This window comes from Sycon ciliatum, chromosome 11, assembly GCF_964019385.1.
Source record: "Sycon ciliatum chromosome 11, ocSycCili1.1, whole genome shotgun sequence".
In the NCBI taxonomy this organism is placed as follows: Eukaryota; Metazoa; Porifera; class Calcarea; order Leucosolenida; family Sycettidae; genus Sycon; species Sycon ciliatum.
The window spans coordinates 3,920,408-4,064,586 of record NC_088653.1 but is presented as its reverse complement, the minus strand read 5'-3'; the positions used below and the strand labels follow the sequence as shown (position 1 = coordinate 4,064,586).

Here is a 144,179-nt window from a genome sequence, read left to right as displayed (position 1 = left end):
CAATACCCTCAAACTGTTAACTACTCGTGTAATACCGGATACAATCTAGTTGGAAATGCAACATTTGACTGTATGACTCTGTTGGCACATTCTTTGCCAAATTGCACTGGTAAATGGAACACTCAAGTGAAGAATATATACATTGCTCGAATAGAACTTCAGATCCTATCCTACTTTGTTATTTTCAGGAGCGAGGAAGATGCTTTGATACGTGTGGCTGCACAATTTCAATATAGTAATGTTTGAATCACATCATCAACATGTGTTGTTACTGCTTGAATGACAGCTGCAATATAGATCCGTGCTAAGAGCATTGCTGGCCTTAAGTTACGGAGGGTCCCTAGTTCGAGATCTGATGGTGACACTTGAGTTTCTGTGTGCTTTTGATTGCACAGAAGATCAAATCTGAACTCGAATTATTTCTTGAATGTCCTATATGTCGGTACTCATTGCAGGCCTCCTAACATTGCCAACGGTTTTGCTAAAAAAAATATTAAAAATCGCTCTGGAGTGCGGATGCACATTTTGGAGCTCCGAACATCTCTTCAGGGCGTCTGCAGTTTACAGTGTCTAGTAGATTGTTACCTTGTATCATATTGCCCCGAGGTTATGGATGGTGCTGGGGGCTCCGTGGCAGTGTGGAGGAGTCCCTCCTCACATAGTTGCGGGAGACATCTGCCAAATTCCATTGGCATTGCCCGCCTGGCGCCCAAACCTTCCATATTGCGGACACCCTGGAGGATCTCGGCTATGCTGACCTTCAAGCTGTGCAGCTTAGTGGAAACCGTTCATGTGTTGTGACCTTTTTCTCTATAGATAGTGCCGAGAAATTTGTTAATGAAGGGATGATGGTTCATGATGAACATGTAAATATGACGCATGTTTTACAGCCTACACTGCAATTAATTGTCACTGACTTCCCTGTGTGGATATCAGGCGAGGCAGTTTTGAAAAGCCTTGGGTCGCTACGGGAAAGCCGCTAGTACAGTACGTCATGGGCAAGACCCGCCGAGGTTTGAACGTGCCGTCAGGTGTACGCTATGTAAGCTTCCACCTTGCTCGCCATGCATTGTCTATTCCGTCATACGTCAGGATAGCTGGTGGTCATGTGTTCTCTGTACGGTACACTGACCAGCTAAATTACGTGCAGACTGTGCGACGCACCAGACCACCTGGCTGCTGACAGCCCAAAGTGAAAGCGTCCAGTTCAGGAGAACGAAAAATCTTCACCATGTAATGAGCAAGCAAGTGTGCAACAGCCTGCTATATGCTCGTATTCCGATGCCATCAACGGCTCCCAAGCTCCCCCACAAAGCGAACGCGAGGTGGAGAAACACAGCGACAAACATTGACCAGCAGTAGCAGCAGATTAAACAGTCCAAACCAACGCGGTGGAAAGACCAGCCAAAAGTCTCCTGACACACCAGTCTGTGAGTTCTTTCTGGCAGTTGGCAAACACACATTTCGCACAACACCTGCAATGCCAAAGCAACCCGACCTACAGGTCTAGTGAGCCAATGAGGCTGCAGCGCTTGAGCAGCGCCAACTTGTGGCAAGGATTGCAGCAGGCAGTAGATCGCTAGACCGCAAGACCACCATGTATTCGTAAGTCTCATTCACAGATAAACTTAGAAGTATGTTCATTTAGTCCTCCCCTCAGATAACCCCACCACCAACTATCAGCTTGCCCCACTTCCCACCAAGAACATGCTCAACCCATTAGCCGCTGCATTCACACTGTGCCAGATCTGTTAACAACCAAGCCTTCTCGTCCACATCTATGTAACATTCCCCTACGTCGCTTTCCTTCATTACATCCTCAGGCGTTGGTCTTCGAATCGGTCAACTTCACTGGCAAAGCGTGGTGGGCAAGCTACCTGTGGTTGAGCAACCTTTGTTGGATCACAAGTTAGTCATGCTATTTCTCAGTGAAACTCGGTTCAATCATTCATTGCTAGATGCAGTCCTGACACTAGATGGCTACACCCTCTTTAGACGAGATGGGAGGGGGTTAGGGGTAGCAGTCTATCTACTCTCTTCCCTGGCTCCATACTTTTCTCGCTGCTCCCACCTTGAATCTCCATGCCTAGAAGATATTGTTTGCTTTACCATAAATTTACCAGCCCTGCAAGTCCCCTCTGTTCCTTTCACCTTTTCTACAGACCCCGCATTCCATAGCAGCACAAAGTGAAAAAATGTTTTCATGCTTTCCATGCTAACGTTACTATCACTCAACACCTTGACAACCCCCATCTCCCGACCCAGATACTACAGAAGGCGGGAAACTGATCTGCTACAACTCGTCACCCACAAACCCACTCATTACGCGCCAACAGGTCCATCGCCTCCGTCTCTGCTTGATCTTGTCATCACCAATGATCCCCATCTAGTCCCCCATCCCGAAGTGCTGCCTCCGCTCTTGGACCACTGTCCAGTACTCTGCAAAAATTCAACTGAGGCAACTCAGACGGCAAACTCGTGAGCAGATAGTGGTACCAGTTTACGCACGCACCAACTTTGAGGCGAGCGGACCTCTGCTCGCAGCCTCTCCGGGAGTGCATTGATGGCAACAGTTGTATGGAAAGCGCCTGCCAATCTTGGCATTCCCATGCCAATGAGCGTATCAAGCGCCATGAAGCCTTGGTTAGCTGCCCAGCACAAGCGAATGCACCGGAACAAAAACCGTATTTTCTAATTTGCCCAGAGAACGAAAGTGCTGTAAATGACTGGATAGCGTACAAGATGGTGAGCAATACTCTTACAGACAGTCTTAAAAGCAAAAAGTCCCTCTATTTCGAAGAGCTTTATTCACGTATTGATCACGACAAAAACTGTTACAAATGGTGGACCCGAGGCCAAGAAAATTGCCCCGATCAGCAAGAAACGAGCAACCATCCCGACCCTGGTTGATTATTGTGGATATCACAAGGAGATGCGGCTTGTGATTCTTCTAAAGCAGAAGCGATGGCCCTTTGCTTCGAAGTCGAGCTCTTCTCAAATCCGTCATTTGACCGGTGTGCTACCGCCCTTCCGCCAGCACAATTTACACCAGATTTCCAGTTTCAATTGCCAAACACAACCCAGCACGAAGTCTTCCGCAAGCTGCACACTCTGACCGAGCAAAAGTTTGTGGGCGGGGATATCACGAACGGCATACTGAGAGAAGTGGCACCCGTGATCATGCAGTCCCTGTGCCACCTCTTCAACACTAGTCTCCGCCTCCGGCAGCTACCTAGTGACTGGCAGTTGGCTACAGTCATACCTATCTACAAAGAAAATGGCAGACCTTCGGAGCCAGCTATATACAGGCCTATATCTCTGCTACCGGCCAAACCTAAGATTCTGGACGCCATCATCGCCGAGCACCTCATCAGCTTCCTCAATAGGCAGGGATTAATAACCGACCACCAGTATGGCTTTGTCTCCTGCAAGTCGACACCCGATCAGCTAATTGTCCTGTCTTCAAGAGTGGCTAAAGCACTCGACAAGCTCACTGGCTACCACGCTCTAGTCTTGGATTTCGCGAAAGCGTTTGACAAGGTACCGCACCCTGTTCTTCTCCGTCAGCTTGCTACTATAATATGCCCTGAAGCCGTTCATTGGTTTAAAAACTACCTCAGAGACCGGTCTTTCTACCAAATCCTTGCCCCGCCCAGTTTCTGCAGGCGTTCTCACCTTGGCCCCATTCTTTTCACTCTCTACATAATGCCCTTCATCGCACCATATCATCTGATGTCACTACTGATGTGCTCATATTTGCCGATGACACTACTCTTGGGAGAGCAGCAGGAGAACTAACCAACAACAAATGGTCCACCCCTCCAGGCCCCAACTGATGCCGTCCTGCAGTGGGCTGATTCAGTTGGAGGGCGCTTCAACCCCTCGAAGTCTTGCACCATGCAGTTCTCTCCTAGAAGTCGTGCAGAAAGTGCCCACCGTACTCATCCGACTCCGCACATGAGAATGCAGGGAGATGGTGTGTTGGATGTAACGACTCATCAACACATTGGATTCATCTTCTAATCTAACCTCGACTTCACCAGCCACGTCACCACCATCACGACAAAGTTCCCCCAGTGAGTGGTGCTGCTGATCCACATGACCAGGTGTATCACCCCAACCATAGCCAGCTGCTTGTGCACTGGATATGTTCGACCTGTGGTTGAATACACCTCACCCTCTGACAATTTCAACTCTCCAATGTTCAGGCTACTACCCTTGAACGGATACAGGCAAAAGTGGCACATGTGATCCTGCGGCAGTATAGTGTGTACCCTCCTCAAACGGAGCAGAGAGCCTCACTTTTAGGGCAACTCCAGTGGCCGAGCCTCGCATGGCAAAGACACATTCAGTGACTTCTTCAGCTCCACTACCTTATCAATAGCCAGATGACGACCCTGGAGGACCTAGGCTACACAGTGTCAAACAGTGCCAGGCGCCCCCAACATCTACTGCCGCCTGCTAGAGCCAGCACGCACACACGTGCCACCTTTCTCTTTGTCTTCACTGCCACGCGGAACTCCCTCCCGGCTGCCATTCGTAGTGTATCCAGCCCGAAATGTTTTACTGCTCTTGTCGGCACACACGTTGCTCTCACCCGTTATGAGCCCTCGGGTTTCATCCCACGGACAGTAGCGATGTTATTGAACACTGTGTTATATTAAGGCCTGTGGAGAATCAATAAAATTACAAATACAAATACAAAGCAAAACAGGTAAATCAACAACACTTACATGTTCTCTAAATTCTACACTTTGAAGCAGATAAGCACTCCCGCTCTGTCTCTTCGTCTCGAATTGCTCCATATGTTTACAGGAATGTTCTGCACTGCTCCAGAAATTGCCAATGGTACGGTTGACATGTCAGAAATACAATACCCTCGAAGTGTCACCTACTCATGTGATACGGGATACAATTTAGTTGGAAATAAAACATTTGATTGTACAACTCTATTCGAAAAGAAATCTTTGCCGATTTGCAATGGTAAGTGAAAAACAGAACTGTATTGAAATTCTTGTATCTTGGTGTTGACACATACCTTGCAATTCGAGTTTTACTTTTCAAACCAAATGCTTTGAAATTATAACTTACTCCATTTTCATCTCCTTTCTAATGCAGTCTTGGCGATAAATTTTAGAAAGGCGCTATAACGTTAAAAAAATTGCCTTGTGTAAAACTGACAAATCGGCATCTTTGTGACTTCGGCAGTGTCTGTGATGAAGTTGGTTGTTCCAACGAGGAAGAAACGCTTCTTACCAAATTTGACACTTGACTGACTCGCGACTGCCATCCGCAGCACTCGAGGAGCAAGTCGCACCTTCCACTCCGCTGGTCTGGAAGAAAGCAGCACTCCCTGCTCAATACACGGTGTTTCGTTCAATTCACCCATCGTCAGTTGACATTGAGTAGGCTAAGGAAGTTTGTGCCTGAAAAGTAACACTTTTTATAGTGCTCTCCAGGCCAAATCATCACCAGGAATACAAACTCACAGTGACTCTTTGTTTCCAGCGCGATAAGCACCCCGCGAAGTGTCAGACACAGAACTTGAGAATTGTGTTCAGTTTTACTCATAAAAGAAAATGCACTGCATTTCAACTTCCTCGAACTTCGACTCTTTTTGCATGCAACAAAACATGTGAAAACGTATGTTAACCTGTAAGCAAAACAGGTAAATCATCATTTTGAAATAGATAAGCATCCCTGCTCTGTCTATTCTTCTCGAATTGCTCCTTATGACTACAGGAATGACCTGCACTGCTCCAGAAATTGCCAATGGTACGGTTGACATGTCAGAAATACAATACCCTCAAAGTGTCACCTACTCTTGTGATACGGGATACAATTTAGTTGGAAATAAAACATTTGATTGCACAACTCTATTCGAAAAGAAACCTTTGCCGATTTGCAATGGTAAGTGAAAAACAGAACTGAATTGAAATTCTTGTTTTTAGGTGTTGACACATAACTTGTATTTCGAGTTTTACTTTCAAACCAAATGCCTTGAAATTATAACTTTTTTTCCATTTTATGAGTGCAATAAAGCGTATAAGAGATGCAGATATGGCCAGACAACAATGAGTTAATGGAATTTTAAAGGATTTTATGTTATTCAAAATCGATTGCGAGTTCAGCTCGTCAGTGAATAGTATCGGAACTGAGGATACTGTGTACAAAAAAACAACATTTAATTTTTTATAACAGCATAATTAAAAGGGTGAGCAAAAAAGGGAAGTGCTACAGCATTACATCAGAGATAACATCTTGTTCTTTTGCACACAGTACCCTCAGTCGCGATACTATTCCCTGATGAGCGGAACACGAAATCGATTTTGAAAAAAATAAAAATCCTTAAAAATTCCATTAACTCGTTGTTGTCTGGCCATGTCAACGCCGACTCTTTAAATTCCTCCATTTCATCTCATTTTTAAGACACTTGACTGACTTGCGACTGCCATCCACAGCACAAGAGGAGCACGTCGCACCTTCTACTCGGCAAACCTGCAAGAAAGCACCACTCCTTGCTCAAAACACAGTGTTCCGGGGAATTCACCCATCATCATTTGAGCTTGAGTAGGTTAAGGAAGATTGTGCCTGAAAAGCAACACTTATTATAGTGCTCTCCAGGCAAAATCATTATCAGGAACACAAAATGACAGAGACACTTTGTTTCCAGCACGACAAAAAAAAAAGCGAAGCGTCATACACAGAACTTGAGATTTTTGTTTAGCTTTACTCGTCAAAGAAAATGCATTGCAATTCAACTTCCTCAACCTTCGACTCCTTCGACTCATGCAATACATGTGAAAACGTACGTTAACCTGTAAGCAAAACAGGCAAATCAACAACACTTACATGTTCTCGAAATTCTACACTTTGAAGTAGATAAGCACCCCTGCTCTGTCTCTACTTCTTGAATTGCCCCTTATGACTACAGGAATGACCTGCACTGCTCCAGAAATTGCCAATGGTACGGTTGACATGTCAGAAATACAATACCCTCAAAGTGTCACCTACTCTTGTGAAACGGGATACAATTTAGTTGGAAATAAAACATTTGATTGTACAATTATATTCGAAAAGAAACCTTTGCCGATTTGCAATGGTAAGTGAAAAACAGAACTGTAGTGAAATTCTTGTTTGTAGGTGTAGTCACATAACTTGTATTTTGAGTTTTACTTTTCAACCCAAATACCAAGAAGTTATAACTTCCCATGTTTTCATCTCTTCTTTAATGCAGCCTCGGTGTTAAATTTTGAAAGGTGCCATCACTTTAACAAAAGAACAGCTGAGTGTAGAACTGATAAATCGGCATCGTCGTGACTTCGGCAGTGTCAGTGATGAAGTTTGTAGTTCCAACGAGGAACAAACGCCTCCTACCAAACTTGACACTTAACTAACTGCCATCCACAGCACATGAGGAGCACGTCGCACCTTCCAAACCTGCAAGAAAGCGCCACGCCTTGCTCAATACACAGAGTTCATGGGAATTCACCCATCACCAATTCAGCTTGAGTAGGCTAAGGACGATTGTGCTTGAAAAGCAACACTTATTATAGTGCTCTCCAGGCCAAATCATCATCAGGAATACAAAGTTACAGAGACGCTTTGTTTCCAGCACGACAAACACCCCGTGAAGAGTCATACACAGAACTTGAGAATTTTGTTTAGTTTTACTCGTCAAAGAAAATGCATTGTAATTCAACTTCCTCAACCTTCGACTCTTTTTGCATGCAATACATGTGGAAACGTGCGTTATCCTGTAAACAAAACAGGTAAATAAACAACACTTACATGTTCTCTAAATTCTACATTTTGAAGTAGATAAGCATCCCGGCTCTGTTGCTTCTTCTCGAATTGCTCCTTATGATTACAGGAATGACCTGCACTGCCCCAGAAATTGCCAATGGTACGGTTGACATATCAGAAATACAATACCCTCGAAGTGTCACCTACTCTTGTGATACGGGATACAATTTAGTTGGAAATGAAATATTTGATTGTACAACTCTATTCGAAAAGAAACCTTTGCCGATTTGCAATGGTAAGGAAAAAACAGAACTGTAACGAAATTCTTGTTTGTTTCTGTTCACACATAAATTGCATTTTGAGTTTTACTTTTCAACTCAAATGCTTTGAAATTATAACTTCCTCCATTTTGACAAAGAAAGGAAAAGGAAGAAATGTTACAAAGTTATGACTAACTGTCCACCAACGTCACCAGATCTTATACCGTCAGCAAGTACGACAAAATGGTGCAACACTGACAAGGAGTACTGATACATTCGGCGACCTGACACCTAGGTCCAACACTTCTCCACGGTGCAAACCAACACCCTTCCAACTTGGAAGGCTCAGGTTCAGAAAGGTCCAAGAGCTGATGGTATAAGATCTGGTTAGGTGGTGAACAGTTTGTCATAACTCGTAGCAGTTTGTCCTTTTCCTTTCTTCATCATACAAATATTGGCTCACAATCGGAGTTAAACTTTCCTCCATTTTCCTCTTCTTTTTCATACAGTCTCAGCGATAAATGTTTGAAAGGCGCCATCACGTTAAAGAGAGGTGCGATCACTTTAACAAAATAATTCACCCATCATCAGTTGAGTTTGAGCAGGCTGAGGAAGATTGTGCCTGAAAAGCAATCCTTTTATATGTAGTGCTCCCCAAGCCAAACCATCACCAGGGATACAAACTTACAGAGACGCTTTGTTTCCAGGGCGACAATCACCCCGCCAAGCCCCAGACACAGAACTTGAGATTTTTTTAATTTACTCGTCAAAGCAAATGCATTGCAATTCAACTTCCGCAACCTTGAACTCTGCTTGCATGCAATCCATGTGAAAGTTGAGAAAACATGTGAAAACCTTATGTTAACCCTTTACCGGCAAGTGCATTTTGTATATGAAATCCCTAACATTGAGAAGAATGACAATAAATCACAAAAAGGGCACATTTTGTATGTGCAAGTTATGTTTTCTCGGAAGTCTGGTAATACTAAATCCAAGTCTGGTCCTGTTTCGAGTTGTTTTTCTTCTCTCTTTTTTCTTTCCCTTATAGTTGCTGCAGGCTGCAATATTCATAATTATAGACTTTCATAAATGACATATTTTCAATACCCATGGGCTACATTGTATAATTATATTATGATATAAGTATTGTTGCAAACCACCAGTTCTCAATTGGGAAAGGCCTTCGCGCTTATGGCATTGTATTCGTTGAAATGTTGTATTTCGACTCCGCCGTACCACTGATGTTGCTGCATGGCATACGCTATATGCGCTGTGTGCGTTTTGCTGTATACGCTGTTATGTCCAGTTTTATATGCGTATGTTTTTGCATGTACGCTGTTTTTGCATTTAGAGAATCTTAGAGGGTTCATAACATTTGGCGACCACGCCAGGATAGGAGCGAGCATGGCAGAGCAACTACACAATTTGGAAGCCAGCTTTATCGCCAATGGAGTTCGGTTAGGATTAGAAGGCGAGTTGTTGATGGAACATGTGGAGCAGAGGCTCCAACAGTACGAGGAGCGTGAGGAGCGCAGTGCCAGACGGCGAGAGGAGGCGCTCCGCACCGAGTTTGACAAAACCCTAAAGGAGATTAACGAGCGCATCGCCAATGCGTATGAGGGTGATGGTAAAGCCGCGATGGGAGGTACAGAGGAAGCTCCCAGTAACAGCGGGGGGCGTCAACCGGTGATGAAAATCCCCTCATACGATGGAACGCAGCCATTGGAGCGTTATCTTGACCTGTTCGAGGACATCTGCTCCAAGAACGAGTTCGAAGAAAGCGAATGACTGCTGCGACTGCGCATCGCGCTAGCGGGTAGCAAAGCGAAGAGGATATGTATTGGATGCAATAATTACGAGGAAGCGAAGCGAGAGTTGCTCGCCTCGCTCGGAAAGACTCCGGATAAAGCGTGGAAGACATTGCTGACAGGCAAGCAGCGGTCAGATGAGTCGTTTCACCAATACGTTGTCCGTGTTTGCCGAGAAGTAGAAGTGTGGGCCACATTCGCTATGACAGAAGATGGCGAGGTGGACACCAAGTATAGCGCCGATATAGGTAAAATGTCCCCGGTGCTGCAAGCAATGGCAAAGCAGGTAATCTTGGAGCAATGCGGACCTGAGATGAAGACGTACCTGGTCGAACGGCAGTGCTACGGGATGTCACTGCGCCAGGTACAGGAGCACGGCGCGTCTTACCAGGTCGCGCACAGACGACAGGGTGATACTGCCAGGAAGCCAGTAGAACGATCCGTGCCAAGGCCCACGGCGTCGGCACAGTGCATGGCGATATCGGTCGCAGATGCAGAGAAGCAGCTAAAGTCGCTGCCACTGGAAGGGAGAAAGGGTTTTCTGCAGCGAGAGAGACTCTGCTGGAACTGCCTTAAGTATGGCCATATGGCCAGAGAATGTCGGTCAGGCTCGAGATGCACGAAATGCCAGAGGAAACACCACCTGCTAATACATGAGGTGTTGGATAGAGCAGGTTACAGCCGGGAGAAACCGACTGAGATAGTTACGGAGAAGAATGTTGGGTCGTGCTGTCTACACTCGCCAAGTGTGCGGCTGATGACCGGAGTGGCACGAGTTGAGGGAAGAACTCGAAACGCGAAGGTTCGCGTGTTCCTGGACTCGGGTGCTGAGGCGTCATTCGTGACTGCAGCGTTGGTGTCAGCAATCGATGCAGAACACGTTGGGGTTGAAAATGTAGAGGTCAAGCCGTTCGGCGCGGAACCAACCCAACAGCGCATGGATAAGTACGCCATCACGATCCAGGGTAGCTCCGCTAGCATTCGGGTACGCGCGTTCGTGAAACCAACGCTTGAGATGGACCTGAAGTGCGCAAGTCCGCAGACCATTGCCCAGTGGCACAGTTGGGGAGTAGAGCTGAGTGACAAGCCTCAACAAGGGACATCAGACGAAATACATATGCTGATTGGTGCAGACTATATCAACGCGGTACGGCACAGCAAGAAGGAATTTAATGGTGAGCCGGTGTGGAACACAGAGATAGGTAATGTATTATCTGGTCCAGCGTCTGCACCAAGTCGAAACAGTCAGCCGGTGACCGTGTCATGTGTCACAGCCAACATTGAACAACTATGGCAGTTGGATGAACCTCCAGAACAACATCAGCACCTGCCATCGTTCCCGCTATGTCGCCAGGGCAGCGGGTACCAAGTGGGTCTCTTGTGGCGAAACGAGCGTCGCCCAACGGATAACTTTGCTCAAGCTAGAGTCATCGCAACGCGGCTTCTTGAAAAGCTGAAGAGGAATGGGAAGCGTGCGCTCTATGATGATGTGCTGATCAGGGAGTACCGCGAGCTTGGAGCAATGGAGCTGGAGCCATGTGAGAGCGATGCCGGGTACTATGTACCGCATCATGGTGTATTCCGCGAGCACGCTGCAACCACGAAGTTAAGAGTGGTGTTCAATGCCTCGGCGACGGCTCCAGATGGCAAGTCGTTGAACGACATGGTTGACCCTGGACCGTCGCTATTGCCGAGTCTCGCAGGTATGCTATTACGGTTCGGTGAATATAAGAGCGCGCTGCAAGCGGACATCCGCAAGGCTTTCTTCATGGTCGCGGTAAATCCCGAAGACCGTCCGTACCTGCGTTTCTTGTGGCCCGGTCGAAGCGACAGCGATGAACTGTTAACCTGGAGGCTGACGAAACTGCCATTTGGCGTAAACTGCTCGCCGTACATGCTTACTGCGGTGATTCAGCATCACTTGAAGGAGCTACGGGCGTTGTCTGCACCCAAAGAGCGAGATCGTATTGATCTCTTGCTCACGAGTTTCTACGTTGACGATTTGGTCTCTAGTGTGTCAAATGCCTCGGAAGCCAAGGAGATGCAAGAGTTCAGCGTGCGTGTGCTTACGGATGCTGGCATGGAGTTACGCAAGTGGCGAGGCAACGAAATCCCGTGCGATCCAGAGGCCGGAGATAAAGTCCTCGGTCTGAAATGGAAAACCAGTGATGACTTGCTCAGCATAGCAGCGCTAGGCGAGTCCGATAGGCCGTCTGTTTGGACCCGGCGATCCCTCCTCAAGTGTGTTGCGTCAGTGTTTGATCCGCTAGGTCTAGCAGCACCGGCAGTTGTGCCGGGAAAGATACTGCTACAGCAAGCCTGGAAAGTCGGAGGCGACTGGGATGATAAGTTGCCTGATGGCATCGCAGCCGCATGCGCGCAATGGTGGGGAGAGTTGGCCGAAGTGGTGAGCATTGACATACCACGTTGGATTTGCTGCAATCTTGACACGCCGATTGCGCTTCATGCCTTCGCCGATGCCAGTGAGAAAGCGTTTGGATGTTGTTTGTATGCAGTCGTCAATGGACAGTCGCACTTGGTATTTGCCAAGGCCAAAGTGTCACCTGTGTCTTCGCCCACGTTAGCCCGCCTTGAGTTACAAGCAGTATGTTTAGCGGCTCGCTACGCTGAGTTTGTGGTGAAGGAGCTGCGTGTGACCGTCACGAAAGTCTATGGCTGGACTGACAGTCTCACTACCGTTCATTGGATCAGTAATCCATCGTATAAATGGAAAACATTTGTGGCTAACCGCTTCAGTCAAGTCCAAGAGATATCGAAGAAGGTCGGCATTGTGTGGAACCATTGCCAGGGCTTTCACAACCCAGCAGATTTACCGTCGCGTGGCAGTAGTGCACAGCAGATCCGTAGTCCGTTCTGGAGGGGCGGACCAACCTGGATCACGGAGCCCAATGACTGGCCCACCGCATCCTCAACCGCAGCTACAGATGAGTCCAGTGTAGAAGTACGAGTGTCAGCCACCACCTGTAGTCGAGAATCTGATAAGGAATGATGGCTCCGATTCAGTAAATGGTCGAGGGCACAGGGCATGGTGACTCGGATGTTGCAGTGGAAGCACACTGAGCCTCGTGCTGAACTCTATTTTGCAGCAGACAACGTAATGTACCGCATCGTTCAAGCCGCATGTTTCGCTGAGGATCTTGAGCCGATCAAGCAAGATCAACCAGTGAAGCCTGGGTCGAAGGTGTATCAGCTTGCACCGTTTCTGGATGAGCATGGAGTGCTCAGAGCCGGGGGACGACTTCAGCACAGCGAGTTGGCGTATGGAGCCAAGCACCCAGTCCTGTTAGGCAAACATCATCTGACCGAGTTGCTGTTGGAGAAAATGCATGTTGAAAGGATGCACCAAGGTGTAGAAGGAGTCTTGTCGTTCATCCGTCAGAAATTCTGGATTATCGGTGGTCGACGGGCGCTACGCAACATTACTCAGCGATGTGTTACATGCCGCCACTACAAGGCTAAGGCTGCCTCAGAAGTCTGCCCGCCGCTGCCGGAAGACCGAGTTGTTCACGAGAGGCCGTTCGCAACTACCGGCATCGACTATGCTGGTCCGTTGTACGTGCCCCGTGGTGAGTCATCTCCGAAGGTATGGATAGCATTGTTTGTGTGTGCCACCACCAGAGCAGTTCACTTGGAGGTGGTCGATAGTTTAAGTACCGAGTCATTCTTGATGGCATTTCGGAAGTTTGTCGCGAGACGTAGTTTGCCGTCTCGGATCAGGTCTGACAACGCTACAACGTTCAAGGCGGCATCTGACAAACTGGGTGTGCCATGGATGTTCAATCCTCCAGCTGCACCATGGCATGGAGGCTTCTATGAGCGAATGGTTGGTACAGTGAAGAGTGCCTTGAAAAAGGTAATTGGAACAGCGTTTCTGAAGGTTCAGGAGCTTGAGACCATCTTGTATGAGGTTGAAGCAGTGGTGAATAGTCGTCCGTTAACTTATGTGTCTGATAGCCTGGATGAGCCACCAGTAACCCCTGCAATGATGATGGGTAACATTTGGATGTCGTCAGCGAAGCCAGCAGGTACCCCGGACGATACGCATATGTCAGCGAGATTGCGTTACCTCAGTCAGACACTGAAGCATGTCAAGAATCGTTGGGAGGTGGAGTACCTAAGTCAGCTGAACAAGCACCAACAGACCATGTCGCGCCCTTTAGCTGTGGGTGATGTTGTCTTTGTTCTCGATGATACCAAGCGCAAACAGTTCTGGCGTTTGGGACGGACCATCGAGTTATTACCTGGTCGAGATGGTAAGCGTCGTGTTGCCAAGGTTTAGTTGAGTCCCAGTACCCTGTTGAGGCCGATCCAAAGGTTAGTGTCATTAGAAGTATCGTCACAGGACGTGGCTCCTGGGCTTGCCGATACCGCTCAACCTGCTATCGTCCCTCAGCAGCCAGCGTATGAACCGCCAGCACCGTTACCACCACCACGGCAGCAGGAGATGACGCGTTCTGGGCGCGTAGTCAGAGCCCCGGATCGTTTTTGACTTGTGTGCATTGTTGTACGGCGGTGAGAAGCCCTTTGGTGGGGAGAATGTTGTAAACCACCAGTTCTCAATTGGGAAAGGCCTTCGCGCTTATGGCATTGTATTCGTTGAAATGTTGTATTTCGACTCCGCCGTACCGCTGATGTTGCTGCATGGCATACGCTATATGCGTTGTGTGCGTTTTGCTGTATACGCTGTTATGTCCAGTTTTATCTGCTTATGTTTTGCATGTACGCTGTTTTTGCATGCTATAAATAGCTGGTGTTATTAGTGTTCATTGTTAATTATCAGATGAAGTGAAATATACTGTGTAAAGGAAAAGAGTTGTCCTCGTGCCGTGTGGTCGTACGATCCTGACAATTTAGAGAATCTTAGAGGGTTCATAACAAGTATCATAATTATTATTATCATCGTTCTAGCTCATTTCTTCCCCTGTCATAGTCCTGTTTATCATGTTCAGCATAAGCGAAGTTCTGGATCATGCTTGCATGGTTGACTCCAACGCGTACATGCAAGTAATAATATTAATATAGTTGCTGTTACACTCACTGATCCTTATGCACAGATATACAGCATTCCCTCACTAGTGGGACCATTGTTATTAGGCTAGGGCCTGTTTGGGACTATTATTACTTTGCTTGTTCGCGTTGTCATCGACATGCATAAAGTAGGTATATAAAAAATATAAAAAAATTACCGGATCCGTTTCCGAAGGGAACTCACGACGGCCGCTAACACCCGATAAACCCTAGCGGCAGATGCAGTGCCTAACGGTGGTAGCCTTCGCATAAGCTGCCATTAAAAAGAAAGCTCATCCTCGGCGAGAGGGCTAGATGAAAAGATAGTATGTATAAGTATGGGCTGCCAGTTAAGGGTTAACCTGTAAAGAAAACAGGTAAATCAACAACGCTGCTATATTCACTAGATTTTATAAATGCCGGAATTTTGAAGTGGATCGGCACTCCCGCTCTGTTGCTTCTTCTCGAATTGCTCCTTATGATTACAGGAATGACCTGCACTGCTCCAGAAATTCCCAATGGTACGGTTGACATGTCAGAAATACATTACCCTCAAAGTGTCACCTACTCATGCAATACTGGATACAATTTAGTTGGAAATGAAACATTTGATTGTAGAACTCTACTCGAAAAGAAACCCAGTTTGCCGATTTGCAACGGTAAGTAAAAAGCAGAACTGTAATGAAATTCTGTTTGTAGTTGTTGACGCATAATTGTATTCTGAGTTATACTTTTCAAACCAATTACTTTTTGTTCTACATGACAATTCTGTTCTCATGGAGCTCACCTTAGGATACCTACGTCATCGTTTGACAGACATGCCCCCCCCCCCCCCCAGCCAAACTCCCCACCTGACTGTGTCTTTGACTCGGATCGGCCCGGAATGCGACCTTTGGTCTAGAAGGTGGGTCGTGAAGCCCAGCTCCGCCGCATCGAATAAGTAAATAACAGGATGAAAGGAGTGATATTTCTCCGGTGGCCGAAACCTCCCATTTATCCTACACCTCTTATGTTTTCTCACAAAGTCAGACTAGAATCAAACTCAAAAGGGTCCTTTCCCCAATGATTTTGCCAAGGCCGTTCCCTTGGCTGTGGTCTCGCTAGACATTAGATAGGGACAGTAGAAATTTCGTTAATCCATTCATGCCCGTCACTAATTAGATTACTCCTGCCATTTACCTGCGCCTGGTTTAATTTCTTCACTTTGAAATTCAGAGCACTGGGCAGGAATCACAGTTCGTCAACACCACTTTCCGGCCATCGCAATGCATTGTTTTCACGAAACAGTCGGATTCCCCTTATCCGTACCAGTTCTAAGTTGGTTGTTCATCGCCTGTCAATATGCTCTCCCGAGCAAAGCTCCGCCCGCCCAGGTAGCTTCATGAGAGTGTAAGAGCCTCGACCGTGAAGCCTCGGCCCAGTCGCCACTCCTTCCGTCACCCTTCGAAACGAAGACCATCCGACCCAACCCTTAGAGCCAATCCTTTCCCCCAAGTTATGGATCTGTTTTGCCGACTTCCCTTACCTACATTGTTCCATCAACCAGAGGCTGTTCACCTGGGGGACCTGATCCGGTTATGAGTACGACCGGATGCGAAAATCAGCACACCCCGCGATTTTCAATGGCCGTTGAGAGCGCACCGGACAGCACATGAAGTGTGCTGGTTTACCGAACCAGCCAACCCTATCTCCGGGCAAATAGATCCCAGGGATGTCGACTGCGTTAAAAAGAAAAGACAACTCTTCCCGGAGCCCCGGCCGATGTCTCTCGGTTCGTTAGCGCCGCTGCTCCTAAGAGCCAGAAAATATCCCATTCTGGTTCGGGAATATTAACCCGATTAGCTTTTGATAGGTGGAGCAAGGAGGCACGAGGCCGATTGCGCACTTTGATACGGAGCTCCTCCAGGCCTTAGGATTGACTTACCCATGTCCAACTGCTGTTCACATGGAACCTTTACCACTTCGGTCTTCAAAGCTCTCATTTGAATATTTGCTACTACCACCAAGATCTGCACCAGAGGCCGTTAAACCCAGGGTCACGCCAAGGGCTGCATCACGACCACCTCGTTGTCACATGGCATTTACGATGACGGCCTGGTAATAGGTGCGACCCTTGAGCGCCATCCATTTTCAAGGCTATTTGATTTGGCAGGTGAGTTGTTTCACACTCCAAAGGGGGATTCCGACTTCCATGGCCACCGTCTATGTCAACCAACAGCTTTTCTGCGGTCTGATGATTGTGCACTTTGCATCCTTAACCGCATCGCCAGTTCTGCTTATAAACACCTAAAAAACCCTAAATTAACCTATAATAAAAACAGGCCAATCAACAACACTGACATATTCTCTAGATTTTATAATTGCCGGTGTTTTGAAGTAGATCGGCACTGCCTCTCTGTCTATTCTTTCTTGAATTGCTCCTTATGACTACAGGAATGACCTGCACTGCTCCAGAAATTGCCAATGGTACGGTTGACATGTCAGAAATACAATACCCTGGAAGTGTCACCTACTCATGCAATACTGGATACAATTTAGTTGGAAATGAAACATTTGATTGTACAACTCTGTTCGAGACGAAACCTTCGCCGATTTGCGCTGGTAAGTAAAACAAGGAAACTGCACTGATTTTGTTTTGTTTTTAGGTGTTGACACAGTCACAACTTGTATTTTGAGTTTTACTTTTCAACCCAAACGCTTTGAAATTATAACTTCCTCCATCTTCATCTCCCTTTCCATGCAGTCTCAGTGATAAATTTTAGAAGGGCAATACACTTCAACAAAAGAATAGCTGAGCGTAAAACTTCCAAGTCAGCATCGTGTGCCTTCGGCAGTAACGAAGTTGGTTTTTGCAACGAGGAACACACCCTTCCTGACATACTTTTACACTTGACTGACTCACGACTACCATCCGGAGCACACGAGGAAAACGTCATACCTTCCAAGCAAACCTGCAAGAAAGCGCCACTCCCTGCTGAATATGCAGTGTTCCGGGGAATTGACTCATGACCCCTCAACAGGCTTCTTCAGTAGGCTGAGGAAGATTGTGCGTGAAAACAGCAAGGACACAAAATGACAGAGACCCTTTGTTTCCAAGGTGAGAATCACCCCGACTAGTGCCAGACACAGAACTTGAGAATTTTACTATTTATCCGTCTTACATTACATTATGCATTACAATTCAAATTACTCAGCCTCCAACTCTTTTTGCATGCAACCCATGTGAGAAATTGGGAAAACATGTTAAATACCTACGTTATTCTGTAAGGATACCGGGTAAATCAACAACTCTGACATATTCATTAGCTTTCATATTAATGATACCGGTATTTTGAAGTAGATAAGCACTCCCACTCTGTCTCTACTTCTCGAATTGCTCCTTATGATTACAGGAATGACCTGCACTGCTCCAGAAATTGCCAATGGTACGGTTGACATGTCAGAAATTCAATACCCTCGAAGTGTCATCTACTCTTGTGATACGGGATACGATTTAGTTGGAAATGAAACATTTGATTGTACAATTCTACTCGAAAAGAAACCTTTGCCGATTTGCAATGGTAAGTAAAAAAAACAGAACTGTAGTGAAATTCTTGTTTCTAGGTGTTGACACATAACTTGTATGTTAAGTTCTACTTTTCAACCCAAATGCTTTGAAATTATAGCTTCTTCCATCTTTATTTCCTTTTTCATGCACCCTCAGCAATAAATTTTAGAATAGCACTTTGACAAAGAACAGCTGAGTGTAAAACTGACCAATAAGCATTTTTGTGACTTCGGCAGTGTCAGTGATGCAGTATGTTGTTCCAACGAGGAACAAACATTTCCTTACAAAGTTGACACTTGACTGACTCACGACTGCCATCCGGAGCACACCAGGAGAATGTCATACCTTCCAAACCTGCCAGAACACACCACTCCCTGCTCAACACATAGAGTTTTGGGGAATTCACCCCTCATCAGTGGAGCTTGAGTAGGCTGAGGAAGGTTGTGCCTGAAGAGCTCGACTTATATAGTGCTCTCCAGGCCAAACCATCACCAGGGATACAAACTTACAGAGACGCTTTTTCCAGAGGGATAAACACCTCGGGAAGCGCAAGACACAGAGGATTTATTTTGTTTTTTCTCGTCAAAGCAAACTCATTGCAAATCGTTTTCCTCAACCTTCAACTCTTTTTACCCGCAATACATGTGAAACGTTGGAAAGCACGTGAAAACCCTAAGCTAACCTGTAAGCAAGACAGGTAAAGCAACAACACGGACATAATTCTCTAATTTTTTACATTATTGGTATTTCGAAGTAGATAAGCACTCTCGCTCTGTCTATGATTCTCGGGTTGTTCCTTATGACTACAGGAATGACCTGCACTGCTCCAGAAATTGCCAATGGTACGGTTGACATGTCAGAAATACAATACCCTCGAAGTGTCACCTACTCTTGTGATACGGGATACGATTTAGTTGGAAATGAAACATTTGATTGTACAATTCTACTCGAAAAGAAATCTTTGCCGATTTGCAATGGTAAGTAAAAAACAGAACTGTAATGAAATTTACACAAACGGCGAGGAGGCAATAAATTGATAACCGCAATCAATAAGACATGCTGAATCGATATTTAGTGTATTCTTTATTCATGCAATGTAAAATGGTGGAAACAATGTGTTATAAAACAATGAAAATATGAAGAAATAGTGTAGAGAAAAATAGGTTTTCGTACAACACTCATCATGAACCGTCGTTGTACTAAAGGACTCTGAAGCAAAATCAAACTATCATAGAAAACCTAAGTTAGAGAATTAACACCAAGAACAAAGTGAAAAGAAGAAGGATAACATGTTTCGAGTTATGACTAACTGTCCACCAACGTAACCAGATCGTATCCAGTCAGGGATTGCGACAAAATGGCACAAAATGGTTTTGTGCCATTTTGTCGCACTCGCTGACTGTATAAGATCTGGTTACTTTGGTGGACATTAGTCATAACTCGTAACATGTTTTTCCTCTTCTTTTCACAATAATTTTATTAGCTCACAATACGAGTTACATTTAAGAACAACAGTAGTAATATTTAAAAGTGTGAATGTTATCAATGAAAGCGAGAGCAATCACGAATGCGGGTGCTAACAATATACTTGCAAATTGAAAATGAAATTCTTGTTTGTATGTGTTGACACACCACCTGTATATTGAGTTTTACTCGTCAATCTAAATGCTTTGCTATTATAACTTCCTTTATTCTATTTTTATTTCCTTTCACCGTCCAATGGCAAGGCGAATGCAAAGGAGGGGGTAGTAGCCAGCCATGGCAAGAGAAGAAAAAAAGAAAGAAGGAAGGAAAGAAGATGATAATCAGAAGAAAAGAATCCATCAGCGGGGTGAAATTTATCACTATGTTAATCTTCATGTCCTTTTTCATACAGTCTCAGCGATGAATTTTAGAAAGAACAGCTGAGTGCAAAACTGACAAATCGGCATGCTTCCGATTAAAGTATATAGGAGCCGTCAGAAGCAAAAAGGTACCTTATGACATTTTTGGCCAAACTGAGTTGACGATTGTTTCCGATACTACCTGGTCAGGAGATTGTCATGCAAAAAACCAGATCCAAAAATCTCAATTAATCACAGAGTTACGGTGGAAACTATCCGGACCATCTATGACTAAAATTCACAGAAAATACAAAGCGAGTATGCGAGCTGTGAAGTACATTACAAGTTTCGTACTTCAAAGTACAATAATGCTTGGAGGCCTGGTTGGGGCTTCCTGGAAATGTAGAGTACATCACACTCTACAGAACAATCGTGAGACCGTCTTGACACTGTTGGGAGGAACATTGAGATGTGTTCTACACAATAATACATGTACATCACCGTCAATAGAAAATTTGTTGTCTCTTTACACCTAGTGTTCTGGGAGGAACGTTATCCTCCAGTAGGTGGAACAGTACCAATCACCTCGTGAGAAGGATGCCAGCAGAAAAGTAAACAAGCAATGCATGATTGTGGTGAACTTTGCGGACAGTCAGCTTGCCATGCTGCCTTCTGGCGCTGGGCATAGCGTATCTCGGTATTCATCAGGCACATGCGGTCGCACCGTGTTGAACAGGTACTCCTGGCGAGATTGACTGAGGCCAGCAGCAGGCAGCAGAGGTGGTAGCCCAGCAGATTTCACAGTGTCGATCGGAACACTCAGCAGAACTCTGGCTTCTTCCTCGCCACCCACAGACTTCTTGACGGATACAACACCTGGTGCGGCAGCATCAAACCTGAGGTGGTGAAGCCCGCGGATACCTTTAACGGGTCGGAAAAACTGGGCTAGAAATGCGTCCCATTCCCTCCAAGTTAGAGTAGATCCCTGAACAAGCTGGGCTTCATTGCATGATGCACTGCTGTTAACCAATGCTGCCAGCTGTGCCAGGGAATAGCAGTCGCTCCGACGAAAGCGCTGTTTGATCAATCCAAAACAGCCGTCGACGAGGCACCGTGTGTGCCCTGTCAGCATGAAACTGTAGGTGATGGTGCTGTGGAAGCCCATGATAACCCTCCAAGCAAAGTAGGCACATACAGTGCGATTCTTGTTCTGACCAGAACAATTATCGGCATGCAAGTGTACAGCTTTCTCACCTAGCCCATGCATTTCAAAATAGTGGTGGAGCATGGACACGACAGCATTCGGACCATGAGAGCGCTTGCCGTCCTGCCCAATCGTATCAGCTTCATCTAGTAGGTAGTTAACCTATCTCGGAACTGCCTCGCAGTTCACTCCAAAGAGTTGAATCTTTCTCGGCACCTTGAAAAACAAGGGGCCCTCCTGCCGTGACGATTGCGGTAATGCCACATTCTGGGCGAAGTCAAAGGTTACATGAACCTTGGTCAGAGGTTGGCTGCAGCTAGGTTGTGGAGGTGCTGGAATTTGTGGGAGAGACTTAAGTTCCTCCTTGGCCTCCACAGTCTGCACACGGTACAATTCACGCTCACGCTGCGCTGCGTGGATATGTTCTGTGAAGGCAGCAGTTGCAGCCAATTTCTCAGCCTCAGACGCCGCGCTGACAACTGAGCGCCGTAGAGCCTCGCATGTTTCACAAACATCCGCTCTGGGAGAGGCAATTACAATGTGCGGTAAACATTTTTTCCAGATGTCACGAAGTGTATCATATCCGACGGCTCGCATACCAGCTTCAGTACAGGACACGACATACTTCTTGTGAATGGAGAGCTTGGTCTCATAAGCAGGCAGAAACACTGGTGGTCGGTCTGCTCTACCACGCAGCGGCGCAGGGTGCGGGATGCCAAATTGTTCCGCAAAGTGGTTCAGGAAAGTCACAGCAGCCTCAACAGCTACAAATGGCGTGGCATTGGGAGCACGACGTCCTTTGTTTCCATGTACTCGTGGGACAAGTCCGTTCTGGTCCAGGTGGTGCAGCAAATTGCTGAATTCCTTCATGCCAACATTGTAAACATAGCGAAACGCACCCTGGCACACGTCCTGTCCAAACACAGAATACTCGAAGCTATTCCGTCTTCTCCTCTCACCTCGCTGAGTTGCTGGGGGATATCGACATGATTCTAGCAGGCCCAGCGTCAGTAAATCTTTCTCAGAACGATCCAGCTCTTGAAAATTGAGTCGCGTCTGCTCTACAATTCCCAAATCAAGTTTTCTCAAACACATTTTCTGACACCCGCAGTTAGGGACAGCGGGCATCGCCACCGCGGCAGCAGGAGCAGTAGGAACACCAACGGTGACTTCGGCCGGGTTTGGCACTCCAAAGAATTCTTCAGCAGCAGCATGAGCATCCACATCACATGCATCTACGATAATTTTATCTTCACTGTCGCCATCGTCATCTGATCTGACAGTATCGATCGAAACTGGTTCTGCAGCTGCCGCGATTGGCTATTCCTCCGCAGCCTGGGCATAAAACTCTTCATCCATCTCGGCAAGAGCCATGGCCAAAGCTTCGTCAACGGTGAAGTACTTTTTGGAACTCATGGCGACCAAGCAAGTGCATGAAAGTCAAAAATGTTTGGAAACGAAGAAGAAGCGTAAGTGCGTACGCGCGTACTGGGAAAGGCATCTACAAAGTTTGTTTGTTTGTGGGTTGTAGACGGTGGATTTTCAAAATTCAAAGTCCAGCGAGTTGCTGCGGATGCTGGCTTCCCATTCAGCACAGCCAACAAAGCCTGAGTTGAATGAAATCGCCTCCGTTCCGGCGAGTTGAGCACGCAATACAAGATTTTATGTAAACAACTTGAAAATGCACTGCACTTTTTCAAATGCGATTTTCTCAACTTTGTGCAAAACGTCATAAGGTACCTTTTTGCTTCTGACGGCTCAATTATTATATTAGTTGATATAACTTACCAATTCTTCTCTGCTTCTCGGTTTTGCATTGCTCCATTTGTTAACAGCATCGACCTGCAGTGCTCCAGAAATAGCCAAAGGTACGGTTGACACGTCAAAAATTCAATACCCTCAAACTGTATACTACTCATGTATTACTGGATACAAATTAATGGGAAATGAAGCATTTGATTGTACAACTCTGGTGCTGCCAAGTTGCACTGGTAAGTAAGAAATGGAACACAAGTGAAACATTTGTAAACATGTAGAGTCACGTGTTTACAATTTATAATTATTAAAAAAGATTGTGAATGCGGCGATGATGTTTTGGAAAGGGTTCGCTTCCCACGCCGAAGCTCGAGCTATTAGCCGACATGACTTGACACTTGACTGACTTACGACTGCCAACCAGAGCACACGAGAAGTCCATCGAACCTTCGACTCGGCAAACCCGCAGGAAAGCAGCATCCCCTGCTCAATGCACAGTGTTTCGAGGAATTCACCCCTCATCAGTTGAGCTTTAGTAGGCTGAGGAAGATTGTGCCTGAGGCGCACCACTTATATAGTGCTCTCCAGGCACAAATATCACCAGGGATACAAACTTGCAGATACTCTCCGTTTCCAGCGCGACAAACACCTCCTGAACACCAGATAGCAATGTGAGTCAGTGTCACTCCTGTACGGTGAGAACCGATGTTGAGGGCCCTCGGTCGTTCACAACGCTGTCACCTCCAAACTTGATTTTTTGATTCATACAATCATTGGTACAAGTGCATTAATACTACGTGAGAATAAAGCCCAAACACAATGGTAATCCTTTTCATAGCTTTGATGAAATTATAGTGACATAGTTTTGTTCCCGCTTGATTTGTGTTTCTCTGATTCTCTGATTCTATTATCTTCCCTGTAGCCATGCCTAAAACAACCTCTTTGGCATCCGCAACGCATGACATAAACACTGCTGGTAGCGATGTACATGTAGCGCCGATAACAGTCTCCGCCACTGCCTCCCATATTCATGGCAGTAGCAGTAGTAGCAGCAGCAAAAGTGACACTGCAACACCATGGATAGAGATATCAACAACTGTCAATGACACTAGCATCCAATGTAAGTCCATAAAACCAAAGTCAGTCAAGCGGTATTTGAAAAATCAGAGTACACCCCAGCCCAAATTCCTTAAATCCTTCAGAAGAATCTACTTGCTTCTATTGCTGGTGCTCCTATTTTCTGCTTGAAAACTGTCGTCCTACTACCTCTTGACTGCCTCGCAGAACACAGCAGAAGGATGCTTGACCCCCTGAGCACTCCCAAACCTGCACTAACCCTCATTCTATGTTGACATTATTCCTTCGTTCCCAGTATAAAGGGGTCCTGTTGGACGCCAGGAACGTTTTGGGTGGTATTCTTGCGAACTCTCCATTTTATGTGATTTTTGCTGTGTTAAATACCCCAACGACCAATGCTTTTTGACCAAACTGCATTTGTTGACAGCTCTGAAATTAATGCGATTAATAGTATAAGTGAAGCGGACATTACAAAATGATGAATGAGAATACATGTATCTAAAATGGTTGTTCCTAATCGATTTTCTTGAGACTATCATCAGGGAAAATCGTCTCACAATAGAGGCTATACGGAGAAACAAACTACTTATAGGTTAATGGATAGTGGGAAGTATACAAGGTGAGGTGTGAAAAAAAACTAAAGTGGGAGAGAAGACGAAAGAAATTAGAAGAAAAGATGTGAAAGTGTTCTGACGGTGTGAGCTACTACAAAAGGTGAGTGAAATGAAGGCGTGGAAACAGGTGAATGTGATAGTAAATGAAAAGGCGACGAGGAGACAATAACTTTATTAATGCGATTAATAGTATAAGTGAACTTGTATACTTCCCACTATCCATTAACCTATAAGTAGTTTGTTTCTCCGTATGAATGTGAACTTGTATACTTCCCACTATCCATTAACCTATAAGTAGTTTGTTTCTCCGTATAGCCTCTATTGTGAGACGATTTTCCCTGATGATAGTCTCAAGAAAATCGATTAGGAACAACCATTTTAGATACATGTATTCTCATTCATCATTTTGTAATGTCCGCTTCACTTATACTATTAATCGCATTAATAAAGTTATTGTCTCCTCGTCGCCTTTTCAGCTCTGAAATTTGTCGGGATTATTTGCAAGTTCACAAAAATACCACCCAAAACGTTCCTGGGGTCCAAAAGGACCCCAATATACTGGGAACGTGTTCACGTAGGAAAAAATGCTAAGGCTGTAGGAGAACATTATCTTGTAGGGCCTCATCCTTCAGTGGATGTCATCCATGTATTCGGTGACCATGGAGATAATTACCAAACTATCGCAATTGTTCCACTTCCCCGCGTTCTACGTTACTAAGATACATTTGGACCCCGCACACATTTTCCGTAATAAAAGTGAAATCCATCATGAACCTCTAAGGCCATGGTAAAAATTATCTTGGATTCTCAAGTACGCGCGCACCGATTTTTGGCGGCGCACCGACGATATTTTTATTTCTATGCATGCATATGCGTGCATGAAAACGGGCAATGCGAAAGGCATGAATCCGGGAGTAGTAAGATACCGGTATTTTTCTACTCCCTGGCCTGAATAATAAAATAATTATAAATTAATTATGAACCTGTGACGTACACATGTGTGACCCTATCTTTGGAAATAAAAAAATTGTGGGAATTAAAATAAAAAATCGCTCGCTCGCAAGGATTTCCACAGGCTCATGACCTGAGAATCAACTTTATTTTTTACCATGGCCTAACCCAGACTATTTAGTTATCTCGGCTATTGTGTTGTTGAGGAATACATGATGTTTCAGGGAGATGTGATGCAGCAAAGTAAAAATATTTCAATAATCATTCCCCTTGGGTCCGTTTGAACCCCACAAATGAGGGTTAAGCACTAGCACTGCTCAGTTGCAAATGTTTTGGGAATCCACTCTTCAGCAGTTTAGCTGGACAATGCCATTGAAAAACTGTGCAGCCTGAAAAATTCGGAGATTTATTTTCGGTGACTTCGGTACAGGTAATTGTTAACTAAAATGTATGTACGTATAACCCATTAACATTCTGGTCATACTTGGGGTGCCATGTGTGTCGTAAGGCAGCGGAATAAAATAATACACTAACTACACTTATAAACCTGCTGCCTATTCCTTTCACGTTCAGCAGCAACAAGAGAGAGAGAGAGAAAACTCTAAGGTTCATTGGTCCAGTCCTTGATGTCGGCGAACCAATTGTGACGGGGGAGACCACGCGGTCCGGATCCAGGCACCATTCCATCCGAGAAATAGTGGGGGTAGCTATCCTGAGTAGCTGTTCTGCAAAAATACGCAACCTAAACTCCAACCAATGCATGCCACACGGTATGCTATATGCAGTTTGGATAGGGAAAACAGGTTTATAAACATTTCAAGCTACTGAACAGTTTTTTTTGGGAAATACTGAAAATATTACACCACAGAAATTCTCGGTTTTAAGTTTAAATGTGACCCTGAGTTTGCAGTGCTCTTAGAGCCACACCATCACTGGTAGTGGTGACTGATGACATCACCATCACTAGTGTTGGTGACTGATGACATCACCATCACTGGTAGTGGTGACTGATGACATCACCATCACTGGTAGTGGTGACTGATGACATCACCATCACTTGTAGTGGTGACTGCTGACATAGTTTTCAGGATTACTAAACTTCTTTTGTGCACTAGTCAATAGCTTTATGCATTTCCATCGCATGAAGTTTGCAGTACACAAGGCAGACTGGTTCCACGGCCACTCAGCACATGTCTTGGAAACGTGCTTGGTTGAACTCCAATGATTTTTCTTAGGGTTTGTGTGTGCGTGGGTGTGTTTGTGTGTTTGTGTGTGTGTGTGTGTGTGTGTGTGTTTGTATTTGTGAGTGTGTGTGTGTATGTGCACGTGTATGCAATCGAGAAGTTGCGGGTTGAATTCCCGATGATTATGGTCGCGCACATCTTTCTTCTCTTTCTCATTCTCCTAGCTCTTCTTTAATTCTCCTGGGTGGTTACCAACAGCCAGTGTATGCCGGAGTATGTGGTGTGGTGTGTGTAAAAACAATCATAATAATAATAATAATAATAATGAAAAAAATGAAAAATAGGGATTCACTGGCCAGAAAAAGCCACTTCAATCAGCTGTGTGGTGGATACCAGGCTAGAAAATAGTGGCGGTCAATTCATCAGCCTTGCAAGCTGTTGAATGGTGTAATCCCAGCACAAGTTGCTATGTCTAAACATAGCTGTTCGCTATCATCGCTTCTGCGATGGGCATGTCTGAGGTCTGAGGCGTGTGTGTGCTTGCGTGCGTGCGTGTGTGGGTCCCATATGGTGCAGTGGTACGTGCAGCGATTTCCAATCGATATGTTGCGGGTTCGATTCCCGACGATTATGGTCACACATGTCGTTCTTCTCTTTCTCAGACACCTCCTGACTTTTCTTTCATTCTCCTGGGTGGTTACCAGCAGCCAGTGCATGCCGGAGTATGTGGTGTGATGTGTGTGCGTGAAAAAAGAAAGAAAAAAGACCAAAAAGTAGGGATTCACTGGCCAGAAAATGCCACTTCATAGCTGTGTGGTGTAGACCAGGCTGAATAGTGGCGGTCAATTCGTCACCTTTGCAAGCTGTCGAATGGTGCAATCCCAGCACAAGCTGCTATGGTTTCTGCTGTAGCATCGCTATCATCGCCTCCGGCAATGGGCGTCCAATGGTCCAATGGTGTGTGTGCGTGTGTGTGTGTGTGTGTGTGTGTTTGTGTGTGTGTGTGTGTGTGTGTGTGTGAGCCTCTCTGTCTGTGTGTAGAAAGAATAAAGATGAAAAGGTGTTTTTTGTCTTTTCTATTTAGATCCTATCCCGATGAAGAACCGCGGTATTAATGCAATTTGGGCCATTGTTGCCATCGCGGGAGTATTTGGAATGGGTTTGGCAGTTGGTCTGCTTATAGTGTTTCGGCGTCGAGCTGCAAAGGCCAGAGAGAAAGGGTAAGCTAAGAAATTCTACCACACTTTACAAGAACTACACGTTTGTGTGACAATGCATCCAGATAATCTGGACTCCACGGCTTTATCTTTGCAGTTGGACTAGGTGATCACTTTACCATACTTCCCCCATTGCATTAGACAGTATGTGACAAGCTAGACTTGTGGCCTTTCAGTTGTTACCTTTAGGTTGCCTGTATGTTGTCATTCAAACTTACACTGCATTCATAATACTTGCTTTGAGGAAACTGATGATCACAGCAAAAACACCCTTGTTCAATGGTTTGTCAAATAGCGCCGTGAACGGGTCACTGCGACTAACAGACACCTCATTATCCTGGTTTCTGTTGTGTATCGTGTTGCTGTAGGTTGCAGAAGTCTTCAGCCAGGAGATCACAATCTCTGGTTCCCACTCAGTCGGCAACGTCGGACACATCACTGACAAACAGTCCCGTGGTAAGAGGCAAACCACTTCATTCCCAGCCCAGCAACGATTCAATGCTCTTCTGGAAACAGACTTCGTTCACTGAGGAAAATTCGGAAGTGTACAACACACTCAGGGAGGAATACCTTCGGCCTTCGTCCTTTAATGAGATGCACCCAAGCTTTGCGAGCACTGACAGTACTTATACCCATCTATCAAGTTCATGCAACGTAGACAAGCGCTTAGCTATCCAGGACAATGTTTTCGAGGATGAAGATTTAGACGCTGAAACAAGTGAAAAATTGACTTCAGCGGAAATACAACGTTACGAAGATGTGACCAGCTCACAGCACCCGCCCGTGTCAACCAAGTCCTATCAAAATGGAAGGTGTGATGTTGCGGCTACACAACAGGGAGATAAGCAATTCACGTATGCCAATAAGTTTCTTACCAGCCACAAGGATTCATGGAGTCAACCCACACCAAACGAGGGCAGCAAGGTTGCAAACAAAACGTCCGTCCCGAGCAGGCTGTCGATAGTCCTGCTGCAGGGCCGCGGGCACTATTCTAGCTCTCCATGCAAGGACCCAGCGGGTGTATCACCGAAGAAGGGTGAGAGTGACAGGGAGGTGTCTCTGAGTCCAATGCTTTCAGGTGATGGAACTGATCAGGGGAGTTCCCTCCAGCAAAATTCAGAATATCTACTTCCTCAAGATGTTGGTGGCAATGTGCATAAGATTAATGCCGTTGATGCACGCACCACTACTGACGGGAGAGGATATGTACATGAGCCAGTAAGTGGAGTGCGCAGTCAAAAGCAAAATATCAAGGCTGGCAAGATCCATCTACCAAGATCACAAACGAATTCAAACCCTTCAGCATTGGCGCAGGCCATTGCCAGAGTTAATGCTGGAATTGCTAACACTCCTTCTAATGAATCAAGTCAAGGAACTTCATTGGGTTGTACGGGAGGGACAAGTCAGGAAGTTGAGGGTGATGGTTACAGTCATGTTAGGACTGATAATGAAAATATCGCTGCAACAAACAGGAATGGAGGTGGAAAGGCTTATCTCTCTAAAGAGTCAGGCAAGAGGGATCAGAGCATATCAACACGCTACGAAGACGTTCATCTGTGCGAAACGCATGAAGATTTCGAAGCTCCTAGTAATATGTCTACTTGTACAACAAAGCCAATGAATATTTACAATGATACGCCTGATAATGGGACTGACAAAGGTGAATCCAACATCAGCAGAGTGTCCACTGCAAACCCCCGCATTCCTGTAAACCCTACTGAAGCACCCGCGTACCTTTACGATAACGATACAAAGGACTACATCGACCCGCCTATCAAAGAACCCAAGACCAGCACTGCTGACTACTGTTATATAGCTGTTCAGTCAACACCACCACGCTTTTCAGAGGATTGCTCAAGCAGTCCTGTACACAGTACAAACGCATCTATCCAGTTGTCCCGTAACCGTGCAGGCAGACATGTAAACAGTCCAGGGCGCAAACTGTCGATTCTGAATGAGAACGGTAGCTTCAGTGGGACCCATTCCGTTGACTGGTACAGTGAGTGTGCCGGTCCTCACTCAAAACACGACAACCATTGGAAGCGTTCTGGACAATGATGAAGCTCCTAATAACAAACCCTGTTGAACGCACGTGGCAAAGGAGGTAGGATGATGGCGCACACAATTTGGAAGGTGTCAGCAATTGTCTCTTATTCTTTTCGAGCTGGTTATGTGAATATAGTAAAAAAAAAAAAAAAAAAAAAAAAGCGTGCTTCAGAGAATGATGCTACTGAATGCATTGAAGATTTCCATTTCACCATCCGTGAACGTGTTAGCAATCATGGAGGGAAAGTACCTGATGGGTTGGTTCCGTCAATGTTATACTCTGCAAACACTCCTGAAGTGCAGCGTAAGGATATGCCTGAATGCAGTGCAGTAGAGTGTCTTCCCCAGGGTCAGCGGAGGAAGGCTACACGCGCTTGTCCAGCGTACCACTATACTCTCGCCATGGCAAGCAGAGCTGCAAATCAACCAAATTAAATCTTCAATCAGAGGTTTGTCAAGAATGCAAAGAAGACGCCCGTCGCGATGAATTCACGATCGGCACGGCCTGCCACAGTGTCCAGGCACTGGTTCACAGCCACCCACAGGCGGGAATGCGAAACATAAACCACTATACAATAACCTGATTGTTGAGGATACGGCCCGTTACAACGGTAGCATTATTCACAAAACCTCCACTGCACCTGCACAGCCTGCTGATGAACTGCCGGAAATCTACAGCCACATATCACAGAAATATAGAGTCCCTCAACGTATCGGAAACACAACCTTCGAATCAGAGTAACGTTTAGGGAACTATGCAGATCAAGAAGAATAGATTATCTAGCCATGCCACCATTAACACACACAACCATTGCCGTTGCAAGCACATGATGGCTCAAGATGATTGAAAAAGAATAATACCAATGGCCATGTGGACCAAAGCCCTTTCCCTCCTCTACAAACGTGGCTAGTATATCTGGTTGAGTGTGGCCAGTGCATGTGCTATCTTGTATTTCACTCCCTTCACTCTTACTATCTCCTGCCGTGATCTAAGACCTGCCCAACTTTAAGTTTCATATCCATCGATCTCTGACCATAAACATGATTTTTGTCCTAACACTGTTAACGCGCAGCACACTTTCTGTGATATTTTACACAGAAAGTTCATGATTTATGCATTCTAGGTAGAACAACGTTGTCGCTCCCCTCTTTTGGCCAAAAACTGTTTTTTTGTCGGCCGCCGGTATGATCCTCAGGCAAACTGCCTTTTTCTTTAACGTGAATATCTTGTTCCAGTTGGAAAGACCTTCTGAAGTGCAACACCCAGCGGGGAATTTTAATCGGATGAAAAGCATGCCACTGCAGTTGCTCATAGGTGGACTCGTGGGCATATGTTTCAAATCTTTATTCTCACGATATCCAGTGGCCAATAAGAGATAATAGTTTGAGAGAGGAAACAAAGTGAGGAAGAATCGGGTGGGCAGAGCCTAGGGGTTAATGCCTACTTTTAAAAGTGTATTGGTAGGGGTGGTCGCTACACGGGCAGGGGTGGTCGCTACACGGGCAGGGGTGGTCGCTACACGGGCAGGGGTGGTCGCTACACGGGCAGGGGTGGTCGCTACACGGGCAGGGGTGGTCGCTACACGGGCAGGGGTGGTCGCTACACGGGCAGGGGTGGTCGCTACACGGGCAGGGCAGGTCGCTACACGGGCAGGGGTGGTCGCTACACGGGCAGGGGTGGTCGCTACACGGGCAGGGGTGGTCGCTACACGAGCAGGGGTGGTCGCTACACGGGCAGGGGTGGTCGCTACACGAGTTGTGCAACGGCAGGGATATGTGGGATTTGAAGAGAGTACGAGAAGGGATTTCGCGAAGCTGAGTGGGCAAGCAATTAAAGTATACGATTGTCTCATCGCGGCCTTGCTGCTTTATGCCTTCAAAAAAATAATGGTGTGTTTTTGTATACTAAAAACAAAACAAAAAAGTCCCCTTTTGCTGGTCCCTAGAGCCCTAAATTGACCATAGTTGAACTCGGATGGCGAGCCAATTAAATTAAGGAAAAAGGAGAAGTACAAAAAATGTTATAATAGCAATAAAGAGAACAAATTCTGCAGTCATCGCCACACTACAACGAAGTCATGAAAGTTTACCAGAATTGATTTTCTTGTCACATTCATCAGTGGAAAGTCGTGACTGAAGAGTAACCATGCTGAACAATGATTAAATATACATTCAATGATGTGTTACGAGAACAAAATACAGTGCCAAAATAGAATGAGGGAAGGTGAGACAATAGAGGTGAAGTGAGAGCTAAGTGCAACGGCGGGTGAGAAACTAATTATAACGCTAAAACTGTGTAGTGAGACAAACAATCATGCTGTGCACCTACGAAAACAATTTTAACGCAACTACATGTTTCTTCTGCTTACAAAGATCAGGCTTATGCAAACGAATACAATTAGCCTCAAGTACTTTCAATTGACTAGCATACCGTGCACGACAAAGAACAGAAAACTAGAATCATCAATCACCATCTGATTCCTCGTCTCCAACAACCTCAACCTCGTCCTCCGTCTCATCTTCCAACTCGTCCTTAGTGTCATCATCCGTGTCATTCTCCTCATCAACACCGATCGGTCCCAGGCTCGCTTCATGTTGTTTAACCTCTGTTCGTTGACTCCTCCGTTGATCTTGATGGTAAATTGTTACCATTGTTGCACGAGTCACGAAATGTCCACTGCCTTGGCCGGTTTGGGCTAGAGTTAGCACTGAAGTCTTGACTGATCTAAACCAAAAAACGATTTTGCATTAAGGAGGACGAACTGAAGTGACATTGGATTACTGTAACTTTAAGCGATAGAGACGATGCAAAAAACAATCTAAAAAGGTAAGGAGTAATACTTATTGAACTCGGATGGTGAGCCAATTAAATTATGGTGAAAAGAGAGAAGGACAAGTTCCCCTCTTGGACGTTTCCGAAGGTGAGCCCAAGTTTGAAGGTTGTTGGTTTGCGCCTTGGAGAAGTGTTGGAGCTAGGTGTCAGTCAGGTCGCCGAATGTTTCAGTACTCCTCGTCAGTTTTGTGCCATTTGTCGTACTCGCTGGTTATGTAAGATCTGGTTACGGTGGACAGTTAGTCATAAAGCGGGATTCACAGAAGCTTTTTTGCGATGCGACACGCGATGCGACAGACTCGAAACCGGGAAAACCCCAAATCGCAGCCATGTCGCACCCCACGCAACTGCCGCAACTGGGCCATCGCAGGCCATCGCAGAAGTTGAGCTTGGCTCAACTTTTGCGATGCGACAAGCGATTTGGCGTACGATTGTGGCCTTTTCTACAGTTGTACAAAGGTTCAAGAGTTGCCTATAAATTTGTACAAGTTGTATCAAACCGCGCAAATATCATGGTGACGTAGCCAAATCAGCAAGATGTTGTCGCATCACTGACTTCTTCTGTGAATGGTATTTCGCGAGTTCGCATCGCACGCGTCCGTCGCAGATCGCGTCGCATCGCAAAAAAGCTTCTGTGAATCCGGCTTAAGGTGGCTCGCGCCTATTTCTAAACTCGTCTTCTGCGCAGGTTCTCGCGCATCCTACGTTCGAGAAAAGTGCATGCGGAGTTGGCGTAGCGAGCTTGTAGCGCACTCCAGTTTCGAAGGGTCCAGCTCGAGCAGATGGCCTGAGTACGAAACTCTCGTACTCGAGTCTAGAGAGTGAGCTTTTTTCTTCTTTTTTTCACTCCTTCACTTGGCTACTTTTTTTAGGTGCATTTTTTACTTGTGGAAATTGTCACCTGTCAGAGAAGTGTTGGGATGTCTCTTCCAGCAGGCACTGCCCATGCCCATGGTCGGCTTCGGAAAAAGAGTAGAATAAAAGCGTTGGAGTCTATGTGGATGTCTTGGAAGGAATGGGGGACGGCACAGACGGGTACGTGAATGTGTAAAACCTGAGTATTTGGTATTTTCGTTGAATTGGTTCAAGTGACTTGGCGAGTCCCTTCCACAGTAGAACGCCATTCTTCGCAAAATTTGTCTGACTATTTTGTCAAGAATGGCCGTTCTATAATGATCAATCGACTCTGAAGCCAGTGAATTGTGGAGGTCGCGCTTGAATATAAATTGAAATGGTCACGAATGTACGATAGTATTTTTGATTCGAACATGTACTGGACAACGTGGTTGCATTGTGTCAGTAGAGGGTACTACTGTAGTATCTCACCATTTCTTTATGGTAATCGCTGTCCACCAAGAACTCTACTATAGTTATTGCCACGGCTTGATCACAGCGGTACACTGAATTTTTGTTGAGAAATTCCTTCAATTTATTGTCTTATCACTCTGACTAGACTCAGTGCTTGAGCGTTTTATTTAGGATGCATTTTTTAGAGATTGATATTTACCAGTATGTGTTTCACATCACTCCTGACGAGAATAAGCATTTGAAAGCAACACTGGCTGACAGCAATCATGCTCCCCAGGCTCAAGTGTGTGTGTGTTACAAGGGTGTGCATGGCAATTTGGTAGAGTATGTGTGAACACAAAGTCCACTATTATATTCACAAACTCAAGTACATCGCAAAATTGTGCCTTTGTATCGTATATTGTGCCTTCATAACTTTGACTAGCCCTAACCTGCTGTCTGACAGGTGTGTCATTGGTGAATGTACATGTACACTGTCTCCCTTCACAACTACGTGCATGTAACACAATATTTACAGTGCACTTGCAGTGTATATAGCTAGATCAATGCACAGTAATCAGTAAATTGTGGCTGCCTCTGTCACATTGTCATATTCACGCGACGTACATTCCAAATCATCGAAAATGCCCAAACCTATTTCTACGTGTGCAGAAGAAGATTGAACACATTCTTTCCTTGCATCTGCGCCTTGATCCTTGAAGGATGATGGCGTTCCTACGAATGCGGAAAACTCGGCCTCTAGCCGAGTCTGACGCGAACCGTGAATTTTTTTCCTTGACATTGGTTGATGGCATCAGTCACATCTAAGAGTGACACTCTATCTCAAACATATTTACGCAAAGAAGTAGTAATCTTATCTTCATTGGAGCGATGGTCTGCAGGCGTGCGATCATGTGTGTGCCTTGTGTGTGTGTGTTTAGTCACTATTTACACGCACGTTTGTGCGTGTGTGGTTGTGTGTGTGTGTCTGTCTGTCTGGCCTGGTATGAGGTTGCTCAGGATAGGTCTGCCTGGCGGGTGGCCTGTCTTATCTGCCATCGGTCATTTCGCCAGCCAGGTGACAAACAAGGCACAAATGTGGCGCAGAGCAAAGTCTCCCCATCCAGGATCAGCGTGGTGCTGTGCAGTGTGGTACATGCAGAAGGTGGTTTCACTCTCGTGGTGGCCTGCGTGTGCATCATTGTTTGCCCCTGGAACCATCGAAAGTGTCCGCGCCGGCATCATCTATTCCGCTCAGCGTCCATGCTTCTCTCTTGTGTTTGACATGCAATCGGCAATTCAAGTCAGTGCCTGGTTTCAGACGTCACATGTGCGACCGTGGCCATCGGGCAACCAAGTCTGACAGAGCGTCATATTGTGTTCGCTGTTCTCGCTGCAGCCGTCAGTTCCGTCGACAGAGTGACCTGAGTCGTCATCTCCGTTTCTGCTCCTGACAATGACTCCGGCTTCTTTCGGAATGGTGTGGCCCTTGGGCAACCATGCTACAGTAGCAGTAGTAGTAGTAGTAGTGTGTGTGTGTGTGTGTGTGTTCTGCCTCGCCTAATAGCTATCATCGCCTTTGACGATGGGCTTTCCAAAGGTCCAAAGATGTGTGTGTGTGCGTGTGCGTGTGTGTGTCTGGAGCGCCACCGGGTGGCGTGCTCTTTCTCTCTCTCTCTGCTGCCCCTCCGGGGCCCACGTGACCCTAGTGGTAGTGGCTCGACAGGACAGGTGTGTGTGTGTGTGTGTGTGTGTGTGTGTGTGTTTGCATGTATGCGTGTGTGTGTGTTTGCATGTATGCGTGTGTGTGTGTGTGTTTGTGTGTGGTATGTGTGTGTACACTTGTGTCAATGTGTATTGCAGGGTTGGGTGGGTTAGTAGAGAAGGGTAGATGTATATGGACATGTACATGGGATATGTAGGTGTGCATGTACATGCACCAAAGCAAACTTATCAAAAAGGCATTCTGCGCCTATATGGCGAAATTGAGCATTGAAGCATATGTTTTTTATTTTCTCATTGGCATGTACACAGTTAGTCCATTCAATAACCAAAAAATGAGGAAGATTGTAAATCAGGTTCTTGATGAAATACCCATCCGCTATACATCATAAATCCTGTACAAATTTGACAATTTAGTGAAATTGTCATCGCCTATATCTCAAAAGTTAGCATTGAGACCCCGTTTTTTTAACTCGCCATTTGCATACACTACCTAAGAGCAACCGCCCACCAAATTTTCAGAGCAATCGTTAATTTTTTTGAAATAGGCGTGAGCCACCTTAACTCGTAACAATTTGTCCTTCTAATTTTTTACATTAATACTGTTAATGTTAAAATTGGGGCTTGTCTTCACACTGGTCTCAGGAAAGAAATACTAATATTTGAAGCAAGCTACGATCACAAAGCACTATATACATGATTATTTACATGTCAGTAAGCAACTCAGTCGAAAATTCAAGCAAGTTACACATCCTCCTCGCCACTATCGTCGCTGGAGGAAGAGCTCAAAACGTACGATCCGGACAGCTGCTGCACAGGTCGTTTCATAGCTTGTTCCACTTCTCCTCGTCTCGAATCACGCTCAAAGGCAGTGCGTGCCTGTCACCTCAGAAGCTGAGTGAGACTGCCCGCATGTTGACTGTAAGTGTTAGCCCCGCCCCGTTCGTCGCAATAATGCGACTTTGTTTGAGACAAAAAGGCAACGCCATATCAGTGTCTTTTTTTCAAATCGCCTCTTGCGCTTGTCGGACTTGCTGATCAGCACGCGTACCCACGCGAGCCGCTGGTGCTTGTACATGCAGCGCAGTGATAGCTTCCGCTTGATGTAGCACCTGTGCGTACTGCACCTACAACGCCGTGCATCAGGCTTTTCGGCTAGTTTCCTGAAAGTCCTTTGCACGAGTGTTTCTCTCAGGACTTGGTGTTTCCTTTGATTAGCTCCTTTGCCCTGTCCTCTGTGAGCTTCAAAGTGTGTCCGCCGGATTGGTCTCACTTACTGGAGACATCGACATGAGCTGCAGTTTCTTCGTCAGCGATTTGCTGGTGATAGCCCTTCACTAGGCGCTGTACTGTGCAAGCACTGAAAATCAAGCTCGCGAAGCGCTTTTTCAGCTTTTCTATACCTCCCCGGAGTAAACAATCCTTGCCATCAGACAGCTGGAAGTAGACAGAAACTGTATTGTCCATCGCTCTGAAATGCGAACATCCTGACCTATTTTACGGACTCGAGCGGAGGTTGCAGTGTTTTCTTGCGCTGACGGAAGTGTTCGTCGGCGGCAGCTCCGTCAAAAAGACTCAAACGGACTGATCGCAACTTCTGTGATGGTTTGTGCTGCCATGTCGTCGGATGCAATGGTCAATGGTCATGTTCGGATGGTGAATCGGTGGTTCCATGCCGTATGGCACAGGCAGAACACAAAAAAAAACAAGTGAGAAGATAAGCGCCAATTTTAACTGGGCGGACCAAGTACATATAAGAAGGAAAAGCCACGGAAAAAGAGATAATTCGAACCCGTTCTCGTACAGTACTAACGAACAAATGAAAACAAAGGAAGTAATAATATTATAGCGATCAAAGTTGGGTAAGCAGGATATACTGACAGCACTAAAATATCAGATTTTGAAATTTCTCAATAAAAAAGACTCACCAAAGGCCCAGTTTTCCGCATCCGCAGGAATGCAAACACCCTCTTGGATCAAGACGCAGTTGCAGCTCCTAAGTGGTGGAGGGTGAGTAGATCAGACCCACCACAAAGTGGTCAAAGACCAAAAATCCAATCACGGCATCCGTGTTTCCCTTGTACCAGGCTACGAGTTTCCAATTAACTGTGGGTCGCATCACGACAGGAAAAATATCTTCCGCTTCCAAGCAGGACTTGAACCTGGTACCCTTTGTTTTTCAATCATGGTGTTAGACCATCCATTCCCCTATGCCTGCCTGATTCTATTCTATACTATAAAAATATGCGGATGGCGGAAAACTGGGCCTTTGGCCGAGTCTCACGCGAACCGTGAACTTTTTTTAAAGAAAAAGAAAAGTACCAACCCTGCACTGCCAGTTATAGGGGATTCACACACACACGGGTAAACCTGATGTCACGGGACAAGGTAAAAGTTCAGACCTTTGGTCAATGGAGTTCACACCCGTGGTCAGTTTTGCCATGGCCGCACGTTTGGCCATGACCTTGTGGCGGGGCAACTAAAAAAATAATCTGTACTGCATTTTTGTAGTACATTCTGTACTGTATTTTGCAATCGCCATGCACGATTTTCCGATGGGCACTGTCTGAAAACGCAAGTTGTGATTCACTCATACAACTAGGGTTCAGAGTTCTCGCTAAAGACAAGATCTACGCATGCACGTATTATAGCCATGGGGTTGTTCTCTTGACAAACGCCCTGAGGCCCACGGCCACTGCTTTGCCAATTTTTTCCCGAGAGGTTGTTCCTTTCGCCCAGTACCATAGTTTCCATAACAACTTTCCCATAACCGTGGTTTTGCACGTGTGTGTGAATCCCCTATTATTTGGACTCACGGGGTCGCCATGGCAAATAATGACACTTTCCCGATCTAACAGGTTTGTTTTACGCTTACGAAGTAAGAGTGCGGAGGCTGACTGCAGTTTCAAAAACAGTTAAGAGCAGAGCCCGGACGCTCTCTTCCGTTAACACTGCAATAATTCAACTCATTTCACAGTTGCTTTCTTGCAGTATTAATGGAAGAGAGCGTGTGGGCTCTACTCTTAACTATTTACGCTTACTAGTTACGTTATGGCTTGATATGATGGGTTAAGTCAGGTTTACACATGTTCCTGTAGCTACAGTGTTCTGCTGCATGATTCTGTATTTCAGATAGGTAGCTATGCTATGCGAGATGGGGATGGTGAAACAGTGTGACTGCGAGTGCTGCATCACAGCTGTTGCGCGCCAGCTTACTGATATCGGTAAGGCTCCGGCCGGTCAGCGCCATATGCGTGCGCAGTCCTATCTATAACATAACCTTCTCGTTCTAATAGCAATGGCAAATTCAACAACAACGTCCTTCTGTGTGTGCTCAACGGTTCCAACAGCGTCCTTCTGTGCGTGCTCAACGGTTGCACGTGAAACGTTGTGTATGATGTGAAAATGGGGGGGGGGGAGGAGATTGCGTATCAGTATTGGGCGAGGACACGCAAATAGCAGCAAACTGTCCAGGCTCAAACAGCAAATCTTTGCAGGAATACTACTGTAGTATCCCTGCCCGACCAATACGGAAGCAGTACGGAACTAATACGGAGCTTTGCCTGATGTATATTTAGTGTATCTCCGTATGTAAGCGTACGTCGTCTGCTGCATAAAAGCGGCTGCGCATTTCTGTTTTGATGAAGAGAAGATTAGATTAGATTGGATAGCAATGAAAGCTAACTCGAAGAATAAGGATTCAGCCTCTAGGTGAGCACCGGAGAGAAAGTTATTTATTTTGCCGCTTCTTCTTTCACGAACGATTATATCTCAGGTGTGTACCGAAAGTAGAATAAAAGTAATTATTGTTGATTTCACCGCGCCTACCACTCGGCTACCTATTACATTAGATTGGATAGCAATGAAAGCTAACTCGAAGAATAAGGATTCAGCCTCTAGGTGAGCACCGGAGAGAAAGTTATTTATTTTGCCGCTTCTTCTTTCACGAACGATTATATCTCAGGTGTGTACCTGAAAGTAGAATAAAAGTAATTATTGTTGATTTCACCGCGCCTACCACTCGGCTACCTATTACACTACCTCCTGGTTGAAAGGAAAGTTAGATAAGGTACACAATATCAGAACATCGTAATAAAACAAGTCTAGGTGCCTTTCATCCAATTCAACTAGCCTTTACTTTAACCCAACTCTTCAATAAAACAAACCCAGCTATAATAATTAGTATGTGTCCCAGTCATTCACTTGGAGGGGTTGCCAAGGCAATACTACCCACAGGGTGATGAACTTTTGGGTTTATCTTCAGCCATTCTACCATAGCCATGCACTGACATGAGGCGCTCACAACACACAGCACACCGTGTCCTATGTGTTACTCACACGTGCGTTTCGAAAAGATTGAGAATGTGAACAGCAAAAAATGGGATAATAAATATGTCGTAACGAAACGCATTCTGGTTCTATTCTAGTATTGGAGAACTGTACGTCGGTAGTTGATATTCAAAAGAGAACATTTCAAAATTCACTGAATCTAACTTGAGTGACTGCACACATCAACGCCTTACATTTTAATGGCAAAGATGTAGAGCCATCAGGAGAAAGGTGTCGGGCGAGAAAAAGAGAATATGGCAAGAGGCAAGAAGAAAATTCAATTTGCCTCTGTATGATCCGAAAATTGCTCCTTTGCAATGACAAATATGTGGTCGTGAGGAGTTTGACGGAAGACAATGGGCTCGTAACGTCCAGTATTCAGAACAAAGCGGAAATCAATGCAATTGCTGAGTGTGTGTACCAAGAAAATATCCGTTTTCACTGTGAGGTGATTGGTGAGAAAGCGCATAGGAACAAGATGATGCATAATCCATGATGGTGCTGACTAATGGAATGGCTGTGTGTAAAAACAGAATAGCTGCTTGTTGGCAGACTGACCTGCTGTTGTAATGCATGTTCGAATATCAACAAAATGGAAGAGTTCGTGAGCGGTAGTCCACCAGCACAATGTCAAGAGGACACGTAGACTGCACGTTTGACGTTAGCGCAGTAAGGGTGACATACTGACGTTGACCTGAACTGGGGGTGACACGAAAGTATACTTAGTCGCCATTTGTTAATAACACAAGGTAGCCAGGTCGGAATGCATTGTGTTCAAGGAGAAAAGCATACAGTCCTCACAGGTGGGTTGCGAAACCAAAAAAAAGAAAAAAAGAAAAGAGCCATCCGCAAGGCAAAACCCAGGTTCCTATCACCCGGCAAGTTGAGTTCCTGCTGTTAAATTCAGCAATGAAGGCATCATGAACAACCACTTTCGATCTCCTTCCATTCTTTTCTCCTGTAATGGACCCAACATATTTTGATTTTGCCTTTTCAGCTCCTGAATATCCGGTAGGCAGCTGTTCTGTAAGGGTGCGTTGCTGCCTATGCTGCTAATGTGGCAGGCTATTTTGACGAACTGATCGTTTGGGTTTCCACTGTCTTCGTGCCGCCAGTGTGGCATAAGTGGTGGAGTTGGGTAAGCCTTGCATTCGAAGTTCTGTATAAACCTGGTCATCATCTCTCTGCTCAGCTGATCGCATCTGGCCATTCCGGTCCTGACTATTGCAACCTATGTTCTTACTGGGCGATCGCAAGTGTGATTGCAAGCTTTTTGATTGCAAGTGATGGTCGGACGGGTCCGGTGCACATGATGCTGGCGAGGGGTTTGTGCTAGCTTTCCGGGAGTGTGACGGAGCTTCCCTGCGCTTTAACGTGGAATTGATATGGATATTTGATCCACCGGATTCGACTCTGGTTGCTTTCGTCATAGAAGTCTCACCATCAGGTTCGGGCGTGTCATAAATGGGCTGTGATGCACTCTGTTGGCCACAATGGGATATATTACATTTCACTGGGTAGGGCTCAACTTCTATATCAGCAGCGTTAGCTGTTTTCGAACAAGGTCGATAATTAGGAAATGTCTCGGTGTCCGGATGAGGATGACTGGAGGCATGCTGGTTTTCGATAATATTATTGTTTCGGTGTAGCATTGGCCTACTCGCATGATGATCGGCGTGGGTACCAGCACTATTATACATGTACAGGGGGTTGTACTTATCTGGATCGTCGGTTCTCTTGCCGTTGCCAATGTCTCCTGCATCGGCATATTGACCCTCGTCTGGTACTTCGTTGAGGCACGGCCTGCTGGAATGCAGCCCGTCGTGCTTACCATTGCCACTCAATGAGGAGAGGTTAGCAATACCGCTGCAGCTTTTCTCGCTCACTGTGGACAGCTTGCGGCGGCCTGGATATGGGTTTCCGCTCCCAGCGTCAGGCTGCGATTGCGATGTTTCACTTGTTGCGACATCGATGTTGCTTTGTTGGCTAATGGGGTCCTCGCTGAGTTCTGCCTCTTTTGTCGATATCAGACGCATGGTGCCGCCTTCCCTAATTGGGGAGAAAGCACCTGGCAATTCCACATTCTTTGAATCATTCTGGCGCCTGGATGTTACTGAGTATGAGTTGGTGCCATTGACAGGACGGAAGCATGGCTCATACCGTGGAGCGGGAGCGCTTCTCGCCTCGACACAGTGTTCATGAGTGGGAGAGTGGGTAGGTGGGCTGCCACCTACAGGGGAGTACAGATCATCCACAGACTGGACAGGTGTTGAGCCGTTTGAGTTCAGTGAGAGTACACTTAACGTACCACTCTTTGTCCTGCACAAAACCAAGAAAAACACACAATACAACAAAACACTCAATTCAAGAAACACATACCTCCCTCTTGCCTTGTTCCAAGGACACCACCACCACCATCACCACCATCGCCGCTGCCACCACACCACCACCACCGCCACCACCACCGCCACCACCACCATCACCACCACCAACGATGATGCAACTGTGTCCTGAATACAATTCCAACGGTACAGCAGTGGGGGATGGTGGCAGGGGAGATATGGGACTGAGTATTGTAGTTGTTACGTGGCTAAGCAGATAACTGCGGCGGCCTCTCTGTGACACTCTTCTTACCTTTCCAATTTTTCCCTGCCATATCTATCTTCGTAGACGTTGTGTCCCCTTTCTGCACGAGCCGGCCCCCCAACGGAGTTGCTAGTCTGGTTGTTGATCTCATCCATTGATGATAGCCGTGTGATCACACTGCAACACCAGACAAAACAGGTGAACAAACAACGAAAATGAAAAAGGCCTGCCTTCTTCCCATGGTCAATATGTACTGTAAAAGCAGAAATTTTCGGTAGTGTAATATTTTCTGTATTCTCCAAAATCGGCGGTTCAATGGAGGGAAATTTGTCATGAATCCGTTTTCCAGGTATTCAAGTGAACTAGAACTAGTACCGAAATTTTCGGTGCGTTTTATTTTCGGTAAACATTTTGGCACAGAAGTTACCGAAAATAAAACGTCACCGAAAATTCCTGCTTTTACAGTACAGTAGCATCTTGTATGGAAGCATGTCTTGCACAGAAGCCTGTTTTGAATAAAAGTCTGATCGTGAAGGTATACTGTGAGCACAGTAGCCTGGTTTTAGTGTCGACATACCGTATTTCCCCGTAAATTAGTACGTACTAACTTTCGAACTTAGCAGCCACATGAGTACGGACTTTCGGGGGTGGTACTATCTTTCGGGGAGTACTTTTTTATCGGGGGTAAATGACACGCAGTGGGAAGCCTGTAGTGTCCGTGGATATGATGTATGTACTGTACGGTGTCTGTACATGTAGGACGGGTACGAACTTACTATCTTTCGGGAGGAACTGTCTTTCGGGGTGATAACCTGGGCAGTGGAAAGTGTATTTTTTTATAGGGGGTACTAAATCATTGGGGAGAACTAGCTAACCGGGAAATACGGTACTTGTTTCGAATAGAAGCCTGACTTGTCTTACTGTAGCGTGTCAATTTTCTCGTTGTATTCGAGGGTAATACGACACCGTCTACCACCTTGCTGACCTAGGCAGAAATAGCATAGGGATGTTATAAAAATATGATTTCTCGTATTTTTTTTTAAAAGACAACCTAGGATTCGAACCCGAACTATCGCTCTGCATGCATTCCCCCGATACACTTCGCATACACACTCATTCTTCCAAGTTGCTTCACGTTATCATCTTTCATTTGAAATCCTTATTTGACTATTGTGGCCAGCTGTTTGCGGCAAGCTGTTTTCGATGGTACGGTACGGTACAGGTGCGGGATAGCTTCAGGCATGCGGATGGCACAAACAAACAAGCAAACACTGTGTTGACACTGGCTAGCGCCAGGTACTTACGTTACTTCAGTAACGTCTGTTGCATAGCTACGGGAATTAAAGCTGTGTGGACCCTGTCTAACGCCAGACGTTACTGAAGTAATGTCTTTTGCATAGCTACAGGAATTAAAGCTGTGTGGACCCTGCCTAACGCTAGCCGTTACTGAAGTAATGTCTTTTGCATAGCTACGGGAATGAAAGCTGTGTGGACCCTGCCTAACACCAGACGTTACTGAAGTAATGTCTTTTGCATGGCTATGGGAATTGATACAAAATAGAGTTCTCCGGCTTTTTAGAGTGCGCGACATTCATTCGAATAGGGCTATCTTACACACGATGCAGGGCTCCACACATTATTCGTTGCAACTAATCATTTCATGCCCATAGGCACTCACCAGACAACTAATACAGGATGTACAGCCAAGATCTGATTATAAGCAGAACACGTGGATTCAGCGAGCCTACCAAGACTGGTTTAGGGTTGCAATGACTGATGAGTGGTGCTGTTTGTCGTGTGCAAATTACCCTACAATACAATGTAATACAATAGAAAAAGAGCGAACTAACCTGCCCTGCTTGTTTTTCGTGTATGTCGAGTGGTAAGAGCTGTCCGAGCGGTCTGAGCGCCTTGACGGACACTGTAGGTCGTCCAAGGCACTCCACGTCATGCTGCCATAGTCGTCCACACCAGTGTAGGTCGCTGACGGGCTGCCAATGGATGAGGAGAGTTCGTTGAGCGAAATACTCTGCATGCTGGACATGCTAGCCATGCTTGTGCTGCTTGCCATTCTACATGTGTACACAGTAGCAGCATAAACAAAATTAAAGGTTCAGGCGAGACTATAAGCCGAGTTTTCCGCATCCATAGGTATGCCACCACCCCCTAGGATCAAGGCGCAGATGCAGCTCCTAAGCACTGGGAGGTGAGTAGATCAGACCCACCACAAAGTAGTCAAAGACAGAAATCCCATTCACAGTAGCAGTAAGAGTAACAGAATGAATGTTCTGGCCATCAGGAGTTCAGTTATTCACACAATATTAATCATTTGGATGGGGGGCCAATAATCAATTTACACAAAAAAAGACCAAGGAACTACAAGTTAGAGTTAGACATTATAGTGTAACTTGTAATTCCTTGGTCATTTTCTTTTGTATAAATATTATCATTAGTATTCATTACCTATCCGTCAACTTGCCTACTATTGAAGGTTGCATCCACATGCACAGGAAGGAATGGCGCGGGATAGGATGGTTGCCATGATTGCAGGGTCTAACGAACCCCAACACCCGGTCATGTGATCCACACACCTGATTCCTGAGACCTCCAGTAGCTGGTGGCTGCGTGTTCCCATCAAGCCACCTGGACCTTGCCCTGGGTTTGAATGTATCCTTGCTAAAAAAGACCTCGGCTTCCTTCCCTTCGACTCCCAGGACAATATGCCCAACATCACCTTTTTAAAAAATTATAAAAGTTGAGTAAAGATGTGATTTCAATTTCCAGACTCGAGAAAGAGATGGCGCCTTGGGTCACCAATCCACATTCAAAAACCGTGGACATATTTTGTGATGGGTAGATACTATTCAAGCACAAACTCACTTGGCTAGTTTATGGTTCCTGTTCCCGTTTCTCTTATAGGGGTTGTAGGAGTTGTCGTTGTAGGTTCTGGTGTATGCGTCTGGATTATGCGGTGTGCCATTCTGGACAATTGATGTCTGACTGTACTGACGCTCCATCCCTGGTCGTTGCTGGACTCCACTGAAGGCAAGGATGAGAACAGGGAATTAACGGGAACACAATCATGAAAAGGAAGTAACCGGTACTGCACATGTGGAAAGGGGGCAGAGCCGCACTTTTTTTAGACTTTGAACAACCACTGGAAGGAGGACCTTCGCATCATGTCTTGCTAATGATTGTGCACCAAAAAAACACATTCCCATAGCATGACTTGTTGACAGATTTCCATATGCGATTTTTGTAAATGAAAGCTGGAGTGGGTAGCTACCACAAGGATATATTAAATCAAAAATGCACTCTACGCACTATTTTCACATGAAAAACACCAAAATAATCATGTCCCTTCTCTAGGGAACTCCAATTTCAACTAGGGCGCTACTCTCAAAGGGAACTCGAAATCTCACTCTAAGCACTATTTTCACATGCAAAGCAGCAAATTATCATGTATCTTCTCCAGGGAACTCCAACTTCAACTTGGGTCCACTCCCAAAGGGAAGTCACGCCGCCTAACCTTGTATCTTTGAAGTCATCATAGCTTGCACTGTAGGCGGCATAATTGTCGTTGTTACTGCTTGTCTCTAACTCGACATTGCTTGCATGCCGGCGCCGCGCAACCAGCACGACAATAGCGGCCAAGGAGAGTACAAACAAACTTGCAAACACAGCCACCAGCAGAAGACTGGTATGTCCATTTTGATCTGAATTATCCGAAAAACACAATGACAGAAAACACAATGTGAAAATTGAAGGGGTCGCCTTTTCTCTATTTCAACAACCCAGTAGATGACAAGTTGACAAACGATTCACAGATTGTATAATGCATGGTGCAATTGTGCATTGTCATTCAGCATGCCGGGCTGTAATGGTGCAGTGACATTTGCCATGCTCAATGGAGTTGGCAGATTTCAAAAGAGTGCCACCTCTGTCATGAAATGTCTGACGTGCTCATACCAAGTTCATCTCTGGTAGGCTGACTTTGGGTAACACTTGATACAATATCCTTGCTGCTGATAATATTTCCAGGTGGTGATGTTCGAATCTGAGAATCCGACAGAGTTGTTAGGGTGTTGCTGTCAGTGGTAACGCTGACTTCTGTGTTTTTAGCTGCAGGAATAAAAGCAATAAAACATTCTTGCCCCTATCGCTCATGTCATCTTTTTCTGAACTACACGTAGACGGAGATCGCAATGAAATTCAGGCATAAAGAGAAACAGGATATTACAATCCAGTGGAAATTCACGCATTACAAGTATTTCACACATTGAGTGCTATCTGGTCCTGGTCCTGGTACCTTACATGTAAATGCCAGAAACAGGGCGAAAAGCGAGATCTAGAATTCCACATTCCTAGCGGCTGCGGTCCTTGACGTTAAGGGAAATGTTGGTCCCGACTATAATACCACAGGGTGGCAGAAGGGACAGTCCCCAAACACAAATAGCAGTGACAGGGTATGCATTCGCATAGAAAAGCAAGTCAATATCAGCGATGGCTCCTGGTGGGGTATTCCTGGCCATGCATATGTCTGCCATGGATGCGCCTGAGGTCCAGTGCGGTGCTGGGTGGGGCATGTAAGCCCCCCCCCCCTCCCCTCCCCTACCCCCCACCCCCCTGCTGCTGCACCAATGAACACTTATAACAACACAGGATACAATGGGGTGATGGTGCAGTAGCACTGGCCTTGCTCAATGGAGTTGGCAGAACCCAAAAAGTGCAGCTACTATAATGAAACGTCTCGCATGCTCATACCAAGTTCATCTTTGGTGGGCTGACTTTGGGTATTACTTGATACACCATCCTTGTTGGTGATAATACTTCCAGGTGGTGATGTTCGAATCTGAGAATCCGATGAAATTGTCAGGTTGTTGTTGGCAGTGGTAACGCTAGTTGCTGTGTTTTTAGCTGCAGTAATTGAAGAAATACAAATTTCAGGCCCTATACCGCTCATGTCATATTCATGAACTACTCGTAGGATATCGCAAGGAAATTCAGGCACAAAGAGAAACAAGACATTTTAATGCCGTGGGAATTCACACAATATAAGTATTTCACGCAATGAGTGCTAGCGGGTTCTGCCCCTGGTACCTTGCATGCCAGAAACAGGGCTAAAGGCGAGATCTAGAATTCCAGGTTCCTAGCGGCTGTGGTCCTTAAGGTCAAGGGAAATGTTGGACAAGACTATAAAACCAGAGGGCGGCAGAAGGGACAGTCCCCAAACACAAATTGCAATGACAGGCTATGCGTTCAATTACAAGTCAATATCAGCGATGGCTGAGGGTGGGGTATTCCTGACCACGTGAAACATCTGTCTGCTGTGGAGGCGCCCCAAAGTTCTCCATTTTTGGTCCTGATCTTGGCCTGTGTTCGTGGTTGGGAGCGAGGTAAGGTGGAGGGTGGCTGAGAGAGGCCATGTAAGAAAGTCTACCTCCCCCCCCCCCCCATCTGCTGAATAACAACATAGGATACAATGGTGTGATGGTCCAGTAGCACTGGCCTTGCTCAATGGAGTTGGCAGAAAAAAGTGCAGTTAGTGTCATGAAATGTCTGACATGCTCATACCAAGTTCATCCTTGGTAGGCTGACTCTGGGTGTTACTTGATACACTATCCTTGCTGGTGACAATATTTCCAGATGCTGATGTTCGAATCTGAGAATCCGACAATGTTGTTAGGCTGTTGCTGTCAGTGGCAACGTTGATTGCTGTTTTCTTAGCTGTAGGAATAAAAGCAATAAAACATTCCAGCCCCATACCGCTCAAGAACTACGTGTAGACGTAAACAAAAAGGAATTTCTGGCAGGCTCCAAACACAAAAGCACAACAGAAGAAGGAACGTAGAAAAGAAAAGGACATAATATATACGAGTTAACAGTAACCCTCCATCACTGTAACTGGATACTATATACAGTCAGAAAGTGCATTAACTAGGCACAAAACTGACAAGAGTACTGAGACATTCGACGTCCTGTCAACATATTTCATTCCTTCGAGGAGCATTAATCTTGAAGGTGAGTTCAGTTTTGCAAAGCAACATATATCTAGTCGAATGTGTTAGCTGTGAACGTACCTTGGCAGTCGGAACCATTACGGATGTAGCCAGTTTCACACATACAAGCATAGCTTCCCACTGCATTGACACATTCGGCATTCTTGGGGCAGAGCTGGTTGGTTGCATGGCATTCATCAATGTCTGAAATCATTTATTGAAGAAGAGAAACAAATGTTAGCGGGAATGTGGTATTGATAGGTCTCTGTATGGCTGAAAATGAATTAGATTGCAAATCAGAGTATTGAAAAATTGACCACAAGGGGTTGAATGTTCAAAGTAGATTAGCTTTGCTCATGCCACCGAGTTGGTGGGGTGGCTGCCATCCAATCTCTGACCGATCAACATATTTTAGACTGGCTTCCCATGAGAACTACACAGGCTGGAGGAATGCAGCTCCCACAGATGTCAGGCATGCCCAAGTCAGCATGGAATCCAAACTCGTCAGGTATTCACAGATCCGAGGCACTTGAAAGGGATAAAAAAATGAAGAAATGTTGATGGCCCACTCATTGATATAAAACAAAGTATTTTTTCAGACGAAAGGAAGTGGATTTTAGTTGCTGTGTACCTACCATGGCAGTGAGATCCATTACCAGTATATCCAGTGTCACATGTACATACATAACTTCCCAGTGTGTTGACACAACTTGCATTCTGAGTACAGATCTTGTCAGTTGTTTTACATTCATCAATATCTAAAATTGGTCATGTTCACACGAAAGCAATTTCATAATTCAACTGATAAACCTTGCTTTCACAAACCAAAACCAAGATCTAATTGCTAAAATACATACAGATGTCATTCCACAATGTCTATCTTTCACCGATGCAGGTTTTTTCAAACAATAGGAGGGCAGAGAAAGTTTTTTACTCCGAGTTTCACGCACTAAGCGATCATCAGAAAATAATGTAATGAGAAATCTGGACCAGTATTGGTTTTTATACCTCATTCCATATTCACCCACATACAATTGGTCATCTTCATAAGTGGTGGATATATTGCTGATTATACTGAGCTTGTATACAAACTCCCAGCTCTCCCCACACAACACTCCAGACTTGTATTTTGCATATAACAGGTACTTCGATGACGGGAATATAAACTGGTATATAAACTGGTATATAAACTGGTATATAAACTGGTGTATAAACTGGTATATAAACTCCTTTTTTTTTAGGATTACACTAGTGACCTGCAGTCCGCCTTGATGGTTTTTCGGCATGCACGACGGTCCCAACTTCAGGATCTCTTTCCCGTCAACGATGAAGAATACAACGTCGTCCTTTGTAACATGTGCCTTGTGCTGCACCTGGCGTTCGAGGCTGTCCTTCTTTCGCTGTTTCAGCACTGCGTCTGTCAAGCGCAGCACTCGACATGTGCGGCTGAAGAGCCCCGCGTGCCGCTCCTCCTGCGTTTTTGCTTGGACATAGAATGCAGATAGCAGGGGCGACGGAACTTCACTACTGATGGTTTTCCAATCGATGTTCTCCTTTCCGTGTCCCTTGCAGAGCGGACAGAACATGCGCAGCCATAATCCGTGGCACTGCCAGTGTTCTTAGAAACTGCTGCTTGAATAATGGCATCGTGATTCGTGGTCGTCCTCAGAAGAAACGTTTGGGAGTCGATTCAACAGGCTCGTGCTGATTCATTTTACTCTTACTTTGGAAAGGAGACGAACTCTATGTCTCTAAAGTCTAATGAGCAAACGGTTCTTTTACAGACCTGAGATCTGCGCGCAGTAACGGTCACTAGCACTGTGAGGTTCAAACTAACTAACTTACTTGGCGCATAGCTGTTACTTCCGATGTAACTAGTACTTCAGTACTAAACTGAAGTCACAAAGAGTGTGTGATGGTACTGCACTAGCACTGCATGCACTGCACAGAGTCAGTGGTAGTCTTGTACTTGATCCGCACAGGTTGGTGAAAGGAAGACTCGTCGAGCCATGGTTGTGGGTTGGAATTCCAATCTCTATCCTTGTGGGGGAGAGGGGAGTTTGTATATCAGCTCAGTATAAGCATAATATAACCTACTCAGTTGATTATATGGGAAATATAAACCAATATACAAACCTCGGCTTCGCCTCGGTTTGTATACAGGTTTATATTTCCCATATAATCAACTGGTTAGGTTATATTATATACATATTCACCACTTATATTCACCACTTTTCGAAACTTGCATGTACTGTAAAGAGAGCAGTACTCGGTTCTGCGCTTGATTCCTCTTCAGTCAGCGCACCGGAGCTGTCGAGTGCCCTAGAACATTTTCTACGCTAACTTCCGTAGAGAGGACTTTTCTGAGTACAAACGAAATAATTCCTTGCTTGCCATTGCCGCTGGATCCGCATGTGACCAGGTGCTGACAGTGAGCATCTTCACAGACGGAGCGTTCCAGCGAGCAAACAAGGTTTTGGACGCTCAACATGTCAATGGCCCGATGATTGCGAATCAAGCGGCAAGCCAGGAATTTCGCTTGTACTCAGAACAGCCCTCTTCAAGGACATTAGCGTAGAATTTTCTTAGAGCACACAACAGCTCCGAAGCGCTGCCTAAAAAGAAAAGAAGTGAGGGTAGAACCGCTTAGCTCGCTGTTATCTACTCCCGAATTGGCGCGATGATCGCGGATTGGTCAAATCTTCGCGTGAAACGAAACCTCTCTCTGATTGGTCAAATCTTCGCGTGAAACGAAACCTCTCTAATGATTGGCTCCCGCCACAAAGCTGCACGAGCGTGTTCTCCATGGTGATTGGCACGAGCGTGTTCTCCAAGGTGGTCACCTCCCATACCACATGCACCAGTATGTGTACACAATCTATTGAACAAGATTCTGAACACGCCGCCGCGCCCTCCGATTCAGGCAAGAACACGCCAGTCGGTCTGAAGGCTCAGTGAAGCAACAACGACTTACGTTAGTTCTGCGTACATGTACATGTATGAACAACAGGACTCGTTTGTTGGAATTTAGGGACTAGAGGGTGAATATGAAGAGGTATAAGTCTAATATTACCTTCAGCCTCGTGAATATGGGCGAATATTCACTAGCTATACAAACCTCGGCTTCGCCTCGGTTTGTATACTAGTAAAAATTCGCCCATATTCACTTGGCTTCAGGTAATATTATATAAATATACTCACAAAGCAAAGTGTAAATAGCTACAACATGGCGCAGATCTAAAAGTTGCGAATGGCGGCAGTGCAAAGCAGCGGCAGTGCAATTTTTTTGAAACGAAAGGAAGTGGATTGTAGCAGCTGTATACACACCGCCTTCCAGCCGAGTCACAAGCAAACCGTGATTTGTTTATACACACCTTGACAGTGAGATCCATTACCAGTATATCCAGTGTCACATGTGCATACATAACTTCCCAGTGTGTTGACACAACTTGCGTTCTGAGCACAGATCTTGCCAGTTGTATTACATTCATCAATGTCTAAGATTATTCATGGTGAAGAACAAAATCCAGCATACACACGTGAAAACAACTCCAGATGACTCCTCCAGGAGTTTTTCATCTTGCGCTCTGCCAAAAAAGCCTTAAAATCCTTTATGTATGCTCTTATCTTTTTTGCAGCACATCACGTTGCAGAGCCTCAGGTTCCAGCACATCATGGTGCAGCCCATCACGTTGCAGCACATCACGTTGCAGAGCATCAGGTTGCAGCACATCACGTTGCAGCACATCACGTGCCAGAACATCAAGTTGCAGAACATCACACTGCAGCTCATCAGGTTGTCACGTTGCAGCCCCTGGGATTGTGTCGCCAACCCAGTTTGATAACAGATTTATTCGGAAACAGTACACAGAGATGTAAAGACTGGAATTTTGATTAGTCAATTACTAGATAGGAATCACCAGTGTCGTGTGCTAATACCAAGGTGATTACAACTGGCTCAGAGTCTAGCAGTCAAGGATATATTTCCATCAAGCTTATACTCACACTGACACTGAAACCTAACTACTGCAGCTCACATGCATGCAAACTGACTTACCCAGGCATGGCTGGTGGTCTAAGTCTGACCATGTTCCATTCGGCTGGCACTTTATTGCTGTGGGAACTGTAGTGCCTTCTCTGTATCCAATATTACAGGTTACATTCAGTACAGTCAAATATGTAGTGGATAGAGGGACAGGAAGTTTGCCCGCAGTTACATTGTTCGGAGGTGGTCCACAGTCAACTTCTACATGAGCAAGCACAGGAAACAAGCACATTGATGCAAAGATGGAAATTGGTGAGAAGAAAAAAATGCAAGTTTGTTTTTGTCTGTTTCTTTTATTTGAATTCGTTTAGAGCACAGGCAAAGAGGCTGGTGCAGGCGCAGATCAACTCTATGTTTGCCGTAGCAACTTACCACCCGACACGATACCAACATACCCTACAGTGCTAGTCTTCGTACTAAAGCGGAACCAGAATAGCTCTGATTTTATTACTTTTACAAAATGGCATGCTAAGCTCTCAAATACTGATAATTTGGTTCCGCTACAAGTATTTGGACAAATTGGCTTATGCAGCATCACATTGTGGGCCTTGTGATGTAGCACTAGCACAAATTATAATAATTTACATTACACCAAATGTTCGGGACTGGTCTACGCTGAGCAAATACAAGCTCACTTACTAAGACATGGTTCGTGGCCCAGATATGACCATGTTCCGTTCAGTTGGCATTTGATTGCTTGGGGAGTTGTATGGCTTGCTTGATACCCAATATTACAGGTAACATTCAGGACGGTCAAATAAGTGGTAGGTACAGGAACTGAGAATTTACCAGCAGTTACATTGTTAGGAGGCGGTCCACAGTCAACTTCTACAAAAACATGGTAACATGATTCAGTGATTGAAGTTGTTGAACGTTGTTGAAATGTTGACAAGCATTGAAGTTCGAACAGGGTGTTTAAATTGTCCAAATACAACGTGAGAAAAGCAAAGATGACACATATTCAGCTGTAGCACTCGGTGCAAATACAATAAGTAAAATGTCATGATTGTATATTCCATAACATCATCGAAGTCAGTGTTCCACAAAAACAAGACATGAATTTTGACAAGTCAGTTATAGCGCCAACATCTTTGGTATCTGCAAGGAAACAGTCATACTTATACAAAAAGAGAAAGACTAAGGAGCTAAGAGTCACGCTATACTGTCCACTAACACCACCAGTTACTAAACAGTCATATGTGTTATTTTATTTGAAGATGTGAGAAGCTAGGTAACCTTCGTGTAACTAGGAAGTGGCCTGTGGCAGCTGTGTACCTACCTTGACAGTGAGATCCATTACCAGTATATCCAGTGTCACATGTACATAGATAACTTCCCAGTGTGTTGACACAACTTGCGTTCTGAATACAGATATTACCAGTTTTACTACATTCATCAATATCTATAGTCATGAATGGATAATGATCACATCGAGAATAATGTCACCCAAAATCCGATGACAAAAATCTCTTGGGTAAATTGTTTTTGAGTAAGAAGAGTTCTCAGTTTCACAAGCAAACCCCGTAATTTTCGCAGGAGACAAACGGGTGTACTGTTAACTAACTAATGGTTAATTTCCTTAGCGGGCGGGTTAACGGGTACCTTTCAGCAGCCATGTTTATTTTTGCGCATTTTCCACATCAATCATGATTTAAATTTATCTCTACTCAGGTTGCATTTTTATATCACATCAATTGGGAAATTGATTTGTGTCTCACAATAATAACGATACCATGAATGGATGTCATCCAAACAGTGCCCATGTACACCAGCAGTTACTCGTACAAGGATCTGAAAGGCCAAGGGTGTACGTAGGCAGTCAGGTCGTCCTAGTGCTATTTTGATACATATACACAAATCAACTGCAGATCAATGTAATCCAATCCATGTCAGGTATGTCAAAAACCCATGCCAAAGGTTCCGTGATCTTGCGCACACCTGGCAGCGATGTTCGCAGAGAAAAGGTACTCAGCTGTTGAACGCATGAGACGAATCACCGCAAACCAGCAATCGTGTATCAACCACCCTCTCACCCAAACATGTAGTTTGAAATCCTATTTTCTTGCAGCATTTTTGATTCGTGATGCTGATTGTAGTTCAACTCCGAGTAGAAAGACATTGACCAACACATGTACCATGTCACTCACCAGTACAAGGCTGGTTGTCCAGATATGACCATGTTCCCTTTGGCTGGCAGTATATTACTTGGGGAGTTGTAGTACTTGCTCTGTATCCAATATTACAGGTTACATTCAGAACTGTCAAATATGTAGTGGATAGAGGGATTGAGAGCGTACCAGCTGTGACATTACTTGGAGGTGGTCCACAGTCAACTTCTACATAATCAAACATAATTTTGACAGGCACTGAGGATCACATAGATATTCAAAGTGACAAAATACAATTCAGGACGAGCACTGACTATACTAATTAAGTTGCGCACTCAGTGCAAACACCATAACGAAAAAAAGTTCACGTCGCATCATGTATATTCCATGTATGTATGATAAAACATTCAAAGCCAGTGTTCCTCGAAGATGCTCAACACAGTTTTACCACTGGTATTTGCATTGAGTGCGCAAGTCAATCAATGCATTAAGATCATGCGTATCTTCGGGTATACATTAAATAGGTGTGGGAGGCAGGGTATCACCTTCATGTAGCAAAGGTATAGATCAGTGAAGTATAGCAAAAGCGAGTAGAGCAAGGAAATAATACTAATGCACAAGTAGCTGTGTGCCTACCTTGACAGTGAGATCCATTACCAGTATATCCAGTGTCACATGTGCATACATAACTTCCCAGTGTGTTGACACAACTTGCGTTTTGAGTACAGATCTTGCCAGTCGTTTTACACTCATCTATATCTACAGAAAAGGATAACATCAAGAATAACGTCATCCAAAATTTGGCAAATCTTTTTTTATTAAGACGATTGTTTTCTGTGGAAACAGACTTATCCTTACAAACACAGATACGATTTAGACATTCAAAGTTTTTTCCAGCATTGAAGCTCAAGCCTCGCGGAATAGATCTTTTAAATAAGTCCCTCTCAATCGATCTTCCTCTGTGCACCAACACAAATTTTCACAAGGACAACATTTCCCATCCGCTCACACTACAACCATGCATGGCAATTGTTCATCAGCCACCCTCCCACTCAAATGTGAAGTTAGGAATGGCATTCATTTTTGGGGAAACTGTGGTGCTGGCTCCATAGCCAACATTACAGGTTTCATTCATGTCAAATATGTGGTGGATAGAAGGAGCTGAGAGTTTACCAACGGCTACATTGCTTGGAGGTGGCCCACAGTCAATTTCTACAAATTCACACACGAGTCTCACGCGAACCGTGAAATATATTTTTTATGCAAAGAGCGAAATACTTCTTGTGAAGCACTTGAACCTAATTCATGCAAGGCAAGCACCCTTGTATCAAGAATTGATATGGCGGGATGAGGTTAACTTAGTGTTGCAAGTGTCAAATATATGAACAAGGGAAACTTTGCCTCTGTAGGCCAAGACGAAGAGAAGGTGCTTTTTCAAGTGCCATTCTTACCTTGACAATATGATCCATTTCCTGTGTAGCCAATGTCGCAGGTGCAAGTATAGCTCCCCAGGGTATTTGTACACTGCGCTACCTCAGGACATGTATCATTAGCGGCAGTACATTCATCAATATCTGACCGGTGTAGGAAGGAGGTAGCACAGCATTGATCAAGCACATGACATTGTCTAAGATTTTTAGATCCGACAAACTATTGTTGCAGCACTTGAGAATTTGTTAAAAGTGGCTCATGCCGAAATAATTGCAACGCTAGGGATGTCCAGAATGAGGAAATAAATATTAATTATTTGGATATGTATTTGGGCCTTTTGGAGGGATTATGGCCCCTCGAAGTAGCCTGAACAAGGCGTTCTCTAAGGAAGAGACAGGTCTGCATTGATGACAATAAAATATTTCCAGCATTCGTCTGTGGCTTCATGAAATCATGTCAGTAATCCTCATAGTATCAGAACATGTCAGGGAAGATTTATCAGCAAAGATATACCGGTTGAAAGTACAGGCTTCTGTGTGTGAAGACGAAACTGGTATCTGAACCCCGATTCCATATGATGGTGTAAAAATGTTTTGCAACTTAAATTTTGCAAAATTGGCCCGAAAATGATTGAGTTTTTCTTGTTTGTCATCGCCCTACGTCAGTATCATAACGTGATATCAAAATGATCTTAGGTCATTGGATTCGTGTGCCCAATGTTTCCAGAAATATACGAAGAAATGAAAGTCTCTCGATGTCGACTCCAATGGATTTGGTTCAACAGTGTGATATTAAAGTGGCCCGGCCAGAAAAGGACTTGAAATTCAATTAATAGTATATCATAGTTTAGTACAAGCCTGACTCATAGAAACAAATGAAAAGCAACTTCCTGTGTGTAGCAGAAGTTTTTCTCTTAATTCGTGCCATAAATACAGACTCGGAGGCTGACAAGGAGGCGCAGAGAGAAGATTTGTTCCTTTTCTCTCCTTTCAAGTATGCGGAGCAACCACAAATTTACTCACCAAGACAGGCCTGGTGGTCCAAATCTGACCATGTTCCATTAGGCTGGCACTCTATTGTCTGGGAAACTGTAGTACTTGCTCGATACCCAATATCACAGGATACATTCAGCACCGTCAAATATGTAGTGGATAGAGGGACTGAGAGTTCACCAGCAGTTACATTGCTTGGAGGCGGCCCACAGTCAACTTCTACATAAATAAATACAATGAGGCAATGATGAAATGTGTCGGGTCAAAAACAATATTTCACCGTTCGCGTGAGACTCTGCCAAATGCCCAGTTTTCCGTATACGCAGGAACGCCACCACCCTCTTGAATCAAGGCTCAATAGGGTACTAAAAAATAGGAACCAAATGCAATGCGACAAGTGTACAGGTGTGCACAATTTAAATTAATTATGTTCATAGCTCTTCCCAACAATGTTATCTCCTTGCCGTTTCTTCACAATTATACATGACATGTAGTTATTGCTTCTGGTATTGTACGGAGTGCGCAAGTGCATCATTCAGTTGAATAAGATGACTAGTACTCGCATCACTGGGGAAACACTAAAAAATTGAAGTGAGAGGTAAATACACGCGTGTCCACAACATGCTCTCTAGGCTGCGCAGTTCTTGCGCAGAGCTCTCCTTCTCACCACCACCACCAGTACCGCTGTGGTGGTTGGTGCCTTCAACTTCATTCTAAAGGTGAAAGACTCAGGGTATCCTTTATGTTACAATAAAGTTAAATGTGTTACCCCATGTGTCCCTACCTTGACAGTAAGATCCATTACCAGTATATCCCGTATCACATGTACATAGATAACTTCCCAGTGTGTTGACACAACTTGCGTTCTGAGTACAGATCTTGTCAGTTGTATTACATTCATCACTGTCTAAAGTCATAAAGTGAAAAGGATAACATCGAGAATACCATCATTCAAAATCTACCGAAAATAGTTTTGTTGGACAGACTGTTTGTTGAGAAAGCAGACTTTCAAGTTTAGTAAACAAACACCATGATTTTCAGAGAGACTAAAATCCACACTCAAACACACTGAAACCGTCTGTCAGATTTTTCTATCAATCACCCTGTCACCGGAACATGTAGTCCGAAATCCTATTTTCTTGCAGCACTTCGATTCGTGAGGCTGATTCTAGTTCAACTTCGAGTGGAGAGACATTAACCAACACATATACAATGTCACTCACCAGTGCACGGCTGGTTGTCCAGATGTGACCATGTTCCATTAAGCTGACACTCTATTGCTTTGGAAACTGTAGTGCCTGCTCTGTATCCAATATCACAGGTTACATTCAGGACGGTCAAATATGTGGTGGATAGAGGGACTGAGAGTTCACCCGCAGTTACATTGTTTGGAGGTAGACCACAGTCGACTTCTACACAATCAAACAAAATAATGAAAAGTATGAATTAAGCAGACATCACCCAGCAACATGACTAGTCGGTAGAGGTGTAAATTCATTCATGTTCTTGTTTGTAGCCATTCATACTCTACACATCTTATAAAACTATGTTTTCTCCACATAGATAATTTAGACAGAATGCCTGAGAAAACAGAAAAGCTGGGCTGGGCCATCTCTCCTACTTCGCTAAAATTTTGCAATTAGGTTCCCTTGGGGTCTACAACAACCAATCGGAAGGGCTTGTTGCATAACCTACGGACACCTTGGAACTGGGGACCACCGAGGCTGAGCAGAGTTTTTTTATAACTGGTCTATATTTCTCATTATATACGAGGTTCCTCGCTATAATATATTAATATCTCTCCGTATCCAATGTGTGTGGCCTGCTAATGGCTTGTTTCTCGCCGACAAATGCAGTTTATCTGCTTTCGTCTATTCCTCTGACTGTACTTCTCAACACGGAGATCAAGATCTGCAGTGTCCTCTTCTGTTATTCAACTTGCTGTCGGAAAACCACCATCCACTGGTGAAAACCACCATCCACTGGTGAAAATCATGTGAGGTTTTCCGAGTAATGGATCTGCTCCCCATCGGAGCTGTCAACGTAAGCTAGAGTATGCAATCATGGATGCTCAGGTGGATGGATTGGGGCAGTACAATCTGTAAATGAGTGTGCAAGGTCATGTGCACAATATACAAATAGTCGTCAGGCGAAATTACTGGTCAGTCGGCGTCACGCATTTTTCTCAAAAAATTGCGTTTCACCTGCTGAGAGAGTATACGTGCACTCGAGTCTCATCCTGAGCACGTTTTTTTCTTCTTTTTTTACGCTCCAGTATAGCTGAATTTTACATTGCAAAGCCATCCTCGGTTGTTGTGTTCGTTGTTCAAATGAAGTGGACATTCAATCATGAAGGCAGAGGACATAGGAGCCTGATTGGAGCTTCTCATGGCATGGGACGGCCACACAGAGACACTTTGTGATTTTCTGAATATAAAATACCGTACGCACGATGCTGAGATCAATTTGTGCAATATCAAATTGTTTGTGATCTACCACATCGAGCAGAACACGATCAAAACGAAACCTTAGCGACGGTTAGGCTGCCGACCTGACTTGACGCATGATCCCTGGCTTCACCAGACGCCAGAAGTCGGACACCATGTCCTTTGACGCGACGTCCATCTCCAAAAAGAACTCCATCTTCGTCGTGAAAAGCCTTGAAATACTCAATATTCAGCCGAGATTCGCGGTCTCACCCTTTCTCAGATCGAATTTTTTTTGTTGTTGTAGCAGTTGCAGGGCAGATCCCCGCCACTACTTCAACAGGGGATGGCTCCAAAGCATGCCTGGAAAAAGCCATATTGAGGTTGCAAGCCACCCCTTTCAGCAAGAAATTCGAAATTTCAATGGTGGAAGATATACTATGAAGAGAATTTCAAAAAGTATGTTTCGCGGAGCGATCGCACAACCTACGTCATTCAAACTCTGCAGGATGGTTCAGACGTAAATGCTAGGCATGAAACCACTGGGGATGATGTCACAGCTGACACACAGAGTCACACATACTGCAGATTTGTGTGCACAGATACTAAATTTGTGGACGTCGTCATCTTCTTCCCACTGATCTCAAATGTGCTATGACGTGCTATTTTGCCTGACGATTACATGTACTGCAGGGATTTATTGTGACTATGGTTTTCCTGAGTGGTGTATATACCTCTTTTATAGGCCCTGGGCCCACCTGCACTCTTTTCGTAGGCACTGCCGAAACCTCACTTACGCCTCCGCCATTTCCTTGGCAACGGCGGAGATGGCTTCAGTGTGCTACTTCACGCACTGAGTTTCTGGTGTTGTTTCGTTGCCGCTTGGTGTGTTTTCATTTTGTTCTTCTTTGCCAATGTACTTGGTGTGCGCTGAAATCCGCTTGAATAAGCAGCTGGAACGATGTATTTATCTATCTTTCGTCGGTCCCAGAGCGAAGGACTGTTAGGTCCTCGTTGGAGAAGTCATCCGACGATGGAAGGAACTCACTGAGAAAATGCACCTGACAAAGTTTTGACGGAAGCCGACGGCATTGTTGGCGCACGTGTGTTTCCGTACGTTTCCTGTCGCGTAGTTAGAAAAAATCCAATAGGACACGTGTAGATCTCTTCAGCTACTGAGAACATCATACCTTGGCTGCGTGAGGGCCACGGGATATCCCAGTGGGCTGATGCTTCCTTCACTCCAGGCATGTGCTTGCATACATGCCGAATGCGTCAACTTGGAAGCATTGAAGTATGGGGCTGCCGGTAAAGAGTTCAGGTTATGTGTATCTCCAGAGATACATTAAAAAAAAGTCAAATGTGTGAGAGGCAGGGCATCACCTTCATGTAGCAAGGAAGTATAGCAAGAACGTAGACCGTTGCACAAGTAGCTGTGTACCTACCGTGGCAGTAAGATCCATTACCAGTGTAACCCATGTTACATGTACATGCATAGCTTCCTAGTTCGTTGGCGCAACTTGCGTTCTGAGTACATATCTTGTCGGTTGTGTTACATTCATCAATGTCTAAAGTAATAAAGTTAAAAGGATAACATCAAGTTGCAGTAATAGTAACATCATCCAAAATTTGAGAAGGGCTTGTTTTATGGAAAGATTTTATCTCTCTTTAATTTCTGTCGCCCACGTCCGCACAGAGTCCTTGGCTACACAAACTGAAAACCTTTCCGAATCTCTCCAAGTCAAACTTAAAATTCCTTCTAAATGTTCGCTCAAGAGAGCATCTTCCTTCGTGTACTGAGCCAAGGACTCTGTGCAGGCATGGGCCGTAGAAATTAAGTATCATTAAAAGGCTAGAGATGAGTTACACCCTCTCTATTATCCGTGCACTCATACTTCAAACACACAAGGCAAGGTAGGTAGGTCAAAAAATGTTCCTTTTTTGTATTATGTTTAATTTCCCAACTGATGATCGTCACAAGAAAACTTTCTTCAACTCGGATGGTGAGCCCGATAAATCATGGTGAAGAAGGGAGAAGGCCAAAATGTTACGATTTTATGACTAACTGCCCACCAACGTAACCAGATCTTATACAGTCAGCGAATGCGAGGAAATCGCCAGGTCGCCGAATGTCTCACTACTCGTTGTCAGTTTTGTGCCATTTTGCCGCACTCGCTGACTGTATAAGATCTGGTAACGTTGGAAAAATTTATTGGAAACATTTTGACTTACCTACCTTGCTTTGTGTGCTTGAAGTATGAGTGCGCAGATTATTGTATACATAGCATTATTTAATTTGCTGTCTCCACGTAGATAATGTACCGTAAAGTCTTGTATAAAAGCCGCGGCTTCTATGACTTTCTTGGTGAAATTTTGCAGGCTTCTACATGAGACAGATTTCAGTACAAGACACGTTTTTTCTATGTATGTCAACACTAAAACCAGGCTTATTGTAATTTGAGGGGCCCAAAATTGCGGCTTCTATTCGACGGCGCCTTCTATTCAAGTGCGGCTTTTATACAATACTTTACGGTATATAGTCAAAGTTTTTCAGAACACCCAAGATAAAGTTCAAGTCTCTGTGTTGACTAAGCCTTGTACATAAAGTCCTTTATATACCAACAAATTCTCAGAAAGACAACATTTCTCGTCTGTCCACACTACAACAGTGCATGGAAAATGTCCATCACCCACACTCCCATGAATACATGTAGGTAGGAATGGCATTTTGCCTGGCGCACATCGATTCATGTGGCCAATTCTAGCTCAAAGTGTCCTTGTGTGCAGAGGGTGAAACTCATCTGAGTCAGGCACAGAAAGACGTTGACCAACACATGTCCAAAATCACTTACCCAGACAAGGCTGGTTGTCCAGATATGACCATGTTCCATTAAGCTGGCACTTTATTGTCTGGGAAACTGTAGTACTTGCTCGATACCCAATATTACAGGTTACATTCAGGACGGTCAAATAATTGGTGGATAGGGGGAATGAGAGATTACCAGCAGATACATTGCTTGGAGGTGGCCCACAGTCAACTTCTACAAATAAAAACACAGTTATGCAAAGACCGAAATACTTCTCTTGAAATGCTAGACCAAAAGAGATACAAGGGGACCAGTCTGTTTGCGCAATGTTCTCATACTTCAGAAGAAAGGAGCTCCCACCTTCACATTGAAATAGAAAAAATCACACGGAAACGAGCTATGAAGCAACTATCCATGGCCCCAACAAGATAATAAGCAGTCAGAAAGTGCGATAACAAGGCACATATCTGACATGTTACTGAGACACTCAAGAACCTGTGGCATAGTTCTCACACACCTCCAGTGCGTAAACCAGCAGCCTTCCAGCTTGGAAGGTTCACAAGTCTTTTCCATGTGATTTCTTCAATTTTAAATTTTTTGGCTCAGTATTAGAGCTAAATTTGCACACCACGGAAGCGGAAAGGTGGTTCTTGACCAGGGAGTTGTACGACTCCTTGTTCTTGACCTGCCCGGTACGCGAACCCGTCGAATTTTTTTTATTTTTTTATTATATATAATACCGGTCTACTATAAACGAATCTATACTATAGTATCTGTACGTTTGGCCCTCATTTTTTGGGGTCTTGTTGCTAGGAGACAGCTAAAATGGCACTCTACGCGTAGCTGAGGTCCAAGGCTTTCTGACGATGTGCAGAACAACCATGCTTACCATACAAATTGTTGCCGTATCGATCGACTGAAGTTTGTTGAAATTGGAAAAGAAGACCATCCGTCATGCGCGCATTTCGAGAATGCGAGTGCATCTCTTGGGGCCTTGTTTGACAAGCGTTCTTAGAGCAGTACCATCACCAGTCCAGGCTGGATGTCCCGGGAGGTTTTGCAGTGTAGTGTGTTGAGAAAAAGAGCTCCGTTGAGTCCTGCTAGTTCAAAAATATATCGTCCACGAATGAAGAAACAAAATTCTACAAACAGAGAGGAAGCCTTCTTGCTGCCGACACGGCGACAGCGAATGTCACAAGGACTCGTCAGGTGCGATCAGCAGGTTCGACTGGCCGTGAGAATCACTGTATGCGTAAGCTCGCGCCTGAGTACTCATCTGAGCGAGAGTGACCAAACCGAAACTGCGATATCGTGTAATGGGAATTGCTGAGGCTGGCGTATCGCTGATGGCGAGGTGTTGGTGTTCAATGGCGGTATTGTGGAGAGCCTACATTTCTTGTAAAGACGTAGCCCTTGCCTGATTGTTTATCGTACGATTTCAGCTCCATCACGAACTTGGTATGCCCTTCGTGCTGTGATATTCGTGTATTTCATTCGCAATTGTATTTTCTCTCAGCTTGAAGGGCTACCATGTGCCCTATCCTTGCCTGGACCTAGTCATATTTGAATTTTCTGGACGCATTCAGGCATACAGATTTTGAAAATATATGGTTTACCCATACCTACATCACATGGCTCTTGAGTTGTTGCTGGTTGTGTGTACATGTATTTGCGTGACCACCCCTCACATACATTGAGTTAGACCGGCAAAGGGTTAAAAAATTGCGTTCATACATTGATTTTATCCCGGGAAGAGGACCTTGCCTTAGTGTTACGTCCTGCTGGTCGTACTCCATTGTAACATCCCTAAGTTCGTCTGATTCCATTTGATTTTCTTCATACTGTCTGCATTTTTGACTCTATCCCACTAATGAACAACGTAGAATCCCGCAGATGAGCCAATGGGCTTATCTGTTCCACAGGGACATTTTGGTGGGCTTCTACAAGAACATGGGCTTATATGCGGGCATGAGCTTATATGCGGGCATGGGCTTATACGCTGACATCAACATTGAGCTATTGAAAAGTACCAAGGAAGTGAGAAGTACACTGCTGAAAGCCACTGTGCAAACAAAAAACAAACGATGATGATTGTGTTGAAATGTACGAAAACCCTACATGTAAATGTACATGGTATATGTACATGGTACGACCAAGAGTCCATCAATTTATGAACTCTTGGTCATTTATGGACTCTTGGTACGAAGTAGGCCCATAGGCCTGTACGGCGAAGCCGTTTGATGTTCGAACTTTCCCTTATATGGGGTGGGCGTATCCGCGGGATTCTACGGTACCCCAAATCACCTGTACATTCCGTCTGGCGAGACAGCAGGTATGACAATCTCCTTGGTTATGCTCGGACAAATCACTGTCCTCTCTTGAAAACCAAGCTACTCTTATCACGGATCATGTGTTGAAAGTAACGGGATTGTAATGAACAAGAAGCAACCCACCGTCCTCTCTTGATAAAAACATAGTACCGCTATCATTTTCCTTTCATTTTTATGATATTGAACTTAATTTGAACAAGTGGAATGTTTCCCCGATAGAGCATTAAAAGACAAACAGTTTTATCAAGTGCTCAGATGCACGGCTGTTTTTTTTGTGCGATTTCACGCCACTTTACAATATGGCCGCCGAAAGTCTCGATCGGGCTTCAATGGCAAGAAAATTTGAATTGTCAAATCGCCAGAACCCAAGTAGGCCATGGTTTCCCGTGGATTTTGGTGACTGGTTAGCCCAGACAGCCTTGGGAACACGCTGATCACGTGCATCTTGTTTCAAGCTTTCCGCTCGTACCTCACATGCCTGCCTTTCCTTCAAGAAACATTTGTTCTGCGTCGTGCAACTTTCGCTTCACTCTGAAGTACTCCTTGTGTCGTCGCTGTCAAACTCGGCCCCGAGAAGCCTTTCCTGGATTTTTCCCAGGCTAGATGGCAATTTTCCCAGGTAGAGGACTATCCTCTGGTTGTCTTCCCTGAGTATCGTTGTTGTTCGCGTATGAACTTCTAAGTTAGCGAGGCGGGTCAGGAACCTGTTTTCTCTTGATTCAGAAGACAAATGGCGTGGCCCTTTAGTTGCTGTTGAGTCTAGAAGGCTGCTTCCTGCTGTAAATTGCTTAGTTGGCATGTGGGATATTGTAGAAGAACACAGCAGCCGGCCAAGTGAGCTGGAAATTGTTATATCTCTCTTATTGTGCGTTGAACGAGTACGAAATGTCCAATTTGAATATTGTACACGCGCGCACGCCAAGCAGAGGCCGATAATCACAGGGGCGGTCGATCTCTGGACTACCAGGAGTAGTTTTGAGGAAATTTAAAGCGGAAAGACAGCTAACTGGGCAGGCCAGGACGCCTTTCCACCCTTCTTCTCTCTCAAATTACCTAAAAGTCGAGTATCTCGCTCGAGCGCTTTCAAAACATTTCTCTTGGATTCGCTTCCCAAATCGTGAAACCACGCGAGGGGCGACAAGAGTTTCTTCCAAAAACGCAAACTCATCCCGTATTTGCACGATTCGTACAATGTTACATAAATCGCACCGAACGACGCCATATTTATAAGTGGCTGTGCTGGAACAGCCGTGAGATGGTGAGCCAAGGAAAAATAAATTGTAACATGGAAATTGTGGGCACAAGTTATGCGATCGAGTCCACCAACTAAACCAGATTGTGAACAGTCAGACGTGCACAATCTAGGACAAAACTGACAAGGATTACTGAGACATTCATGAAGACATGGAAGTCAGCTTGAGCATTGCTCAATAGCGCTAACCAACGATCTTCCAACTTGGATTAATTCCAAAGTTTTGAGCTAGATTGTGCATGTCTGACTGTTCAAAATCTGGTTTAGTTGGAGGACTTGGTAGCATTACTTGTGCCCACAATTTCCATGTCACAGTTTTATCAAGTACCATTCTTACCTTCACAATATGATCCATTACCAGCGTAGCCAATGTTACATGCGCAAGTATAGTCCCCTGGGTTATTTGTACACTGAGCTACCTCAGAGCATGCATGGTTAGCTGCAGTACATTCATCAATATCTGAACAGTGTAGGAAAGTGCTAGCATGCATTGGTCAAGTGCGTATTCAAGGCTTTTGGCCTCCAATATAGTATCACTGTTCATGATTTATTGCTCTAGTACTTGAGAGTGTTTAATATATTATCACTGATGCACACCCTTACCCTCATGTCCTTTTTGTATTAGAAATCCAACACAATTAGAAGAGTGAAACCAACTCATGACGCGCACACATTTTAATTGAACATAAGTTTTTCTGCAAGTCAGGTACTTCATCTTAACCAGTCGAATATTGCAAATGCTCCATATGGACGGCACCTGGGTTTCTTGATTGGCACTATCCTGTCTAAAGAAGTGAATTGGATTTTACATCTGCGGAATCCAGAGTTTCGATCTGGACATTATATCTGTTAAAACTGAGGAAGTATGTGCATTAGGTAGACTTCAGTGGCTTTGCCCCGCTTGGCTTGGCGCTGGATACCGTAGGTTGTCCAAAAACCAGTACACGGAAGGAAAGTGAATGGACCATTGATGAGAAAGAAAGAAAGAGAAGGCGAGAGAGAGGGAGAGAGAGAAAGAAATAAAGAAAGGGAAGGAGATAGAGAGAAAAGAGGGAAAGAGAAGGAGAGAGAGAGAGAGAGAGATAGAATAGCTAGTAGTTGGAGTAGCTAGTAGATGCTAGTAGTTACATTATGTTCCCTACCCTGACAGGCATATCCATCTCCAGTGTACCCAGAACTACAAGTGCAATTGTACCCTCCCACTGTATTTATGCAGTGTGCATCCTTTGAGCAACCATTGCTGGTACCATTGCATTCATCAACATCTGTCAAAATGGGAAAGCAACAGACACAATCGGCGACTGCTAAACTCACCAGGCGCCTATGCCGATTCAGAGGGTTACACTGTGAAACAATACTAGTGTAGTGGCACTCTAAGCCGGTGCAGTGCACAAGTGTGGGACAAAGGGCAGGAATAGCGAGAACACCTCCCCTGCAAACTCGGCCCCATTTCCAATGCACCCAAGCAGCATGTAAAGTATTCCCGGAGTATGAGTATGAGTATGAGTATGAGGCGCAACCATATTTGTTTATTGCGAAACACACTGCCTTCTACACTGCCTTTCGAGGTTCAATTGAACAGCAGTGTAACATTGCCACGTTTCCTCCGGATAATGTGGTTCGTACACAAACATCAAGATACTAGAGAACACAGCCAGGCAGATAGCAGTACTCTCCACTCACCCAAGCATGGCTTGGATAAAGGTGACCATGTTCCGTTGATCTCGCATGTAGTTGACTGAGAAACTGTTGGGTCTGCCTTGCATCCAGGGGAGCAGATAACATCCAGCCTGGTTGTGTAGTAAGTAGATCTAGCAGTTGACAGCTGGCTACAGGAAATGTTGTCAGCTGGTTGTCCACAATCTATTTTCACTGCAACAAGGAAATAGTAAGCAAAGACAAAAGCAAGCAAAAATTCACTGAGATGGCACAAGGCCAAGCAAAACCACCAACTGCATTGTTTCAAGCCTGCAAGATCAGCTTTCCTCTGAAATCTAGCCAACATAATAATAACTATACCAGGAAGAACAAAGAAGGAAGGGAAATGCGCCCTTATCAAACTTAGGATATGTAAATCTGAACCACTTCATCACTCAGCAAACAAGAAGAGGAAAGGCTAAATTCAGAATGATGTAATTACCATACTCCAGTGCTCAAAGAGTGCTCAATACTCACGTAGAGAAGGAGAGACAAAGAGAGACAAAATGAGATACAAAGAGAGGCAAATTAAGAAGAGAGAGAGAGAGGGGGGAGAGAGGAGCTGTGTTGTAAACGCGTCCTTTCTCTCGCTCCCTCTCTCTCTCTCCCTCTCTCTCTCCCTCTCTCTCTCTCTCCCTCTCTCTCTCTCTCATCTATCTCTACCTTTCTCTATCTCTCTTTCAATGTCTCTGTCTCTGTCTCTGTCTCTGTCTCTATCTCTATCTATCTCTCTCTCTCTCTATCTCTCTCTGTCTCTCTCTATCTCTCTCTTTTTCTCTCTCGCTTTCTCTCTCTCTCTCTCCCTCCCTCTCTCGCTTTCTCTCTCTCTCTCTCTCTCACTCTCTCTTTCTCACGTTCACGCCATGATTGGGAACTTACATGTGCAAATGTCAACCTGTGTTGTTCCATTACACACCGGCTGCTCATGCAGGTACACATAGCCACTATCACAGGTAACCATGCCATCAGCCGATATGTTTGTGATATGGTCATCGGCTTGGCGATTGCACGCTGGATGGAAAAACGGAAAAGATTGGTGGAGGTACTACTGCTATGCAACCTAAACGCAACTAGCATGACAGCTGTTATGCATCATGGGAGTCTGAGACATGGGATCGATTCCCAACAGGGAAATGCTATAAAGAGATTTACAGCGCCAGACTTCTTGACTACCGTATTCCCCCCAATATAAGTTGCACCTTTTTCCACTAAAATTCAAGGGTAACAAAGCGTTTAACTCGGAGGATGAGCAGTGGACAGTGGGCATGACATACTATGTACTGACGTGAATGCATCCAAACTTGCTCAAACCTGAAAACGGAGGTGTGACTTACAATCATGGGGGAAACACGGAATTTGAAACGTTGCTTTCATGTGGTAGGCATTTATTTGTTACTCGAGAATCTTTGTGACGTTTGATACTTGATCAGACCGCTGGTGGTCCAGTAATTACTCTATCTATTTCTCTTGTTTCTCTCCTTTCACCATGAAAAAACAACATTTGTTTCACTTGTAGACCTATAATCGTCCAGGATCAATTTTCTCGTTCTATTCAACAGTGTGGTAATCCGGAATTAAATGAATGAAATACCACAAAGATGCTATATAAATCTCTCCACAAGATGCAAAGAAAACTATGTAGGAGGTAAATCAGAATGGTTACTTGAACGAGAGAGCTTGGAAGCTCAGGGTCCTACGCTATGCTTTTTTTCCGTTGATGACCTAGGCAAAACAAGCATAGGGATGTTAAAAAAATTTCATTTCTCCAATTTTTTAAAGACATAACCTGGGATTCGAACCCTCACTATCGCTTTGCATGCATCCCCCGATACACTTCGCATATATACTAATTCTTCCAAGTTGCTTCACGTTATGATCTTGCATTTGAAAGCCCTCTTTGAATATTGTGGCCCGTGGCCAGCTGTGTTTGATGGTACGGTACGGTAGAGGACAGATACGGGAGCCAGCAAATATTGTGGCCAGCTGTTTGTGGCCAGCTGTGTTTGATGGTACGGTATGGTACGGAACAGATACGGGATAGCGTCAGGCGTGACACAAACAAACAAACAAACAAATAAATAAATAAAAACCAAATTAAAGCTGTGTGGACCCTGGCTTCTGCATAGCTACGGGAATAAACCCTTTGACTGGTGCTCAGTACTGTTGCAGGGGCTTTTAGGACTAGCAAAAACGGACCAATCTTACGGAAAACACATCACACGTAAAAGTCCGTGACTTGGGCATCTGTTCTTCAAATATTATCATCTTTTGCTTCCTTGAAAGCTACTGCAACTAAAAAAATGATGAGGTGCAAACTCACAAATTCACAAATTTGGACACGAGATTTAGAAGTAAGCGGATATGTCCCAAACAGGGAGTGCAGATGCGAAACTAAAAATTGTCATGATGAGTGAGTCTCCTTTTGACTCTCCTTGCTCGTATTGATCTCAAACAAATTTCCGCTCTCCATCCTTTCTATTTCTCCTCTCGCTCTCTCTCTCTCTCCCTCACTCTCTTTCTCTTTCTCTCTGCAAAGATTTCTTTCCCTAGCTGTGTTGCACTTACCACCCTAAGACCATATAATCATAGTTCTGTACCCCACGAGTCGTAGGATTGTATTCTGAATGGAGTTGACAGTTTGTGCTGAGGAAAGATTCAGTGTCAATAACTCGCCGAAGGACATGCGGTATGCGGATCTAGCCGATCCATGCCGAGCAAACAGGTGGCAAGTGGCTTCTTTTTCGGTTGAGATAGGTGCGCGGTTTTTCATCCCGGACTCTCTTTGGAGGGCTCAGAAAGTGCTTGGGTTTTCTAATCGAAGAATAACATTTATTTGTAATTTGTGGAGTAAGACGTCTCTGCGAAGCAGCTACATCATCTGGTTGCGCTGCCAACAAAACCATTGGTCGGAAGATCCACTTTTCTGAGGTACTGTATGTGGGACTCTTTTTATTGAATTGCGTTGAAATTTATTCCCTTAATCTTATGATATCTTTTCTATCATTTCCCCATATGAGTTCTTATCAGTTGCTGTGAACACCTTGAGCGGAGAGCACTTGCTCGAGCATTGAACCCAGGTTCTTAATTCACCATTCCCAGTTCGCCAGGCTGGGCGGGGTTGTGAGCAGGCTTTCATTTCATCTTTTCTTATTGTTTCTGCTTTTCATCTCATTACAAAAATTCTGCGCTTTTCTCAATCTGCGCACAAAAGTTAGACTGACAACCTGCTTGTTAAATCATGCACCTGCTATTAGGCATAAAAACCCTGTTGTAGAGGTCTCAGTCCTCATTTGTTATACTTACCTGTCCTTATAAATGTAACTTACTCTCTCTCTCTCTTTCCCTCTATCTCTCTCTATCTCTCTCTCTCTCTCTATTTCTATCTCCCTCTCCCTCCCTCTCTCCCTCTCTCTCTCTCTCTCTCTCTCTCTCTCTCTCTCTCTCTCTCTCTCTCTCTCTCTCTCTCTCTCTCTCTCTCTCTCTCTCTCTATCTATCTATCTATCTATCTATCTATCTATCTATCTACTTATCTATTTCTCTCTCTATCTATCTATCTATCTATCTATCTTTCTTTCTCTCTCTCTCTCTCTCTCTCTCTCTCTCTCTCTCTCTCTTTCTCTTTCTCTTTCTCTTTCTCTCTCTCTCTCTCTATATATATATATATCTCATAAACGTATTATCTGGTTATGACATTATCCTACGTTTGGTGTGTTGCCCCATACACTGGGCTTGCAAAAGCAGTTAAATCCATGTGTACATTTTTTTACATACTCACTGAATTCGCATACCACATAGGCCATATAGGAGGTGTTCCACTTGGCATTTGCAGATTGTGTGATATATGCCAATTCTTTCTCACTGCTCATATTGGAATGATTGCGCCATGCGAGCTTCTGTGCAGCAAGTAACCCACTAGTACAGTTATCCGTGTAAGCAGTGTCGCTTAGCAACCGGCCATTCTTCCTGGCACACAGGTCCTTGCCGGCTGTGAAGTTAAGGTACTCATGGTCTAGGGTGCGTTGCAGAATAGCTGATACCTGAGTGCAGTAGCGATGGCCCGTTAGAGGATACTCGTCTGCAGTTGAAAAATGCAATAACATTCTATTTTGAAGAGTCCATTTTACAATTTTGTGGGCTAGTGTGCTAAATAATTGGAAACTGTTCAAGATGAACGTGAGCGCAGCGAAAATGTGCACAAGCTAAGACCCATGGCAACAAAGAATGCCGACTGTTACAAAACGATTAGGAGACCAGTTAATAACATGGCAATGTCTAACTACAATTATTCGAAGCAGCAAAGCAACACACCACCCAACTTGGGTGGGTCAGCAATATCAGAGGTAAAGGAAGGGAGAATCGTTGCAAAAACGAATTGTACAAAACCGGACGCCAATATTTAACGGTACTCCTCATGCATGACACTATTGTGGACGAGTTGACTACACTAACAAGTAGTTCCACATGACAAACCTTCTCCTCTTCGGTCCTACGTAACCATGAACCTTCCATGTTGGAAGGCTGTTGGTTTGCGCACTGGAGATGTGTTAGAACTAGGTCTCAGGTCACTGAATATCTCAGTAGCCTGCCAATTTTGTGCCCTGTTATTGCACTTTCTGAATCGTTATCATCTAGTTACAGTCATGGATAGTTGCTGCATAACTCGTTTTCATGTACTTTCTCCTCCTCTTTCTTTACACTTTCAAATTAAGACTGCTGCACAATATGGATGCAAAATCTGCAGGGTGCACTGTCACAGTTATCCACAAACAGTGAGATTAAAACATGCAGACTGCGTTGTGCCCAGAAGGGAGATGATGTTGGAGTGTTTTGTGGGAACTTGTAGCCAAGCACAAGGGACACATGGATGTGGCTAAAGGGGTCTTTCTAGGCACTTGTGCCAGTGGCTGTGAGGCTTAGTCACTCACCCCGAAGGTTAGGGACTGCATCTGCTGCTAGGGTTTACCGGGTGTTAGCGGCCGTCGTGGGTTCTCTTCAGGAACGGACATGATAATTTCCTTTTTTTTAACCCTTCGAGGACGAAGGACGAATATATCCGTTTTTAAGGAGAATTTTGAGACTTTTCCTCGCGCTGAGTTACTGAAATTTGCGTGGGTTTCACTGGTAGTATTTCCAAGGGTACACAGCGAAAAAATCGAAACTCTGCGATCAAGAAAAATGAAAATACTGGAGCAGGACGAAAGTGCACGCATCTCTAGCAGTTTTCGCTAGTTCGCTGCTCTCCGCGCTGGGTTTGAGTTTGATATGGCGTCCTGGTCATCATGCGTGACCTCAGTCTCTTCCTCTCGTGGAGACCTTTCCAGGAAGCCCAAGATTGTGAAGATTGAGTGAGTAGAACTGAAGTTACGTCCCAAAGAACATGAAAATATGCAGAATTTTGAAATTTTCAATCGGCTCTCAAAGGGTTAAGGTATAGCTGGATTCCTAAAGACGAGTATATCCGATTTTGAGAAAATTGCGATATCGATAAATATTTAGGTGCTTGAAGTCGCTCATATGTTGCTCAGACGAGTTCGATCTGATTCTTCGTCAAGGTGAGGCATGTCGCAGTCGATCCGCACCGGTACCGTGGAGAACCGGCTACATTTGAGTATACTCAGAGAATGCGCCGATTGAGAAATTATTTGGAATTTGAAACTAACTTGTTACTTTGTTGAGAGTGCCGATGGCACGTAACGTGTCAAGTGTCTCCTTGTCTGAGGCCCTCGACATTATCTTTATTAGGAGCGATAGTGAGGATGAACAGTGTGATCCTTTTTACTTTTCTAAGGATGACAGCTGTATTAATGTCTCTATAGAATCAAACTTTAGGACACTATAATCATTATCAATTTTCGAAAATCCCGATTTTTGGAGAAAATCCCGATTTTTGGAGAAAATCGCAGCATACACCTATTTTAAATTGACCATTCTGACCTCTATAATGGATATATGGTGTAGAAACTTTGGTTTTTGTTGCCTACTGATGTCTATGTCTCTTTAGAACCAAATTTTATGACACTAGATTAATTTTAGAAAATACAGATTTTTCGCCTGAAAATGGTAGTAATCCAGGAGGTTTTAGGTAGTCCTCAAAGGGTTAAAGGTTCAGCTTGATCAATTTTGAATATTAGTGCGTTAAGGAGCCAGCTCAAATTTTGTTGTGATAATAGGGAACATTGACGTGTATTGCGATTAAGGAGCACTGAAGAGGGGAAGACTACATTACCTTAATTTGTTGAGAAGGAAGAATTTTGTATGTGCTGATAGTTAATGTTGTGGGCGATGCAAAGAAGATTGCATAAACTTCTCTTCCGACGTGCAAATAAAGGTGTGAAAAAGTTGGTACATTATCAATCAACACCTGGAACAGTCATCATCGCGGCATTACATCAATTTCATGTGCAATGGCTAAATAAAGAAATTCGCTGTGGCCTCTGCTGGGATAACAGCAACGCCATAGCCCAGTGGTTAGAGTATTGCTGGCCTCAAGGGAAGGTTCCTGGTTCGAGTCCTGGTGGTGACAGTCAGTATCTTCTCCAAGCTCTTTCCATTTGCATCTTTCCCTCAAACATAGAACTTTTCAATTTTCTTGTCGAAAATCCGGTTTGTGCGAGAGCAAAGTGTCCAAATTGAATTCCAAATTGATTTTTGTCATCAGTTCCATCAAAGGTTGGATTGGTTTTTTACCTTACAGCGTAATTTGAAGCAAAAAGACCCATTGCTTTGGAAAGAGTGTTTGGTTTCTCGTGGGTAATAGACACCCTGAACAAACAAATGTATCTCTATACTTTACGGCACTCGTACCCTGATCACACATTTAACCCGACTGCTGCATGGACGATAAGTGCTGCGAATAGTGATCATGCGCCCTGGCCTGAGTAGCTCGCTTGGCTAATTGAAAGTCTGCCGACCTGGGCCACATTATGTTGCTAAGGCATGCACAACCCCAGTCACAGCGCGCAAGTTGGTTGAGTTTGGCCGTCAGGAGGCCAGCGCAAGGTATCCGGGGCGCGGGTCTGATTCCAGCGAGGGGCAATGTGGTACCCCGCAGCGCAAGGGTAGCGTGATACCCTAAGCCAGCGTGCGTGCTGCATGAGTAGCGTGATACTCGCTGAGCGCTTTTGCTGTTGCCTAGCAACGCGTTTCTGTCTTTCCTGGGCCCCCAACGCATGTTGGGTGGCCCTGCGCATGACTGCACGTTGTCATAGCAACCTTGGAAACCTCAAGCCGGTTACCAACAAGCTAGGAATCAGACCAAGCCGCCGAATGCCCCCGCCGGCCCCCGGCGCTTCATTGCAATTGAATTAATATTTGTCCAGAATAGTGAGCTAGGACAGATCAAGAGGCGTGGGTGGGAGGGAGAAATTGCAAAACAGTTGGATGCACGCAGCAGCACAGCTAGCAAGAGAAAGAGCCGTGGATGGGTTTGTTCCTGTTTTTGATGGCTGTGGCCATCCGTTGGCCCAGCGGTCTCGTGTGAGTACGGTGTTTGTTCGTGCTGCCAGCTCGCGCCCGGCATTTGTTTGCGCTGGCAGCTCGGGCCCGGTGCGCGAGTGAAACCGAACCGTGACAAAGGCTTTCGCTCTTTAGTGCTATTGACTGGCTTTTCATACGATGCCTATTGATGTCTAGAGACATGCTGTCTAGCCTTCCCCTAGTACGCATTCACGGGGCTTTGTTGAAGTTCGTGCCGTGAACTGCCAAAGGGAACTGTTTGAATGGTGCTGGGGCGAGTGCGACATTACGGCGTCCCTGCAGCCGGCCTAATCGCGTTTGTCGCCACAACCGATTTTAACCCGACTGCTGCATGGACGATAAGTGCTGCGAATAGTGATCATGCGCCCTGGCCTGAGTAGCTCGCTTGGCTAATTGAAAGTCTGCCGACCTGGGCCACATTATGTTGCTAAGGCATGCACAACCCCAGTCACAGCGCGCAAGTTGGTTGAGTTTGGCCGTCAGGAGGCCAGCGCAAGGTATCCGGGGCGCGGGTCTGATTCCAGCGAGGGGCAATGTGGTACCCCGCAGCGCAAGGGTAGCGTGATACCCTAAGCCAGCGTGCGTGCTGCATGAGTAGCGTGATACTCGCTGAGCGCTTTTGCTGTTGCCTAGCAACGCGTTTCTGTCTTTCCTGGGCCCCCAACGCATGTTGGGTGGCCCTGCGCATGACTGCACGTTGTCATAGCAACCTTGGAAACCTCAAGCCGGTTACCAACAAGCTAGGAATCAGACCAAGCCGCCGAATGCCCCCAAATTCCGCGTTGGTCAGCCGAATGACCTTAGTGTGGTATTCAAGCGCTTCAGCTACATGTACGTAGTTCAAATGCGTGCCCTTCGCATGTTTGTTTTCCCTTAGTGACACCGAGAAGGGTTTGAATCGCATGTAGTCGGAGCGTGCGTGCACACATGGGGTGTCCCACACCGCCATGGCATGGGGTGTCCCACACCGCCATGGCATGGGGTGTCCCACACCGCCATGGCATGGGGTGTCCCACACCGCCATGGTCTGGGGTGTCCCACACCGCCATAGCATGGGGTGTCCCACACCGCTAGGTGGGAGCTATAGCACAGCAACAGAGTGGTGCAGATAACTTATCATAAGTATCAGAGGCGTGCGTGCACAGTCAGTGCTAGAACGTGAGTGCATACGTCCGCGAATGGGCGTACCAGCGTGTGCGCAGCGTGTGTACCTGCATGCATGCTTGTGCGGTGTCAGACTGTGGGTGCGTGTACGCGTGCATGCATGTGTGTGTGCATGCGTGGGTGGGTGTGCGTGCGTGTGTATGTGTCTGCGGGTGCGTGTATGTGGGTGTGGCTGTGCGCGCTTGCGCGCCTGCGGACGGCGAACAGTTACTTTCCACAGCGTACATAGTTCTTGTAGCAGGCACTTCGCCATCTGCCGAGTTTCATGATCTCGGATTCGGTGAAGCCGCTCATTGCTCCTGTGGTTGCGGCTCCGGCTCTGAGGCCGTGCAGTGAATACTGGATAGGTGGGTACCCTGCGCTGCTCAGGAGCTGACGGATTAGACGGGTGAGTCTTGGTGCAGTTAGGAACTTGCCACAGCTGTCAACGAACAGTGGTCTATTGGGCAGGTTGGGGCGTCTTGATAGATAGGTATGCATGGCTTTGACCGGGCAAACCGTTGAGTTGGTGGTTGTGAGCCGGACGGAGTGACCCTTGCCGAGTTGGTCGGTCTTGGACTTCTTGATTGTGACCTGTATTGCCTGCGGCGTGATGGAGAGGTCTTCTGTTCGGAGGCCACCGTCTGACATGGTCGTGGCGGTTGTGGAAGTGTACTCACTTGCCCGGAGACACGCAAAGAAGCCCAGGCAAATAGCTGCCCATACCATGGCTCGGTCGGTCGCGTTGAGGTTAGACCGTATCAGGGCCCTGCGCATAGCTGCCATGTGGGGCAGGAGGATTGGCTTACTGGCGTTTTTAGTTCGGTTGGCCTGTGCACGTGCCACTCCTTGAACTGCGAGGTCCACTCTTCGCGACGAGAGATCTTTGCCGTTTTCTTTGGCAATTGCCCGGATCGCCGACACATACAGGCGGACGGTTGACGTGGCATGTTGACGCGCCAGGTAGGCTACAAACGCCAGCATGATGGTGTCTGTAATCACCTTGGTGCCGACTAGTTGGCAGAATTGGTGCAGTCGTTTCCAGGCTGTCGCGTATGTGGCACGTGTGGACGCTGACAGGCCTAGCCACTGGTAGGCCTGACCCTCCAACATCAGAGGGAGTAGGTGCTCTCGGGCACCGGAGATGGCGTGTCTTCTGCTGTGGGTGCCAGTCGGCGAAATCGGGCCATCTGAAACCGAGACAGAGAGTCAGCAATCGCATTGTCAGTGCCGGGGATGTGGGAGACTATGACGTGAAAGTTGTGTCGGGCAGCAATGGCAAACAAAGTGCGTACCAGCGCCATTAAGTCGGGGCACTTTGTGCGTGAGCGGAGCCAGATGTCGCATACGCTACGGTTGTCGCAGTGGAAGCGGATGCGCTTCAGATGCAGCTGCGGTGCCCATGTGGATGCTGCGGCCACGATGGCAAAGAGCTCCATCCACGCGATGGATCTCTGGGATTGGTGCCTCTGCCACCGGTGTTGGAGCCACCGGCCGGCGAAGAAAGCACCATAGCCGATGGCTCTAGATGCGTCCGTGTAGAGGTCCATATCGGCGGCGGCTGACCACGTGGGTTCTAGGAAGAAGGCGACGCCCTTCCAGGCAGGGAGGAAGTCAAGCCACCACTGGATGTCTGCTTTGGCGTCTTCTGTGATTCTGATGTAATCGTTTGGATGCGGGACCGTCGTGCTGAGATCAATGAGGCGGCGCAGAAACATGCGGCCCGCAGGGACCGCCTTGCAGGCAAAGCTGGGGTGACCTATCAGGGACAACAATTCAGACTTGCGGGCGGTAGGGCGGGTATGTTGCCAAGCCTTGAGGGCAATGAGAAGGTCTTCTAACTTGTCGGATGGGAGGCGGATTTCGAAGCGCTCTGTGTCCAGCATGACACCGAGGAATGTCAGGGTTGTACTAGGGCCTTCCACCTTTTTTTGGATTGACCGGGAAGCCTAAGTCGTGGCAGGCTACCAGGGCACGGTCAAGCTGGTGCTGTGCGCCGATAGAGTCCGTCGCTCCACCAAGGTAGTCGTCTAAGTAGTGGATGACTGGGGCTACGTCGAAGTTGTGCGACATGACCCACTGGAGGGCGTCTGCGACTTTGTTAAACAGCGACGGTGATGAGCGAAGGCCGAAGGGTAGGCATTTGTCCACGTAATATTGCCCGCGCCAGAACAGGCATAATAGTTCCCAGTCCTCTTTCCGTACTGGACAAATGCGAAATGCGTCTTGGAGGTCGACCTTCCACAGATGGCAGCCACGGCCTAGGGACCGTGCGAGATTTACGCCGTCGTCGACCGAACAGTACTGTACAGAGAATTTGTCGACAGGGATACCATCGTTCACTGAGTGGCCCTGTGGTGCTGACAGATGCATAATCAAGCGCCATTTTTGCACCGACCGTGACTTCTTGGGAACCACACCCAAACCGGAGACCTGTGTAAGTGTGAAGGGGGGCTCTTGGTAGGGACCGGCCATGCGACCTGCGGCAATTTCACGACCGATGGCAGCATCGACAATGTCAGGGTGCTCAATCGCTGATTTGAGATTACGAGAGACTCGGAAGGTACGGGGACCAGCAAACCCAATATCGAACCCGTAAGACAAAGAATGTATTACGAATGAGGCAAAAGCCGGATCAGGATGCTGACACAAAGCGTCCTGCAGGTAAGAAACGTTAATGGGGGTTACAGGCGTGTGCAAATGGATTGGCTCGTGAGCGAGGGTGCGTGTAGGAGAGATGTGAGCAGCTGGGCAGAGTGTGTGAGTGCTATTGGCCTGGGTGAGTGTAGAGTTACCGGTGAGTGACTGGAGTGACCGAGTCTCCAAGCTGGGCAACTGCGAGCTATTGGTCGCGGCTGGCGGCGGCTGGCTTTCCTGGGCATGACTTGGCGGGGTGGCTGCCAAAGCATGTGCTGCACTGGTGGCCGTAGCGACAGGCTGCGCGTTGGCAGCGGCCTTGGTTGTAGTCGTGGCAGACAGCTGGGGCGTTTGGGTGAGCGGTAGCCCCTGACCGCTGTGCCGGAAAGGGGCGTTTGGCTGCTGGCCCGTCAGACAGTGAAGCTAGGCTACGGGCGCGGGGGCAGCGAACTGTTAAATGACCTTGCCGGTTGCAGTGACGGCAGGGAGGCAGGATGGAGTTTGTAAACCACTCCGACCAGAGTTCCGGATCTGACGTGGCAAGGCTAGATTTGCTGCGTGCAGCTCTTGCACGGAACGACATGTCGAAGCCAGACCACGCACCGAATGTATAGCGTGCGGCCGCTTTCACGATTGTGCTTTGGTACTTGAATAATTCCGGACCTCTGCCGGGGTCGTGGTGGAGGGCTACTTGGGCGAAGGCTGAGAACGCCTCCAACCACGATGTCAAGTCTACAACTTTCTTTAGACGGGATGACGACGACATGGCAGATGGCACAAGGGTGATGTGGTCCCCCGTCCCCTGCAGGGTGAACCCACTGTCCGGACCCATGCTCGTATCAAAAGCCAGCTCTCCCAGTACCCTACCAAAATCAACGTACTCACGTTTGATAATCTTGTCCGTGAGATGGTCGCTGAGGGCAGGTAATGGGATGGATGGTGGACGCTCTGGGGCGAGCAAATCGCCGTCCAGGAAGAGACTCTCCTGGTCTGGTCTTAGTGCTGAAGCCAGTGAAGGCTGGACATATTCGGGCTCAGAGTCAGGCACCACAACATCACCAGAGACTGGACCAGCCCGCTGTGCTGCTGTTGCTGCTGCTACAGTTGGCTGTGCATGTGGAGGTACCACCGGTAGACCCATCGAAGTTGTCAATGACGTCATGCAGGACGCCACTGCATCTTGCACGACCCGAGAGATCTCGGCAGATTGCTGCGACGTGAACGCGGGCGACGAGTCAGGCTGGGTCGCGGCCGCGGGGCTTTGAGTGGCCGGGACTGCAGGACTAGCCCGCCGACGCGTGGTCTTTTTTGCGACCTGGCTCGTAGACTTAGCTTTGTTTCTTGCCTGGGCCGACAAATGCTCATGCAGACGGCTCACCTGGGCTCTAAAATTGCCTGAGCAAGAAAGCCCCAGTTCTCGCAGTCGAGTTTCAACTCCGTCGACTTTGAGTTGGCGGAGATCGGAAAGTGATGGCACGGAGCTCATGGTGACGGCTCAGGATCTCCTGCGACTGCGGAACTTTAGAAATTTCAAATCTCGCCGAGTAATTGCAACAAGGAAGAAAGAAATTGCAAAACAGTTGGATGCACGCAGCAGCACAGCTAGCAAGAGAAAGAGCCGTGGATGGGTTTGTTCCTGTTTTTGATGGCTGTGGCCATCCGTTGGCCCAGCGGTCTCGTGTGAGTACCTTGTTTGTTCGTGCTGCCAGCTCGCGCCCGGCATTTGTTTGCGCTGGCAGCTCGGGCCCGGTGCGCGAGTGAAACCGAACCGTGACAAAGGCTTTCGCTCTTTAGTGCTATTGACTGGCTTTTCATACGATGCCTATTGATGTCTAGAGACATGCTGTCTAGCCTTCCCCTAGTACGCATTCACGGGGCTTTGTTGAAGTTCGTGCCGTGAACTGCCAAAGGGAACTGTTTGAATGGTGCTGGGGCGAGTGCGACATTACGGCGTCCCTGCAGCCGGCCTAATCGCGTTTGTCGCCACAACCGATTATATCGTTCAACTCATAGCCAGCAATCGCATGTCATCAAGTACATTGAAAATCAACATAATTTTACGAATCGAACTTTTTTCAGGATCACTTTTCAACGAGGACGAAGCAAAGTCGGCCGAACGAAGCCTAGAGGTAGAAAATCACCCTCTCCACTTCACCAACACGATACTGACATAGATACGAGATGAAACAACTAAAAAATCCACAAGAAAACTGTACGGCAACTTTGGTCTGACTTTGGTCTGAGCATTTCTATCACGATCAAAAATGTACGAGGAGCACTCAAAAATAAGCCACAGACGTACCTTTATCGCTCTCTACTCCTTTTTCAAGGCACAAAAGTCGACTCTCCACTTTCAAACCAGGAACCAGAAATACCAGTGGTCCTTTTCAGCTGCTCCACGAGCGCAGGAAATGTTCACCAAGGTGCGCAGAGCAGCATCCATTCCAGAAAAAGAGCTAAAATACGAGTGAGACTACATGCCTGAGTACATGAGTAAATGTATGAGTACATGCAGAAAATAGTCAATTTCAGCGCTTCTGCTCCAAACAGCAACTAGCTTCGACTGGAAACAAAGATTACACTAAAGGATCAAACAACAACCATTTTCTGCAGTTTTTTTTGCATATGTCTTCTTTGTGCTTGGGCCAGCACGCCAAAAATCACACCTTGGAGGAGTACAAAAATTACAACTCTCAGATGTCCTCGACTGCTGGCCCTGCGCAGGGTGAAACCCTTGTGGGGGCTAATTTATGGTTATGATAAACGGTAGTTTTTTTGGACAAATAATGATAGTGTGTACCCATTTCGCCTTGTTTCGAGTATATGTCGCTATAAATGGCTGCACCGCGAGAAATAAAAGCTATTCTCATGGAATAATACTCATAAAAAGGACACACTCCTGGCTCATTACAAACATCTTGAAAGTTTTTGTCTTCACAAGTATACTTTCAAGCCTTCTCGTCAGGTGAAAAACAGGCAAGAGAAAAGGGACAGATATAGTAAGAAGGTTGTAAAACAGCGCAAAGAAGAAGATAGCTAAAGTAAACAGCGAAAATTGCAATAATGACACAAAGGTGCAAGTGCGGGAAAACTCAATAAGCGTGACATGTAGTGCGACAAAAAGAGACAACCACTGGACATACATGTAACTAACGAGGTTGCGTCACGTGTACGCAGTGCTAGATTGCTGAATGTTTTGGAAGCCGTATACATCCACACAAAGAAACCCAAACTTTGCAAGCAGAAACAAATTAGATTCACACTTAGGCTGTTAGGTAGAAGCAAAACTGAGATCCAAGCGCTTCATTTTATATCCATCACGCATGCACCATGCTAAAGGGAAATCCCTTGGCACGCTCCTCAACAAAAAGAAGTAATGAACAAATCGCGTTCCCCCTGGCCCATGATTTCCGTGTTCATCTTGTTGCCGCTCAATGAATTCTTATCCTATCGCAAAGAACTTTATATCCCCGGAAGATAAGGTCAAGACCATTCCAATGGTGTATTGATTGTTGCGATGCGTGAATGTTTGACGATGATACGAAAGTTTGTACACTGGTCTATGCACTGCAATATACCACGAGAATGCTTTTGTGAGTTAACTTGTCCGTATTGGATCAGGTCATTCATAAAGCGCGAGTTAACTCGTACTCAGCACGTAAAGGGTTAAACCTTGAACAAATTCTCACGTTGCGTGGTGATGTCTGCGGCATTCATACTTTTCATAGCTATTATAAAACTTTTATCTCCACGTAGATTATTTGTGTAAACAATCAGTTCATTTTTATTTCTTTTCTTTATACGAAAGTCCACTATTTTCTCGAACATGTGCGAGAAGTGGTGGTGGGCCCAGGCTGGTCTCTTTCACGTAGGTACAAGCAATGTCAGCAACAAATACAACCTTGTCAGTTGAGTTGCTCTCAGCACATCGGCACGTCGTCACTACATCCCCTATGTGTTTGCCTTTTTCCTCGTTTCTTTTTGTTCTCCACCTGTTTTCAGTAGGGCTGTGTTAATAGTAAAAAAAGAAGAAAAAAGGAAACAGTTTGCACATGCTACACCTTGCAGCTCTGATGGCTTGCCAGAAACACACGTAGCAAAAATTTAAAAATTTGCTCTCACCAATGCAGGGTGGGCTAGGGAAGGCCGACCATTTGGCATTATTCTGACAGTAAATTGACTGGGGAACTGTAGTGTCAGGTTCGTAAAATTGGTTGCAAATTACATACCGTTGACTTGAGTACACCGTACCCTGCCCAGTGGAGAGGCTATAGTGCAAAGTGTTGTTTTCCGGTTGGCCACAAGTAATCGCTGCAATATAATGCGCACGAGAAATGAAGGAACGCATTGAGCAATGCGGGGCATAAGAACAAAGGCTTCCCGTTTGGAAGCGGGTGGGTTTGAAGGATTTCCTCTTTGAAAATAATTACACACACACACTCCCGCACTCTCTCCCTCCCTCTCTCCCTCCCTCTCTCTCTCTCCATCTCTCAATCTCTCTCTCTCTATTTCTCATACACACCCTCTCGCTTTTCACTCTCATTCTCATTCTCTCCCGCTCTCACTCCCTCTCCCTCGTTGTGGAGTGAACAAAACATTCCATATTGTACTGCAAATTCAGCAAGAGTGCAAACACACCTTTTCGGACTAGATACTGAGCTGTGAGATGAGACAAGGGTACAACAATGTTTGTGCGAACAAAAGCATGGCTGCGCTCCAAAACAGATGATCAACAATACTGTTGTTGTCGTGACACACATGTAGGCGCATGTGCTTGTAAACCGGATATAAACACACTGGCATTTACAAGCACATCCTCTTATGGGCGAAGCACTACGAAAATTCTCACTTTGACACAATCATGGATGAAAGTCGGCAAAGAGCATACAGGGACCATGAAACTGACACTTTAAGACTTAGTCAAGAACAAAGACTCTGGCAAGCGGACTCTGATCGCGCATGCGCATTTAGGTGAAATACCTTTCATTTTACGTGGTCCTCGTCAGCAATATTGTCGCTTATCTTTCGACAATTTGAGCTTAGACTTTGGACATGAACGTGTGCACTTGAAGTGATAAAACTTGATACGATGAACGGTAAGGTATAGAATGAGAACTAGCTGCGAGGAATTTATTGTCCAAGGAAGGGTTCCTACTTTTTTCGGTCCTCCTGTTCGCTGCTCTCGGCGCTGGCGACAAATATTTTTGCTCGGGATCGACTCTCTTGCTTTTGCAAGCTCATCTCTCTTCCTCTCCGCTGCCTGGCTATTTTCTAAAAAGAAGTCGATCGTGACGGTCGCCTTCTCTATAGGACTTCGCGAGGGCAGCACGACAGCCTGTGTGGTTCAAGTCAGACGCCGCTCTTTGCAAGATTTTATTTTGAACGACGACGATGCGTACAGTACTTGCAAATCTCCACGACTCGCTGGATACTCCGAGCATTGAGCTGGAGGTAAGGGAGCTGCGATCTCAGCTTGATGAGCAATCCCTGAGGTGAGCGATCTCGGCCGTTCAGCAAAATGGAGCTGATTCCGAGTAGCCGATTACGTTCTTGTTGCTTGCGCTGCTCTTGCCTGCACAGCGCTGTATCAATCAGAATCACCCACCTGTCGCTCTCGAAATCCACTCGAACTCTAGCTAGACCTTTCAGGTACTAGCAAACTAACTTGCTAACCAAAATTGGGATGAAATGGGCTGCCAAGTAAGCATTGGCGACATATAAACAAAGCTGAAAGATAAGCGACAATATCGCTGACGCGGACCAAGTAGAAAATTTGATTCGCCGCAAAAATTCACTTATCAGCACACATGCTTATAAGTGCGTTACCGCGATAACCGGCACTCACTTGTTTGACACTGGTCCCCTGTGAGACCGACTGGGCACTGGCACTCTCCGGAGATATGATGGCAATGGCGGAACCCATATAAATTTGGACATTGAGTGCATTCCTGCGAGCACCCGAGACCAAAATAACCGGTAGAACATTCTGCCTGACAACGTAATCCGTGATAGCCTGCAATGGAATTTGAACGCAATAACACACGCAAAGGGCCAGCTTAAAACATGTCAAGACATGTACTGCCAAATTCCTAGCCAGCAAGAAATGCTGAAACACCAGAGTTAGCGACAGCCGAGAAGACAGCTGAAGCAGCTCAAACTTTAAAATCCATGCTACGGCTACCGTATTGCTCTATCAACGGTAGAAGCGGCAGATAAGAAAGTAAAAAAGTTGCTAGAACAGCAATAGAAGCAGCAACAAAAGCAGCAGGTTAAGGTAGCTTGAAGTGAAGTAAAATAAAGGCAAAATAACATGGAATGGACTCGGATGGAGAGCCAAATATTAATTTTTAAGAAAGTAGAAGAGGACTAAGAAACTGCAAGCTACGCTATAATGTCCACTAACGCCACCAATTACAAAAAAATCAGCTCATGCGATACTGACGTTCTACAACTAACTGGGCAACAGGTCACGCACATCTTGGAAGGGCACACCCACAGCCTTCCAACTAGCTGATTGTTTAGTAACTGGTGTTGTTAGTGGACACTATAGCGTAGCTTGCAGTTTCTTGGTTCTGTTAACTTTCTCAAAACCTAACATAATATAACCAATGGAACCTTCAACTCTCTATCAGTTATTGCGCGTACTTGCCAAAACCGTTACAGTGCACACGCCTCCACGCATGCCGGCAGAGAAGGCAGCAGCACTGGCAGCAAAGAGCGAAACAGCGGAGCTGAAGCTGACTCTCACTGTACGACAGCGGCGTATCCGAAACGGCCTCCGACGTTGCCAACGCCACGCCAAAAGCAGTCAACGACCAGTCAATGACCAGTATGAGTCGTACCAAAACGACATTGCACCGCCCATGTCGGCAACCAGCACCACCGTGCACCCCGGAACGCCGCCAGGCAGCACAAATGCAGGTACGACAACATCCACCTCACCGCACACGGACACAACTACTCCGACAACAAAGTGTAATCACCCAGATGTGGCGCGTGCTGAAGACCTCCTCTCCTTACTTGTGACTACCACAGATATGTCTAAACAGCCAGCAAACCCCTGGGTTACCTCCGAACGACGCTGGAGACCCAGTCCCAATTCAGAATCCTCACCTTATTTCAAAAATTCCAAAAAACAAACAAAAAGAAAGCAACAACATCGACCCTGGCCAAAGACAACCCCTTGCCCCAGCAAAGGGCTCACGCTTCAGCCCACTGGTGGCCCAGGATACTCAATCCTAGCCTACAGACTTTGTAACGTTGTTCACCACACAATAGGGAGGTTCCGGAGGACGATTTTTCGTGCCAAAACCCGTAGAGGTGCTACGGATTTTTACGGATTTTTACACGAAGTTTTCGAGCAGTGAAATGTTCCGGAGTACGGAACTTATGTGTTTGCCCTCATTGTCTAGGTTACGATCGCAAACACGTCACATTCCGACGCTATGCCTTTTTATTTTGAAAATTTGTACCGAAATCAAAACCTCCTGCAGAAAATCGATGTTTCTTATACCAAATTTGTACGCGAAAAATCTTTCTGTACCCGACGAAGCAAAATCTCCATACGAAACATGGTTCGTATGTAAGCCAGTCCACACGGATACTCCATGCCGAAAAATTGTATGGAGCACGCCTGGAAAAATCCGTACCGCCCATATAGATTTTGGCAAGGAAAATCGTACCCCGGAGCCTCTCTAATATCAGTGAGAACAATACCTTCAATTGCGGAAATACCAAAAAAAACGAAACAAATTACAAAAAAAAAAAAAAAAATATGGAAGTAGAAAGGAAAGGGACATATGGAAACGAGTTGATAGTAACTCTCCACCACTGTAACTAGATACTATATACAGTCAGAAAGTGCAACAACTAGGCACAAAAGTGACAGAGTACTGATACATTCGACGTCCTGACACCTAGCTTTAACACATTTACGTAGCGCTAACCAACAGCCTTCCAACTTGGAAGGTTCAAGGTTATGGAAAGACCACAGAGGGGAGTGCAAGCGCAACGAAAACGAGCACAAGCTACAGTCCCAACGGGAACTAAGAATGTCGATTGTCACTGGACATTCTTTGTTCCGTTGGGACTGTAGCTTGTGCTCGTTTTCTCTAGCTTCAGCCGCAATAACATCACCATCACAAGCCTGCCCCCTATGGGTGCCTCTGATCATGTTGTCATACAAGGCAACCTCCGACCCCAGCAGCACACCACCCACAGAAACAATAATACCAATAATAATTTGAAACTCGGGTATTGAGCCAATAATAAAAGTAGAAAGGAAAAGGACATATGAAAACGAGTTAAGAGTAACTCTCCACCACTGTAACTAGATACTATATACAGTCAGAAAGTGCAACAACTAGGTGTCAGGACGTTGAATGTCTCAGTACTCTGTCAGTTTTGTGCCTAGTTGTTGCACTTTCTGACTGTATATCGTATCTAGTTACAGTGTTGGAGAGTTACTCTTAATTCGTTTCCATATGTCCTTTTCCTTTCTACCAATAATAATATTAAACAAAATTTTGAAGGACGCTTCACGCAGCTCCATTATACTTGAATCGTTTGCAGGCAACCTGCCTAAACTCAAGAGAGCACTGCATTTCACACAAATCCATTGGTATCGTTACAACGTTTCGGTCTTTATGACCATCATCAGGAATGAAGTGGACATGGAAAGAACAGCAGTATAAAAGAAGGAGGCAAGCAAGCAAAGCGCGGTACATAGTGACAGCGCGCGTAGAGAAGTGCAAAGTACGTCATGACGGGTGTGCACAACATCCGCCATCATACCAATACCAGCGGCAGTGCCCCAGGGCTCTGTCCTGAGACCACTTCTGTTCCTGGCGTACACCATTGACCTGCCCACTGCCTGTGAAAATGCTACAACCTCGTGTAGCCAGTTCGCGGTCGACACCGCACTGATTGCCATTGCAGGAAGCTACATTGAGTGTGAGGCTGCGCTACAAAGAAGCGTCGATGGCGCAGCAGAATGGCCAGAGCGCTGCAACCTGCTGGTCAATAAAACGAAAACCGTCATCCTCCATTTCAACTAACCCACCACGACTACCCGAAATAAAACTTGGGCAAACCCTACTAGAAACAGTAACACAACATCGTCACCTCGGCATCATCTTTCAGCACGACCTAAGATGGTCAGCCCACCTTGACTTTGTGCTGAAGAAAGCCGTAAAATCTTTTAATATTCTCTTTAGGCTCAAATCAACTCTAGACACTAAATCACTCTCTCCCTCTCTCATTTACAAAACATATATCCTGCCTATAGTTGAACATGCATGCATTGCTGTCACCCCGCTCTCAATCGCAGCCCTTGACCGTCTTGAGCGAATCCAGCGCAAGGCGGCCAGAATCTGCCTCCGTCTCCCCCTCTACACTCCTCTGAATCATTCAACACTGCTCCCACAGCTCAAATGGCCGACAATGTACTCTTGCCGCAAAGTGAAGCTCACCCTTCTTTCCCACTCCATAAAATACCAATATGCCCCACAACACATACGCATGCTCAACACTCCCGCTCAAGTTACGGCCCAGTACAGCCTTCGACACGCAGGCATTTGGCACCTCCCACCCTCCAGAACTGATCGCTGTAAAGACTCCCCACTGTACAAGTCCCTAGAATACTACAATGCCCTCCCTGCTAGCATCCGTGACGTCTCCTCCCGACCTGCTTTCATACAAGAATCTGCTCACTGCTGATTAACTCAATCTGCTCCTGCAGCGCTCACCCTCTCCCATACTTGTAACATTCAAAGGGATGTAAATCACTTTTAATCTGCATAACCCACAATCTCACCTTCTCATAAATGTATCTCTTATTGGCGATGGTGCCATCGTGAGAATAAAGAATTAAAAAGTTTTTCCTACTGAGGTACCTTTTAACCCTCATTTCGGGTTGTGGGGTCGAAACGGACTCCAGGGATATGATTGCGGGCACACAGGGAAGTGCAACAATTGCGATAGTTTGGGTATTTATCTCCATGGCCACCGAATACATGGATTGCATCCACTGAAGTAGAGGCCCTACAAAAAATGCTCTTCTACAGCCATAGTCCCGCATTCCAAGTTGACTTTTTTCCTACGTCCCCAGTATATTGGGGTCCTTCTGGACCCCAGGCAAGTTCTGGGTGGTATTCTTGCAAACTTGCAAATAATCCCGACAAACTTCAGAGTTGGCAACAAATGCAGTTTGGTCAAAGCATTGGTCTACAGGAAGCAAAAAAATACATAAAATGGAGAGTTTGCAAGAATACCACCGAAAATGTTCCTGGGGTCCAAATGGACCCCAATATACTGGGAACGTAGGAAAAGGTCAACATGGAATGAGGGTTAAGCAACAATAGCAGCGCTCTCTCCCTCTCTCGTTTACAAAACATATATCCTGCCTATAGTTGAACATGCATGCATTGCTGTCACTCCGCTCTCAATCGCAGCCCTTGACCGTCTTGAGCGAATCCAGCGCAAGGCGGCCAGAATCTGCCTCCGTCTCCCCCTCTACACTCCTCTGGATCATTCAACACTGCTCCATCGGCTCAAATGGCCGACAATGTTCTCTCGCCGCAAAGTGAAGCTCACCCTTCTTGCTCACTCCATAAAATACCAATATGCCCCACAACACATACGCTTGCTCAACACCCCCGCTCAAGTTACGGCCCAGTACAGCATTCGTGACATCTCCTCCCGACCTGCTTTCAAACAAGAAATCTGCTCACTGCTGATTAACTCAATCTGCTCCTGCAGCGCTCACCCTCTCCCATACTTGTAAAGTTCAAAGTGATGTAAATCACTTTCCAACTGTTTAACCCACAATTTCACCTTCTCATCAATTCATCTCTTATTGGCGATGGTGCCATCGAGAGAATAAAGAATTCAAAATTCAAACACCAGAAGCTTCAACAGAGCAAAAAAACTACATTGGCATCGCCGTCACCATCACCAGCAGCACCACCAGCACCAGCAGCAGTAGCAGCAGCATCAGCATCAGCACCGCCACCAGCAGCAGTAGAAAGAAGCAACGACCGTATCAACAGAGGCTGCATACAAAACACCGGTAGGAGAAATCCGTAAACTTACCAGCAGTACATGTACATTGCCCAGTGATACCACTGCAGGTTCCATTGTTTGGGCAAGAACAAGACATAGAACAGTTGTCGCCATATCGGCCGTGGGGACATAACACACAAGCTCCATTGACGCGCCAAGATCCTGTTGCACAGCTGCAGATACATATCAATATTGGAGGAAACCGAAAAGCTTCACCAGCATATCACTATTTAGACGGTAAATCTTACTACTTGCATGTTTGTAAGGCCAAAACAACCCTGGAACCTTTGGATCATTTGCATCTTTTTTCATAAAACATTTGGCTTGTAGTACTTCTTCCTTGATTTGTTCCCATCTTCTGTTTGTGCCTTGTTCACTATTCTATTTCCCTCTTCTGTTTGTGCCTTGTTCACTATTCTATTTCCCTCTTCTGTTTGTGCCTTGTTCACTATTCTATTTCCCTCTTCTGTTTGTGCCTTGTTCACTATTCTATTTCCCTCTTCTGTTTGTGCCTTGTTCACTATTCTATTTCCCTCTTCTGTTTGTGCCTTGTTCACTATTCTATTTCCCTCTTCTGTTTGTGCCTTGTTCACTATTCTATTTCCCTCTTCTGTTTGTGCCTTGTCCACTATTCTATTTCCCTCTTCTGTTTGTGCCTTGTTCACTATTCTATTTCCCTCTTCTGTTTGTGCCTTGTTCACTATTCTATTTCCCTCTTCTGTTTGTGCCTTGTTCACTATTCTATGGATCTTGTAACAAGTCTTTAAAAGAAACTAAAGAATGAAGAACACATATCAAAACATGAATTCGATCGCATCAAACCTACTGGTACCCTTCGTCCTAGACCTTATTACCTTTCAAACGCAACTGTCACCAAACATTTTCTTTGTCTTATCTTGTAGTTCTTTGGCTCCTGATCATGATGGTGTTATTCGTTTTATCTGCAATGACTGGAAGTGTGTAAAAACTTGAAAAGAAGGTGCCAAAAATTGTCCCGAAGTAACGAGTGACATTATGCTACGTGAAGGCGATTCATCTGACGATGTTGCTGAAGATGCAGATGACAAGCTCTGACGTCTTTCAGTTCAGAGCCGCGTGGACAACACCTTCGATACAACGAAATCATTAATTTTTCAAGTACGAGGTACGTGTGTCACACTTACAGCAAACAAATATCCATCCACTCCTTCGTAATCAGAAACAAAACAAAGACCGAAAGAGCTGGAGCTTCAAAGAGGAAGTACTAGTGGGACAAACTGATGTCAACTTTTGTTTGTTTCCTCCCTTTTTGGCGTTCTGATTGTGTACAACATACACATCAGTGTCCGAGCTCAGAAGCCACAAGTGTGCCGTACATTGAACAATTGGCTCGATCGACCAGCGCAGGGGCAGGACTTCATTTTGACGACGAATGTATGAGTGGAGGTCAAGTCCGGCGTGCCGTCATTCGATACTTCGTGGCAATTTTAGGCACCTTCTTTTCAAGTTTTCACCCACTTCCAGTCATCGCAGAGAAAAACGAATAGCACCATCATAATCAGGAGCCAAAGAACTACAACATAAGACAAAGAATTTTTGGAGACAGCTCCCTTTATATCCATAAACGTACATACCATGTTAGACCAATAGTATCCATGACCGCGGCCCCTCAATACTCTAACTCGAAATGGCTGTGCATCTACCTATAGCCTGTTCAAGATTACTATTTCAAACGCACCGTGAAGAATAGCTTCGATTTTGTTGCGAAGCTCCGTGATAATCCGGTCCCTCTCAATGCACACGTGTGTTCCTTACATGTTGTTAGTCTCTTATTGATGACACTATTGACATCTGTATGGACGTATTGTACCGCAACAAGGATTTTGACACTCCATTGGTATCTGAATGGCGGGCGAGAGTCAGTCAATTGTCAAGTTGAGTGGGAATTGTGAGATGCACATAGACACAACCAACTTCATTTACCGCTACCACCGACGTCTCTACTTCACAACACATACCATACAACTTGTGTGTGAACTAGGTTTGAACAAGTGCAGATAATTACCTTTTCACAAAGAGATTCGCGCTCATCATGACGAAAGCAACAAAGTAAGGCGCACTTTTGCCTAATATTCTCTATAATCTCTGTAGTAAAGTTTTGCACGAAGCTGCTCCTTGTCAACAAACAGCATTATCCAGTTCTAAACCGCACCAACAACAAAAAACGCACACTTGAAACTCACCCACACTCAAACTGCGTTGGTATACACACTGACAGCCTGTCAGGATTGGAGCGGCAGTCACAGTGGACACACACACTTCCATTGCCGTGGTATGGGTCTTTGCAATCAATGCATTCTCCAGTGCTGGGGTGACATAGGTTTTTACAATGGCAGGTTTGGTTGCATCCTGGACCGTACAAATTCCTTGGGCATTCCTGATCACAGCTGATTGTAGTTCAAAAGTAGACATAGACAGAAATCGTAATCATTATGTTCTGGCTGCCCGTTTTGGATCATCTGATGATCGTAAAGAATGCGTGAAACTCAGAGTTGTAACAAAGCTTCCTATCTCTCTCTCTCTTGTGTACAAGGCTCTGCCCTACATGCGTATCGAGCACTCTTCGTACTGTGAAGCACACCACTTGACTAATCACTTTCAAAAACCGAACGACCATAGCAACAGGTGAAAATAGCATGTTACCATGACCACTAACAATAGTAACTAGACAGGATGCTGTATGTGCCGAAATGCTCACATTCACAATGTGTCACTGGAAATGCTCGAGTCACTGGCAATAACAGTCACCAAAGAGAATTCACAGCCACAAAGAGAGCTTGCAAGACCTGTGGTCTCGTCAAGTTTTTTGAGGGGTCAAATGGGCGTACCAGGTACCCGGGTACCCGCCTGCTAATCTCAGGTACCGTTAGTAAAAGGGTGCCGGTCAGGATTTCGATGGGACCGCGCATTCCAGCATTCCAGGCGGGAGTCAAATATTTACAACTCTCCGCTGCTTGTCTGCAGTGTACAGCAGTGTGCAGCACACTGTACACTGTACAGTGTACAGTGTGCAGTGTACACTGTACACTGTACAGTGTACTGTAAGGCTTTCGCACCACTGCAATGCGCTCCAGCTGATACAGTATGAGTCCTGCAATGCGCTCCGGCTGATACAGTACGAGTCCTGCACGGCCCTATGCACCACACACTTACACATCTGCGACTACTCCTATTCCACTGGCTGCAGACTAAAAAAAAAAAGAGTGCGGACATACCCTTTTTCCTCAAGTTGCATTCCCGTTCCGACTTTGTCAGACAGGAGCAGGCTGAGAGACAGTCGTTCTCTCCATTCTTGTGCCAGTCAAAATACTCATACTGGAGGTTTTTGATTGCGGATGTGATCAACAAAAAGCAAGATAAAACTCGTTCTAGGCGCCAGCTGAATTGCTAGAAACTCAGTCGCGATGGTTCTCGATCTCGGACATCAAACCTGCCAACGCATTTGAGGATGAACTCGCGTCGCCAGGCTGAGTGCCACACAGTGATGTCCGTAGTTGGTAGCTATGGTATTCTTGGTTGTAGTTAAGTTGGTTCAGTCATTCAACAGCTTGATTTAGTTAAAAAATAGTTCAAAATATTGCATTTGCAATCTATTTTGTGTAGATTCGTTTCACGAGTTCAACGACCGGCTAGTACTAGAAGCATACTAATATTCAATGATTATTGTCAGATCAATTTAGGAACTGATGTGATATCAAAATGCAACCTTAGCATAGATAGATTTAAAAATTTAAATCATGATTTATGTGAGGAATGCGCAAAAAAAGTAAACATGGCAGCTAAAGGGTACCCGTTAACCCGCCCGTTAAGAATATTACCCGTTTGTTAGTTAAAGGTACACCTGTTTGACCCCTAGTTTTTTTTTCTTTCTTTTACAAAATCAACATACATGTATCGCTAGACACGGATTCCAATAAATAAGGGGAGGGGCTTCAGAGGTTTAAATTTGAGGAAGAGTGTGAAAAATTTCCCCGACCAATGCCAAGTGCTGATAAAACAATTTCAAAGACCGGCTAGTACTGGAAGCATATGGTCACTTTTTGGGATCACATGCGAGAGTCGTTAAACGAACCTGTTCCATAGACTTTTCAATGCGCAAAATGTTGAGAACGATCTCGGACGAGCGCCGCACCGCACCGTCTCCTTGAAAAAGCTCTATTGCAAGACAATAATACTTACTTCTTTCCCATGTATCCATCGGGGCACACACATCCAATAGCGTTGTCACATATTCCACGCGTACAGTTGCATGTGTACATGCAGTTATGTCCATACCGGTCCCCAGTACAGGGTTGTGTGCAGGTGTGTTGCTGCAATAGATTCAGATCAGGGAAAACAGGACAAAATACATCTGAATGTGAGTGCACACAAAATTCACATCCGCATGCATGTGCAAACAAACGTACATACACAAAACTAGTGCTGAAACGAGTACTCTATAAGCTATCGAGCGAGTACTGTCACTATCGAGTCGAGTATTGAGTACTCTATAAGCACACATGCGCATATATATGTATGTCAGTAAACAGAAATCGAGAGAAATATTCAAAATAGGTCCGAGCCTAGCTACATGCGCTTGTCAAGCGCACACGCGTATACGCTTCCTGTTCGACTTTTGCTACAGTCTAGTACAGCCTACAGGCACATGTACCGGTGCTACAGACAGTGCAGTAGACGAGTACAGTAGGAGAGACTCGTACTCAGTAGTGTACAAAAACTTGTAGGTGAGTAGACACTACGCATTTGTGTACCGGATCCGTGGACGTGTACGTCGCTATCAAGTATTTTTTTATTTTTTTATCGAGTATCGAGTCCTTTTTTGATATCGAGTCGAGTACTCAACGAGCGGGTACTCGAGTACTCGGCGTACTCGTTTCAGCACTACACAAAACACACACATACACATACACATACACACATACACATACATACACACACACATACTTGTACTTGTACTTGTACTTGCTCACTGCCAAAACTGGTCACGTGGGTCTCCCCGGGAGAGGGGAGAGAGACTCAAAAGGAATCTTGGAAAGATGACTCAATTGGCCATTGAACCACTCAACGGCCGACACCCCCTGAAATCCCCAAACTAGGGTGGACTTGAAATGATCCCACTTATGGGCTCACCACACCTCAGTAAGTGGGTGAGGACAAGGTGCAGAAAAAGGATTGACGGCATCAGGGTATCCGTCCCAGGATCCAACTGCAGGTACCCCTGCCCCCAGTGAAGGTAATACTTGCTACTAGTGTGGGTGGCTAAATCAGAGTGGATCTGATAAAAGCTTCACTAGCACCATTGATTACAGAAGAGTTTATCTAGCCAGATACACATACACATACACATACACATACACATACACATACACACACATACACACATATACACACACACACCCATACACACACATACGCACATACACACACATACACATACACACACCCATACACACACACACACACATACACACATGCACATGTACACAGACACGTACACAGACATGCAAACACACACACACGAACACACACACACACGTACACACACATACACACACATGCAATCACACACACACAAACAAACACACACACACAGACACACACACACACACACACACACACACACACACACACACACATACACAATTTACATTGTAACACGGAAAAATGTGGGCACAAGTTATGCAAGTTATCGAGTCCACGAATTAAATCAGATTTTGAACAGTCAGACATGCACACTCTAGCACCAAACTGATAAGGAGTAGTGAAACAGCATGAAAGTCGACTTGAGCACTGCCAGATAGCGCTAACCAAAGCATAACCTGTGACCATATTTATCCATTTTACAATTTTTTCGTGTGATACCATACATGTTATTGCCATGGGTTAGTCCATCATTGTCATCAACTAAGCACAGTACTGTAGAATACTGGCGTTTGGTTTGTTACAATTCGTCCTCACTAAGCTTCCCCTTCATATTGTCGTCTCTGATAATATTGAGAATGAAGCTGAAGACACCACTGCAGCTGTACGTATGGTTGATAAATAGATGGTAAAGACATACCTGGCAATATGGCGGTAAACACACGCCTGCCCACACACGCTCTCTAAGCTGCAAAGTTCTGGCATAGAGCTCTCCTTCTCACCACCACCACCATCAGTTCGCGCGTGGCGCCTGGTCGATGCATGGTTGGCGGTACCCGACATAGCAGGCTGGTACATCAAGTAGCGCATGGCACATAGGAGATGACACAACGACGACATAGCTCGATTGAGACGTACGTTTCGTCCCCACTGGACTCCTCGAGTCAAGCAGCTATGTCGTTGCTGTGTCATCTTCTATGTGCCATGCGCTACTTGATGTACCAGCCTGCTATGTCAGATACCGCCAACAATGCATTGATTAGGCGCCAGGTGCGAGCTGATGGTGGCGGTGGTGAGAAGGAGAGCTCTCTGCAAAAACTTTGCAGCTTAGAGAGCGTGTGTGGGCAGGTGTGTGTTTACCGCCATATTGCCAGGTGTGTCCTTACCACCATATTTATCAATCTTATTAGTACAGCTGCAGTCGTTTCTTCAACTACATTCTCCCGAGTCAAGCTCCGTATGAAGACATCCAAGAAGAAGATTGCCTGATGAGTCCAACGGGGACGAAACGTACGTCGTAACTGAGCTATGTCGTTGCTGTTTCATCTTCTCTGTGCCATGCGCTACTTGATGTACCAGCCTGCTATGTCGGGTACCGCCAACCATGCATCGACTAGGCGCCAGGCGCGAACTGATGGTGGTGGTGGTGAGAAGGAGAGCTCTGTGCAAAAACATTACAGCTTAGAGAGCGTGTTGTGGGCAGGCGTGTGTTTACCGCCATATTGCCAGGTGTGTTTTTTATCTCCATATTTATCTGATATTATTGAGCCTCCCAAGTTGGGTGGTTGTTGCTTTGCGTTGTCAAATTGTGTTTTGACCGTACTGTCTGGTCTTGGCATCCCGTTATCGTTCCAGGCCAGCATTCCTTGAAGCCTTGGAATGTAGCTTTTGGTTGGCTCGATGGCGCTTACCTTCCCCTCTTTGGAATTAGGACTAATATCCATGAACCTTCCAAGGTGCTAGATTGTGCACGTCTGATTGTTCAAAATTTGGTTATGTTCATGGACTCAATCGATCGCCTAACTTTTGCTCACATTTTTCATTCTACGTCGCGAGAAAAAGCCGTGGCCTTTGGCCTCAGGGCGTTTGTCAAGGTAAAATCTCATGGCTGTGCGACGCAGGTGCGTAGACCTTGTCTTTGACGGGAACTCTGAGCCCTAGTCTGTCCAGGAAATCGCGATTCCACGGATGCAACAAATTTCGCGATTTTGGCCAAAACCCGCGCTTTTTGGAAAATTCGCGACTTCCCACATTTTGTTGTTGTTTCCTCCACTTCTTTCCACAGTTTTCTGCACTTTTCACGCAGTACACGATGCTTTCCATGATCCTATGCTTAGGTTATTTGCACAGTACGTAAATAGCGAAGTCCAAATCCGCAATTTTCTCCCAAGTTCAGCATCTTTGCGCACTTTTCGCCGCATTTTTGTTGCTTTCTACCGTAACTTCTTGCGTCAGTTTTTTTTCGGACATTCTCGTTGCACTCACCTTTCTCTTCTTGCTATCTCACCACGAACCTTCCAAGTTGGACGGATGTTGGTTTGCGCACTGAAGATGTGTTAGAGCTAGGTATCAGGTCGTTCAATTTCTCAGTTGCCTGTAAGTGTTGTGGCCTGTTATCATACTTTACAACTGTTTATCATCTTGTTACAGTCGTTGATAGCTGTTGTAGAACTCGTCCCCATGTGTTCTTCTTCTATTATTTTTACATTTCTTACTAGCTCAGTATCATAATAATTATGCATTTATGTATATAAATTGTACTCGACATAGTAGCATTAGAAACATCACAAGCTCTATCGTCATGCAAAACGTAGTTGTAAGATCTACAAATCTGCCGTAACGTTACTAATTATCAGGATAATAATTTACCTGATCTACAGGTCTAGCCGGTGGAACAGCATCAAGTCCAGGCGGGCAGAGACAATGCATAACTCTGTTTTGAATGTGTGGTTCGTGTGGTCTCGGAACCTCCAGAACGCAAGTCACATGGCCAGAACATTTCACCGAACAGTCGCCACGGCATTCGGTATAACTACCGTACAAGTTATTAGAGACGTCGCATTCATGTTGGCACCTACATATGCGCAAACAGTAATAGGAAATAACATAATTATGCAAGCATGACATGTGCATGTAAAGTAAGAACGTTGTTCACAAAGAAGTCCACAGCTAAATTCAACAACATGATTGGGTACGGTAGCAAAAGTAAGTGGGCCGCCTGCTGAGGCCACACATCCACATGAACTGATCACAAACTATTCTTCAGCTCTATTTTGGTGCGAATAGGTCCGGAAATTTCGATTCCTTGGATTCAACTTGACTGTCCAACGACTGCTGTATCTATTGTATAGGAGCGCATCCTAGAGTACCTCATTTAATTTGTCCTGGCCCATCTGGCTAACTCGACGGAAGCAATAACTCACATCCGTGATGCATGCCCGGGATTGATTTCCCCCATTTGGCACCATTGTTATGTCTAAGGATGTAGTAGAGTTATATCCGAGCATACCTATTCGGGATGGCGTTCAGGCAGTTTCCATAGAGGCGACATGACTCACACCTTTTTGTGGTGCTACACCCCGTGTATATAAACTGCTTCTGTGCGGCTTCACCTGTATTCATGGTTATAATTTTTTATTTTTTTTACAAAATACACACCTCACCGGCAGGCACATGGGGCTAGCATGGGGTGAGATGGTGCTGGTGGGGCTTGCCATGCTCAACCGACCAGAGGTCTCGGCATCTTCACATGGCAGGCGCCCCAAATTCGGGAGGGATGCATAAGCATGGGGGGAAAAAAGCAGGGGAGAAAGTGGAATATTTAGAACGAAGGAGAGGATCTAGTTTTGAAACACAGCAGAAAATAGCAAATAGTCAAAGATAATAGGAGTGAAAGGAGAGTGTCAAATGAAGGGTGCAATAGGGTAGCAGTGGATATTGGCTACTCAGGATTGGCGACAATTAGGCTTAAGGTGGGAGAAGCAGGAGCATATTCCCGGAGGAGGCTAAAGGCGGTCGGTAGCCCAGTTCCAGTCAGACTGCCTCAGGTGGTCATACACCTTCTTCTTGAAGGTCTGGATCGACTTCTGGGAGGGGCGAGCACTGAGGATAGAGGCTGGGAGGCAATTCCAGGTGTCAATCATACAGTGGGGGGGAAGAACCGAAGGACATTGTTCCGAAACTGAGGTGGGACAGTCTTGGGCAGCTGGAACGGATGGTGGCTCCCAATTGTGCGCACGCTGGGTCGGGTGCGGGCCCGGGCTGGGGCTGGAGCTGGCGGGGGTAGGAGGGCTGTGATCATTCTCAGGGCCAGTCAGACAGTGGAGCTTGAACAGGTAGCAGAGGGCAGCAACAGAGCGACGGATGTCCAGGCTGGGCAGGTAGCAGCCATCACCAATGACGTGTAGTGCCCTACGTTGGATGGCTGTGAGCTTGGCTAGTGTGGAGGGTGCTGTGTTCATCCATACCAGCATCCCATACTCCAGGATCGGCCGAACAAACGCACAGTATACTACAGCACGGCATCGTGGGTTGAGAGCCATGGCAGCCTTGCGGAAGAAGCCGAGTCGCTGCGCAACGTGTATTGCGAGAGACCGTATGTGCTGCTTGAAGCATAGCTGGCTGTCAAATGTTACTCCTAACAGGCGGAGCTGATCCACCTCAGGTACGTCTGTCCCCTGGAATGTGACAGAGGGAACTGGGTGGTGGGATCGTTGGTGGGTGATAGTGAGGGCTTGTGACTTTGTCGGCTCAAACCTGATTCGATAGAGGGTGCCCCAGTCGGCAAGTACGTCAACAGCCTGCTGGAGCGTTGCGACTCCATCTGGGATATTGGCTCGGGTTGTGATACACTTATATACCGAGGTGTCGTCGGCATATACTGCGAGTTTAGCCTCTTCATGTAGGTGGTCCTCTGCGTCGTTGATGTAGATCAGGAAGAGCGTTGGGCCGAGGATGCTGCCCTGCTGCACCCCTGACTGGATATCATGGGTAGTAGAGGCCTGGCCACCTACGACAACTTTAATCTTGCGGCTAGTGAGATAGCTCTGCAGCCAAGAGAGCAGGGACCCTTTGACACCGTATTGCTCTGCCTTGTGAAGGACTCCTGGGTGTGAGACCTTGTCGAAGGCCCCAGCGATGTCCACTGCGAACACCCTGAAAAGGCCTCCCTTGGCAGGTGTCTGGTGCCACTCATGCTGGAGTGCGATCAGAAGATCTGATGTGCCAAGTCCGGTGCAGAAGCCGAATTGCCGCGACGACAGGATAGAATTCTTCTCCAGGAAGTTGGACAGACCGTGGTTAATTATCGACTCCATGCATTTGGACATAACAGACAACATGGAAATTGGTCGGTAATTATTGGTATTGGACTTTGACCCTTTTTTGTGAACAGGCACATTTGCAAGTTTCCAGGTTTCAGGTTGATAGCCATTGTGGAAGCACAGGGCAAATAGCCGGGAAAGTGGGAGAGCCAACAGTTCGGTGCAGATCTTCAGGACCCTGGCAGGTATTGAGCCAGGTCCTGTGGTCTTGCTGGGGTTGAGAGCAAGCAGGGTACGGCGGACTGTGGCTGGGCGGAAGTGGATTGTAGTGAGCGAGTTCTGGGAGCGTGGGCGAACAGGGGGTGCATTGTGCAGGAGGTGTCAAAGTCATTCTCAAGGCTGCATTTATCAGCGAAGTACTGGCATATGAGTTCGGCCTTCTCGGTATTTCTGGTATGCTCATCGCCTTGGCTGCCGATGAGAACTGGGATAGAGCTGTCTCTACCGAGCCCTCCGGAGCGCTTGATCAGGCTCCACCACTCCTTATCCTGGAGGCTGCCTGTTGCAGGCTTCGCTCTGGTGCGTTGGAGATGTGCTTGCTTAGCGCTGGATAGTCGCTGCACAGAAGCCAAGCATGCCCGTCTATACTCTGCCTGAAGAACAGGATTGGTCGAGTGCTTGCGGAGTCGGCGCCATGCCTGACGTTTGGTCGTAACAGCAGCTGAGCATTCGGGAGTCCACCAGCTAGGGTCTCCTGGTCGCGTCTTCAGGACTTTCATTGGGATGAACCGTCCCATGCCCTAAAAAACGCCTGGTCACATTACTGCAGGAGGAGTCAGGATCATCAGTGATCAGTTCATTCCACACGTTTGCACGGTAGAAGGCTGTGAGGCCAATCAGCACGTTGGTAATGCCAAACGGTCCGGGTGGCTGACAGATCATGGGATTGAGTTAGCTGGAAGTCGGTGGTGATTACTGCATGGTCTGATCGACCATGGAGTGGGTACGTGGTGGTTTTAACCGTACCGGGGACATCCAACATGACTAAGTCAAGGGTGTTCCCGCCTCGAGTGAGCTCTGACACATGCTGCTCACGGTTGTGGATGTAGCAAAGGTCTTCGGCGGCTTCTCCGGCTGCTGTTGTGGGGCTGCTGCCAAGCCATTCATGGTTGTGGACATTAAAATCGCCTGCCACGACAATGTGTAAGCAGGAATGGCGGGCAATGTCAATATCAGATTCGAGCTGTGTGAACATAGTCGTATCATGGTCAGGGCAGGTTCCAAGCCAGTAAGCTGCACATACTGCCATTCGTGTTCCTGTGGGGGTGGTGATGCTGACCCATAGGACCTCCTGATCCGCCGTGTTTATATCAAGTTCTTTATAGGGGATATCAATCTTCAGCCAGATAGATGGCTACACCTCCGCCCTGTGCCGTTCTGTCCCAACGTATAGGTGGGTAGTAACCTGGGATTGTTACCTGTGCTTGGGTGGCTTTCTATGGGGAGGGCTTTGTCTCTGTGACGATGGCCATGTCCACATCAACGTGCGTTAGCAAGTGCTGGAGTTCTCCAATTTTGTTGTAGACGCTAAAGGCGTTTGTCAGCAGCAGGAGTAGCAGTTTGGCACACATCATGCTTGTTGGCAGCCTTCTGTAGATCTGGTCTGGCTGCGGGTGAGAACTGGGCTCTGTCCTGCGGCCGCAGGTGGTGCGGCAGACAAGTTGTCTGTCTCCAGCTGCGTCTCCTGAAGGAGTTTGTCCACGGTGGCCTCAGTCTCCTGCAGGAGTTGGTCGCCCGTGGTCTCAGTATCCTCAAAGAGTTGGTCGCCAGTGCTGCTGCTACAGTTGTTGCTGCTACTGTTGACCTTATTGTGGCTTTGAGTGCCTAGACAGGGCTCTACCTGGTCAGCGAGCTCAGCAGCTGTGCTTTGAGCACTGCCATTTTCAGAGGCCACAGAGGCACTACTTGTGGTGGATGTGCTATGGTCAATGCTGTCTCCAATATCTTCGCCAGGTGAGGTTCGCCCACTGCTGTTTCTGGCCGCATCGAACTTCCACAGCCTGGCGTACACACAGCCTTGCCAAAAGTTCTTGGCGACCAAATATCCAGCTTCTTGTGCATTGATCATGACCCGCCCTGACACCATGAGGCGAGAATTGTTTAGAGGCCGCTTCTCCAGTATTGTCACGCTGTGTAGGGGGAAGTCAGGAAGTGCAGCAGCAGCAATTCTCCTGTGCAGGTAAGTTGCTAGTTGCTCCTCAGTTGTGCCTGCCTTGAAGTTGCAAACAAAGATGACTTTCTTTTTTGGTATTCGGGGCTTTTCATGCGATACCAGAGTCCAGGCGTTATCTTCGTAATCCATGGGCGGGACAACGTGGGACTCTCCTTTGCTTTGGACATCCTTTGAGTCCTGACCACTGGGGTCGGTGCTGTGCTTTTCATCTGCTGTTGCTGCTGCAGTATGCACTTCCATCAACGGAGTTTCTGCAGAGCATCCTATGCTACGGTGCGCTGGGTCTGTACTACGACGCTGCACGTTGCCCCCAGTGACAGCCTTTGACGAGTTGCCACTCGTTGTTGTGCGTCCAGCTCCAACTGCCGTTGGCCTGCTGCTCATCGGTTTCGCAATAGCGGATGCCTTCAGGGTGACCAGTTCCTCTTTTAGTCCTTTGACCTCAGAAGATAGCTCTGAAATTCTTCGGCTCATCCTCGCCGCACGGTCTGTGGATTCTGTGGCCATGGTCGACTAGACAACGTCTGTACCTCTTCTGCCAGCGAGTGCTCGATCCCTGGGAGGGAACAAAGCAGTTATATCTGGGCTTCGCTTGAAAACTCGCCCACGGCGACGTCCTGCCACCGGTGTCCTACCTAGACTACAACTACACTACAGTCTACTTGGCTAATAACGACTGTGGATATAACGACAATTCGCGAATAACGACAGAATGTCCATGCCCAGAGCAAAGTCCCATCCAACTGTAATACATAATAATGAGACTTCGGGTATAACGACACTTTGCGAATAAGGACACTTTTTTGATGCCCCGCCGAATGTCGTTATAAACGAAGTTGACTGTATACTATTACTGCTTTCTACCTAAAAATACTATACCTTTCTTCAGTCCGGCCTGATGCCGGCTGGGCTGAAAAGATGCAAAAAATATACCATGGCCAGCAATCGAGGACATCTGAGAGTTGTAATTTTTGTACTCCTCCGAGGTGTGATTTTTGGCGTGCTGGGCCAAGCACAAGGAAGCTATCTGCAAAAAAACTGCAGAAAATGGTTGTTGTTTGATCCTTTGTTGTAATCTTTGTTTCTAGTCGAATCTAGTTGCTGTTTGGAGCAGAAACGCTGAAATTGACTATTTTCTGCATGTACTCATACATGTACTCATGTACTCAGGCATGCAGTCTCACTCGTATTTTAGCTCTTTTTCTGGAATGGATGCTGCTCTGCGCCCCTTGGTGAACCTTTCCTGCGCTCGTGGAGCAGCTGAAAAGGACCACTGGTATGTCTGGTTCCTGGTTTGAAAGTGGAGAGTCGACTTTTGTGCCTTGAAAAGGAGCAGAGAGCGATACAGGTACGTCTGTGGCTTATTTTTGAGTGCTCCTCGTACATTTTTGATCGTGATAGAAATTCTCAGACCAAAGTCAGACCAAATGATGGTCGTACAGTTTTCTTGTGGATTTTTTAGTTGTTTCATCTCGTATCTATGTCAGTATCGTGATGGTGAAGTGGAGAGGGTGATTTTCTTCCTCTAGGCTTCATTCGGCCGACTTTGCTTCATCCTCGTTGAAAAGTGACCCTGAAAAAAAGGTCGATTCGCAAAATTATGTTGATTTTGAATGTACGTGGTGACATGCGATTGCTGGCTATGGACCTCGAAAACGTGTGTTTATCACATCAACTGTGCAATAATATTACCTGTAGAAGGCCAAGGGCCGAAGCGTTGGAATATCACGGACCTGATCCGGATGTGAAACAAAGTGGGTGTGTCCTCCCGAATTCCTTTTTTCAGTGATGAAGCTGCAGCAAGCCTCAGCCCTTCTTCAGGATGACATTAAAGCTATGAATTATTCCATCGGCGCCGACACACAAGGCAAGGTAGATCTAGAGGTTTCCAAGACCGTTTTACCGTGATGATAATCAGTTTGAAAATACATTACAATAAGGAATTCTTCCTCCATTAACAAAAAATCGTGGTGGATTTTTGAGGCACTGGTTTGGGAACAAACCGCCGTCAAATGAGTCGCAATCACTTTCTTGGCCTTCCCTGGCATACCATGAAAGAGATACAATTCGAGGGAAGTGACCTTTCACATCAAACTGAGCGGAATCGATGGTTGCGCTGTGCCAACGTTGATGATGACAGCCATGATGAGCAAAACTGAAATACCGCATTTCTGAGGACAAAATGCGCTGCTTGGCCTCTCCAGCACCGAGTTTGAGAGTGAAAGAGAGCGATGGAATGGCGCAGCGAGCCCACACATCGAGCGAGTGAACAAGGAGCTGCACAGATCGCACGGCACAACGAAACGATTCTCAATTGTAGTTTTAGTTCAAGCTGCGCGAAACCCAGACTCGAATGCTGATGACAATGCATTCTTTAGAAGAGGTTGTGGTGTGCAGGTACAAGGTACAGCCAGCGGTGCAACCTGCGCTAGTCGATATTTGCAATACTTGGCAGGGGCGTAGCACCCGCTACGACTGGTACGACCATGGCCGTACCACTTTTCGAAAAGTGTGGTCCGTCCGAAACGTGCAAAACCGTAATAAAAAATCAGGATCCATCGATGGCATGCATATGCGCATGAGACTTTGACCTTTTTCTAGACTCGTAGATCTGTTATGCATCTGCAGTCGTAGACCCCACTGAGTACTGTACTCGACTCGACTGCACACTACGAACGACGTTACGTACACGTAGAAGTGTGCCAGAAGTTCCAAGAACGCAGGATTTTGTGTCTTTTTTGTGTCTTTTTTACAAAATTTTCCCGGGGGACATCCCCCGCACCCCCTTCCAACACGGCCTTCGGCCACAACGACCTTCGGTCGTACCACTTCCAAAACCCCTCCTACGCCCCTGCTTGGGGCAATACTGACCCCGCTGTGACTGGTAACACTACACCCAGAGAACGAACCTGGTATTCACTTACCTGAGGGAGCCACTCCAGTGCAAGAATCTGATTTATTGCATATTCGAACAAGTTTGCCTGATTGGCAATATTTTAATTTAAGCCAAATAATTATTAGTGCTAAATAGTGAAATTTTTGTTCGTTTTCTGGACTTGAAAGTTGTTGCATCGCTTTCCTGAGGGTTTTTACTTTCAGAATCACCTTATGATGTACATAACAAAATTGAAAAATACAAAAACGTACGTCATGCGGTCGGTTTTTGCTGTACAAATACCTGAACCGGTAAAGAGTTAACACTGTACTTTTAAACTTTACTTCTCAGGCTACATCTAGTGATATATGACCGTTCCAAAGGAGTCTCAAAAATCCCTCCTCGGTCCCACCCACACGAATTTGCTTACACTTCACCCTCTCATAGTCACACTTACTCCTTGCCAGCCCAACCAAATATGCAGTCACAGTATCCAAACGAGGCACTGCAAATCCCACGGCCATTGCATGAGTTATTCAGTCCACAACTTGTTGTATATTCACAAAGAGATCCTGCCATTCCTGGGGGACACGCTGCAAAAATACCACCCATATCACACATGTGCGCATGCCCAACACACGCACATAAACACACCAAGACGCATACACACAAACACATACACACATATATAAACACACACACGCACACATACACAAACAGACAAACACACACAAACACACATACACACACAAACACACACACTCACACACAAACACACATACACACACACACGCACACGCACACGCACACAACACACAAACACCCACACACCCACACCCACACCCACACACAAACAGAAAAACAGTTTTTGCTCAGGTTTCCCAGGAAATGTGTACCGGTGTACCACACGCCAAGGAATATGTGCACAAATGACCAATCTAGCCCCACAATCAATGGTTCACAATCGCTTTCAGCTTTATCACTATCGATAGAGATAATGACAAGCTTACGAACTTGCAGCGATCTCACTGCATGACGCCAGTCTCCCTCTCTAGCCCAGATTTTTACGCATGCGCATGAAAATTTCTTTCTCTTTGCTCAAGAATAAAACAAGAACATTTAGACAAAGTTGCCATCTTCCCTGGAGTTGTATGATATTTGGCCCCGGGGTTGTATGTCCCTGGAATCACCTGTTATCACGCTTACAGACACAATCTCTGCCTCATTGGTTACCTAAGGTGTTGACCCCCGACGCTGCGCAAACAGAGTTATTTTCAGTATCTATTTTTTTCTGATTTTCCTGATTTGGGTGCCTCTCGCCGCCCACCCTCCCTCGGCACACTTGCATCTGCTGCGGACTCTTCCCTCCTACCACAGATGTCCGTCGTCCTGCTCCGTTTCTATCTTCGCCTTCGCATAGCCGTCAACTAATACTGGTTTTCCGCGTTGCAGTTCCTGCTTGGACAACATTCTGAGTGCCTGTCAATCACCTGCTGTTGACAATAAACTTGAGCCTCACCATCCGCACAACCCACCATCTGGACCTGTACGACCCGGAGCTGCGGTAGAGCCACCACCCCACCACAATCTGGAGCTTAGCTCACTCCACACAACCTCAACCGCTCCCCAACGGTGGAGCCCGGACCTCCACTGCTACTAGCACTGCATGCGTTACTTTTATGCTCTTCCATAATCTGAATAGGCTGCTAACCACACAGTCACATACACACTCAGCTAGTTCAACGTCAACTGATCACTGTGCGTATTTCCCTCAGATGACAGTCCCTATCTCTTTAACTAATTTAACCTTTTGCGTCCTGGTGCTAAATTCCCTGAAGCCTGCCACCAGCGTCGCTGCCATGCGCAATAGTCCCAGTATGCATTTGAAAATGTTCTAATTTCACTCACCAGTTTCGTACTTCAAGTAATTGTTTCTTTTTGGTCTCGTTGGAAGGCTGCAGACGTCCTCTCTCTGAATATTGCCACTAGACACCCAGCAGGAGCAACAGAATCGCCTTCAAGCCTGTTGAGAGCTGCCCTATTGCGCCTGAGCGAGATTCTGTACCCGCATCTAAACGTTTTATCGTTTCTCAATGTTTACTCAACGTAGAACGATGATTCAAAGTCCTGCAGATTCATGAAGCTCAAGCGATTTATTATTTTGGTCTCTACTTTGCATGCGCTGTGCAGCAATGAGTCACTGGGAAAGTCCCCGTTTGAGGCACGCCGACGCACTTTGAAGCGCTCTGCGTACAAATTTTCGAAACAATTTCAAGCGTATCCGTGTTTTGTTCTTCGATACTCAGTGAATCATCACGCTATATCAAACAACATACCATTGGAAAGCTTATTCTCTCACCTTTCCAATGTGCTATCAATCGCGACGATCGGATAAAGGACAATAGAGTTAGGACAATTTGAACGGGGATGTATATGCACTGTACAAGTATACGCTTTTACTTGACGCACATATGCGGCATCAGGAAATCAGGGTATGACGTTTTGACGCATATGTGCGGCATCAGTCCGCAAAGGATTAACTTCCTGCATTCTGTTCCTTTGTTTCGAACATTGTTGTTGCCATGTTAAAACATTGGTGTCCTACATGCAGCGATCTTGTTGTTTAAAGTGTGTATATTTAATTGTCTATTTCTTTTGTTCTCTGCAGTCCTCTCGCTCTCTGGTGTTGTGAACTGTACTGACCTCGCTGCATGACGTCAGTCTCCCTCGCTAGCCCGGACTTATACGCATGCGCATGTAACATTTCTTCGTCTTTGCTTGAAATAAAGCACCAACACAGGTGGTGAGCCAAGGAAAAATATTGTAACATGGAAATTGAGGGCGCAAGTCATGGGATCGAGTCCACCAACTAAACCAGATTTTGAACGGTCTGACGTGCACAATCTAGCACAAAACTGGCATAAAGAGCTTAGACATTCCACGACGTGAAAGTCAGCTTGAGCACTGCTCGATAGCGGTCATCAATGCACACCTGAAGAGCCGTCTTGAACAACACGGCGAAACAATCGTCGTGTGATACTATACATGTTTTTGCAATTAGTTAGCCCATCACTGTCATCAACTAAGTACAGTAATGTAGGATACTGGCGTTCGGTTTGTTACAATTCGTCCTAGCGAATTGTCCCCTTCATTTTTTTATCTCCGATTCTTATTTCGTTAATTTCTTACTTTCTAGATGGAATCCATGCCAGTTTGGAAAGCAATTATTAATTGTCTATAGGGGGAGGGCCCGGGAATAGACAGCAATATTTTGTTTATAAAGCTGCCATAAAGCTGTTTTTATTGCTATAATGTGTTTTGAATAGCAACTGAATAGAGTGGTGGCCAGTTGCTATACTCCGTTTTCTTTTAAACAAACAGAAAATAAATTACGTTACTTACGAATGCAGAGGTCAGATTTATTGGTGTATCCATTCGCACAAATACATCTTGTACGGACAATGATGTCTTCAAAGCAATCACCACAGCGGTGTGTGTAAGGCTCTGTTGGACAGCATTTGCAAAACCAACAACAGCAACAACAAAAACAATGACAACTAGTGTGAACACATAAAATATTTCCCCCAAAAACACCAATTTCAGTGAATTTGAACTTTCTCAGTTCCAATGTGCGTTGCTTATTCAACAAAATGGACGAGTTACTAACCTTTACCCGTTTGCGCTCTGAATCTCAGAACTATCAGTCATTGCCGTCCAGGAAACCTGGGCTGACACATCAGACCCTGACAGTCTCTATGCAATCCCAGGCTACGAGCTGACCAGAGCTGACAGACAGGACTTTGGTAGTGGTGTTGCCTTGTACACAGGGAAACATTTCACCAGAAGTGTACTAGACATCCCAATGAAAGAAGCAGACAGCGTATGAACGAGAAGTTTCACCGATGAACTTTCCCTTGTTGTTGCCACGATTTACCGACCACCCCATAGCTATGGTACCTATGGTGCACTGATGACCTGTGATGCCAGATCATGGATTGTCGGCCAGATTTCTCCATGTAGGCTTGTCCAGAGCGATGGCCCTCACATTCCCCAGCTGATTTCTGCGCTTCAAGTCGATGTTTCTTCTCTGTAAGTCGCTTGTGATGCGCGTCGCAATGGATGTCCTTGGACGTCCATGCCCAGCCTTGGCATCTCCTGCAAAATAGCCCCTCAGCACGATCCATGGCGGCGCATCCCTGTCCATACGGAGAATATGGCCGGTTAGCTGCCATCTTCTCCTGTCCATGATGTCAGATAGTGGTTCCGTGTTGCACCTCTCATACAGCTTAGTATTTGATATCCTGGCTAGGTCGACTATGCCAATGAGCCGTCGGAGCTGCTTCTGGTGGAATACGTTTTAAAGCGATTCTGCTTGTGCCGCCGTGAGCCCCATGTGCCGCAGTTATACAAAAGAACGTGCAGAACCAGGGCATTATACAGTCGGGTGCGCCTCTGCTCACTGACCTTCCCACGCCTGAACCAGAGGCTATACATCCTGCCATAAGCACTCGAAGCGAGGTCTTTCCTCTGCTCCAAGTCCTCACTGTCGCCAATGAGGGACCCTAGCTCCCTGCTGGACCGCCAGGAGTCTGAAGTTGATGCCAGATGCAAGAATTCGGTCTTGGTCTCGTTTACGGTAAGGGACCAATCCCCGAGTTCTGCGCTAATGATGGGGAGGCATCGCTTCAGCCACTCCTCACTGGTTGAGTACAAGGTCACATCGGCGTAACCTGTTTCTCCGTGTATGTGACGGTCGGCGAAAGGACGTTCGGGAAGGTTTGCTCTCACTTGCCGCAGTGCTGCCTCCAGGTAACAAATAAAAAGAACAGGGCTCAGTCCATCTCCCTGGGGGGGGGGGGGGGGGGTGCCGATGGTGCTAAGAAACGGATTGGCCGTTGCCTTTCCTACTTTCAATGATATTTGGGTGTGGAACAGTAAGTGCTGGATCATGCGCACTTCATCGGGGCCAGTCACTAATGCCACGACGTTTAACAGTTTGGTGCGATCGATCGTGTCGAACGCACGGGACATGTCAATCCCCAGCATGTGGCATTCCCAGTTGTATCGAGTTGCCTTGGCCGCAATCCAGCGCTGTGTCCATTTCACATCTGTTGTACTTTGGCCTTGTCTGAAGCCAGATGGAGTTGGACCAACATATTGAGCAACGTCCTTTGCGATTCGGCAGAGCACTACAAGGGAGAAAACTCTTCGGATGGTGTTCAGGAGGACAATGGGACGCAGGCTAGTCACGGGTCCTCTAGGTTTTTTTGGTTTTTGTGAAGGAATCAGTGTGCCAAGTCCGATGAACGATGACATGTCAGCACCCTCTGCTACGCTTTGGTTGATGATGACTGCCGGTACGATGGATAGCTGTGATGTTCCATACTTCAGTAATTCTGCAGGGACTTTGTCTGGCCCACAAGCCTTCCGTTTTCGAGTCGTTTCACCGCTGTTTCCATCTCCGCTGGAGACACTGCCACACTTAGCCGGTGAGGGACTGGTTTTTGGTTAGCAGCTGATTGATCTCTACAGAATAGATCCTTGAAGTGCTCCGCTCTGCCATCTGCTTATCTGAAGCCAAAATGTGGCCATCAGCAGAGCTGACCATGATACTGGATGGCTGAGATCCACTTTTCATGGCCGAAGCAGCAAGAAACATCTGTGCTGAGTCAGATGCCTGCTCCACCTTCGCTGCCAGTCTGTCAAGGCATTCTTTGGCGTCGGCCCGCTAAATAGAACGGATCTTGTGCTGTATCTGGTTCCGCTGCCTCTTTAGCTCTGCCAAGGAGTGGTGAACCGACTCTGAAAGAAGCCGAACCTCCCACTGCTGCTCCGATAGGCGTGCCACTTCCTGGTTGGGCAGAGTTAACTTCAAAAAGTATTCTTTCTAGACCAAAGAGTGGTATATTTGATAACATTTAATAACGATAGAATTTTTTACGATACTTCTCCAGACGTTTCGTTGTTCTGAACAACATCGTCAGTGGATAAAGAATTCTTTATCCACTGACGATGTTGTTCAGAACAACGAAACGTCTGGAGAAGTATCGTAAAAATTTCTATCGTTATTAAATGTTATCAAATATACCACTCTTTGGTCTAGAAAGAATACTTTTTGATATTACAATGAGAGTGAATAATCAACGGCTTGTCCACCAACTCTTAGAGTTAACTTCCCGGATGTGGATCTGTGCATATGGCCAACACTGCTCTCCGCCGTTTTCAGGGTGCCATTTACTGCGCTGGACCATTTCTGAGATGGAGTATTTTTTATGAGTTTCTTCTGAGCAAGGGTTGGTATGGCTGATGGAAACGCTTTCTTTGAGTTTTGCTTTGTAGTCTTGCTTCACCGTGGCGTCCGATGAAAGCCTCCGTACAGCCAATGGACCAACGGACCTCTTTGTTTTTGGGTGTGAGCGATAAGCTTTGAACAATCATTGGAAATCCATGTCGGCGATGACAATTTTATGGTCGCTTGATGTCAGTGTCCCTGCATACGAGCGGGCACGATTGATAAGGGGCCTGCAACGAGCCGGTACTGCGATGAAATCAATCATAATATTATTGTTTACTCTGCTGATTACGCCAGTACAGTCAGTATCGCCTATAGCGTTGGTGTTTGATTTTGAGCATTTTATCACTATAAGCGATATATCACTATGACCGATACTGCATGCAATGTATGCGAGCAGGGTGTCAAACGACTCAGCGCGCCGTGCACATACGCACTACATACATGTACAATGTCATGTAGCTAGCTGTAGCTCCTGACACAGAAAATCAGCATTTCCTCATGATGGAGGCATATTTTGGCAACTTGTGCGAGCATAACTCACCAAACAACACTCACTGGAAAGGTTCTTCTCGAAGAAGTAACACCCTGTTCTCCTCTAACATCGCTTGATTTTACATCAATCACTATAACCGATGCAAAAATAATGTAATAAAGGTCTTTTGAAATATGAATTTGATCACTATAGGCGATATATTACTATAGACGATTATTACTATACGCGATAACTGTGTATACTTAGTTATGGCAAATGAAAATGAATTTGAGAAATTGATCACTATATCCGTTATATTACTATAGCCGCCAACCTTACAGGCGATACGAACTGTATCTCTGTTTGTGACTGAGCCAGTCCACCTTGTCCTGTAGCGCATGGAATAACAGAAAAGGGTGTTGGCAAGGACAATTTCCCACAAATTTGCCCACTGAACTAGTGCCTGGCCTGGCCTTTGTTATTCCGCACTCCTTTACCGTATAGACCAATGCAGGGTGTCTTGCTGGTGCCGACTTTGCTGTTAAAATCGCCCAAACCAAACACCAGAGTTCGGCTGTTAGGAGTATTCCATGCTTTTGAGCAACAGTCGTAGAAATCTTCTCTCAGCGATGGGCACTTGTCTGCCGACGGGGCTGTGGGTCCATACGCCACAACGAATCTCACATCAACAGAGGTCTCTGAGGAGCTCTTTGCGGGCAGCGAGAAGTCAGCGTAGCAGACTAGGTCCGACAGCTTTTTATGTTTTCTCAGGAATTCGTTTAAATATTTCGACACGGCGAATCCAATTCCCCCGTGGTGACCCGCGTCCTGGCCAAAGCCTACAAGCCGGTATCCGTCGTCAATAGACCTGTCAGACGGCTCAGCAATGTTTAGCTCCTGGAGGCCGCAGACGTCCACTCTGTAGGACAATAGGTATTTCGCTAGCTTCTGTTTCTTGGCATTTGAAGTTTGGCTGCGTACATTGAACGTTGCAATTCTCGCTTTAGCGAGGGTCGGTGAACTACGAACCAGCATGCTACAGGCTGGCATTGTGCACAAGGATAAGCGTTGACAGAGATGGTAGAGTAGAAGGATGAAGAAGAGATATAGGAGAGAAAGAGAGAGAGAGAGAGAGAAAAAGAATGCTGAGCAGTCAGCCCTACACCAGCTTGTGCAGAATGGTCACTCTAATTCCTGCTTCAGTCCATTTCAGAAAGATTTACAATCAGGTTTTGGTCTTAAAAAGTATGAAGATAAGGGAAATTTGGACAAACAATTGGACTAGCCGTTAAGGAGTTAGAATTTCGGCCAGGTTTCCGGCCTTTTCCCATGGTTTACAATTTGCCCTGGAAGCCAGTATCGATTTTTTATCAAAACCCACGATTTATCCTTTTCTTTTTGGCCTATGCTGTAAGTAATGGTTATGAAGGCTGTCTGCTGACCATGAAGTTAGTTGTGATTTCCAATCCCAAACTATTAACATATCTTCAAGTCAAACTTTTTTTCATTGTTTTGGTGATCTACAAGACAAAAAAAGAAGGTGGCTGCGCCAAACGACTTGTTGTTGGAGCTTGCGTTTCCTGCCGAACTGACTGACACTTGACTGGCTCACGCCATGTGATTCTGAACACACCCACAGCACTGAAACAGTGTGAGTGAACACGGACGTCATTGCGCTGTAGCTACGTGTTGTTGAACACACCAGCACATCGATCGATCGATTTCTTTTTGAGAATTATTTTAGTATTTCAAGATCGCCAATTTATTTGAATTAAGGAGTCAACGCCGTCTTCTATCAGCTTTCACAGGCGCCTGCTTTCCTCAACATGTTGTCGAAGTCACACGGATAGCTTTGCCAAGTCATGGCCTTGGGAATGAGTCTGTGTCAGCTCTTCATTGAGATACCTACCATTCTCTCTTTTTTCTCCTTATTTTCTTCCCAACCCTCCTTCCCTGTAACATAATAACATATTCGCTGCCTTGTCATTGAGCATTTGTGCTAGTTTGGATTTGCGAATTCAAATAAAGTATACAAACAAACAAACAAACTTCCGGAGGCATGCTAGCTGCCCAGCAAAGCCATGGCTGAACCCAGAGCTCACTAACGCCATCAGAGAAAAACACCGGTTCCACCATGCCTACTTGCTCCCCCGGACGCCCTGCAACTGGACAGCACACACCACTCAACGCAACAAAGTGACTCACCTTCTCCGAATCGCTAAGTCTACACAAGGACAATGGAGTTCTGACAATGTGAACAGTGATGTTTACGTACTATACAAGTATTAAGGAAACTTCACTCAACTCCAAAAACGGTCTCTTCACTGCGATTCAAATTAAATCAAAATTAAAATTAACATTACACCAAATTTTCGGGCCTGGCTCGTCATCAGAGTAATGAATGACAAACAAAACATCCATTGCATAGGTACTTACTGAACTACTTCGTACATGTATGAAGACAACAACTACTGACACTGAGAAAGTTAACATATTGGTGTGAATATGTTAGGTGAAGAATAGGAAGGAGGTAAGTGTAGGTGGTGTATGTCTCAGCGGTAAGGTGTGTTTGTGTTGGGGGGGGGGGGGGAGGCTTCAATAGAATCTCAGTGTGCAGATGTGAAGACAGATGACATTGTCTACCCACAGTTACGACAAGTCATGGCAACAGAATTGCATGTACATGTGTACCATAACAACTACACACAGCCTGCGCACCAAGCACTGACACAAACAGCCTGCGCACCAAGCACTGACACAAACAGCCTGCGCACCAAGCACTGACACAAACAGCCTGCGCACCAAGCACTGACACAAACAGCCTGCGCACCAAGCACTGACACAAACAGCCTGCGCACCAAGCACTGACACAAACAGCCTGCGCACCAAGCACTGACACAAACAGCCTGCGCACCAAGCACTGACACAAACAGCCTGCGCACCAAGCACTGACACAAACAGCCTGCGCACCAAACACTGACACAAACAGCCTGCGCACCAAGCACTGACACAAACAGCCTGCGCACCAAGCACTGACACAAACAGCCTGCGCACCAAGCACTGACACAAACAGCCTGCGCACCAAGCACTGACACAAACAGCCTGCGCACCACGCACATAACACCTAGATCCAGCCTGCGGACCAAGCACTGACACAAACAGGCTTGCACATGTACGTGACAACGCAACACCTACACCACAGTGCATATGCTGTGCAATCTTACAAGTACCAGTTTCACACATTGTGCAGAAGCCTCCAGCCACAGTCCCTGTTCACAGACGGACGCCTATCAAAAATAAACATTGCTTCACGGATAAGACGATTGACACGGGGTGACTGGGTGGCGAGAATTAAAGCGTTGGTGATGGGTGCTGCAATGTCGGTGTGATGTGGGTGGTGATGTGCGTAATGCTCTCCCCATGATGTGTCCACTGCCTGTGCCCTTTCCTCTCTACAATGCTCTTCAAAACGCTTACAAACAGTTCTTTCCATCTCACCAACATACTCTTCCTCACACACTGAGCACAACATTGTTTCATCTTCTTCCGGTACACTTCTCTTGGGCACTCAGGGCGAGACAACGATGACGACACCAACATTATCCTTTAGTGAACGACCGGACTGGTAATACTACACGTGCACCTTCCCTGAATGAACGCACGGTACGGTGAACATCACGAGCCTAACGGTCATTCATGAATGGCAACTTGACGATGGCTGGGATGTGTGCTGTCAGCGTGGTCTGTGTGGGTTGCTGGCGTTGTGTGTGCCTGTGCTAATGGCGTGCTGTGGGTAGTTGTTGTCGGCTAGCAGCTGTTCTACTTTCTTATCTCCTCTGACTTTCGCGGCCTTTTGATAAATATCTGAAAGAATTGTTGCCAATGCAATACTGCTAGCGCTGTAGCGATAGTTTCTGCGGGTTCTGAGCAGACCATGCAGGAAATAATTATAATGCGTCTTACCTCCTCCATTATGAATAGCGCCTCGGGAACATGCATTGTGTCATGAACCACAAAGCATTATTCTATGCCACGAGGCAGGTGATTTCATCATTCCTCTTGCCGTAAAATTCAAAAACTACAAGCAAAATTTCAGTCACTTTTGCATCAACTGTTGCACGGAAAATGTTCGCGGCGCAAGGAGAAGCTTGACGTTTGGAGTGACAAGTGATCACCGCTGCTATTCCTTGTCAAAGTCAACAATACACTTGGATAAGCGTTGACAGAGATAGGTAGAGGGGGGGGGGCGAGCTTTCCTGCGCAGGTATGAGTTTGGACGTATTTCAGAATGGTCGGGTGGAAAAATCAAAATTGTTTATGTCAAGAAAACCCACAAAGGATGACAGGGGACATGTCGTCAGCGCTAGAAGAGGTGATCTACTATCTGACGGTGTTAATTGCATGTTAATTGAGAATGTAGCTCGCTGTTTTATCAGCGCTTGGAATTTGACTACTTTCAAGACCACCAATTGTGACGTCAAGTGATGATGGCCCTTGTCTTCTGAGATGCTGGCTTTCCTAAGCGGTGCTGCCCATAGAACTCTTCTAATGTGAGACAATGTTGGCTGGATGAACTTTTGTTCGTAGCTTGTTCTGGTACGCTGTGGCGTGGCTCGTTTGTAGTCCCATGAATCATGTGATATTTTTACCATTTTTGAGGTATGCCAATTTCAAGGTTCCCTTCAGAAACCTGTCGGTGGCCTTTGCATAGTCGCTCTACACCCCAAAAAGGAAACTTACCTGCAAAATATGAGCGAAATTGGATAGTGGAAAATGTGTTGCACCAAGCAAGTGCGAACGCGTGCAACCAGTTGTTGCTTCCGAAGTTTGCGGGCTTTTCGGAGATATTCACTATTTTGAAGGTGGGGCAGATGCATTATTTGCATTTATTGACCGGAATATGATCCATGTCATGATCAAGTGCACAATTTAGGAGGGAAAACTGAAAATTGGAGAGGACTCTACTTTGAGTGAAGGCAATATCATGGCATTGGTTTCGCAAATTTACGCAAGAGGCGTCCTCTGTACCCGCAATAATCTGCCGACGGCCCTTCGGCTGGATAGTAATGGACGCCATATAATCAAGTAAAATCCCTAAAATAGTTTCCAGGAACTACTCTGCTACTTGAGGTTTGGTCACGAAGATGGTCTCCGGACACTACGTCGAACGGAAATTATTCGTTTGCTAGGAGTCGCGACACCACGTTCTCCTTTCACTCGTAAACGTATTTATCACAGTAGTCAAAGAATGACCAACATGGCTGAGAAAAATCCAACAGGTTGGCCCAGCAGCAGCCATTTCCGGGGTGATGGACTGAAATGTAGAGTTTGCAGGATGAGCATGGCATGCAAATGCTCTTTTATTTTTCTGTAAACTGACGAGAGGTTGCCCTTTCGCTGCGCGCAATGACAGCTGCTTGTCTCCAAGATAGTGCACCTGTCATTGGTTCTTCCTTTTAAAAGGTACCTTTTACCCCAAGGACTTCTGTTGAATGAAGTTGAAGACACCACTGCAGCTGTACTTATGGTTGATAAATATGGTGGTAAAGACACACCTGGCAATATGGCGGTAAACACACCCCTGCCCACACACGCTCTCTAGGCTGCAAAGTTCTGGCACAGAGCTCTCCTTCTCTTCTCTCTCCTTTTTTTGCAGCCTGCAGAGCGTGTGTGGGCAGGCGTGTGTTTACCGCCATATTGCAAGGTGTGTCTTTACCACCATATTTATCAACCATAAGGACTTCTGTTTCTACACATATTGCCGAAAATAATTCCAAGCAGGTATGTTTTTGTCCAGTGGAGTCATATGATGCCTCCGGTACTTCTAGGGTAGTTGAAATTTTGGTAGTTCTAGGGTTAAGTCACGAAATCGAAAAATCTGTAGGTCCGTCAGTCCGCCCGTCCGTCCGTCTGTCTGTCTATCTATTCATCTTTAACTGACCGCCTTTATGTATGAGCATCTTTCTCTATTGCTACGTCTGTCGTTTTATGTGTCCCTTTCGCCCATATGCTGACATACAAAGCATTCAAGGAACTTACGATCGTTAGGTCGACAGTCCATATGCCCATGAGAAACATAAAGAGGATTGGTTTGGTTAGCTGCACACGCAAATACAAACAAGTTTTTCCCGTGAATTGGAGCTGAAAGAAAATGTCCAGACCCAGCTTCTAAGCTCCCAACATCCCAATAGAACTTTCATAACAAGGAAACGGGGATTTGCTTTACGAGAGAGAGAGAGAGAGAGAGAGAGAGAGAGAGAGAGAGAGAAAGAGAGAGAGAGAGAGAAAGAAAGAAAGAAAGTGTGAGAGATAGAGAGAGAAATAGAGAGAGAAAGAGAGAGAGAGGCTTTGTGCAATAGTAGCTCTATGTGGCAAAAGCATCTACAGAGAGACTGGCTCCAGCGCGGCGCAACACGAGCAAGTGGACTAGAAAAAATGAACGAAGGCTCGACTTGGTAGGCGATCACCCACCCCGCCCCTTTAGAAGTCGGTGTGGCAAGTTAAAACAAAGATTTGAAGGGTGTTTTGATCCGGTTTACCGAAGGCGATGTATGTATCATTAGTGGGAGTTTGCTCGGTATTCTTAGTGCTGGATAATGACGACTTTTGCTTAGAGAGAAGAGAGAGAAGAGAGAAAAGAGAGAAAGAGAACTAGAGAGACAGAGAGAGAGAGAGAGAGAGAGAGAGAGAGAGAGAGAGAGAGAGAGAGAGAGAGAGACAGGGAGAGAAAGAGAGAAAGATGAAGCGAGAGAGAATTTGAGAGAAGAGAGAGAGGAGCTAGGAAGCAGGAAGAATGGAGCTTTGAAGAATCATTTGAGAGGAGGCACGAATGGGAAGGATTCCGCCGAGAGAAATATATCACATTTCAAAAGGAAGAAAAGTAAAGGACGAAGTAGTGGTTGCGATGATTTGGATGGCAGATGGCAGTCGTGAGTCAGTCAAGTGTCAAGTAAAGTCGGCGAAATAGCGCGAGCTCCGGAGTGGGGAGCAAACCCTTTCTTTGAAAGTAAAGGAAATGAGGATAATATACCCACCAAAACATCACCTGTGGCAGGATAACTGACACTCACATTCTAACATCGCCCATAGTAGGGTAGCTGTCACTCACATTCTATGACAGACCAGCACATTCTTACGTCACTAATTGTACCCAAGTTGCATGTGAAGAATCATTCCCACCCATATACATCCGCTGTCTATCTCACAGATTATCAGAGTGATATCGCTTTAGCTTTTACTTCCTACACTGATCTCATAGTCAGTCAATATTAGATACTTTATGCACCCCCCCCCCCCCCGCGCACACACACACACACACACACACACACACACACGCACACACCCACACCCACCCACACACACACACACACACACACACACACACACACACACACACGCATACAAATGCAAGCACATGGCAAATACATCAGGAACATCATGGTTTACCTACCAAGTAGCAAACAATGGAGGCTGAACTCATTCTCCCGAGCATAGTGCTCGCAGCAAACCGGTTTACCACTGAAAACAAAAGGAGAAAACATCCAGCATCATACAAAACCAATCACAACGACCATTATTGATGAAGTCAACTAATCCACAAGCAACGTGCGCCAACTGGAAGTAGCTGTGCCAGACGTTTCCCTCCACAATTTATCACCGCTTCAGGTAGATTTGTGGGGAATTTGTAAAACGGGTCAGGGTAGCAGAAGAATATGCAACTTCGTCAATACCCCAATGCAGTAATCTATCGCACACACCTCTTGCCACTTCTGTCCTCCATACACTACCATTATTGATCTGCCCCCCCCCCCCCCGCACACACACACACCTAGATGTTCTCTCGCATTCGAGATGTGTACCTCCTTGTCAGTGTGGCCACTTTACGCCGAAAAACCCAGCCACCTTCAACGCGCAATAAGACTCATCGCTTCACTCTATCTTGGTTCTCTCTCTCTCTATTTCTGTCTCTCTCTCTCTCTCTCTCTCTCTCTCTCTCTCTCTCTCTCCCTCTACGTCTCTCCCCCCCCTCCCTCTATCTCTCTCTCTCTCTTTCCCTCTCTCTCTCTCTCTCTCTCTCTCTCTCTCTCTCTCTCTCTCTCTTTCTCTCTCTTTCTCTCTCTCTCTCTCTCTCTCTCTCTCTCTCTCTCTCTCTCTCTCTCTCTCTCTCTCTCTCTCTCTCTCTCTCTCTCTCTCTCTCTCTCTCGCATGTATTAACCTGTAACACTTCCATTGCACATTTCACCTTCCAAGCACACCAACACCCACTACTAATCTACTTTCCTACACTTCAGGTTTACTACTTGCCACGTGTATCAAACCACACCACTTGCCTTGCACCACACATCAACCACTAACCAACGTATACCTATTATCCCACATGCACCTTCTTACATCATTTCATCATCATCATCATCATCAACTCCCTTATTAACACTGCATTGGCTGGCCCATACATTGATTATGTCAACACTCAGAGCCCCCATTCTTCATGCAATGACAATGTCGTTCAGAATCTTTGTTATTCACATGTACCCCTCCTGGTCAAAACAATTTTTTTACAGTGAAAATGTCCACCAGCACTTTAACCCTTTCAGCATGGCCAGGGTGTGTAACTGACCCGCGGAGCCAAAACCAGTGATTTTCGTGATTTTCCAAAAGTAGTCCTATTCACTCACAATTTTTTCTGCGGAATGCATAGGTTTCAGTGAGAACAATTCCCAATACAAAATTCCATATTTGGTCAATAGAAGCCAGTAAAACGAGTACAAAATATACGCATTTTTGATGAATTTTCGCATAACACGGGTTGAACGTACCAGAGCATGCAGCTCATTTATACTAGAATGGCCAGGTGGATATGATGGTAAGAACTAGGTTTGGCATAATTAGTAGTAAATTACGGTTTTGTTCTTGAGTAGATGATGACCAAATATGGTCATGTTTGCTGAAACCAGCTGAGGGGCGTCAGGAACTATTCAATGTGCATACGAATAGCTAGGCAACAGGTTCTTGCCGAACAGACACCGGCAGAGACATGCACATATTCACAACCATACAGATCTATCCAGCCATGCAATTCTCGCATTCACATTCACCCGTACACTCATGTACACTATTGGACATGTGTCTGAAAGCGCACCCGAGCGCGGGCACGCGTGCGCCCCCCCCCCCCCCCCACACAAATTATATAATGTAGCTCACATAAATTATTGAATGCAGCTCACACAAAGTAGCTGAGCGCTGCAATACCACTACAGTGAACTAGCAGGTAGCTAGCAACTACATAAAGCCTGTCACGATCCTCAAGCGGTGCCCAGACCTGAACACCCATGACACGAGCGAGTACAGCTCTATTTCCCTCGGTGAGACTCCTCGAAACACTGAATGCAATACGAATGGCTAGGCAACAGGTTCTTGCCGAACAGACACCGGCAGAGGCATGCACATATTCACACCCATACAGACCTATCCAGCCATGCAATTCTCGCACTCACATTCACCCGTACACTCATGTACACAATTGGACACATGCATGAAAGCGCACCCGAGGGCGCGCGCGAGTGCGCGCCCACACACACACACACAAATTATAGAATGTAGCTCATACAAATTATTGAATGCAGCTCACACAAAGTAGCTGAGCACTGCAATACCACTACAGTGAACTAGCAGGTAGCTAGCAACTACATAAAGCCTGCCACGATCCTCAAGCGGTGCCCAGACCTGAACACCCCTGACACAAGCGAGTACAGCTCTATTTCCCTCGGTGAGACTCCTCGAAACACGGAATGCAGTACCCAGGATTCCCGAGGCAATCAGCGCACATGGTGCGGACATCCTTCCGGTTACCCTTGCCGTAGCAGACAACACACTGTTTCTGCGGATTAGCCTTTTTCTCGGTTGCCGGGATGTAGCGGAGGAAGTGGCTGTCCATGCGCTTCGTGCCTGTGGCTCCACCAGTTGCTGCAGCAGCTGCTTCCGCGTGAGCTACCATCTCCGCCTTGCCTTCGGCGATGAGGGCTTTCAGGGCGCGCTTCACAAAGTCGAAGTGCGTCATGCGGTTTGACTTCCTGTGCAGGATATACGCGTTCAGGAGTGCTTGCTCAATCAGATGCACGGCGAGCTTCTTGTACCACTTCCGGGACTTGCGTGCAGCGGTGTAGAACGACAACATCTCATCATTTTTGTCAACTCCACCCATCTTCTTGTTGTAGTCCTGTACAAGACGAAGCTTGCGGACTGGGCGGCGCTGCCGATCTCGCTTGCCAGTTGGCTCTACGTTTGCCTTGTGCATCGTGGACAGAAAATGCACCTCCTTCGTGTCCTGCAACTTTATAAACATCATGCCACCACCGCTCCGGTACAGAAAGTGGCCTTTCTTTAGCCCCTTGAAATTTGCTATACGCTTCGGTAGTCCGATCCGGTTCTTGCGAATGGTACCGCACACTCCCGTTGCGTTGCCCTTGAGGTAGGTGGCTATCGGGATACTCGTGTACCAGTTGTCCACGTACAGCTTATACCCCTTCCTGAGAAGCGGCTCAACGAGCTTGTGCACTACCGCACCGGACACGCCGAGCTCCTTGACCTTCTCAGGGCAGAAGGTTTCGTTGTCCTTCCCGACGTAGACAATCAGATTGAAGAGGTAACCGCTGTCTTCGCAGAGCGCATAGATTTTCATCCCGAAGCGTGCTCGCTTCGACGGAATATACTGGCGGAATGATATCCTTCCCTTGAACGCCACCAGTTCCTCGTCAATTGAAATGTACTCGTTGGGAGTGTAAACGCTCATGAATCGCTCCTGAAGCAACGTCAGAAGAGGCCGTATCTTGGAGAGCTTATCGTTGGGATCTTCTTCAGCGTTGTCCATGAAGTGCAGAAAGTTCATGATAGAGGTGAAGCGCTCGCGCGGCATCGTGCGGCTGTAGAACGGTGTGGCGATGATGGGATCTGTGCTCCAATAGTGGTCAAGCTCGGGCTTAGGAACAAGGCCCATGTTCAAGAACAAGCCCAGGAACACTTTCATTTCGGCTACGGTAACGGGTGTCCACGAGCGGGCGAGGCTGCGCCGGGCCAGTGTTTCAGCGTTAGCGTCGATGTATGCTCTTGCAAACCGGTTTGTCTCCGTCACTAGCATCACCCAGAATTGTGCAGTGAAGAACAGCTTGACATAGTCCAGTGGAGTTGGATCGTCCGGGAGAGGCATCTTGATCCCTGGCTGGCCAGTAAATGGCGGCACATTAGGTTCCACATTCTGTTTCACCCAGATACCTGCAGTAACAAAAATCCATGATAAATCCTATGATGTTCCCAGTGTCACACACAAATGCTAATAATTATAATAATTTGCATTGTACAATTCTGTCCGCTGATTGAGTTGTACATGTGTATGAATACTAAAAATATAATTCAAATTTAGAACTCACAACGATAAGCATTTGCAACACAATACACATTTACATGCATTGTGAATGAGGAAAAATGTCCGTGCATGATCATTGAGCGATCAGCTGAGTGACAAGATTTTTAGTACAATTATTTGAAAATTTGAAATTATGAGTACTATTTTCAGATCCATAGGCACACTGACCTTCACTTCCATCGTCGCCCTCAGCGAGTGCTTCGACTGCTTCCACGTGCGTTTTAGCAGATATCCCCTCGTTCTCACCGTCACTGTCGCTGCTGGCGCTACCTACATCGTCATCCGCGGCGTCTCCTACGACATCGTCGTCGTCCAATTCATTTTCACTATCGCCTGGCGACGCTGCGCGATTTTCAGGCAGATCTCCATCTTCCTCCGACAGAACGATGTCGTCTTCAGACAATGTCGGCTCGACATCACTGTCAGGGTCGAGTACGACAAGGTCGAGGACATGATCGAGATCGTCTGCACCATATCGACGCCGCGCCATGACAGCAAATTGTCAAAATTTCTATTGTTCAAATAATTTCGCACGCGACATCTGTGTAGGCGTACATAGCCGCACATGCGCGTGCGCCCGTCAGTACTATCGTAGAACTGTCGACGTTCATCCAGCACGTCACTGGTCCACGTAGGGATAAGATCCGTTGACCACGGATGTCTCGAGAGTACGTTCATTTTCACTGTACGCATCACGTATATATACGTGATCCGTGGGCCAGTTACATGTACCATCACGTACATATACGTGATGCGTGCTGAAAGGGTTAAACCTACACAGCTTGAACATGTTCTTTTGGCGCTGAGTTATTTGTGCTCTGTTCGACCCTTGTTGAAGTTGTACAATAGTATACTAGTGACACAACATACTTAAAAATAAATCAAACATACAACCAAACAACAAAACGTCATGAAAAAGCGAATTCTGTTTGCAAGTCTCGTTGCTGAGTTTTCTTCATTTGAACATGTTGTCTTTCACGGTTCAGGTCCGCTCTTGACATAACAACTCTCACGTGTACGTAAACCTTGCTAGTACGTAAAACAATCACATCCCGTGCTGAAACAGCTTCACACGCATATAAATTTTGTTCTGCGCAATAGAATCCTACATAATCTAAACCTCGACATAACGCACACTACGGCGCGGTCCCCAACGTGCGTACTCTCGGTACAGCGTAGATTCGCGTGCCCAGTATGATCAAGCTGCATCTTGCCAGATGGTAGCCGTGCACACGTGGCCCAGAGAGGCGTACATTTAAGATGTTTACTTATGTTGTGAATCTAATTCCGTTGATGACTTCCATGTTCTTTCTTCTGTAGTGTCTTTTTAAAACCGTTAATGATCATGGTGCCGGTTGACTTCTTTGGTGCCAGTTTAGTCATAGTGTGCATAATATTCTGAGGCATTCATTGCATCTGATGTCGATGGTGCTACAGTGTGTACATGTTTGCGTGGTTGAATCCGCCTTGTGTTACCTTTCATTTTCAGGTATATTTTGTATTTTACACATGGCTTTCTACACAACATAACTCTCGATATAACGTAAATTTTGCGCGGTCCCAGAAATTACGTTATATTGTGAGTTGACCTGTTGTGTGAACACAAAGCGGAAAATCACCTCCGTGAATCCCGCGACACAAATACAAATCTTTGGTGTATGCAGTGTACGATATAGGTGTCCGGTTACGTTGTAGCGCGGCCTCTTCCCAGGCACCGCAGCTAGCCCTCAATACTTCGGACATCAAGCGCCGCCGCCACACACCCCCACAAGAGATGAGTCGACAACATCAAAGAAGACCTCAAGCCTCTGAATGTGCCTATTCAGGAACGCCTCAACCTCGCCACCAACGAGCAACTCTGGTTAAAGATCATTGACAGATGCATGATCCCCCATCTCGTTCATGCGAGCAATATGCGACTTGTTCATATTATTATTAGTACGTTGTAGGTCACCTCAAACACACACACAGACACACACACACACATACACACACACAAACACACACACACACACACAAACACACACACACACGTCAACATTATCAGCAGTGCTTAAGACAGCCGTACGAAACGTCCACGTTTACCAAATAGTACGAGCATGACCTGCTTTGAAATAATTACCTTGAGTTATCTTTGCAGACATTCACTCCATTCGGCAGCAGCGTCACGCCAGAGAAATTATATTCATCAGGGTAGAGGATATCTCTTGCCTCGGCAACTTGTATTCTCGCCACTATGAGCACCCCGAGTATGACCACGGCAACAAAGCAGATGAACACTCCTGCTACATCCTCGCCGCTACGGCGTGACTCTCTCCTCCGTCGGTACACACCTGGGAAAACGCTCCGCCTGCTGCTGGTGATGGTCCAGTTCATGGCGGCAGGTACAGACACATGAAACCTCAGCTATCACGGCTTGGCCGTGGCCCGAGTCTTTCCTCGACCGTAGGCCTACAACACCCTATTCAAACTGCGTGATTAGATGTAAACCTCTCTTGGATGTGAACGATATTCAACTTTACATTCTTTTTTTGAAAAAGGTTCAGAGGAAATAAAAATCTCAAACTATCTGACACCATATGCACAGAGATCTCTAGGATGCTCTCCTCTAGTGTTACGCTACATGCACACTTTTTGGGAGTCGTTCGAGCTGACTACGCCCTATTGGGCCTAAAGATAATGGTGACATGCGTGCCTGAGCATGACCCCATGCATGCACTGTACTAGTGCACTTCCTTCCGCTTGTCCATTTTTGTGGAACATTGTGTCACGCGATCCAAATATGGACCCCACGCGTCCGTATCTGGGTCGAACCTTTGAATCGAAGATCGGATTGGCAGGGAACGCACGCGTGGTCGCGTGGGCAAAGTGCAAGACAGTGCTAATGCTGGCTTCACTTGCACGCCTGACCGTGTGTCGCGCAGTACGTAAAAAATCAAGCAAGGTTCGTAGATCTACGGAGGGCTTGATGGATGATCAAGGCCAAGGGACCAGCCCGACTGAACCTCGCTTGAATATGCTTCAGACGATCCCCAACATTTTTTGGATTTTGCACCGCTTTATTCTTTGTGTGATCTCGAGTGTGGACGATGATTATGTCGGCCTTTTGTTTGGGATTTCAGAGCAGCCTGAAGTCTAAAGTGCATGTCGTTTTCACGGTCCCGTTCGTAAGTTTCACACAGAGATAACAGGAAAGGGAAACAAAGTCATGTCACGGATGGCGGAGTGGACGATGAACCTGCTTCGTGAGAAATTTCTCAAGACTAAAAAGTGACAAGAGCCAGACATGGCTGAAGTCATAATTTTTACTGCGACAATACACACCTTGCTCACGCTGCATACTGCCGAGAGTTCTGCGTGCTGGAGCTAGATTTCAAACTCCACAAGTAACGTTGAGAGTCACCGCATTCCCGACCACCACCCCTATCGGTTTCTTGTTCTTATAGAGGTTATGCGATAACGTCAAATCCGCCATATATAGGAGCCAGTTGGGGTGGCAAAATGCCCAAAGCGGGTACAGAAACCCCTTATATAGAAGAATTTGGGGCGGCAATGACGTGTATCGCATGATAAAGCAGAGCATGTATGCGATAGGCGCCCAAAAATGATCCAGCTTCCTGCATTCGCTCTGCTTTATCGAACAGCACCAAAAGCGGCTTCACACGCGGTTGGCCCATTGAACCAGAATAATAATTATAATAATAACAAGAGTCCATAACCCCCGTTATGTTACGGACTCTTGATAATAATAATCTTTTATCACTCTCTATTGACTCCCATTGATTTTCGCTATACCTAAGCAGTCAAATATTCCTGCATATTTCACTCCTTAGGGCTATGCTTATATTTGACTGCTTAGGCAAGCTAGGGGTTGCGCTGTTGAACGGTGCCTACATTGTCACTGCATGAGTAGGTGATGGTGCAACGGTTGTGCAATCATAAAACCGGGATTCATGAGGTTATCGTTCTGGAAATTGAATTACGGACTGTTTGTCGTGATAAATCTAATATTGACTTCGTACTTGTTCAGTATAGGAAAAAAACCCTCGTAAAAGACCTCGGCTTCGCCTCGGTCTTTTACTCGGCTGTTATTTCCTATATTGACCAAGTACTCAGTCAATATTAGATACTTTTTCAGGAAGACACCTGCAAAGCCCACTTTCATTTTTCTGCTCAACTTTTTTGTATTTGGCGCGAACATGTACTCCCTTAGTATTGACTCCCATTGATTATCGTTATACCTACTTGTAAGCAGTCGAATATCCCTGCATATTTCACTCCTTAGGGCCATATATTATTGACTGCTTATATTTGACTGCTTAGGGTTGCGCAGTTGAACTGTGCCCAGTGCATGGTGACTGTACTTTGCCGGATTGCACGAGCAGCATGCAATAGCCCATACATGTTCGCATGACTAGGTGATGTTGCAACGGTTGTGCAATCATAACACTGGTATTCATGAGGTTGTTATTGTTTATTTCACCAAATGAACAGGCAGGTAATCATTCTGTAATTTGAAATACTGACTGTTTGTCGTGATAAATCTAATATTCGTACTTGGTCAGTATAAGAAATATTAACCTCAAAACTAGGCGTTTATTTCCCATTGACCTCGTACTCAATGAATACTAGATACGTACTCGTACCTACCCGCCGAAGGGACTTCAGAAAGCTTGAATGCTTATGGATTGTAGACTAAGTAAAGTGTGAAGATGCTGGTGCAGCTTCAGCTATACTAGGGGAATTGCGCGTTGCTCTCTACATAAGATCTCTCGCTTTTCCTGCTGACAAGTGCAGAAAAGTCGTAGGAGTAGGAAGCAAGTTTTTTAGCTCCTGCCTTTCCATCTATGGAATAGCCTTTCGGCCACTTTTGTAAGTATAGGTGGACCTGGAACTAGTCCCAGCCCTAATATGGTGGAGAACTCAAATATGGACCTGGCCTTGCTGCTGGATGGGGAGATTCGTGACTTGGCCAAAAAGTCAGGACTTGCAGGTGTGGACTCGTTGGCCCGACCGGACCTTGTACTTCAACTTCGCGCCATGGACATCGGCAAATCAGGTATGCCAGCGCTAGTGAGCTCTATCAGTGCACTGTCCTCGACTATCACTGCATTAACTGTGGAAATGGTATCCCTCAGGGAGGACAGGGATAGGGAAGTTAGAGAAATGAAAGCAACCATTGATGGCCTCGTGGCGAAGATGATACACCTTGAGGAAGGCGGGAGTCCAAACCTGATTGCACAATCTACAACCCCGAGTACAACGTACAGTAGTGTAGCTAGTTCAGGTAGTACAGGGGCTGGGGTGAGGGAAACCGTCACTCGGACTCGTACTCCCCCCAACGCACACTCTACCAACCGTACCCGCACTTCCCAAACATCGACACATGTACACCAGACCTCATCACGCACTGAAACACCACCGGCTGCACCAACCAGATCAACATTGGCTACAACTAGTACAAGTGAAAATACGGGAAGCAGTTCGGATGGCTGGGCCGAAGTTGTACGGCGTCGGGTCACGTCCCGGTACGTGAAGCCTGTGGCCCCAGCTAACCCCAACATCCTTACAGGCGTAGAAAAAGTCGCGAAATCTGTGTTCTACGTGGGCAATGTCCACATGGAGTGTAGCGCTAACGCAATTACTGACTGGTGCAAGGACCGTGAGGTTGAGGTGCTCAATTGCAGTATTAGCGAATCCCGGACCTTTGGCACAGCATATGCACGACTGACGGTCCTAGCGACGGATGAAGGCAAAATACTCAGTGCAGGATTTTGGCCGGCAACAATTAGCCACACCGTCCGTAAGTGGCGCTTTGCCGACGGTACCAATGTGACTGAACGTGGTGGTGATAGTTCCTCGTCATAATCATGTTGTCTATGTCTTCCCTCAACTTGCATGCTACCCCATTCTACCCCAGATCAGAATCCGACCTAACGCTGATAACCATGAATTGTCGGTCTCTCGTCAATAAATTAGCTGAACTTTCGATTGTTCTGGAGAGCACTAAGCCAAGTATTGTTTGCCTCACGGAGACCTGGCTGTGCCCATCTGTTTCCGTGCATGTACCGGGCTATTCCTGTTTCAGAAGAGACAGACCAGCACACGAGAACAGAAATGCACACTCCTTCACTAGAGGATATGGTGGTGTCGCGGTGCTTGTCCGGACTGATGCTTTTCAACATATTCTCCACAGGCCCGACCTGCAGCGTCAGGGCTGTGAATCTACCTGGGTGGAAGTTAAGTCTCAATGCACCCCTAACCCTATTCTTGTATGTTGCATGTATCGACCCCCTTCCCAAACGGCGGTACAATTGTCCTTCTTCTCGGATATGCTGGTCGATGCTATACAGTCCTCTTGCTATGACGAGTGTGACTTCTTCCTGACGGGGGATTTTAATGCCAAACATAATGATTGGTGCTCTTCTGACTCCACCTCTACAGCCGGTACCAACCTACTGACAGTTTTTTCAATGCTTGGGCTCCAACAACTAGTGAGTTTCCCAACATACACTTCATCAGCGGGTGCCAACTCATGTCTTGACTTGTTGGTAACCAACAAACCCCAACATGTCCTCTCAGTCGACCACGCAGCTCCTCTTGGCACATCTGATCATCTGCAGGTTGTTTGTACGCTCAACTATGCATCGTGCTCGACACCACAAGCGACTGCTAAATCGTCCCTCCATCCCCAGGCTCAGTACAGGTATAAACAAGTGCCTACCCATGTCTGGCAGGTTGTGAATGAAGACTTGTCTAGGTTGGACTGGTCATTACTTCATCGGCATTCTGATGTTGATGATGCCATTGTCCTGTTTGATGCTTTACTACAGTCAGCATTCCATCGTCATCTGTTGCCTTACAAAGTTATTCCGCGGACAGGAGACTACATTAGGCCTCGTCCTACTATGCGGGATGCATCCCGACCCTGGATCACTCCGGACCTCAAGTGTGCTGTGAAACTGAAGCGAGATTTGTATAGCATTTATAGGAAGTATCCAACCAGTGAAAACTTCATTGCCTTTAAGCGCAAGCGTAACGAAGTGAAATGTTTGTCACGTACCCTCCATCGTCAGTATGTACAGTCGGTTCATGCCACCCTGTCTTCCCATGATCGCCCTAGTCTCCATCAATTTCTCCGCCATCTCCGTAAGAACTGTAGTCGGGAGCCGATCCGATCAATGACAGCTTCAGACGGCACGGTAGCAACAGATCCCGCAGACATAGCAGACATATTGAACACGCAGTTTACGTCGTTTGGACTTCCTGACGACCCTACGTGGCCTATACCACCACTCACCCCTTCACCCTCAATACCTGCGTCCCTCCTATCATTGTCGACTGGTACAGCCCAAGTGAGGAAATATCTCCGTAATCTGAAAACTGGCAAGTCCCCTGGTCAAGACGGAATTACCAACGAAGTTTGGAGAGCTCTTGCTCCGTCTGTTGCCTATCCTGTGTCAATTATCTTGAATATGTCATTTCGTGAAGGGAAATTCCCAGCCATGTGGAAAACTGCGGTAGTCGTGGCCACCTACAAAAATAGAGGACCACGCACCACCCCCAGCAACTATCGCCCTATCTCATTGCTCTCTACTTTATCAAAAGTGTGCGAACGTGTTGTATATGACATCATTTATGATCATGTTCGCATTTCACTTTCGCCAGCACAGTCGGGCTTTTGTCGGGGTGACTCCACCAGGTACCAGGTTACCCGCCTCGTGCAAGACATCCACACAGCCCGGAACGCCCATAACCATGTTGGTTTAGTTTTCTTCGATCTCGCAAAGGCCTTCGACACTGTTTGGCACAGGGGTCTCTTAGCTAAGCTGCGAACAGTATATCGCATTGATGGCAAGGCTATCGGCTGGCTCTCATCGTATCTCTCTAACCGACATCAGCTTGTACGCCTCTCAACTGTGTTATCGGAGCCTTTACCCGTTACTTCTGGAGTCCCCCAGGGTTCAATACTTGGGCCACTGCTATTTCTCCTGTATATTAATGACCTCCCCGATACTGCCCCTGGTGTCAGCCTTTTCGCTGATGACACAGCTCTGCTTTGCTCCAATGCTTGCCCTATACGCCTGCACAAAGCCATGCAAGATAGCATTGGGAAAGTTATAACCTGGATGCATGATTGGAAGTTGCAGCCAAACGTTGATAAAACGGCAGCTATGTACATTTCCCCCTCTCCCCCTTCCCTGCCACTTTGTTTTCCTTCTTCAAGTGTTGCTATTCGCATTGTTGAAGAGCATAAGCATCTTGGCGTTATTATTGACTCTAAATTGTCGTGGTCACCCCATGTGCAGTATGTCTGCAAGCGCACAAGCTCCATCCTTGGGGCTCTTCAAGCCCACTGTAGACATCTTCCTCTTTCTTGCAAACGCTTGCTTTATCGTTGCTATATATTGCCCTTACTTGACTACTGTGATACTGCTTGGTGTGGCATAACTACTACTGTATTGAACAAGCTAGAAACCCATAACCGCATGCTCCTTAAAATCTTATTTAGCAAAGATCGTCGCTTTCCCTCCGCTAGTCTTTACGAAATTGCCAAGATCAGTCCCCTTTCCACTCGACATAAGTACCACCTCTGTGTTCTCATACATAAAATATTACTAAATAAAATACCCTTGCATATGCAGGCTTATAATTGGTTCTCCGAAACACGGAACACCCGGAACTCACTCAGTCTCCCACGCGCTGCCTCCACCCTATTCACTAGATCCCCGATCTTTGCTGGCTATGTGTTTTGGGCAACATTACCAACGCAGGCCAAGACCAGCACGTCGATGGATAATTTTGTTGCTAAAATCTCTGCTCAATTATAGGTTTCATGTATATCCTGCTGGTTTGTCTCCTCCTTTGCCTTCTTTGCCTCTTATTTGTATTCTTTTATCTGTTTTACTGCTGTGGTTGGCTTTCACCCTTGTCTCAGTTTTATTGGCCGTCATCATGATGTGCCATGAGATAATGATATAAATACAAATACAAATACTTGAAACTCAATTAGACATTGGCGGATAGAGCTCGAAAAGGTGGCAGATTCTGCTCGAAAAGCAGTGAAATTGGCAGAACCATACAAACCTTATGGCGGGTAATTCCTCGAATTCTGCTCCATTTCTTTATCCACATACCAAACATGCATAAAACTTACCAGAAAAAGTACCGAATTCTGCAAATATTTCTGCCGACATTATCCGCATATGCCTAAACTCAATTGACTGACTCAACACTGCCATCCAGAGCACACGATAATTCCATCGAACCGTCCACTTGGCCAAAAAACTGGAAGAAGGCGTCACTCCCTGCTCAATAAAGAGGTTTCGACCCGCGTGATTTGTGCTCTTACGTGAACTTCACACTGCGTGAGTTCAGTTTGTTTGTTTGTTTGTTTAGCTTTATTTTACTTCATCAGAAGCACAGGCAAAATCTGCCTTCTCACTGGGCGTATTGCCACAGTTCTCGCAAAATGATGAAGGTGGTGATATAAGAAAAGGAGGAAGAGGAAAATACAGTCATGAACAAGGCACAAAGAGAAGACGGAAGTGTCCCACATTGAGGTAAACAAACGCTGAGGACCGTTGGCCATTCACAACGTTCTTGCCTGCAAAGCATCAACAGTAGAGTCGCACGTCCAAGAACGTTGTTTCTGAAGGGTTAGCCTGGGACGTTCTGATTTTTTAAGCAATCTGGCTGCGTTCTTGCTGCACGTTCTACGAATCAATCCGTTCATGTACCAGTAATTCACAAGAGAGAGATTGGAAGCTTCGTTACAACTCTGAGTTTCACGTATTACAAATACTACGATCAGTAATTCGTAAGCCCTCGCTGAGGACGACAGTGTGAAGAAGAGGTTGGTGTCACTTCGACGAATACACCCTATTCTATTCTACACCCTATTCTATTCACTTGAAGCGAATGCTCGAAAACTGGCATGAGACTTCATTTTCTGTTGCGAGCGTAAGTAGTACGGTAGCTACTACTGCAAAACCGGAATGGTAAACGTTTTTTGTAATTTTGGCATAATAACGTGCAGAAAGTTGAACTTTTTTTGCAATTTTGGCATGATAACGTGCAGAAAGTTGAACGTTTTTTTGTAATTTTGGCATAATAACTTGCAAAAAGTTGAACTTTTTTTGTAATTTTGCCATGCTTACGTGCAGAAAGTTTTTAAACGATGTTTGTACATGTACTAGGGACCTTTCGCACCACGCGTACGAATACGAAACGAATGCTGATTCGTCACCTGGGTTCGAGGATTCGTCAGAGTCCCTGCGGAGAGTTCGTTTTCACGAATGGAAGCCTCTTCATTCGTGGCACGCTCTGAATCCGTCAGGTACACATTTATTTGGCCAGGTACACATCTAGGGTGAGTTTACACGACAACAATTGAAAACGATTTGCGTTTACACGACAACGAAATACGACCTAAACGGAACGAAATCGTTGCGTTTACTGCTATCGTTTACACGACAACGCCCGAAAACGATACCTAAACGGAACGAAATGGAAACGCACTTCAAAGTGTTTTGAAACGTTTTCAAAACGTTTCCGTTCTCGTGTAAACGGTGAAAACAGTGAAAACAGTGAAAACAGTGAAAACGATTGGAAACGGAGCGCGGTCATGGAAACCATTCCGTGCTGGAGTATATTTCGCGGGAAATACCCAATCCTTGCGACCACCAGCACGTACCGACTCCAACTAACGTGTTATTTCCCGCCCTTGCGTCAAGCCAGCACGTGCTAACTCCAGCCTGATTGCCCGTTTTCCGTTTTCGTACGATCGTGTAAACGGTTCAAAACGATTTGCCGTTCTCGTGTAAACGGTTTGAAAACGATTCGAGGCCAGCCCGTTTTCCTTCTGTTTCGTTTCGTTTCATTTCGTCTCCGTGTAAACGCAGCCTTATTTGGCCAAATACAACATGTTTTGCCAGGTGCATATTTCTTCCCTTGATTCCATGATCCATGCACGTGTGCGTGTAAAACTAAACACCCGTACACCAAGCTACCTGCCGTCTTCGTAGTTGCCATGCACATTTGCATCACGACTTGCGAGACCTGAATCCGTTTTCAACGAAACGATTACGAGCCGAATCAAACTTGCGTTTCGCGTTCGATTCGTAGCAAATGCGACAGGTCCCTACAATTGATTTTATCACTCTACTTAATGCTTGCTCTATCTTATTAACAAGTTCTGTCAGACCTCGCTTATCCGGTCCTCGTTTATCCGGATCCCTCGCCATCCGGAAGAGAATAGTTGGTTGCAAATGTACAGCATATGCCATGCTTACATACAGTATGTGTGTTCGATTATCCGGTTCCCTCGCCTATCCGGATATTTTTGTGGAAAACGGATGTGTGCGGTTATGCGGGGTCTGACTGTACTATCTTTTTGCCGTTCAAACATTTTTCCATCTGTACATGTGAAAATTGTTTACGGTATCTTTACCGGTACCCAAGTTGTGAAGCTTTGGACTAGTTGGTTCTCGGCTGTAGTCTATAAGTAGAATTTTACTCTCCCGTTCACTCTCGTGTGATCATAACTTATGTCGCTTTGCCACTCTGTGCTGTCAGCTGTTATGATAGCTGTATTCATCCGTTTCCAGTTTTATTGTTGAAGTTGACATTTCGCGCGTTTTTAGGACGGTGCTATTTATTTATTTTGCCTGTTCTGACGTTAAACGCGCGTGTTCACCTCATTGGCCTCGCTCGCTCCTCATTTCTTTAGTTCATTTGGCTTATGTGAAGATTAGCCAAGCTTACTTGATGATGTCAACGCGAACAAGCAAAATTATAATAATTATAATTTTGCCTGCTATAGTTATTATATTATAAACAGGGCGTTGACCAAAGCAGACTGCTCACTTAGTCTTTCAGCTGGATTGTAACTCTGCACTGATAAATTGGATTGTAACTCTGCACTGATAAATTGGATTGTAACTCTGCACTGATAAATTGAATCTGAAAATGGGGCGAAAGCTTCATTGCACTCCAAAGAAGAGAAGATGCTTGGTGTGTGCAGAATGATATTTAAACAAGCAGTTCATACCGGTTATCGGGCAAGACGAGAATCACGAGGATTGTGGGATGTGAAAATCTCACCAGATTGCCGGACTGCACCAAATGATCTGCCACTTGCATAAGATTCACAACAGGGCATGGACAATGGTTATGCTTGCAAAGGGGAGCTTCGGGTGATTGTTGAGGGGGAGGGGGGGGGGGGGGGGCTAGGAGGCAGGGGGGGGGGGGGGGTATGTGTCAGCTAGGGTGGGGAGGGATGATCTCGTTGGACTACCTAATGTCAACTGATAAGGGGCTCTTGAACTTCAATGTGTGCTCCCAGCCAGCATGACCGTTTGCCCAACAATACAGTAAAACAGCTCTGGGTTGCACATGAATAACTTCTTCCCTGGTCCACAGCATAGCAACGTAGTATTACAAATGGGGCTTGATAGCCACCGGAGTGCTGTCGTGTCAACAGATAACGGAGATCTGTATCCCAGTCAACATTGTTACATTCGTCTCTAGCCAATGCACCACCATATACGTGTTCACAACAGTTGGTATTGGTCACGTTGCTCTTCTTTATGATCACCTGACCGGTATGGCATGGCGGTGGACAATGCCAATACAGCTGATATTGCGGCCAGTTGGTCTTGTTGACTGGTAGACACGTTGCTTGGTCGTTTGCCAGCACCTCCTATTAATTTGGTCGGCGTGAAGTGTGTGTTTTGTATGCGTCGGTGAAGGCAAGATTGTGTTGGCAAGATGTGCACTCGGCTCCGCCTGTTTGTTGATTATTGAAGGTGCCTTTCTTCCGTATGTGTGTGAAGAGCACGAGTTGAAAAGTTCAATGTCCTGGTTCAATGAAACACTGTGTTTTGCAGCTGGTTTGCTTGTAGGTGACATTGGAGTGGCTGACCTTGATCTCTCGCAGTTCTATTCCAGTATGTCTGCATCATCAAACGTGAACCTCGATTTACAGCTCTTCAGGGCAGGAACGTGACTGGCAATGTCAGGCTTGAAATGGGATCCATTGTTGTGTTGCCTGAGCACAGTGCTTGGCTGTGTGTCTGCAGTGGAGTTGTTGCTGTCTCCTCCTCCACTGGTAATGCTGTCAACAAAGAATGTACTATTCAGCACTGGCATTGAGTTGTGGACACCACCCTCCTTCATACTGTGCCTCGCAAAACCATCTTTACGTCGGATCTTAGTAGCGTCGCTATTTCCACTCACGTTATCAACGCTCTTCATACCGGAGTGCTTCCCGATACACTTGCTGTCGCTCGCAATGGACCGGTTAGCGCTGCTCGCACAGCTTTTCTCACTCACGGTGGAGAGCTTGCGCCGAGGCATGTATAGATCATCTTGGGAAGCGGCAATACGAATGGATAACCCATTGCTCTTTAGCGCAGTACTTGGTTCTGATCTTGAGCCGCTGAGATTTGCTCCAGATGAGCTGTAGAGGGTGTCATTGTCCCGATTGTCGAACGGAACCGAAGTCCCAGGATTGCACGGGTCAGAATGTCTGTGGTTGGATATATAGTAGGCCCTGAAGCCATCAGTCGGATGTGAAGACTTGTCATATGTGTTGCCTACCATAATGCCAGGTACACTGCGGTGGTTTTCAACTGGCGACTTTTTACATACTGCACCGTTGACCTGGGAGGCAATGCCATTACGTGCCTGTCTGGACATGCCATCATCTGTGTTCAGAGGCGCCGATTTTGTTCTGCCGACCGTCAACCTACATATGCAGCAGTAGCAGCAGCAGCAACAACAACAACAAATACAACAACTTACCATCGCTACTATTTCAACAAGCAGCTAAACTTAGATTGAATTTTCTTTTATCCGATCCCCTTGCCTGTATTTCTTTTTCCTTTTATTGGCCACAGGCCATCGTGAGAATAAAAGAATTCAAACAACAACAACTCTATTGGCTATAGTGCCATCGTGAAAATGAAGAATTCAACAAAAATTACAACAAAGAATCTTGTAAGTACCTCCACATGTTACTGCTCAGACCACCCATGTAAGTACACACATTCTCAATTCGCGTCCGAGTGTGAGTGCTGCTCTCTATTCAGCATAACATGATTGGGTTCTTGACATCCCATATATCCTAGGTGAAACACCTTACCTTCGAAGTCTGTTCTTGCCCGTACTATTGTTATTCTGGGCACTGACGGTCTTGTCCCGGCTAGATGAGCCATCCCGTGAGTCACGAGCACTGCCGACTGTCAGATGGTTGTAACCACACTCTCTGGACACTTCGCTGTACACCCAGGGCGAGTCATCATGGAGCGACTGGTTTCTCGCCTGCATATCACCGGGGCACGGCTTAAATACTCTACATGTTAAAAGCAAGAGCGGTAACAACAACAACAGCAAACACAACAAGCAAAAAACAATGCGATAAGTCATTGCTCAAACGAAATTCCTCAACCCCTGTGGATGTGTGAGGATCGCTAAATTTTGCTGATGTCAAACTTTCGATTTTCCTCATCAATTGTCACGCAACGAGCGGTGGACAAAGTGAAAGGACTTCTTGCATGTGATTTTGTTGTACAGTTTGTGACAGTCAAATTGTCTCAGTGTTACTAGTTTATCGTTAGCTTACTAGTTTGCTGTTTGAATCTGCGTTTGGTTTATTTATTGTTTATTTGACACGTCTTTTCTGTGTCTTTTGTTTGGTTGACGTCATGAGGTCCCATGGCTACGCGGACTGTACTCAGTCGCGGATCCTTCTGCAGAGCTGGCTACTTTTTCGGTTGCTTTTGGAATCCTTATTTGATGCATGTAAATTAGTGTAGATTAGTGTAGTACGTTGGCGTCGTTTGCGCTGCTGTGGGTGCTTTGTAGGCGCACGTGTATGTGCACGTTCTGCTGAGGAGAGCGTTTTGGCTTTCGCTTGCGCTACTTGTTTCTTCGATATTTTCCTTTTCTAGTTAGTTGTTGTTCCTTCCGTGATGGACGGATAGCTTTCTTTCTCTCTTGTTTCACCTGTATCATACTGTTCCTGTATCCTGTAAATATCCCAGAACTGAGTTGTGTGAGCTTGTTGTCGGTTGGATCAAATTATGGCGATCACGCCAGGATAGATACGCTGTTTGGATCCAGTGGCGCAGACAGGAAGTGGCCACGATGCTCGAGGAGAGAGCCAGTGAGGGCGCAGGATACTCGGCAGAGTCCGCGGGGGGACTGCTGTTGGAGGAGCGGTTGCTGCGAGTTGGTAAGGCCCTGGGTTTCGAGGGGAGCCGACTCGCGCAGTACGTGGAAAGAAAGGTGAAGGAGGTCAACGCTCGACGGGAGCAGGCTATCCAATGGGAGGAGGCGCGTGCTCAACGGGGGCATGCGTTCCGAGCGGCCGAAGCGGAGTTGCGAGGGGAGCGCTCTGCGGCGGAGGCTGCGTCTACTTGTGGACTAGTGGACAGCAGTGCTGTGGGGGTAATGACAGTCCCAAGTACATGTACCAGGATTACGTTTCCAATGTACAAGGAAACAACGGTTGTGTTTGACCAAGAGGCGCGTGGACGACGAGCGTCAGTGGAGAATCAGTCGGTCGCTCCAACAACCCAGCACAATGGACAGTGCTTTGGAGTGTCAGCCATGGATACGGCTGAGGTGGAGACGGAAATGAAGGTCGTCAATGGTAACAGCGCAGTGGACACAAAAGCCGGATGCACTGTGTCGGTGGCCTGTATCGAGGCGAAAATGGAACGGCGGTGGCAGATGGAGGAGCCACCACGTGTAGCGAACAATACGCGTGAGAACCCAGCGAAGCGGTTTGAAACGCAGTGCCTAGTTGTTGCACGGAGGAAGGGTAACCAACGACCGCCAGAAAGTGATGTGCCGGAAGCCATCAAGTTGATGAAAAGAGGGAATGTCAGTCGCAGGATGCAGCGCCTGGGTAACATGCTCAGGGAAGAGTACAGCGACGATGATCAGCGGTGTTTGGCACGCAGTCGTATTCATTGTGAGGTCCGGAATACCAGAGTCGATTGTGGTGTTCGTGCATTCGTTTGTTTAGGATTGTGATCCCCAGGAAGTCCTTTGGTGGGGAGTGATGTCACGCAACGAGCGGTGGACAAAGTGAAAGGACTTCTTGCATGTGATTTTGTTGTACAGTTTGTGACAGTCAAATTGTCTCAGTGTTACTAGTTTATCGTTAGCTTACTAGTTTGCTGTTTGAATCTGCGTTTGGTTTATTTATTGTTTATTTGACACGTCTTTTCTGTGTCTTTTGTTTGGTTGACGTCATGAGGTCCCATGGCTACGCGGACTGTACTCAGTCGCGGATCCTTCTGCAGAGCTGGCTACTTTTTCGGTTGCTTTTGGAATCCTTATTTGATGCATGTAAATTAGTGTAGATTAGTGTAGTACGTTGGCGTCGTTTGCGCTGCTGTGGGTGCTTTGTAGGCGCACGTGTATGTGCACGTTCTGCTGAGGAGAGCGTTTTGGCTTTCGCTTGCGCTACTTGTTTCTTCGATATTTTCCTTTTCTAGTTAGTTGTTGTTCCTTCCGTGATGGACGGATAGCTTTCTTTCTCTCTTGTTTCACCTGTATCATACTGTTCCTGTATCCTGTAAATATCCCAGAACTGAGTTGTGTGAGCTTGTTGTCGGTTGGATCAAATCAATGGAAGCATAAAATAATCACAAGACCCAATAAAAGTAGGCGAAAAGCACTTGTAGCTCAAGGCATCTCAAATGCAACATCCTGCATGCACTTTTGGTGCCCACTTGGAATGTGAGAATAGGCCCAAAAGAAACTGGCCAGCCCAGTCTATCTTTCGCATGGATATGTTCTGGGTATTGACTGACTTGTGAACTTCTTTTCTCATGCCGTCCACCGGATCAGATGATTTTTTGCGCACGCGCAAAAATATGTTAACACAGAAGGCGCATGCTCTGTGCCCAACAAACTCTCACACGCACATCTGCTCAACCTGCGGCGACCGAGGTCATCCCGCCGCTCGCTGCACCAACGACGGTCGCCGGGAACCCCGCCAGACGGACAAGCCCGTCGCAGCGAAGTAGTCTCCCCACGCCTCTGTACCTCGTATTTCTAATCGTGTCCTCTCTGACTTTATCCTTAATGGCTTGCAACACAGTTTCCCCATTGGCCACTCTGGTGCTTCTGTATCTATCACCTCTGGCAACCTCCCAACTGCCATTGAACATGCTGAGTTTGTACAACAACAAATTGCTGACCGGGTCCGACGTGACAAATCGGCCGGTCCTTTCTCTGTCCAGCCTTTTCACCCATTTGTATGCTCTCCGCTCGGCGTAGTGCCCAAGAACAACGGGAAATTCCGCCTCATTCACCACCTGTCTTACCCTGACCGTATGTCTGTCAATGATGGAATAAACAAGGATTCGTTCTCCCTACATTATGTCACAGTGGACGATGCCATTGAGCTTCTGCAACGTCAAGGTACCGGTACCTTAATGGCAAAGCTCGACATACGCAATGCATTTCGACTGGTCCCTGGCGCACTCACTGCGTACCATTTGTTGGGTTTCCAGTGGCAGGGCCAATTCTACTATGACAAAGTACTGCCATTCGGGCTGTACTATTGTCCCTACAGTTAACAGTGAATAGGAGGTTCTCTATTTGGGGAGTCAACCTTGCTTACCAGGCTCCTCATACGGCTCATTCAGCCTCTCACACTCAGACGGCTCACTCAGCCTCTAAACACGGCTCACTCAGCCTCCGCAGCCGGGCCCTGCCCGGCTGCCTTCATACGGCTCACTCAGCCTCCGCAGCAGGGCCCTGCCCAGCTGCCATACACACACATTCACACAGCTCTAAGCTGTCACTCACTCGGAGCCTGGCAAAGCAATTGACAAACCCTCCTATTCCCCAAACTGGTTGCTCGTTGTGTGAGTGCGGCATGCAGATGCTTGTGTTAAGCGGCGATGGAGATGGATGAAATGTTCACGGAAATAGCTGATGTGCCCGCATTAGGGACAAAATAGTAGCCACGTTTTGGAAAACTTTCATGAATTCGTTATTGCGTTAGGATGATGGCAGAAAAGGTTCTCTTTATTGCTATCTCACAAACAATGCTGTGCTCACAATTATTTCGAGGATGGAGAAATTCAAGAGGAAGAAGATGTGTTCATTTCTCGTTGGCTGAAAGCAGTGAAATAAACGAGAAATAATATTCTTTGTAGATTTTTGCACGTGGTCATCGATGGGTGCGAGGGCACAGTGGCTGCTGGAAAAGTGTGCTGGCGCAGAGGGCTGTTCATTATTTTTCTTCTTGCCAGACAGAAAGTTGCCAGTCTCGGCCAAAATTTCGATTCGTTTGTAATAATTGTCCGATACAGAATGGGTTGACGTGGCTGTGTTGCAAGCGCCGTGCAGGCGGCCTCTGTCAGACGCAGAGGTAGTTGTAGGAGGAGAAGTACCCGTGACTTGTCTGTGTTCGAATTCCCCATCTCCGACTTAGTTGGTAACACCTCGTCGGAATACGAGACTGCAGTAGAAGAGCAAGTCCCCCGCGAAGCTGAGACACAGGCTCCGGTGTCACCTATAAATAGAATGCCGCATTCCTAGCTCATGGCGGAGAGGGAGCTGCTGGGGATGAAAATCCGGATGCTCGAAAGGAGTGTCGGTGTGCTGACAGCCCGTGGCAGGTCCCTGAAAAGGAAAAGAGCAAGGGATTCAGCAGAGTCAGGTTCGTCGTCATCATCATCATCGTCAAGATCTCCCTTCTCGGATTCGTCACGATCCTGGTCGAAGTCGCCAAAGCGGAACGCAAGGTCAGCCACCGGCGACATCGCGAGCTGGAAAACGACAAGCTACGCGAAGCAATTCGACCTGAATGCCGAGCTCCTGGATCTGCTCCACAATGTGAGGTCTTTTTAATCCAAGAAGAGGAGAAAGAAGGCAGCGAAAAAATATGACAGGCTGCTCAAGGAGAGGCAAGAGTGGCTTGTGATTGCGGAGAAACAAGGCCATCAGGTGTCAACATCCATCCAGGAAGGCAATCAGCTTATGGCACTGGTTGTGGGAGCCAGAACGCAGAAACGTCTGTAGGCAGGTAGCAGAGGTGGTGCGGGGCCAAAACATGCCACACCCAACCCATACCATGCAGGCGGCTGTGATGCTGCTTAGCCACCCACCTTTATCTATGCATGCGCCGATAGGCAATTGCCGCTCAGGGGTGTGCCACCGGTGTGGGCAGCCGGGTCATTATGTCAAGTTCTGTCCCCAGCGGGCTAACACCGCAGGCCAACCGGGTCAGCAAGCTGTGCCACATTGACATGACTGTGGGCTGGGGGTGTCATGTTGTTAAAATTGCTTCAGCTTAGTGGCATCCAGTGCAATCAGTGAGAAAGTTACATTATTTATTTATTTGTTTTATAATAGCAATCACTACACAGTTCTAGCGTTATAATTAGTTTCTCACCCGCCGTTGCACTTAGCTCTCACATCACTTCTATCGTCTCACCATCCCTCATTCTATGTTGGTACTTTATTTTGTTTTCGTAACACATTATTGTTATATATGTTAGGTACCTCCTCCCGTACCCTTTATAGCTGGCCTGCATGCACTTGCGTACTCACCTTTTGTCTCCTTTTGTTCCGTTGGCCTGTGTAGCTACTTGCGCGCCCATATTTGCCATAGCTACCCAGGCCCTTTATCTTGCCGTTCAGACTTGATCTTTTTCCCACTCTTCAATGTAGTCGTTTCGTTCGTCTTGGTCTCTTGTCTCGTCGTCTATAATGAATGTCGTTCCCCCAACCTACCTGTTCCCGTTGTAGTGTCTGAATAATATGTCGTCAGTCGTCCTTTCCCGATCTTAACATTAGTGGGGTTTTGCATTCCGAATTTCGGTTCGGCGCTCTTCGGTCATTTGTCGAACATCAAAATGTCGAATTTTCGCACCAACGTTTGTTTTGCAAGTCGAAAATGATGTGTTTTCATTTCGTGAGCCCTAGCATCAGCAACGTTCTCTCCCGTGCTCCTATTCTTGCTGATTCCAACGAACTTTGATCGCCC

General features: G+C 46.2%; 3 protein-coding genes and 1 long non-coding RNA gene across 4 annotated transcripts; all 4 read right to left on the bottom strand.

Moving 5' to 3' along the window:
* Nucleotides 1–76,953: 76,953 nt before the first annotated feature.
* On the bottom strand, nucleotides 76,954–77,838 carry LOC135827005 (integrase/recombinase xerD homolog). Its single transcript, XM_065339527.1, has one exon. It carries the CDS (start codon nucleotides 77,836–77,838, stop codon nucleotides 76,954–76,956), a length of 885 nt encoding a protein of 294 aa, XP_065195599.1.
* LOC135827004 (uncharacterized) lies at nucleotides 77,838–78,611 on the bottom strand. The gene has a single exon (XM_065339525.1). It carries the CDS (start codon nucleotides 78,609–78,611, stop codon nucleotides 77,838–77,840), a length of 774 nt encoding a protein of 257 aa, XP_065195597.1.
* Nucleotides 78,612–83,514: 4,903 nt separating this feature from the next.
* On the bottom strand, nucleotides 83,515–90,575 carry LOC135827366 (uncharacterized). The gene is made up of 3 exons (XR_010555411.1): nucleotides 90,454–90,575; nucleotides 85,208–85,375; nucleotides 83,515–83,673 (listed from the first exon to the last, which is right to left on the bottom strand). It is a non-coding gene; the product is annotated as an uncharacterized LOC135827366 (long non-coding RNA).
* Nucleotides 90,576–122,494: 31,919 nt separating this feature from the next.
* LOC135827003 (piggyBac transposable element-derived protein 4-like) lies at nucleotides 122,495–124,649 on the bottom strand. Its single transcript, XM_065339524.1, has 2 exons — nucleotides 124,328–124,649; nucleotides 122,495–124,008 (listed from the first exon to the last, which is right to left on the bottom strand). Exons 1-2 carry the CDS (start codon nucleotides 124,647–124,649, stop codon nucleotides 122,495–122,497), a joined length of 1,836 nt encoding a protein of 611 aa, XP_065195596.1.
* Nucleotides 124,650–144,179: the final 19,530 nt, after the last annotated feature.

What these genes read in the sequence shown, in the direction of transcription:
- LOC135827005 (XM_065339527.1), bottom strand. Translation starts at nt 77,838, where the DNA reads ATGTTGGAGGGTCAGGCCTACCAGTGGCTAGGCCTGTCAGCGTCCACA.
- LOC135827004 (XM_065339525.1), bottom strand. Translation starts at nt 78,611, where the DNA reads ATGCTGGACACAGAGCGCTTCGAAATCCGCCTCCCATCCGACAAGTTA.
- LOC135827003 (XM_065339524.1), bottom strand. Translation starts at nt 124,649, where the DNA reads ATGGCGCGGCGTCGATATGGTGCAGACGATCTCGATCATGTCCTCGAC. An exon ending in GGGCGACGATGGAAGTGAAG is followed by an intron (nt 124,009 to 124,327) that starts GTCAGTGTGCCT and finishes TTGTTACTGCAG; the next exon opens with GTATCTGGGTGAAACAGAAT.